We start from the raw sequence: 144,179 nt of genomic DNA, 5'->3' as shown, positions 1-144,179 counted from the left end.
CACCTGGGTGGCTCAGTCCTTAAGCTTCTGCATTCAGCCCAGGACCCCTGCATCAGGCTCCCTGCTCAGTGGGAAGCCTGCTTCTCCCTCTCCCACTCCCCCTGCCTGTGTTCCCTCTCTCCCTATGTCTCTCTCTGTCAGATAAATAAATAAAAATCTTAAACAAAAAAAGCTTTAGAATTTTAGCTTTCACATTTAGACCTATGATGCATTTCAAGTTAATTTTTGTATAATATGCACTGAAGTGTTGGGAGTGGGGAGCGGTCTGATTTTTTTTTTTTTTCCTCCTACAGATATCCCCTATCTGTTTTTACTGATCGTTGCAGCACTGCCTACTGGAAAACTTTATTTATTTATTTATTTATTTATTTATTTATTTATTTATTTATTTATCTTCTTTCCTTTATTGAATAACTTTAGTTGTTCTGTCCAAATCAATTGATGGTACATGTGTGGACTTATTTTTGGACTCTCAATTCTGTACCATTGTTCTACTTATCTATCCTTATGCCAATACTACCTTGTCTTTCATTACTGGCTTTTTATTGTAGAAAGTCTTTTTTTAAAAAAAGACATTTATTTATTTGAGCGTGAGGGAAGGAGAGAGAGCGTGAGTGGAGGGAGGAGCAGAGGGAGAGAATCTTCACGCCAACTTACTGCTGAGCCTGATGCCAGGCTCCATCTCATGAGCCATGAGATCAGGACCAGCTGAATCCAAGAGTGGGACCCTCAACTGACTAAGCCACCCATGTGCCCCTCATTGTAGTAGGTCTTAAAATTAAGTAAAATTAAGTAGCCTATGCCCTTCTTCAAGATTGTTTTAGCTATTTTGAGTCCTATTCATTTCCATACATTTTAGAATAAGTTTGTAAATTTCTTTTTTTTTTTTTTAAGATTTTATTTATTTATTTGACAGACAGAGATCACAAGTAGGCAGAGAGGCAGGCAGAGAGAGAGCGGGAAGCAGGCTCACTGCTGAGCAGAGAGCCCGATGTGGGGCTTAATCCTAGGACCCTGAGATCATGACCTGAGCCGAAGGCAGGGCTTTAACCGACTGAGCCACCCAGGCACCCCCAAGCTTGTAAATTTCAATGAAGAAGGCCTGTTGGAGTTTTTATTGGAATTTTATAGAACAGCTGGTAAGAATTGTCCTCTTAACCATTTCAGCCTTCTAATTCATGAATAAGGTATATCTCTTTATCTGTTTAGGTCTTCTTTAGCCTCTCTCAGGAGTGTTTTATTGTTTTCATGTAGAGGTTTTACACAGTTTAATTAAAATTGTTCCAGATGTTTTATTTTTATTTTTTTAAAGATTTTTTATTTATTTATTTGACAGACAGAGATCACAAGTAGGCAGAGAGGCAGGCAGAGAGAGAGGAGGAAGCAGGCTCCCTGCTGAGCAGAGAGCCCGATGCAGGGCTCGATCCCAGGACCCTGGGATCATGACCTGAGCCGGAGGCAGAGGCTCAACCCACTGAGCCACCCAGGCGCCCCCAGATGTTTTATTTTTTATTATTTTAAATAGTTTTATTTCAAGATCACTTTTGAATTGTTACTGGAGACATACAATTTATTTTGAATATTGAATTTGTATCCTGCAATCTTGCCAAATTCACTTATTGTTTTTAGTAATTTTTTTATAGCTTCCCATTTTCTACATATGTAGTCATGTCACCTGTAGAAAGGGAAGTTTAACTTTTTCTTTACAATCTTTCTCCCTTTTTCTTTGTCTTGCCTTGCTGCACTGACTAAAACCACCAGCACAATCTTGAATAGTAGTGATGAGAATGGACATCTTCGCTTTATTTCAACTTAGAGGAAAGTGTTCAGTAATTCCACCATCAAGTTTGATGTCAACCACAGGATTTTATAGACAAGCTTAACAGATTAATGAAGCTCCTTTCCATTTTCAGTTTGCGAAGAGTTTTTATCATGAACAAGTGTTAACTTTTATGAACTCATTCTCTATATCTATTGAGGTAATTGTGTTTTTTCCTCCTAAATTCTGTTAATGTGATGACTGACATTGATTTCTTTTTTAAAAATACATTTTAAGGGGCACCTGGGTGGCTCAGTCATTAAGCATCTCTTTCAGCTCAGGTCATGATCCCAGAATCCTGGGATCTAGGCCCTGCTCAGTGGGAAGTCTGCTTCTCCCTTTCTCTTTCCCACTCCCTCTTCCACTCCCACTCTCCCTGCTGGTGTTCCCTCTCTCACTGTCTTTCTCTCTGTGTCAAATAAATACATTATTTTAAAAAATAAAAAATAATACCTTTTTATTATGGAAATTTTCAAATACATACAAAGTAAATAGAACAGTATAATAGACTCCCAGGTACCCATCACCTAGGTTCTTATATCATTTGTGCATTTACCTAATCCCTACACTTAAAAGCCTCTTTCAGGTTTTCTACTTTGGATCTTCTGTTTGTCACTTTCTCCCTAACTCTTTTCATTCATCATTTTCTTCCTCTTTCACCTTCCATTTCTTTTCCTACCTTCTCCTCCTCCTCCCTCTGCCTCTCCCCATCCTCTTTCCTCCCTGTCCCCTTTCTATTTTCCTCTTCCTCCTTCCTTTCTCTCTTTCCCTCTCCTTTTCCTCCTCTTCCCCTCCTCATCTTGTGCTTCTTCTGGTAAAGCTGACAGTCTTTACTGTTATTTGATAAAGATAAATGAACTCATATAAAATCCTTGTCTTGCTTCCCCTTTTATACACTTCGAATTAGCAAAGTTTTCTTTCTATATTTTAGCTCAGTAGAATACTAGAATTTTGGCAAGCACTGAAATGTTAGACATTAGTTACAACTATAAATTCCAACAATCCAACCACATAAGTGTATTATTAACTAAAATTTAATTAACTGCAGAAACTTCTTTCCAAAGACATGATAAGAAAGCACTGTATCATTTTGTTGTTTCGGGTAAATAATCTGAAAAATGAACTGCCTATGGCCATACTTAATAAGTTGTGATATATTGTGAAAAAATAAAACCAACACAGGTCCAAAAATGTCACATTTAAATATTTTATATTCTTGGGGCACCTGGGTGGCTCAGTGGTTAAAGCCTCTGCCTTCCGCTCAGGTCATGATCCCAGCGTCCTGGGATCGAGTCCCGCATCGGGCTCTCTGCTCTGCAGGGAGCCTGCCTCCTCCTCCTCTCTCTCTCTGCCTGCCTCTCTGCCTACTTGTGATCTGTCAAAAAAAAAAAAAAATATATATATATATATATGTATATATATATATTTTATATTCTTTAGAATTCAGGCCCAGACAAGTTCAATAAAAAATTTAGATTTATATGACTGTTTTCATTGTTATTGTTTTTGCAAGTTCTACTATCTGAAAAGGATATAATGAAAAGAGATGAGAAATCAGCGTATCAGCTTGTTATGAAATTTGTGAACAACAAAAGCAAGAGAATAAGGCAATATCAATACTATATGAGAATACCTTTAAACCTGTTTACTTTGGCAAAAATATATATATAATTTTTTTATTTTTTTAAACTTAAGTATAATTAACATACAGTGCTATATTAGTTTCAGGTATACAATATAATGATTCAACATTTCTATACAGTACTCAATGCTCATTACGAAAAGCGTATTTTTTTAATCCCCTTCACCTATCTCACCCATCCATCCCCTCACCTGCCTCCCTCTGTCATCCACCTGTTGTTTCTCTGAATTTAAGAGGCTTTTCTGTTGCTGTTGGTCTCTTTTTTCTTTATTTCTTCATTTGTTTTTTTTTCTTAAATTCCACATATGAGTGAAATCATATGGTATTTGTCTTTCTCTGATTTATTTCACTTAGCATAATACCCTCTAGATCAATCCATGTTGTTACAGATGGAAAGATTTCATTCTTATTATGGCTGAGTAATATTCCACTGTGTGTGTGTATACACAAAGAAGATGTGTGTTTCATATATGTGTATATATGTATATGTATATACGTGTGTGTACATATATACACATATATGAAACACGCATCTTCTTTGTGTACTCGTCTACCAGTGGACACTTGGGCTGCTTCCATAATTTGGCTATTGTAAATAATGCTGCAATAAACATAGGGGTGCATATACCTTTTTGAACTAGTTTTCTTGTATTCTTTGGGTAAATCCCCGGTAGTTCAATTACTGGATCATATGGTAATTCTATTTTTAATTTTTTGAGGACCCTCCATACTGTCCTTTAGGGTGGCTACATCAATTTGCATTTCCAACGGTGAGCAAGGGTTCCTTTCTCCTCCAAATCCTCACCACCCTTGTTTCTGGGTTTTTGATTATAACACTCTGACAGGTGTGAGGTGATATCTCATTGTGGTTTTGACTCACATTTCTTGGATGATGAGTGATGTGGAGCATAGTTTCATGTGTCTATTGGCCCGCTGTCTGTCTTTGGAGAAATGTCTGTTCATGTCTTCTGTCCATTTTTCAGTTGGATTATTTGGGTTTTTTGGTGTTGAATTGTGTAAGTTCTTTATATATTTTGGACACTGACCCTTTATTGGATATGTCACTTATAAATATCTTCTCCCATTCAGAAGGTTGTCTTTTTATTATGTTGGTTGTTTCTTTTGCTGGGTAGAAGCTTTTAATTTTGATGTTGTCCCAACAGTTCACTTTTGCTTTTGTTTCTCTTGGCTCAGGAGACATACCTAGAAAAATGTTGCTACAGCCAATATCAAAGGAATTTCTGCCTGTGTTCCCTTCTAGGATTTTTATGGTTTCCGGTCTCACATTAAGTCCTTAATCCATTTTGAGTTTATTTTTTGTATATGGTGTGAGAAAGTAGTCTAGTTTCATTCTTTTGTGGCTGCCCAGTTTTCCTAACACTGTTTGTTGGAGAGACTATTTCCCATTGCATATTCTTGCCTCTTTTGTTAAAGATTAATTAATTGTATAATCATGGGTTTATTTCTGGGCTCTCTTTTTTTTTTTTTTTAAGATTTTATTTATTTATTTATTTGACAGACAGAGATCACAAGTAGGCAGAGAGGCAGGCAGAGAGAGAGAGAGGAGGAAGCAGGCTCCCTGCTGAGCAGAGAGCCCGACGCGGGGCTCCATCCCAGGACCCCGGGATCATGACCCGAGCCGAAGGCAGCGGCTTTAACCCACTGAGCCACCCAGGTGCCCCTGGGCTCTCTTTTCTGTACCCTTGATCTGTGTGTCTACTTTTGTGCCAGGACCACACTGTTTTGATTATTTCAGCTTTGTAGTATATCTTGAAATCTGGGATTGTGATACCTGCAGTTTTGTTCTTCTTCAAGATCACTTTGGCTACTCAGAGTCTTTTGTGGCTACAAATAAATTTTAGGATTACTTGTTCTAGTTCTGTGAAAAATGCTGTTGACATTTTGACAGGGATTGCATTAAATCTGTGCATTGCAAAAGCTTTTTATTTTTGTGTAGTCCTAATAGTCTAATTTTGCTTTTGTTTCCCTTGCCTGAGGAGATATATCTGGAAAAATGTTTCTACAGCTAATGTCAACATAATTACTATCTATGTTTTCTTCTAGGAATTTAATGGTTTCAGGTCTCACATTTAGACCTTTAATCCATTTAGTGTGTGTGTGTGTGTGTGTGTGTGTGTGTGTGTGTTATAAAAAAAAGTGATCCAGTTTCTTTCTTTTGCATGTAGGTACCTGGTTTTCCCAACACCATTTGTTGAAGAGACCGTCTTTTCCCCATTGCATATTCTTGCCTCTTTTGTTGAAGATTAATTGACCATATAATCACGGGTTTATTTCTAGGCTCTCTATTCTCTTCCTTTGATCTATGTGTCTATTTTTGTGCCAGTACCACACTATTTGAGTACTCAGCTTTGTACTTTGTGGTATTGGTTCATTATATGCATGCTCTAAAAGATAGTGATTATTTCATCAGAATATTTGAAAATATTGTCAAGTTATATAAGAAATAACTCAGAAAAGCCCATGCGTTTTTCATATTACAGATCTAAGGATAATTTGGAACATACCTATGCTACACCAACTCTGAAAATTGCTTGGAAAAACTTTTAGAACTGAAATTTGTTTCTGGAAGAAGACTGACTGCATCAGCCTTACCCTTATCACCAGAGTCTTTCAAATACTCATTTGCAGTTGTCAGTAATACAGACCATTTCAAACAATACTTCTACAGCAATCACTGGTCACATAAACATGTACTCCCATAGCCGGCCTCCACATCTAATAAAAACATGCATTTTCTCTCCTTTCCCCTCTACCCCTAAATTAAAAGAAAAAAAAAAAATGAGGCAGCAGTTGGAGCTACTAAAGAGAGGGTAGAAATGGGGCTGAAGGCAAGAGCTGCTGCGTCCAGTAATCACATTTCTTTCCTCCTCCTCCTTTTCCTCTCCTAATCCTTCCATTTCAAATTGTGATATTAAACATGAAATTACACGTTAGATCTTTAGTCATCAGCTCAGTGAGTTTTGACAATTGTATATTCCTCTCTAACCACCACCAAAAAAAAAAAGAAAACATTCTATTATTCCAGGAAGTTTCTTCATGCCCTTCCCTGTCTGTTCCCCTTCTTCCTAAGGAACCACAGTTCTTTTTCTTTTAGGATTTTATTTTTGGGGCACCTGGGTGGCTCAGTTGTTAAGCGTCTGCCTTTGGCTCAGGTCATGTTCCCAGGGTCCTGGGATCGAGCCCCACCACGAGGCTCTCTGCTCAGTGTGAAGCCTGCTTCTCCCTCTCCAACTCCCCCTGCTTTGTGCCTCTCCCTGTCAAATGAATACATAAAATCTTTTTTAAAAAAAGGAAGTGTAAGGGCCTATTTAGCCAGAGCGACTCCATCTTGGTTAAAAGCCATTTTATTGTTTGTGCAGTAAAACTTAAACCGACCTTGCCCGCCCCCAGAGAAACTTACTTAGAAGCAAGTCTAGGAAGCCAGTAAAATATGGTCAGCCAGTTCCTGATAACAGAGCCCAGAATACAAGAATGAGTTGGGCCAGGTGGAGACATCCAATCAGTAAGAGACACACATACTCTTTCCCTAACCACCAAAGAATGTAAACCCCGCCATTTGGGTGCCAACCTTGAGCACCAATTCTGACCAGAGTAATAGGTTAGGTCAAACAACTACTATAGGGTAAATTGTAATTCAATTGGCCACCTGCACGTGGCCTAACATGACTATACAATGTTACAATCTCATTAGCTACCTATATGTGGCCAGGTTTTTGCTCTATAAAAATTAGTCTGTAAGGCTGGGAAGGGTTGCCCTCTTCCGAGGCGGCCCTGGCCAGTCAGTCTGATTTCTAATGCTTGGCATAGTTTAAAGCTTTGCATAACTTCAACTTTGTTTACTTCTAATGCTTGGCATAGAATAAAGCTTTAAATAACTTTCACTTGTCTCAGTCTCGTTTCGTTTAATAACGGACCTAACAAAAGAAGTTTAAGAAAAAAGATTTTCTTTTTAAAGAATCCTTATACCCAAAGTGGGGCTCAAACTCACAACCCCGAGATCAAGAGTTGCATGGTCTATTGACTGAGCCAGCCACTTGCCCCAAGGAACCACGGTTCTGATTTTTGTCCTCGTAGATTAGCCTGGTCTTGGACTTCACATAAATGGAATTGCATACTCTCTTGTGTATGGTGCCTTTCGCTTAGCATATTTCTAAGATTTTATTTATTTGTTGTTGCTAGTTTCAGTAGTTTGTTTCTTTTGATTGCTGGTAGTATTTCATTATATGAACATACTACGTTTTTTCCCCAAGACTCCATTTTTTAGAACAGTTTTAGGTAGATGGTGAAATTGATAGGAAGGTACTTTCCCATATACCCTTTGCCCCCACGCATGCATAGTTTCCTCCATTATCATCACTCACTGGACTAGTATGTTTGTTACCAAGGATGAACCTGCATTGACAAATCATAATCATCCAAAGTCCAGAGTTACCCAAAGGTTCACTGTTGGTGCTATGTGTTCTATAGATTTGGACAAATGTATGACAAGTTTCCATCCTTATAGAATCATACAGAGTCTTGTCACTGCCTTATTTTCACTGTCTGCTGTAATCTGCCTACTCATCTTCTCTCCCACCCCCAGCAATCCCCTGCAACCACTGATCTTTTTACTGTATCCACAGATTCACCTTTTGAATGAATATATTTTATGGGGCATAATTGGTAATGTTAGCTTATTAATATAAGCTAAGGTCAATGACTTTACCAGAACAAACTTTTGATCATTATAAACAGAAAATTTTGAAATTGGCATGAGGTGTAATGATTTATTTCCACATTTTCTTTTGTTTGCATAGTATTGAAATGATTGCTGGTTGAAGACCAAAATAAGTAGTCACACATGGTGGCCCACTTTTAAACAGCTCACCTTATAATTTAGGTCACTCTTCAATTACATTAATTCCAAAGTGTGAAGAAAGTGTAGTAGAGATTTTTCTTCCTAAGTTGATATAGAAGTAGTATCTAATAAGAGTTCAGATTCCTTTTCATATATTCAATAGATATAAGTTACCCCAACAGACAATAAATGGTAAGTGTCTATAAGTGTTCATTGGTTATTATACAACTGATCAAATGCAATGTAAAGAAAATTTGCTCCAAATAGGTGAACCTTGTGCATTTTATTGGGTGTGCTACTGTTACCTACTCACCAATACAGTTTTGTAACCTGGACTGAGAGAGAATGAGCGAGAGTGAGCATGAGCAGAGTGAGGGGCAGGGGGAGAAGCAGACTCCCCGCTGAGCAGGGAGCCCAATGCGGGGCTCAGTCTGGGCATTCCAGGATCACGACCTCAGCCGAAGGCAGACACTTAACCAACCGAGCCACACAGGTGCCCCTGTAATCTGGATTTTTTTTTAAAAAAGAGTTAAGACCTGAAGTGCCTGGGTGAGTCAGTTGGTTAAGCATCCGACCTCAGGTTGTGATCTCACAGTTGGTCTTGAGATGGAACCCTGGGTAAGGGTTTCCCTGTCAGCAGTGTCTGCTTGAGATTCTCTCTCTCCCTCTGCCCCTACCCACACAGCTCATGTGCACTCTCTCTCTCTTAAAAAAAAATTTTTTTTTTAATTTTAAAAAGAGGTAACACCTTCCTAGTGTACCACACATTAAAAAGTTCATATGGAGTGCACAGCAATGGCAGAAGCTGTATTCAGAGATCTGTGTTTGTGCCAAGGGAGGAGTTCAAAAACATGACATGACAGACAACTCCACGCTTGGGAATGTGGAGGGACCCCCTGGCAGCCAGGCCCGACAGGCTTGACAGATGAGCCTTGCGAATTCCTCCCTAGGAACACCCTGCTCAGCTGGTGTCAGCTTGGTGGCGGTAAGCCAGCTCCCCTGCTCTGCACACAGCAGAGGGCACAGCCGCCTGGAGGATTGTCAGTGGCCTAGGGGAGCCGGTGCCCTGGCTGTCAGACCAGCTTGGTTCCCTCAGAGCACAAGGCTCCATTTGGAACCCCTCGGAGCATTCAGCTGAAAAAAGTCACAAAACCCACGCAAGGGTGTCTTACATAACCACACTTAATTAAGGCAGAAGGGCTTGAAGAAGATCAGAGCCTTTGGTCCAAGAGTAATTGGCATTTCATTCACTTTTTAATTTTCACGATTTTTAAAAATTTACTTTTGAGAAAGAGAGAGAACACGAGAGAGGAGAGGGGTAGCGGGAGAAGCAGACTCCCCACTAAGCAGGGAGCTGACAGGACTCGATCCCAGGACCCCAGGATCATGACCTGAGCCTAAGGCTGAGTCTGAACTACCCAGACGTCCCATTTCTTTCACTGCTACAAGGAGGAAAAGAAAGTTTCTGGACTACTCAAGAAATGACTTGCTTTCATTTGAATGGGCCCAGTCTCTTCTGAGGGAGGGTGCTTCAGTGCAGTATAGCAAGAAGAATACTATTTTCCAAGTAAGGAGAAGCTTACAACATATTACCAAGTGACCTCGAACAAATCACCTAACCTTAACTTCCTCATCAGTAAATGGATTGCTGTGGTAATGACTTCATGAAATAATCCATGCAAAAGCACCTAACATAAACTCTTGGTGTATCTTCCTTAATCTGTAAATAATCACTAAATAAAACAAATATGCTTTAACACACCAACGGATGCTCTTGAGTGATAGACGAATGAAAGAGACAGGAAGTTTTTGAGTGGGCCATCCTCAAATAAACTGGGAGATGTTCAGGTAATAATTGCTCTTATTGGGGCACCTAGGTGGCTCAGTGGGTTAAAGCCTCTGCTTTCGGCTCAGGTCATGGTATCAGGGTCCTGGCTGGGATCGAGCCCCGATTCGGGCTCTCTGCTCAGCGGGGAGCCTGCTTCCTCCTCTCTCTCTCTCTCTCTCTCTGCCTACTTGTGATCTCTGTCAAATAAATAAATAAAATCTTTAAAAAAATTAAAAAAATAATTGCTCTTATTATTTTACCTTTTAGAGTAGAAAGAGACCTGAAGCATCACCTAAGACAATGCTTTCTTATATCTAGTGTTAGACCCTGGGCCCCTCTGGGGAGGCCAGATCCCAAAGCAATCTCAAACATAAGTAATAATGGACAGCTTTTACTTGTCTAGCATGTATTACTCCTTTTATGTTTACAGCACCCAGCTTTCCTCTATTGTGTTCAGTTCATTGGTCCTGGGGGAAGAAGCATCCACCCCAACTTCAGAGGTGAGCGTGTGAGTCAGGCCTGGCCAAGCAGAGCACTGTGTCTATGGCCCACTGATTGTCTAACCCAATTCCCATCCCCAACCCCCCTCTTTCCGGCCTAAGTCAGCTGGAGTCTAGAAGAGCAAAGAAGTTGGCTGCCCAACCTCCCTCAGATGCAGAGGCAGCCTGTGACCCAGTTGTCACCAGGGAGTTGTGAGCAGAAGTTTGCTGGGTGCTTTGGGGAAAACTTTTGCTTTCCTCAAAGGGGAACATTTGCTGCCCGCAATGTCTTTCTGCTGCCCCCAAACCTGCATGTCCTATTTTAGCGGGAGGAGGGGGAACTGCATCAGCCACCTTGCAATAGTGAAGAAAAGGCCAAAGAACTACCGAACATGTTCGACCACAGAACTGTCAGCAGGTGCTCTGCATTCCAGGAGTCTCTGTAAATAAGGGATGTGATCTTCGTTTTCCTTTATCAAGCTCTTTCTGTGGTTGGCCGTTGAAACCATCTCTAACTAACAAAATTTCTCCTGGGCTACATTGACTTGTTTCAGGATGGGCATGTGACTCAAGTTAGACCAGTGAGAGCCCATGAGACTCAACTTTAGGACATAAACTGGACTGCAAGAATAAGAAAGCTCTGGGTCTCTAGATTTTAAAGTAAAAAGATATCAGTCCAAAACTGCTGCCGCCAACCTGCCCCTACATGGCCAGAGTGAGAAGGAAGCCAGTTCAGAGAAAATCAGAGAAGAAATGTGGAGGGAGAGAGAGTTAGGAGGACATGCTTTGAGTCCCTGATACTGATCTGCCTGAAGTTAAGGTGCCTTTGGGCTTTTTGAGTACATGGGTCAATAAATCTCCCTTTGGCTCAAGCTTATCTGAGAAGTGTTCATGTCCTGTAACTTGGCAACATATTACTCCTGCTGCTTCCAGTGTGTATTTTCCCCTGCCTGCATGGCCTCACGTGGTATATGAGTACCTAAAAGCCGGACTTAATATCTATCCATTTTTAGTGAGTCCTCTCCTCCTCCACCTTCCATCTTGAGACTTTTGTGGGCCCACCCCTACCTTGTCATCAACAAGGACAGTCTTTGCTCTGGGTAGGAAGAGATGAAAGATCCCACCCATCTGAGAGGCAAGACTTCCCAGCACAGGGAAGCCAAGTGTACACAATTCAATTCCTCTCTGGTTGAAATTCATCAAGAGCCTGTTCAGAGGGGCAGGGAAAGGGAGACTGGCTGGAGCTGCTAGGATGCAGGATAATTTGGTTTATTATTTTTTAAAGATGTTATTTATTTATTTGACAGACAGAGATCACAAGTAGGCAGAGAGAGAGGAGAAAGCAGGCTCCCCACTGAGCAGAAAGTCCAATGCCGGGGCTCGATCCCAGGATCCTGAGATCATGACCTGAGCCGAAGGTAGAGGCTTTAACCCACTGAGCCACCCAGGGGCCCCAATAATTTGGTTTATTTCTATCAAACGTTCCCCCCTTATTCTCAAAGTCATAGAAAAAATATAAAAAGAAAACAGGCATCACTATGTTTCACGATTATTTTTCTCATAGTTTTCTGTATTTCCCTCTGTCTTCTGGTAGGCATGGATGTCTTTGATAAGCAGAAGAACATGACAGTGGTTGAATCACTTTGATAGCAACAACCCAAACTCTCAAGGCTAAAGGATAACAGTAGTCTGGGCCACTGTCAGGAGACAGAGAGTCAACCCGGACTCCAGCACCTACAGCTAGCTGTGTGATGTCTTTGATTCTCCATTTCTTCATCTATAAAATAGAGATAGTGGCACCTAAGTACCTACCTATGTAACTGCCTACCTCGTGTGGATATTGTGAGAATTAAATGAGATAGTATTCCTCGATATCCTTATCATACATATGTGTTTCTTGTGTGTCCTGTTAGAACTGGGCGTTTAGAGACAGGTGACTGGGGTGGACAGCGCAGGAAGAAAGACAGAGTGAGACCCTGTCCAGCTACCCTCCAGCAGCACCCCGTTATCACAGTGCCTGTTACATCTCCCACCTCCATGGACGCCCTCTCCCTCTACTTACTCGTCCTCTACTTACTCGTGTGGTTTTATGGTTACTCCTGTGTCCTCACGCATACCTGTAGCAGGCAGGTGCATCTTTGAGGCTGTTTTGCAGAATTTCAGGGGGAGCATGTACCTCTCTTCCTGCTGACCTTGCTGACACCCGACATTTCTGTGTCTTCTGCTGTCCTTTCCCTGTTGAGAGACTGACAAACATTCACAGACATGTTCTTTAGGGTCATGTCATCAAGATTTTTGAAATGTGAAAGGTAAGTGAGGTTTGTGAAGTTTCTTCTTTTTTTGTTTTTGTTTTAAAAGATGTGTTGATTGAGGCACCTGGGTGGCTCAGTCATTAAGCGTCTGCTTTCAGCTAAGGTCATGACCCCAGAGTCCTGGGATAGATCCCTGCATCCCGCTCCCTGCTCAACAGAGAGCCTGCTTCTCCCTCTTCCACTCCCCCTGCTTGTGTTCCCTCTCTGGCGGTGTCTGTGTCAAATAATAAAATCATAAAATAAAATAAAAGATGTGTTTATTTATTTGAGAGAGGAGAATGCCTAGCAGCTCAGCAAAGGGGCAGAGGGAGAGGAAGAGCGAGTTCCACGCAGATTCTACTGAGCCTAGGGTTGGGGACAGGGGTTGCTAGCCTCACCACCCTGAGCTGAAACCAAGAGTCAGAGGCTCAACCAACTGCGCCATATGGCCCGTCTTTTCACAAGTCACCGGGAACTGATGGAGGTCTGTCACTGGGGCCGAGAACTGCTCCTGTGGCAAGGAAAGGCGTCCCACACACCGCAGTCCAAGGACGACCCTTGCCTGAGGAGTCCCTTCGTGCTTTCCTCCCACACTGGTCTGCAGACCTCCACAAAAAGGAGGAACTTGGACTTCTTCAGCTTCAGAGAGATCGCGGCCACCGGGACTCCCAGGGCTCCTCTGACATCCAGGCGCACCCCACACACCCACCGTCCCGCCGCGCGCCCTCCTCCTCGCTCATGCAGGTCACGTGTCTGCTGCACCTGCTCCCACGGAGGTCATTCCGTGCCCAGCGCGCAAAGCAGAAGCGAACGTCAGCGGTAGCTCTTTACGGCACCACTAGGCTCGGAAAGATGTCACATGCATTACTGTCCAATCGTTATTCAAATTTTACAGAGGGTTTGTAACTCCACCTGCCTCCTTCTGTGTGCATGGAGCCCCAGGTTCGGGAGGTTACACAGCTGGTCTAAAGTGAGTCGGTAAGTGTCACGGCCAGGTTGTAAAACCAAGCCCGTCAGGCCCATCCCAGCTGGTGTCCAGCGGTCTCATTTTTCTATTTCCTGGCTAGCTCGTGTAACGGGAAGACCCCGAACCAATTTGAGCTCAAAAGGAAAAGCCATTACCCCGTGTCGAGCCATCGGATTTTCTGCAGAGAAGAAACTTGGTACTCCAATGAGCTGGATCACTCTGTTCTTTTCCTCCCTCCCCTGGTTCCCTCTGCTATTTGCTGGAATGAAGTGAGTTGTGATTGAAAAATAGGCTTTAGCCATTCACTTCGTTAGTCACAGGAAATTACTGCAGCCCAAATGGCAGGAGAACATATCTGAAGAGAAAGGCGTTGCTGAACCCCTGCTTCAGCCCGTTGAGCAGCCCAGGGGAGGCTTCCTCCAGCATCTGCTTCAGGACCACAGAGGACCTGCAGCTTCCACCAGTGGGCAGCTGTTACATTGAACTTGTCTAAATAAAGGTCGTTTTCCAACTGAAGACTTGGGGGAAGCCCTGCTTCAGAAGTAAAGAGGCAGGGGCACCTGGGTGGCTCAGTGGGTTAAAGCCTCTGCCTTCGACTTGGATGGAGCCCTGCATGGGGCTCTCTGCTCAGCAGGGAGCCTGCTTCCCCCCAACCCCGGCAACCCACTCCCCCCCCACCTCTCTGCCTACTTGCAATGTCTGTCAAATAAATAAATAAAAATCTTAAAAAAAAAAAAGAAGTAAAGAGGCAGACATGATTGTTTGGTTTATTTCTTTAGAAGAGTTAATGACTGGAAGATTGAAAAAGGGGAAACACACCCAACATGTTAACACCTGGCCTTCCACGCTGCTTTCTTAAATCCTAAGATGGAAGGAATGGAACAGTGTCTACTAAAGAGGCCTGGAATAGATCATCACTCCACCTCCAAATACACTCTTCACCAGCAGACTTGTGCGTGCACACATACACACACACACACACACACACGCAAATTTGGGCATCCTTCTCTCATCATATTAGTGATTCCACAAGTATGTATAGTATTGGACTCTTATCAGGAGGACAAAGAGTAGAGTGAAGGCAAAGGGATTTTGTCATTGAATAAAAGAGTGAACAAATAAACCTGTGTTCATTCAACATCTCTCTCCTAAGCACCTACTATGTGCCAGCCACCATAAATAAGCAGACAAAGCCAGTGTCTCTCCTCAGTATGCTTCGAGTGCATGCAGGGAGATAAAGAAGTAAGTGGATCATTTCAATACCCTGTGGTAAGTACTATATCTGAACTGACTCTTTGCAGGCTCTCACACCTATCTTCCAGTAAAACTAGCTTTGCTAAGTTCACATTGTCCAATGTGATGGTCAGTTCTTGTCTTTTTACTTCACCAGTTGGCAGAATTTTATACAGTTCTTTGAACCCACGTGACGCAGTCAAGAGTGTGGACTCTTGAGCCAGAAGAAGTTCAAATCCCAGGTCCACCACCAGCAGCAGCTGTGTAGCCTTGAGAAAGACACTTAAACTCTGTGCCTCAAGCTTGTCATATATAACATGGGGATGGTGATAATAATAAAATCCACTTCATAGTGTGGTCAGGATTAAATTGTTCTAAGAACAGCTGTTGTTGTTGTTTTATATTTTCTTGACTGGACTTAGAGGATCCCACACTCACTTGTCTTTTCTCTTACTTCACTAGCTTCTTCTACTCCTTTGCTGGTTCCTTCTCATTCCCCTTATCCTTAAAGGTGCCCCAGGTCCCTGTCATTGTACCTCTTCTTTAACTATATCGCTCTCTCAGTGAGCTCATCCAGTCTTGTGTTAAAAACCATCAGCGGTGGACACTATGATGTACCTACCACCCAGATACCCCTTCAAGGATGGCCTCTTGCCCTGCTGCTAATGGTACGGTCAGTGGACAGCCTTCAGCTGTTGGCCCTTCAGGGATTACCTGCAGAGAGCCACCTTGCATAAGGCCATGTCTTTCTGGGCATGGTTAAAATTCAATAACTAGTTGAGGCAAGAGGACTTCTCATTTCAGCCTCACATAGGACAACTCTGACAGGCCGTTTCAGCTCCAGAGCTGCCTATGCTATCAGCTGAGGCTGTCAGGCCTGCACTGTAGCTCAACTGCCTCTGCCCCATTCTGCTTCCTTTACTTGCCTTCCGGAGATGTTGATCATAAGGGCATTCATTCTCTATTAAATAGCCGAAACACTAAAGTCGGCCTCAGAATGTGTTTCCGGAAGAACCCAACTGTGATGCCATTTATATGCTGATGACTCCTGAATTTTGTGTCGCCAGCCCACTCTTCGCCTCTGAACTCAAAATGGTATATTCAGCTGCCTCCTTGGAAATGTGACAAATATCTCAAATTTAACACGTCTAAAACTGAGCTCTTGATCTTCCCATTTCTGAAATCTTTTCTTCTTCTCTCAGTAAATGAATGACAACTTAATTCTTTCAGTTGTTCAGCCCCCAAACCTAGAACCATCCTTTAGTCCACTCTTTATTTCAAACCCTACATTCTGTTATCAGCAAATTCTATCTATTGTACCATCAAACTAGATTAAAAATCTGACCATTGACATTTCCACTGCTAATAGCCTGGCCTAAACCACCATTATCTCTCCTTTGGATTATTTTAGTTCACTCCTAATTGGTCTACCTGCTTTTTCTCTTCCTCTCCCACATTCTATTTTAGACCAGGGAGCCTGAGTGACAGTGTTAAAGGTAAATCATATCATGTCATTACTCAACAATCACTATCCAGAATGTATAAAGAACTCCTACACCTCAACAAAAAAAAACCCAATTCAAAAATGAGCAAAGGACTTGACATTTCTTCAAGCAAGACACACAAATGGCCAATAAGCTCATGAAAAGATGTTCCATATTGCTAGCCATTAGAGCACTGCAAATCAAAACCACAGTGAAAGATCACTTCACATGGCCCACACCATTAGGATGGATGTCTATTTTCAAAACAAAAACAGAAAATCACAAGTGCTGGTGAGAGTGTGGAAAAATGAGAACTCTCATACATGACTGGTGGGAACGAAAGTTCCACACTTCCTTACAAAGTCAAACTAAATGACCACATGACACAGCAATTTCCTTGCTAGTATATACCTAAAATAACCAGAAGCAGGGACTGAGATATTTGTACAACTATGTCCATAGCAGCATTATTCACGATAGCCAAGAGGTGGAAACAACCCAAATGTCCACTGAGAGATGAAGAGATTAATAAAATGTGGTGTGTACCTAAATGGAATATTACTCAGCCTCAAAAAGGAAGACATTCTTTTTTTTTTTTTTTAAGTAAACTCTACCCCAAACACGGGTCTTGAACTCACGACCCTGAGATCAAAGGTCACATGCTCTACCCACTGAGCCAGCCAGATGCCTGGAATGAAATTCTGACACCTGCTAATCATGGGTGATTATGCTAAGGAAATAAGCCAGTTACAACAGGATTCCACCTATACGAGGTACCCAGAGTAGTCAAATTTATATAGAGAGAAAGTAGTAGAGTGGTTTCCAGGAGCCAGGGGAACTTGGAGTGGGAAATTGTTTCATTGGTATAGAGTTTTGGTTTTGTAAGATGAAGTTTTGGAGACTGTTTGCCCAACACTGTAAATGTACTTAACACTACCGAGCGGGACACTTAAAAATGACTAAGATAGTGAATTTAATGTTATGTGCATTTTACAATAATTTTAAAAAAATTTTTAAGGAAAAAAAGCAGCACAGTTAGGATTCCAGTTCAGGGCATTTGATGACAGTACCTGGTCTTAACTCAAGGCTACCCCAGTCCTGCAGGTAACACTACCCATGACCCGTGCACCTTAGATGGCAGCCTGTCACATACTCTTGCCAGAGCACGTCCCTTGGAGTCCATTTATGTGAAGTTCCCAGAATAGGCAACTTCATAGAGAGAGAAAGTAGAGTAGAGTTTACCAGAGAAAGTAGAGTAGAGGTTACTGGGAGCTGGGAGAAGGAAAGAATGAGGGATTATCATTGAATGAGGAGAGTTTCTATTTGGGATGATGAACAAGTTCTGGAAAGGGACCGTGGTCATAGTTACACAACTTTGTGGATGTACTAAATGCTGCTGAATTAAAAAGTGGTCAAAAAGGTAAATTTTATGTTATGTATATTCTACCATGAGTTTTTTTTTTTCAAGATTTTATTTATTTATTTGACACAGAGAGAGAGATCACAAGTAGGCAGAGAGGGGGAGGGAAGCGAGATCCCTGCCAAGCAGAGAGCCGGATGCAGGTCTCGATCCCAGGATCATGACCTGAGCCGAAGGCAGATGCCCGACTGAGCCCCCCAGGTGCCCCTCTACCATGAGTTTTAAAAGGTAGTTTTTAAAAAGTGACAGAGATGGCTTCTAAGTTCATGGCCCTACACAGTGTTTACCTCTGACCATCACATCCACCTAGACACACACTAGATTCCCCAAAGACCATCCAGAGGTGAGGGGCAGGCAAACCTTTAATTAGACTTAAAAAAATCGGCAAACCTGACTGGCTAAGAGATGAATTCCACCTTTCTTATTTGTTGCCTTCAGTTAGCTACAAGTTCCTGCACACCACCAAGTTCAGCCATAGCCTGTCCACTTGAAATTCCCCTTCTGCTGCTTCCCTCTCCCCAGACTTCGATTCTAGCAGTCTTGAGGGCTGCTTAAGGAACAAGTGGAGTCAGCTTGGGTCTAAACTTCCCCTTCCCCTGGCAAATCACTTAACCATTCCGTGCTTTAGTGTCCTTACCGCACAACAATAACAGTAACGAACTTAGAGGGTCGTGGTGAGTAGTGAGTGATTTTATCTAAAGAACTTGGATTAGTGCACCACACATAGCAAGCACGTGTTTTTGTTATTTATTATTCTCCCAGATGAGGCCTGTGAGAGTCCTTGAGGGGAAGGAAAACTAACAGGTGGGAGTAATGCGATAAACAGGAAGGTCAGTGTGTTAATGGTGCCTAATGTCCTCCTCTCCATTCCAAGTTTATGTTTGCCTCTTTCTGGGTTAGCTTCCTCGGAACAGCGGCCCCCGAGATGGACATCTGCGCGCAGGGAGTTTACTGGGGAGTACTCTCTCAGGAACAATGCCTGTGGGAAGTGGAAAGGACAGTGCTGGGCAGAGGGGAAGCTGAATTGCAGAGCACTCCAAAGGCCTCAGCTAACCCCTTGGTGAACTCTGGAGTCCGACTGTTGGAAATGTCCCAGAATGAGGCTAGTGGGGCTTTATACTCTTCCAGCAGTGGTGCAGGCTGCCCCCAAGAGAGATGTTGTCATCAGGAGAGGTAGATGTCTTCAGCTGAGGGCAAATCCCAGAGAGGGACTTCCTTGTCATCTGTCAGCCTTTAGCTCATCCTGCATCTGGGCAAAGGAGCATGGCAGTTCTGGAGAAGGGGGGCTCAGAGGCAAACCACAGCATCTCTTCGTCCACTCTTCCCACCACTTCCATCCACTTGCCGCCCAGAAGCTTTGGGAAAAGCTCCACCTGGATTCTGTTTGGCCTCTTCTCTCGGCGAATCTTACAAAACGGAAGTTAAGGGATGAATTACAAACACAGTGAGAATCACTGCCAAGGACTTTCCAGAGCCTAGAGAAAGTATACAGAATTTACCAAGGAATTTAGAAGGGTTCCAGGAACACATAATCCAAGACACCAGATCTGTAACAGTCGGTTCGAGTGTGTTCGTAGGCACTCCACATGCAAAATTACTGGATGGGAAAGGCAGAGCGAGAAGACCCTGAGGGTAACCTAAGTGACCAGAATGCGTATAGAAAAACAGAGGGGTTTGAAAACCGGGAGATATTGCACAAGATCCTTTGGAAGCTATCCCCAAAACTTTTCCTATGAGAACAGACTGAACTCTAATTCAGTCCTGCAAGCAAAGGAAGGGTGAGTCCAAAGAAGATGGCAGGGATAGGCGCCTTAATACCTGTAGAGAGCACTCAGGAACAAACTTGGAGGCAGATATGACCTTTTGTTAATGGCCTTAGACTAGAAGTAGGGGACTTAGGATGCAAGAAAAACTGAACGGGAAAAGTCTTATTGTCAGATCTCCGACTTCTCACTAAACATTTTTAAAAATTGGTACATAATTTACTTACTATAAAATTCACCTTTTTAAAAAGATTTTATTTATTTATGAAAGACAGAGAGAAAGAGAGAGAGGCAGAGGGGGAAGAAGGCTCCCCATGGAGCAGAAAGCCTAATGTGGGACTCGATCAAAGGACCCTGGGATCACGACCCCAGCCAAAGGCAGATGCTTAACTGAGCCACCCAGGCGCCCCCCTGACAGAGAGTTTTTAAGCAGCCATCATGATGTTTCGGGGAGCAATTATGAACATGCCTGAAACCAATCCAAACATAGAAAGTCTCAGTAAGGAGACTGAAGACAAGTAGGAGCAAATGGAATATTAGAACTTAAAAATACAATAACCAAAGTAAAAATTTAATGGATGAGCTTAACAGCAGAATTGAGGGGACAGAGAAAGAATCCTCTAACTTGAAGATAACACAATAGAAATTGCCCAGTTTAAGCAAAAGAGAGAAAATAGAGGGGGAAAAAATGAACACAGAATCAGGAACTTGTAGAGCTATAACAAAAGATCAAATAATTGTGTCACTGGAGTGTTGGAAAAAGCAAGACAGAGGGCAAAGATGAAAAAGTATTCAGAGATATAATGGCTGAAACTCTTCCTAAATTTCCTGAAAATCTGTCCAAAAGACATAAGCTTACAAATTCAAGAAACTGAGCGAATCTTGAATAATATAACCCCAAAGAAATCCATACATTGATACATCACAGTCAAACTTCTGAAAACTAAAAACAAAGACAAAAATCCTAAAAGCAGCAAAAACAGAAAAGATGCATCATCCCTAGGGAACAAATAACTTGAGTGACAACAGGTTTTCTCATTAAAACCTATGGAGGCCGGAAGGAGGTGTTATAGTATTTTCCAAATGCTGGAAGAATAGAACTGTCAGTCACCCCGGTGGCCTATATCTAGCAAACAAACATATCCTTCGGGAATGAAGGAGAATTGAAGACATTCCCAGAGAAGGGGCACCTGGGTGGCTCAGTCGTCAAGCGTGAGCTGAGCCTTCAGCTCAGGTCATGATCCCAGGGTCCTGGGATCGAGCCCCACATCGAGCCCCACATTGGGCTCCCTGCTCGGAGGGAAGCCTGCTTCTCCCTGTCCCACTCCCCCTGCTTGTGTTCCCTCTCTCACTGTGTCTCTCTCCATCAAATAAATAAATAAATAAAATCTTAAAAAAAAAAAAAATATTCCCAGAGGAAGGAAAATTAAGAGAAATTGCCCAGCAGACCTACCGTAAAAGAATGGCTAAAGGAAATTCTCTAAACCGAAAGAAAATGATGAAAGGAGGAGGAATCTTCAACATCAGGAAGAAAGAATAAGAGAAAGATTAAAAGTACAATAGGGGGCGCCTGGGTGGCTCAGTGGGTTAAAGCCTCTGCCTTTGGCTCAGGTCAGGATTCCGCGGTGGGGTGGGGGGGTTAGGGGCGTGGAGGTGGGGTGGGGAGGAGGTGGTCCTGGGATCAGCCCCCATCGGGCTCTCTGCTCAGCAGGGAGCCTGCTTCCCCCCATCTCTTGCTGCCTGCCTCTCTGCCTACTTTGTGATCTCTGTCAAGTAAATAAATAAAATCTTAAAAAAAAAAAAAAATAGTACTGTAGGAACAACTAAGGTAAAGAATACCATGAATTAGAGTGCCTGGATGGCTCAGTGGGTTAAGCCTCTGCCTTCAGCTTGGGTCATGATCTCAGGGTTCTGGGATTGAGCCCCACATCGGGGTCTCTGCTCATCGGGGAGCCTGCTTCCCCCCCTCTCTGCTTGCTGTTCTGTCTACTTGTGATCAATCTCTCTCTCTGTCAAATAAATAAAATCTTAAAAAAAAAAAAAAAAGAATACCATTAATCACTGGATGGAGAAGAGCCCCTACTAAACCCCATTAGAGAATTTATTTGTTTTCGATAAGTCATTAAAATTTTGTTATATACTTCTTTCTGCAGCATTGCCCATTATGCTGATTAAATCATAATAGACTTTTAACTTTATTTTGTAATTTCCTTTTCTATTATATTTATATTGACTATAAATCTTTTTAAAATATTAATAGAAAAAATCAAATTGTTGGGGCGCCTGGGTGGCTCAGTGGGTTAAGCCTCTGCCTTTGGCTCAGGTCATGATCTCAGGGTCCTGGGATCAAGCCCTGCATCAGGCTTCCTGCTGAGCAGAGAGAAGCTCCCTGCCTCCCCCTCTCTCTCTGCCTACTTGTGATCTCTCTCTCTCTGTCATAAATAAATAAAATCTTTTTTAAAAAATCAAATTATCTTAAAAATCGGTGTAACTTACCACCTACACAGAATATAGGAATCACATGACCAGCTCAAATGCAGAAAAAAACCTTGACAAAAAAAGTAATTAAAGGAAACAAGTAATTAAAGGAGTATTAGAAAGAGTATCACGGGTGAATTAAAGTTTTCAGAGACGGTTTCTTATTTCATAAAGTGAATTGTTTAAAAGGCTGAAGGAGATATACATCAGTAACCTGCTGTCTGGCACAGAATAAGGGCTCAGCTGATAGCTGTTATTGATAACATACTATTTACATGGGATTATATATTACATATATGCTATTTCCATAGGAGATAGATATATGGGCTTAGAGTCCTATACAAGTGGAAGACATAAAAAGGAAGGACCTATTGGGGAAAGCATATGAAATAATACTTTTATTATTAAGAGGTCCCAAAGGGTTAAAAATCTATGCTACATAAATATCTGACTTAAAGTTATGATTAAAATAGGCCCTCAGGGCTCCTGGCTGGCTCAGCCACTAGAGCATATGACTCTTTATCGTAGAGTTCTGAGTTCAAGCCCCACGTGCGGCACGGAGCCTCTTAAAAATAAATAAATAAGTGGCGCCTGGGTGGCTCAGAGCTGGCTGTCTGACTCTTGCTTTTGGCTCAGGCGGTGATCTCATGGGGGGTGAGATCTGGCTGTCAGAAGGCTTCACTCTCAGCAGGGAGTGGACTGAAGTTTCCCTCCCTCTGCCCCTCCCCCCACTCATGCCATACACTCTCCCTCTCTTAAATAAACAAATGAATCCTTATAAATAAATAAATAAAACTTTAGAAATAATAAAATAGGCCCTCAATAAAAAGTCAGTGAGTAGGAAGACACGGCTTACAAATAGAAAATGAAAGAAGAAAATACTATACACAGATGGAAGTGAAAATGTTACTCTTTAAGAATTTTTTTTTCCTTACGTGTGATGGATGGCATTTAATTAAAGAAAGAAAGAAAGCAGGGGCGCCTGGGTGGCTCAGTGGGTTAAGCCTCTGCCTTCGGCTCAGGTCATGATCTCAGGGTCCTGGGATCAAGTCCAGTGTCAGGCTCCCTGCTTGGCGAGGAGCCTGCTTCTCCCTCTGCCCTTCTGTCTGCTTGTGATCTCTCTTTCTCTCTCAAATAAATAAATAAGTAAAATCTTAAAAAAGTAAAATAAATAAGTAAAATCTTAAAAAAGAAAAAGAAAAGAAAATGTCTCTTAATTATAAAAAAAACTTAGAAAAAACGTTTAATGAAAGTGCCCAATTCTAATTAAGCTAGGGTGAGATAGGTAAGCTCACCTCAGGCGGGAACAGCACAAGTGGATACAAAATAGGCCTGAAAAGCCAGAAATTAATGAATGTAAAAAAAATGCAGAATAGAGTAGGTTTTGTTTTTTTTTTTTTTTAAAGATTTTATTTATTTGATAGAGAGAGACACAGAGAGAGGGGGAAGACAAGCAGGGGAAGTGGGAGAGGGAGAAGCAGGCCTCCTGCTAAGCAGGGAGCCCGATGTGGGCCTGGATCCCAGGACCCTGGGATCATGACCTGAGCCGAAGGCAGAAGCTCAAGGACTGAGCCACCCAGGCACCCAGTTTTGTATTATATTACTCTCAAAATATATGTTTAATAGTTTCCTAATTTCCTTAATAGTAGGTTAATATTGTCCATGACGACAAACTACGAAAAGGTCAAGATCCAATGTAGGTGTCAGAAATAAACACCTGTGGGAGGAAAACAGCCTGGTTGTGCCTGGAGTACGACTGTGGCCCTCCCTTCCTCACCAAATGGTGGTTGAAAGGCTCTCATGATGAGTCCCTGGGACACGTTTTTCAAATTCAAAGTACAGTTGGGTAATACCCCTTGGCCACATTAGACTTGTCCCGTGTAGCTAAAATCCTTCTGGCTGACAGGTGTATTAGTACCCACAATGGGTAATCAACCATTAATAAATCATGACAGTTGTTCCACTCGAATCACCTGTCATGAATAATTCAGAGCTAAAAATGCATTTCAGTGTAAATGGTCGCCAGGCCTTTCATCTAATCCAGCGGTGGGTTCAGGTTCCGCACAGGCTGGAGTGGAGCACAAACTAAGTTCCAAGAGAAGTGCCAAATGGAGGTGCCACCCCATACTGGGGGTGGGGGTCCTGTGCGCTACAGGACAAGGTCACAGGAGGAATGGCCAGAGCGCGGCTTTCGGATCTGGGACTTCTGGGTCCTGTCCCTAGCCTGACACTGGCTCTGCTGAGAGACTCACATGGTCTTCCTCAGTCTGCGACTGCAAGCATTTAAAAACTTCCCAGTCTCTTGAGGTCATAAAAGGAGCCATGAGAGTGGAGGGATCTATGGGAACATAGCTGGGAGAGGGGCTCAAACCGCCAAGCATTCAGTCCTGCCCAGGAAACTGTGGACAACCAGAGGTTTGGGAATTCAGCTCAATATAGAGATGGCTGACCTGTCTATAAGTCACGTCTGAGGAGCTGTGGTCCTGGCGGACAGCAGGAGAACCCGGGAAATTTCAAGGGTGAGTTGGCAGGATTGAGTGAATATGGGTCTTTCTGCTTGGGGAGCAGAGAAAGTTTCGCTTGCTTCCAGGGCAGACCCATGATGAATGGGGTTTGAGAGCACAGGCCAAAGGGAGCAGTGTCCCAGACTCAGCAGTCCAGCCCTGTAGTCCAGTGTATCCTCTTTTGTTCATTTTTGGGATGTGATTAGAGTAAAAAATGAGTTGTTGTAGGGATCAGGGTTGGGGCTATAGTGATGCAAGTGAGCCACCCAGAGCACAAAACTGAAGGAGCCACTCACCCGCAGAAACCAACTCTACATTTGTATGATCTTGAGTGAGCGTCTCCTTAAATCCCTTGCCTCCTTGCCTCAAGGTAGTACTGGCCCGGTCGGGAGCTCCCCAGACAACTGAATTGCCTAGGCTCCCCATCACTCGTGGCCCCAAATCCTCTTCTCCTATTTCCCAGATCTCTGGAGTTTCCCAGCTCAGGTACAGTACCATGAGAATCCAATCTTAGATTAGATTTTGAAAGGAAAGACCATGTTAGCTCCATTCTGGACTTCCCTGTATTCTCCCCTACCTGGACCAAAGATGGATATGGGCAGAGTGATTCCAAGACTCACACATTCCCTGAGTCCAAGCCCAGCTGAACGCTTAAATGGTTTCTCATCCGAATTCTTAAGGAATCTGAACTTCTGCTGCCTCCTCCCACCCTTCCATCAGCTCAGGCCGCCCGAGTGCTTCCACTGTGGGTTCCCTTCCCTCTCAGCTCCGGGCAGTTCCATTCTGATCTCAGAGCTAAGAGATGGATTCACTTTCTCTGGTTAGCAGCTCTCTCAGCTGCAATCTTCTTTCCTTAATCTTTGCTTTACTCAGCTGCCTCTTGGCTCTAAGACAGCTGCCAGGAGCTGGCTCCCAGGGGGAGGGAGAAATCCTTACCACTCACAGTCATCTTAGGCAGCTGGCAAACCACCAAGTGGGAGATTTCAAGAAATCTTCCCATTTCCTATCAAAAAAATTCCTGTTTCGGGACGCCTGGGTGGCTCAGTTGGTTAAGCAGCTGCCTTCGGCTCAGGTCATGATCCCAGTTTCCTTGGATCGAGTCCCGCATCGGGCTCCTTGCTCGGCAGGGAGCCTGCTTCTCCCTCTGCCTCTGCCTGCCATTCTGCCTGCCTGTGTTCACTCTCTCTGTCAAATAAATAAATAAAATCTTTAAAAAAAAAAAAAATTCCTGTTTCACTTCACAGATGTGTATCTCTCTATAAAAACGCAGATTCCCCCTGGGAAGGAGAACACTTTACTCTGTCACCAAGCACACCTTGTGTGAGGATTCAGTGCTGAGCAGTAATGCATTGAATGGATGTATCAACTTGTTTATCCATTTCCCAGTTGAGGGAGATGTGGGTTGTTTCCATTTGGGGCAATTACAAATATAGTCCTTAGAAAAGCATTCGTGTAAAAGGTTTTGTGTGGACATAAGTTTTCCTTTTGCTTCTGACCACTTTCCATTATTTTCTTATATTTTTTAATTAATTATTTATTTATTTGACAGACAGAGATCACAAGTAGGCAGAGTGGCAGGCAGAGAGAGAGAGAGGAGGAAGCAGGCTCCCTGCTGAGCAGAGAACCCGATGCAGGGTTCCATTCCAGGACCCTGGAATCATGACCTGAGCTGAAGGCAGAGGCTTTAACCCACTGAGCCACCCAGGCACCCCTACCTTTTTTTTTTTTTTTAAGATTTTATTTATTTATTTGACAGGCAGAGATCACAAGTAGGAAGAGAGGCAGGAAGAGAGAGAGGGGGAAGCAGGGTCCGGGCTGAGCAGAGAGCTGATGTGGGGCTTGATCCCAGGACCCTGAGATCATGACCTGAGCCGAAGGCAGAGGCTTAACCCACTGAGCCACCCAGGCGCCCCTCCCTAATTTTCAGTGCTTCCAAGTCCCCATCATCCCTCCCAGTAGCCTCTACAGTTCTCCTTGCTTGCCCTCTTGCTTCGCTATAATCCATTTCTGCAGAACGGCCAGAATCAAATTTGGAAAATTTCACTCAGTTGTATCTCACTTCAGTTTTAAGCTCTTTAATGCATCCCAATTACACTTAGAATAAAATCCAAACTCTTTAGGCTTCCTTGCTCACAAAGTACTCAGGCCCGGTCCCATCATTCATCTCTGAACACATCCTCTACTTCTATCCTCCTCTATGCTCCAGCCCAGGGGAAGACCCAGGTTTGGGGCGGGGAGGGTGGGAAAACCTGAAGCTTATATAAGCTGTGGACAATGCGGGAGAAAGATTGGAAAAAATAAGATAAAATGAAAAATCAGTACAGAGCTTTGGGGACATCTATGAGGGTCCCTGGAGGCTTATACTTCATTAGCTTTAGGGCCAATTCCCTCGTCTTCCACATTCCCCTTAACTGCTTTTTTTTTTTAATTGAAATATATTTGAAATATAACATTGTATAAGTTTAAGGTATTAAATTCCCCTTACTTCTTTCCATCCCTTGGCTCTAGCTGTTCACTTTGCTTGGAATGCTCTTACTCCAAATGTGCACCCAGCCATTTCTCTGACTTTTGGATTTCAGCTTAAATGTCACCTCCCCAGAGAATGCTTCCTCTAAGCACCCAATTTAAGAATCTACTTAGTTATTTGAAATAACATCACTCTGTTTTAAGGCTTAGCAGAGCACTTGGTCCCATTTGATTATTTCTTATTCATTTATGTATCTACTACCTGTCTTCCCAAAGGAAAATGTCATTCCGTGGGGGTCAGGGACTTGTCCATTGTTTGTTATTGTAAAGGCAATGACTAGAACTGTTCCAGGCCCATAGAAGGAGCTCAGGAATGAACAGAGACTCCAACCTGAAGGAGTCCACCATCCAGCGATGGAATCAGACAACCCATGAACACCTGCAGTGCAAGCTAGAAGGGCACTGACATGACAAGGGGGTAAAGATGAAATCAGAGGACAGAAGATAGCTCTTCTGATGGGAGGAGTCGGGGATTGCTGACCAGAGGTGTGGTTCTTCGATCTGGGCTTTGAGGTATAGGTGTGAACTGTCAAAGAAAAAATTCTGCAATGACAGTTGTTTAAAGCATGGTAGGGCAGATTTCATTCCAGACCATTATCAGAGAAATGGGGACCACTGCAGTAGGTATTTGCATGGGGGGAAAATATAGGACTCCACTCTGAAAACAGGGTAGGCAAGACCTCTGAGAAGACTTTAAATTTATAGCCAAAGAACAAGGTGGAGATCCCTGGATGGGGAGGATGTAAACATAGGAGGAAGGAAACAAAATTACTAATTAGAAACATTAAAGGTGAGGGAGCTTCTGGCTAAACAGATCTAACAGGATCCTTGCTGAAGACAGGCTACAGTGCTCAGACATCACCCGGAGGAGGGGGGAGGATGAGGAACTTGACTTTGTAGGGCTCTTGCTAAAAATGGATTTTATAAGCACATGTACAGATGGGCCTAGGAGAAGGCTCAGGAGCCTGACTAAAATTTGGTCAAGCAAAACAATCTTAGTCAGGAAACAGAGCAATGATGGGGTATTTCAAATAGGAAACAGAATGAGGTAAGTACAGTGTGTGTATAGGAAATGGGACTATGAATTTATTAGCTATTTAATGCTATGTAATAGGCCACCCCCAAAACTTAGAGGTTTAAAACAACAAATATTTATTTTTTCTTACAATTCTGTGCATTGACTGGACTTTAATGTGACTACACTCAGCTGTTAGCTGGGTTGGAAGATCCAAGATGGTTTCACCCACAGTTCTGGAGCCCTGGGGCTGGCTGTATTTTGAAGCTGCTCTATTTTCTTTCACATAGGAAAGGAAACTCTTTCTGAGGTGAGGAAAATTCTTCCTCCTCCAACTTGGGTCCAGTGGTTCAGGACTTGTAAATTACCTGACAATATCCAGATTAATAGGAGAAAAGATAAGGTTTTTTATATATGCACAGGAGCTCCCAGAAATAAAGTTTTATATATATCAACTTAAACAAAAGGGGGGTTATTAGGGCTTCAGTGAGAAATATGGAAGTTTCTATTAGGCTGTTTGATGCTAATGGAAATGGTCAGTTTGTCTCCATGACAGCTGAACTCACAGAAAATCTCCTTGGAGGATGAGCTAATGGTGCTTCCAGGAAGCCAAGATAAGTCAGATAAGGGAAATTCAGGTTAGATTTCTTTCCGTATCTTCTGTAGCTCAAGTTCCTCACTTTCTTAACTCTGGGGAATCCCACTGGGTCCCGCCCACCTCTCACCCTCTAGAAAACCAGACTGGCTTCCTATAAGGAGAGCTGCTTTCAATTCCTCTAGGAATTGGGGTGTAATTTAAACGACATCATAGTTTGATCTCCCATACATCCTTTTACAAGGGCTTTTCCCTCTGAGTGCATTTAGCTTAGCTTTAGCTTCCTATCAGGCTCTGAACACCAGCCTCTAATTGGCCAAATTTCTAATCATGGAGTTATTAAATCCTTTCAAACATCTTGACAGGTTTCAAGCAGGACAAACAGTAAGTACTTCTGGCATTATTGAACAAATCAGAAGACTGAATCAAACATATTTCTAAAAAGCTCAGGGATACCTGGGTGGTTCGGTTGGTTAAGTGTCTGACTCTTGGTTTCTGCTCAAGTCATCATTTCAGGGTCGTGAGATTGAGCTCCCTGTCAGGCTCTACTCAGTGCGGAGTCTGTTTAAATTCCTCTCTCCCCACCCTCTCTCTGCCCCTCCCCAACATCATGCTCGCTCACTCCCTCTCTCTCTCTCAAATAAATAAATAAACCTTTAAAAAATAAAACTGGGATGTTCAGAAACAACTGCATATATGGGGGGAAAATCAGAAAGTGACTATGCACGCCCAGGGAAGTCTCAGAAAAGACCTCTGAGAAGACTTTAAATTTATACCTCAGGTTAATCCTTAGCATGAGACATCTTCACCAATCCAAATAATAATGATAACAATAAATAACAATCCTGATGAAAGGGAAGAATCTGATTTCCAGAGTTAGTACATTACTAGATTAAAATGTCCAGTTTTCAACAGCAACAACAGAAAATCAAAGGCACACAAAGGCATAAAAAGAAACAAGAAAGTATGACCCACTTAAAAGAAAAAATGACAGAAACTGTTCCTGAGAAAGACCTGATGACAGATATATTTATGCTAGGCAAAGACTTCAAAACAAATGTCTTGGGGCACCTGGGTGGCTTAGTCAGTTAAACGTCTTCCTCTTGATTTCAGCTTAGGTAATGATCTCATCTTTGTGAGATGGAGCCCAATGTTGGGTTCCACGCTCAGCAGGGAGTCTGCTTGAGATTCTCTTCTCCCTCTCCCTCTGCCCCTCCTTTAGCTCATGCTCTCTCTCTTTCTCTCTCTCAAATAAATCTTTAAAAAAAATTTGTCTCAGAGAATTAAATAAATATGTTGAGAAAGTCAAGACAATGATGTGATAGAGACCTTAAAAAGAAACCAAAAAGAAATGCTGGAGCTTAAAAGTATAACTGAAATGGGGCACCTGGCTGGCTCAGTTGGTGGAATGTGCAACTCTTGATCTTGGGGTTGTGAATTTGAGCCCCATGTTGGGTGTGGAGATTACTTAAAAATAAAATCTTTAAAAAAAAATAACTGAAATAAAAAATTCACTAGAGGGGCACCTGGGTGGCTCAGTGGGTTAAGCCTCTGCCTTTGGCTCAGGTCGAGATCCCAGGGTCCTGGGATCGAGCCCCGCATCGGGCTCTCTGCTCAGCAGGGAGCCTGCTTCCTCCTCTCTCTCTGCCTGCCTCTCTGCCTATTTGTGATCTCTGTCTGTCAAATAAATAAAATCTTTAAAATAATAATAATAATAAAAATAACTAAAATTAAAATTTAAAAAAATTCACTAGAGAGATTCAAAGGCTGACTTTAGCAGGCAGAAGAAAGGATTGAAGAATTGCGAACTTGAAGCTAGGATAATGGAGAGTATGGAGTCTGAGGAGCAGAAAGAAATAAGATGGAAGAAAAGTGAACAGAGCTTAAGAGACGTGGGAGACATCAAGTAGATCACATTTGTATCATGGGAGTCCCAGAAGGAGAATAGAAAGTGGTGAGAGATTATTTGAGGAAATAATGACAGAAGAATTCCCAAATTTAATGAAAGACATTAATACATCCAAGAGGTTCAGTAAACTCCAAACAAGATAACCTCAAAGAGAACTACACTGAGACATATTATAATCAAACTTTCAAGGACAAAGACAAGAAGAATCTTGAAAGCAGTGAGGAGCAAATTATCATGTACAGGAGATCCTTAACAGAGCAGCTTTTTGGTCAAAAACTTTGGAGGCCAGAAGGCAGTGGGCCAATGTATGAGAAGTGCCAAAAGGAAAAAACTGTAAATGAGGAATCCTATACCTTGTAAAACTGTCCTTCAAAAGTGAGGGAGAAATTAAGACATTCTCAAATAGGGGCGCCGGGGTGGCTCAGTTGGTTGCCCCTCCCCTGCTCTCTAAATAAACAAAATATTAAAAAAAAAATCCCAGATAAAAGCTGGAAGAGTTCATTACCACTAATGCTGCCTGCAAGAAATGCTAAAGAAATGCTGTAAGGAAAGTTCGGGGCACCTGGGTGGCTCAGTGGGTTAAGCCGCTGCCTTCGGCTCAGGTCATGATCTCGGAGTCCTGGGATCGAGCCTCACATCGGGCTCTCTGCTCAGCAGGGAGCCTGCTTCCTTCTCTCTCTCTGCCTGCCTCTCTGCCTGCTTGTGATCTCTCTATCAAATAAATAAATAAAATCTTTAAAAAAAAAAAAAAAAAAAGAAATGCTGTAAGGTAAAATGAAAGGACAATAAACAGTAACTTGAAGCCATATGGAGAAATAAAGATTTCAATGAAGGTAAATTGCCCATAGGCACTTATGAAAGCTAGTTTTATTGTAACAATGGTTTATAACTACACTTTTTGTTTCTACATGATTTAAGAGACTATATAAAGAAGGAAAAAAAAAACAATTACTAGCATAAAAGTTCGTATTGTTTGGTTTGTAACTCCAAATCTTGTTTTCTATATAATTTGAAATAGTGATGCATTAAAAAACATTAGTTTAGGTTTTGGGTCACACAATGCATAAAAATGTAGTTTGGGGACACCAAGAACTAAAAGGAGTAGGGATGTAGCTATTATAAAGAGGCAGAGTTTTTATGTTATTGAAGTTAAGCTGGCAATAATTCAAATTAGAGTGTCATTAACTTTAGGGTGTTAAATGTAATCCCCATGGCAACCACAAAGAAAACAGCTGTAGAATATACATGGGAGGAAATGAGAAGGAAATTTAAACATTCACTAGAAAAAGATCAACTTGAGGTACCTGGGTGGCTCAGCTGGTTGAATGTCTAACTCTTGATTTTGGCTCAGGTCATGATCTCAGTGTCATAAGATTGACCCCTGAGGCAGACTCCACATTCAGTGGGGAGTCTGATGGAGATTCTCTCCCTCTACCCCTCCCCCAGCTGATTGATGCACTCCCTCTCTCTCTCAAAATAAATAAATACTTAAAAAAAAAAAAAACAATTAAACACAGTAATGCAGGAAATGAGGGACAAACAAAGATATAAGGCATATAGAAAACAAATAACACAATGACAGAAGTCCCTCATCAGTAATTACATTAAATATAAATATATTAAATTTTGCAATCATTGACCTAGACCCGTAGAATGGAGAAAAAGCACATGTCCACATGCTACCTACCAAGAGACTCAAGAGCCAAAAACACAAGTAGATTGAAATTGAAAGAGTGGGAAACATTATTCGTAATAGCTAAAATGCAGAAGCAACCCAAGTGTCCGTGGGTGGACGAATGGATCAGCAAAACGTATAATGCAGTATACACTCAATGGAATATTATTCAGCCTTAAAAAGGAAGGATGTTCTGACACAGGCTCCAGCATGGATGAACCTTAAAGATATTATGCTAAGTGATACAGGGCAGTCACCAACAGACACAAACTGCGTGATTTCACTGACCTAAAATACTTAGTCAAATGCAATGCACAGAGACAGAAAATACAATGGTGGCTGCCCATGGCGGGGGAGGGGAGAATGGGGAGTTGTTAAGTAATTGGTACAGGGTTTCAGTCTCCCAAGAGGGAAAGAAGCTCTGGAGATGGATGGTGGTGATGCCTGTACAGCCTTCTAAACGTATTTAATACTTCAGAGCTGTACATCACATTTTATATGTATTTTACCACAATAAAAAAAAATGGAAACAAAAAGCAAGAGAAACCATGAAATTAGGGTCAATAAGAGGAACACAAAGGAAGCTGCAACTTACTAAGTGATGATTCAGCTCTCTTCTCAGGTGGCAGGCACCCGGATAATAACTATATTATGTTTTATAACTACCATTTTGTTACATTGTCTTTTGAAATACAGGAATATTGACTTGGAAGACATAAGGAGAAAATCTTCGGAGGTGAAAGAAGGAGGGCCTGTAGCTTGGGCGCCAGCCGTGGGAAGCAGAGACCGCGGGCGGGGGCGCAGCGGGGGCGCAGCGGGGACCCTGAGTGGGCAGCTCCTCGGCCAGCAGCTCCCCGGCGCGGGAGGACAACGACGGCGGGGAGTGCAGCGCCGCCTCCGGCCACACGAGGGCGCGCCGCGCCGCCGCGTCCAGCCTGCGGCGCCGGACCCGAGGGGTGCCGGGGGCTTTCTGCGGGGTGAGGGGCAGCGGGGAGTCGGGGAGGGAGGGAGTCCTGTCTGACCCCAGACCGGTCCCCTTTCCGGGTTCCTCGTGGAGTCACCCTTGAAGAAGGTCAGTGTAAGGTCCCCCTGGCAACTGGACTCAGGGCACCGGCTTCCAGGCCTGAGGAGTTGGTGCGCATGTGTCGGGGCTGCCTGCGTGGGGGAGGGGAATGTTTGTTTCTCGGGGTGTGAGCTGTAGGTAGGGGTGTGGGTGTGGAGGTTTCCCCTGGGATGGTGTGCAGGGTGGGCGGGGGCGTGGGGCGGGGCAGTTCCGGCCTGCCTGGGGCGGCCTGGAGGAGGGGTCTGAAGCGAGGAGCGGCCCAACTGGCCTGGGCGACTCCTCCCTTCCGAGTCCGCGGAGGGTCTGACCGCCGAGAGCGCAGCCTCTGCTCTCAGCCCCGCGGCCGGCGGAAGGTGCTCGGCGCCCCCTCTGCTCGGCGCGGCGGGATGGATAGGGAGAGCTAACCTAGGGGCCTGCGAGCCGCCCCGCCCCGCGCCCCCCGGCCTTCTCATCACCCGGCAAAGGCTGTGATCCCCCGCGGCTGCCGGCTCCTGCCGCTCAGGGACCTGGTGCTACTAAGATGTGTCCAGGAGCATAGTCCAGCAGAGGTCTTGTGACCTAAGAAACACCACTGGTCTCACTTGGACCAGAACATTCTTTTTTCCTCCTGAAAGCTGCCTCGGGCCATGGCAGGGAGCCCGGGTTTAGAAGGGGGAGTGAAGGATGGCGGAATATGTCACCCCCCAAATTTGCCTCTTGGTCATAAGGCTTATTTTGAGCTGATTATTTTAGCAAATAAGGAAAACAGTAGAAATTACCCTTTTGAAAGGGAAACGTATTTGCAAAGGAAATACTCTTTTGTAAGGGTGTCTCCCTCTCCGTAGTAGGAAGAGAAGATGACTCTCAGTCACCAGAGACGCTTACCCAATGGGGACAGCAGTAATTTAAATCTGCCTAAGAAGCTTTCCCCTTGTTTACCCTGCTTTTCCAGGTAACCTCCCTTACAGACCTCCCCCCACCATCCTCACCTTTTGTTCTTTTGTCTTTAGCTGAAGAAGTCGCTGAAGCTACTGGTTTAGGCCCCCTGGGACGATTGACTTTTTCTCTTATCTCAAATATATACAGGAGGTACACCTACGAATAAACTTCTGTTTGTTTTTCTCATGTTAATCTGTTTTTTATTACAGGGGCATCAGTCAAGAACTCAGAAGGGTATAGGAGAAATTATTTTTCTTCCCCTCCACAGGACACAGCTGCCAGGAGCCTAGAGGCTTCTTCCCTCTCCCACTACGGGTACTGGGCTCCTACTGCACATGAATAAGCTCTACAGGCTGTACCCGGGTCTGGCGTCTCAGCCGGGGATTTGGAGAGCATTAGGGTTAGTGGAAATTAAACCCAGGGTGGGAGGCTCAGGCCAGTAGGCTGACGCCCTGGACAGTGTCCCAGAGCCAGAGGATGAGGAAGTCCTGAGGCTTCTTGGAGCCAGAACAGGAGAAGGAATAGCAAGGCTCGGGAATCCTTAGGGTCCGGAAACAGGCTGGGGACAAAAGCAGGACTTCACGGTGCCCTGGGAGACTCCCTGCTGGGCAGGGGTGAAGAAGAACAGGTTCAGGCCAACGACCACGAGAAAGATGTGAGAGAACATCTTCCTGGGACTACTGGCAGGCCCTGGCACAGAGCAGGGGTCCAGGGAGCAAGGCTTAATTACCCTGTAGTCACTAAGGGTTACTTGGAAGAAGGCATTAGTGTGGGGTCTGGGTTGGTTAAAAGTCTAGTTCAGCCCCCCTAGTAGCTGTGTGACCCTAAATGAGCAAACTTCTCGGCCCAACTGAACCTTAGTTTCATCATCTGCAGAGTAGCAACAATAATGATCTTACAGAGTTAGGGAGACTCAGAAAGTAGGAATGTAGGAATGTAGAGTGTTTCCAGGAACAGTGAATGCTATTTACCGGCCCAGCCCCCCGGGTGATGACTCCTGGCCGCTCACCTTTTCAAAAAAGCAGGCCTCCCTTCTAGGCTCCTATAATTGGCCTGCACTACTGTGAGAGTGAATTGGTAAGAAGTTCCGATGTCAGCCCAGCAGTAAGTAATGGGCTACTGTCTTCTGTTGACAGCCCCGGGGTTGGGGGGGGTGGGATGCCTGGGTTCCAAGCAGTGCATCTGTGGGATGGCAAACCACCAGTCCTCAGGGTGAATGCGGTGAACAGGCAGGTGGGTCTCTCCTTTCATCTGGTATCTCAGGGCAGAAGGAATGCAGAACTCAAAGTAGAAAGGACCAGGGGTGGCTGCCTGTTCCAGCAGAGGCTGAGGCCCAGGGCCTTTATCTAAGGCTGTGCTGGATGCTCTTTGTACCTTTCAGTCATGAGGGTGAGAGGTCATGGGTCAAGACCCTCCTCCACAGGGGGAGGAGAGAAGGCCTGAATGTATGCTCTGTGTCCACAGCCTCTCCCTGCCCACCCTCAGCCCCCCATCCATGCTCCAGAGCCTCTCAGTCATCCAGCTCAAACTCCCTTAGGTGAGAAAGGGAGAAGCTTCCCTGGTTCCTGGCCCATAAGAGCTGCTCAACAAATGTTGGTGGAGTTGAATTGCATGTAGGCCATAAGGTTCACGGGAGGGAAGAGGCTTTTTGTGAACTCAGTCCAGAGGCAGGGAGCCTGTGGGTGGGTACCACCCCAGGATCCAGTGCCAGGAGCTGGTGGGGGCCCCACCCTTCCAGGTGTACGTGGTGCTGAAACCTGGCAGCCACCCGAGGTTTCTCCCTGCTCCCACTCCCATCCCCTCCTGTGCGCTCTGCCTCCTCCTAAACTCCCAGCTGTCTGCTCTGTCTTTTCCCTGTCCTCTTCTAGGCAGGCAGTAGTTCCAGCCTACACTGCCTCAGTGTCATCACTGACATCCTCACCTGCAGTCCAGCCCTCTCCAGCCTATTCCACAAACCGCAGCACAGGGACTCTTGTCCCTGCTTAAATACCTACTATGGCTCGACACTGCCCACAGGATAAAGCTCAGATTCTTTGAGCTGTGGAAGCCCCTTGGGATCCCTATGCCCCTGCTTTCCTCTCCAGCTTCATTTCTTGTCCACCACCCTGACTCACCACTCTGTGCACTGGTGGACTCAGCTGTCTACTTGTGGTCACTGCCAAACAGCTTCCAGGGGTCTGTATATGCATATGCTCCCTTCAAGTGGAAATTAGCATTGTCGTGCACACGCACTCAGGCACCCTTTCTTTCTTCCTGCTTAATTTGGTTAATTTGTAGTTTTCCCTTCCAGCCTTGTATTAGACTCTACTACTATTGGAAAGCTGGCTCTTACCGTTCTGTGCCCCAACCCCCCCACACTGGCCCAGGTGCGCCCCCTCTGCTCTCCGTTCCCTGTGCTTCCCAGGCTTTTAGGACAGACACCCTGTTACACCAACCACATTCCTTGATGATTCCAGTCTCTGCGGGCCCCGGAGGGTCAGCCCTTCTTTAGGATCGGGCTCTGTCTTGTCCAGTGCTGAATCTCCTGGGGCCTGGCCCTGGCTGGAGGTCACCCCCCACCCCCCACCAGAACCGCCTTCATTCAGCACGGGCTGTGTGCCCCCCGGGGAGGTGGGGGGGGTGAAAGGGTGGAGGGGTGGGGGGGAGGGGGTGGTGAGTGCTCTCCAGGCACAAATGGGGGTGCAGGTAACCCTCTTGTGCCTGAAGAGCACCCAGGACCCTCTCCCCAGTATTTTCTGTGCTTTGCAGGCAGAAAGCTACAGCGACATTTCCCAGACTGCTCCTTCCAGAGTGTGGGTGCCCACTGTGAGCCAGCGCTCGGCCCCCCACCTGGGACTCCGCAGATGGAAGGGAGCCAGAGGCCGCCTTCCTGGGCTTGGCTGCTCCCTTCGGACAGACAGGCAGGGTCACGCAGACCTGCGTCTTTTCCTGCACTGGTGTCCTGGGCGCAGTTCCACACCACTGGAGGCAGCCAAGGCCCGGCCCGCTCCCTGGCTCCCACCCCTGTCCTCCAGATGCCCCAGCTCCTGAGGACACAGGGGAGCAGATCCTCTCTAGCCTCAGCCTCCCCTCCCCCACCCAGCCGCCCCGACAGTCCCCCAAGCACCTAAGCCCTTGTGTGAATCACTTTCTGCTGCAAATACCCAGAGTGCTGGGATTTCTGCACGGAACTCTGGCTGGTATAACCCTTGTCATCCTTCTTTGACAGGTGAGGGGACAGAAGTGCAGAGGAGTGAAGTGACCTTCCCAGAGCCACATGGCCAGTGAGCCCAGAGCCATCAGACCACCTGGCCTCAGCGGAAATGGGTTGAGAGGTGTGGCAGGTGCGGTAGGTGGCTGGATAGGCTTGCAGGCCCAGGCTGGGCGGACAGCCATGGTGGGTCCCGACAGGTGCTCCGGGTGTCTGTCCCCCCAAGAAGGCCGCTCAGGGAAGCAGAGTCCTGGGGGCTGTCCCAAAGGGCGGGGGCGGCCCCCCCCCCCCCCACCGACGGGATGTGTGTGGCGCAGGGAGGCTGCTAAGAGAGCCAGGATCTAGGAGAGACCCCGTCCATCCCCTTCCGTGGTTGGAACAGACCGTAGTGGTTTTTGTTTTTTTTTTTTTAAGATTTTATTTAATTATTTGACAGAGAGAGATCACAAGTAGGCAGAGAGGCAGGCAGAGAGAGAGAAGGGGAAGCAGGCTCCCTGCTGAGCAGAGAGCCCGATGCGGGGCTTGACGCAGGGCTTGATCCTAGGACCCTGGGATTATGACCCAAGCAGAAGGCAGAGGCTTTAACCCACTGAGGCACCCAGGCGCCCCAGACCAGTAGAGTTTGGAGAAACACTTCAGTGATGGGTGCAAAGTCAATAGAGGGGGTCTGTGTGGCGGGGATGTCGCCAGGCCTGTGGGGCAGGAGGCTTGCTTGGGTGGCAGCGCCTTGCTGAACCTAGAGTGGTTTGGCCTTGTTGGTGGCCCAGGGTTGAAGGGAGCCTGGGAGCCTGACAGACATCGGAGGCTCAGGGGTATACCGGAATTCAGAGGGAGAGTATGGCCGGCACTCAGATGGAACATTCCTGCCAATATGCTATGTCTGTCATCTCCTACTAGGTCGCTAGCAGTATAGAGGCAGCCAAAGCGTCTAGTGAGGAGAAAAGTAAACCCAAGGGGTTGGTTGGTGCTTCAAGTATTTAAATGAGGCCAGTCTTGATTCCATCTGAGGGCACTGCGCAGGGGAGCCAGATCCGTCTCCCTGGACAGATCCTTTTCTGGAGCCCTCATTCATTCATCCTTTCTTTGTATATATTCAACAAATGAGGCCTATCAGATAATAAGCATATTGAGGTCCTCCCTGCCTCACAGAGCTTAAATCCCAGGGGAGAACACATTTTCCTGTTTCCTTGTTGATTATTCTCCTTTCAGCAGGTGAGTGCCATTTTCCTTTCAATGACTTTTTTTTTTTTTTAAGATTTTATTGAGGGGCACCTGGGTGGCTCAGTGGGTTAAGCCTCTGCTTTCGGCTCAGATCATGGTCTCGGGGTCCTGGAATTGAGCCCCGCATCGGGCTCTCTGCTCAGCAGGGAGCCTGCTTCTCCTTCTCCCTCTGCCTGCCTCTCTGCCTATTTGTGATCTGTGTCTCTCTCTCTCTGTCAAATAAATCAATAAAATCTTTAGAAAAGAAAAAAGATTTTATTGATTTATTTGAAAGTGAAGGAGAGAGAGAGTTCATGCGTGTATGAGTGGTGTTGGGAGAAGCAGAGGGAAGGAATCAAGCAGACTCCCGAGTGTGGAGCCCAATGCAGGGCTTGATCCCACGACCCTTAGATCATGACCTAAGCTGAAACCAAGAGACACTCCACTGATTGAGCCACCCAGTAGCCCCCGCGATGGCTTTAAGTGAGCTGGTTCCCTAAGTCAGACTTTGGGAATGCTTCAGGGTTGTCCCTGCCCATAAAAAGGACTTCCATTCCCAGAGGTCTGAGGGAACTCAGACACTAATTCTCCATGGCCACCCATCTGTCAACAAATGTCCAGCCACAAGGTGGAAAGAGGAGGGCCTCTGACTATGGATGTCGAACAGGTACTTCTTCACTGATTTCTCTGAGGCCACCCAGAGCCTCACAGGGCTCTCCTGTGTTGGGCCTTTCATCAAACCTGGGCTTGGGAAACATTGCCAGTAGTTCACTTGACTTTCTGAAGTTTGGCTTCTGGACTTTTAGGGCCCTCATCACACTGTGTTGTAAGCCTTGATTTCCTTTTATTTCCCACAACAGACTTAGTGCTTCTTGAAAGCTGAGGTCGGTCCTCATTCCTCTATCTTCCTAGCCTGGCCCAGGGCCTGGCACAGTCTGTGTTTAACACCAGCTTGCCAGTTGCTTCTACCCTGGCCCCACACAGCTCTTCGGATGTTCTTCTCCAGGAGAAACGTGGCCTTCCCTTTTTCTACCTGGCTGAAATGTCACCTCCTGCAGGAACGTCTCCAGCCCCTAAAACCAAAAGGGAACGATGAGTTTGCATGTTGTTCCCTCTCCTCTCAAGCAGCTCCTAGCTGGTAGTGTCTAGAAAGGCAAACTGATGAGTGCTGTGCACTATTGTGCAAGGCAAAATTGTGAGACTTTACAAATGGGCGGAGGATTCCTGGGTGTTCTGTCTGTGGAAGGCTGTGAGTTGTCTGGGGTTCTGGGCTATCTGGTTCTATAGGGAGCTGCATCTGACTGTCTTCTGCTGGGCTGCATTACAGCTTGGTGGAGATGGGAGCTAACGTGTGGAGGACTGACAGTGATGCAGATGCTCTCCCTCTGATGGGAAATGTGAATTACCCCTGTTCGTGGCAGTGCAAATGCGTTTTGTCCAGTAGAGAAATCTCCATAAATCCACAGTTGTAAAATCTTACTGGTTCCCTCCTTAATGAGTTATATAAACATGTGCATTTTATATCTGTATGAAAGCTATGATTTTACCAATTTTTAAAGATTTATCTATTTGAGAGAAAGATATAGACAGAGAGAGAGAGAGAGAAAACAAGCTGGGAGAGGAGCAGTGGGAAAAAGAGGAGCGGACTCTATGCTGAGCACAGGGCCCTACGTGGGGTTCAGTCCCACAGCCCTGATATCATGACCTGAGCTAAGAGCAAGAGCAGGACGTTTTAACTGACTGAGCCACCCAGGTGTCCCTGACTTTACCATTTTTTTTTTAATTTTTTAAAGATTTTTTTTATCTAATTGAGAGATAGAGGTGAGTGAGAGAGCACAAGCAGAGGGAGCAGCAGAGGGAGCGACAGAGGGAGAGGAAGAAGCAGGCTCACCGATGAGCAGGAAGCCCAATGTGGGGCTTGATCCCACGACCCTGGGTTCATGACCTGAGCCAAAGGCAGATGCTTAACTGACTGAGCCACCCAGGTGCCCTGATTTTACCATTTTTAAGAAGGATTTATTTATTTGGGGGGGGGATGTGAGCAGGTGGGGAGGGCAGAGAGAGAGGGAGAGAATCTCAAGTAGATTCCCTGCTGAGTGCAGAACCTGACCTGGGGCTCAATATCACGACCCTGAGATCATGACCCTTGCCAAAATCAAGAGTCAGATACTTAAAACTGAGCCACCCAGGTGCCCTGTGATTTTACCATTTTGAAAAATATTCTTTGACAGTGGGAAGATCTAGGACAGAGGTAGTGATAATTCCTGCTGAGCATTTATTCAGGCATTATGCTAAGGGTCTTATAGACACTGCCATATTTAACCATCTTGGCAACACTATAAGGTAAGTTCTATTCAGTCCCATTTTATGGATGTACAAACTGTGGCCTAGAAGTTAAATAACTTAAGGACTCAGAATCAGTAAGCGGCCTGTTTGGAACTTGTACCCAACACCTGGGATTTGACACATATTCATACTCTGTGCTGTACACCTAAAGACAATTAAAAATGAATGGGGGGATGTGCCTGGTTGGCTCAGTCTGTTGGGTGTCTGCCTTCGGTTCAGGTCGTGATCCCAGGGTCCTGGGATCGAGCCCGCCTCAGGTTTCCTGCTTGGCAGGGAGCCTGCTTCTCCCTCTCCTCCCTGCTCCTGTGCACTCTCTCTCTCAAATAAATAGAATCTTAAAAGAAAACACAACAGAACAAAACACACACACAAAAAACTGGGGAAGAATCAGTAAGGGCCTCCTGTAAGAGGAGACAAACCGAGTTTCAAAAGATGACGAGGAGTTAGTACAGAGGGGTTACCAGGCACAAGCGAGCGCGTAGAAAGGCAGGGCGGTTGGGAATCCGGGCCTGCTGTACTCAGATATTGTGCCAGGCGGGAGAGCAGGGTGCGGCTGGCGAGGACTGGCGGGAGATAAGACTGGAGCAGTACGCAGGTGCTGATTGCTGATTGAGAAGGGCTCCTGGGGGTCAAGCAGAAATTGGACTTTATCCTCAAACTATAGAATTTTCAGCAGAGGAGTGACATGATTAGAGGAGTTTTATTATTTTTATCTTTATTGCTTTTATTTGAAGTTATAAAAGCTGCTGAGACACTTGGTCTTTTTAGAGAAATCATTTTGACAGCAGTGTTGAGGTTGGATTGGAAGTAGCAGGAACCTAGGTGGGGAGGCTGTTAAAAAGCCAAGCCGGGAACAAAAGGAGGGGTTAAAGGAGAAACAGAAACGCTTTTGGGCAGCTGATGAGGCACGTGGGGGAAGGAACAGGGAGACAGAGGGAGAGGCTGGGGCAGGGGTGGAATTTTAAGGGCCCCCCCAAGTGCCTGGCTCATTGATTCCTACTGCAGGCCGGTTCCTGCTCACTCTTAGCATTGGAGAAGATAGTACTTGGAATTTAAAAGGCGAAGGGTTGTTAATCGAAAGTAAAGCTCTCCTATTGAGAAGCGTATATAAATAAATAGGGCCTGAGGAAAAGCACCCAGGCCCCTCTCTTTTGGTTTTAAGGGTGGGGTGGGGGGCGATGAGAAAGGAAAAGAGACAAATCACAATGACAAGAATCATTAGAAACCTTCTCTTGATAATTATCAATGTACAGATTGTCAGCACACCAGGTGATTTCTAATCCCAGCCCAGTTCCCCTCCCGGCTTCTTAATGGCTGCGGGCCACTTCCTCTTGGGACCAGGCCAGAGTAAGCTCAGGAAATGCAAACTTTTAATTCTGGAATTAGTAAAGCATATTAGGAAAGGAAATCCACAAAGTGAAGAAATCACATTATGAATTCTGACGCCAAGGGAAAAGATTGTGAGTTCATTGGGGGCAGGACCATTTTACTCATTTTGCTGCAGGGCCCAAGTCATTGGTCTGGTCCTTGTTCAAGATTACCCAGGATTCAGCCTCTCCCATTCTTGTAGGTCTTCAGACGTCCATCTGGTGCCTTCAGCTCTAGCCACTGAGCTGTGTGCAGTCCTGCTTTGCACTGTTCTGCAGCTGGGGAGATGCCCTGCTTGGATGAAGACCCAACTAACGGGTCAATATTTTTCATGACACCCGCCATGATTTTGTGTGAATCTGAAGACAGAATATACTCAAAAGGCCTTTGAAAACCGATTAGCTATACAAATGTTATCAGCTGTTCTGTATTCCTTGTTGTTCTGACTGGTGACTTGACACTTGCTATTTAATTTATATATTTTAAGATTTATTTATTTGAGAGAGGGAGAGAGAGACCACGGGGGTGGGGCAAAGAGAGAGGGAGACTCCTTACTGGACTGCTTGGCTGAGTGCAGAGCCCTTCGTGGGGCTCCATCTCATTACCCTGAGATCACGACCTGAGCCAAAATCAAGAGTCAGATACTCAATTGACTGAGCCACCGAGGCGCTCTGCTGTTTAATTTTTAACACTATGAGCTCAATGTAATGCAAGTATATACTCAACATAATACTGGGTACTTTCATACTTAATCCTCACAATTTCACTGTTTATTTTACCAGAGGCTCAGAGAAACTAACTGGCTCAGAGAAACTAACTTGCTCAAGAATATACTTTTTGTCCTTTTTAGGGCCCTCTTGAGATTGGGTTAAAGAATTCTCCATGTGCTGCCCCACCACAACACTTACTACAGAGTCCTCCCCATTATACTAGAAGCTGTGGGTGTCAGGAACAAAATTTTGGTCACAGTTATCTCTATTCAGCAAATGAGTACATAGAAGATGCTAGAAAAACAAAACAAAGCCAACCCGCCAAATACTGTTTTCCTTACAACATAGTGTTCACTGTCTTCTGCTCCTAGAATGTAAGATGTATGGAAGACCTACTATGCCTGGCTCATGGCTGGATTCTCAAAGCCTAGAACAATGCTTGGGACATAGTCCAGTAAATACTTGCTGGTAAATAAATGACAGCTATGTGGACAAGCAAATTCTCCTTTTTGTGACATCAGTGCACTTTTTTTCTGACGCTGATTCCAGTAAGATAACGTTTTGAGACTGCCAACACTCTGATGTGGGTAAGTGCTGAATGCTCTGGCTTTCTGAGTTAAACATTCACTTGCAGCAAGATGATGATCAGAGGGGGAACCACAGGAATGCTGTCCCTAAGAGCATGGTCTCAGGGAAGACGGCATTGCAGGCTGGTGCAGGTGTGGGCCATGGACTCTCGCTCCACTGCCCTGGTCCAGCACCAGCAAGACCATGACTTGAGACCACTGGGCTCTTGAGTCCTGGGTCTCATACACCACCCTTTCACCAGATGCAGCTCTTGAAGCCGCAGGAAAAAAATAACCTGCTTGTAATAATCATCAGCTTCATGTTCTTAGGAATCCTGTTTCTTGCCAGAACCCTTCTAGATCAACTATACTATTCTTTCCCCCCTCTGTAAACCAGTATTATGTGCTACATTAAATATTTTTTAAGTGTAAAAGTTACCATTCACATTAAGAAAATTTAGAGTATGAAAAAAATATAGAAAGTCACCTCTAATTTCACCAGTCACAAAATGATTAGCCTACTTGTGTATATTCTTTCTCCTGCCATGCATGTGTATATATGCATTGTGTGTGTGTGACATGTATCATGATCATTTTTTTTTTTTAAATAAAAATTTTATTTATTTGTCAGAGAGAGACAGCGAGAGCACAAGCAGAGGGAGCAGCAGCAGCCGAGCAGGAAGCCCAATGCGGGGCTCCATCCCAGGACCTCGTGACCTGAGCCAAAGGCAGACACTTAACCAGCTGAGCCACCCAGGCATACCTTGTGTTTTGCCTTTTTGTTTAACATCGTGCCATGTTTATACCACAAGGACATCATAACCATCCATTTAAATAGTTACTGATATACACCTTCAGGATTTTTCAAAGAAACTGACAAATTTCAAAGACAGACCTTTTTCTTATACAAATTCCAAATCTGGAATTCTTAGATGTGAACTCATGGCACTTGACACATATCATGAAATTGTTGCCAATATGTTAAATACCAATTTAATTGGTTACGAAGTGATAATTTGTAATTTAAATCAGGTTATCAATATAGTATGGAAAAATTAAAACCTCATCAAGTCTTCAATTTGCATTTAAGAACATTGCTGGGACAGACAGCTTTAACCATGACTGTTTACTAGTTACTTATTCTTTTAGAATCATCACAGACATTGAGAGGAAATGTTTATCTGCTGCTAGGTGGGCCTCTCTTTCTTGGAAACGATGTACCATTAGGGTATCAGGAGCAAGGGTTTTAGGACTCACATCCCTCTTGCTCAAAGAGCTGGGCCGTATGTATGCATCAGCCTCATGAACTGGTCATTTCATCCATTCATTTACCAAAGAAAGACCATTACATTTGTAAGAATAAAAGGAGGGGGGGAATAAAAGGAGGATCTGATCAAAAGGAGAATTTTATAGTTTAGCTAATATTCTTTATTTTTGAAGTATGCTCTACACCCAGCGTGGGGCTTGAACTCACAACCCTGATATGGAGAGTTGCATGCTCTATTGACTAAATCAGCCAGGCACCCCAAATTTAGCTAATATTATCATTTTTTTAAAAAAAGATTTTATTTGACAGAGAGATAGAGCACAAGTAGGCAGAGCAGCAGGCAGAGGGAGAGGAAGAAGCAGGCTCTCTGCTGAGCAGGAAGCCCAATGTGGGGCTCGAGCCCAGGACGTTGGGATCATGACCCAAGCTGAAGGCAGCTGCTTAACTGACTGAGCCACCCAGGCGCCCCAGCTAATATTGTCTTTAAATGTCACTTCCAAACTGTCCTAAGTAATGATCCATCTTGGGAATTAGAAGAGCAATTTTTCCCCAAGTATTAATTTCCTTTCTTTTTTTTATAGTCAGGTATTTATGCTCATGAAGCCCTTATTTAACATAAGCTGTTACATATCAACTAACCTTTCTGATAACTGTGGGAGGGGGCTGGTACTAATTATTATTAACAACTTACAGAAGAAAAAAACCTTATGCTTATGGAGGCTAGTTAACTAGGTTGAGGTCACCCAGCCTCAGTTTGAACCCAGGTAGCTTATACTTATATTCCACTACTAGCTATCCCAGTCTCCTCTGGTGAGGGTAAAAGTTAGCAAAATGCTAACGATGCTGTTCTGCTCAAGGAAAAGATAATCTACACATACACATGGTACTTTTCCCAATCGCTGTCATTTGAATGATTTTGTCACTATGGCCCAGACTGAACTGGGGGGAAAAGGGGAGACTGAATCTAAAATGCTAGAGCTAGAAAACATTTCAGAAGTGATGTACTTGAAACCCTCTAAATGCTTCTAGACTTTGAAGTAACTCGGCTTAATTGCTCACATCTGGGCAAGCCAAGCAAGCTTGGGCTGTCGCTTCCTGTCAAGAACCGAAGGAATTTTCATATTGACACAAGTCTGTCATTAACCTCTTTCTTCATGTCTTCGAGGCAAATGCCTGACCTGATTATTAAGACAGGCCATGTTGCAAAAGTGGAAATTTACTGTTCACCTTCCCTCATCTTTCCGAGCAGAACAGGGAGGGGAGGGGTACATACCTGATTATTAGGTTTGTTATACTGTGAACCATTTGCTAGGTAAAACCCAGACATTTAGGTTTTTCATAAAAACGGATACCCATTTCATTCTGAAATTCAATAGTCAAACACTGGCTTGTACAAAAATATTAAATGGCTCTTAACACATTTTTTTTTCTTTTTAAAATACAGGATTAATATTGACATATGTATCTATGGTACAAACTAAATTTAGACAACTCAAGAATTCAGACGATTAGTCTTCAGTGTGATTATCAGGAATAAAACACCTCTGAAGTTTCCATAATTTGTTTTTACCATCATGCTTTCCTGAGTATTTTGTAGAAATTATTCATTTATCCTAACTAGTTAATTTAAATTCTCAACAGATGGGGAGTGTGCAGGCTAATACAGTCTTGTCACCATGATCATCTATAATTGCTAACTATCGGTTTAAGTAATACTCCAGCTTTGGCTTAGCAGCTTGTTACAGAGTAAGCTCTTAAACAGTGCCAAGCGTTTTTAGAGCCTACGACTACCGAAGAGCTGTACATGTTCTGACACTTACAGAAGGTGTGGGACAGAGAGAAAACAAAGATGGGCAGGTGGTCTTTGCATACATTTGTTTCCAAAGCAGCCACAGAAACTGTGTGAATTGGAAAAAAACTGTCCTCACGTGGAGTAAAGGACAATAGCTTGGCTCAGAAAGCCCAGCTGCTTCTCAGCGTTGAACACAACCTACAACACAGACAGGATCCGCTGACAACAAGGAATAGATGGCACAGAGTAGGCCTGTACTGGGTTTTAGTGTGGGCTGTTACCACAACTAATCTTGAATAAATACCTTAATTTCTGCCTCTTCAGGGGAAAAAAGACTGGTTTGGACTGGGCAATAGAAGGTTTAATTACAGCTTTGAGCCGGTTTTTAACCCTTTACTGATAAGATTCAACTACTGAACAAAGACTAAGCGGGGTCTTGGGTATGGACATAGCTCAACGATTGGGATGGGAGTGATGGGGTTCAGGACAAGGTTGCCCCAAAATATGCCACTTTGGAATGTGGAGTATTTGAGCTGAAGGCAGTCAATGCCTAGCAGACTCAAGAAGAGCTTTTTAACTCCCCTGTAACTGCCTTAAAAAATTTAGATAGGGAGCCTGTACCAGGAAGAGACGTATTATCATTTTTTTTTTTTTTAAATGCAAGACTTTTCTATATTGGCATGGTCTACCAAACATTTGCTCTTCCCATCTTCGTGTAAATTGTCTTCATTCCTTTTGAAGCTACAGACCCCTACCCACCCCTCCTTGGCTTTGGACGGCTTGTAAGTCTCAGCTGTCTGATTGTTTTGTTTTTTAAAAGATTTTATTTATTTATTTGACAGATCACAAGTAGGCAGAGAGGGAGGCAGAGAGAGAGAGAGAGAGAGAAGGAAGCAAGCTCCCCGTCGAGCAGAGAGCCCGATGTGGGACTTGATCCCAGGACCCTGAGATCATGACCAGAGCCGAAGGTAGAGGCTTAACCCACTGGGCCACCCAGGGGCCCCTGTCTGTTTTTGACCCTCACATGTCTATGTGAAGTCCTGTATGTATGAAATTAAAATTTTCTATCTTATCTGTCTTATGTCAATTATTATGCCATCCAAAGAACCTAGAAAGAAGGGCAGTTTTCTTCCTTAGAGGAGAAAATAATTCTGTACTCCTCTTCCACCCCACCCCTTCCCACTTCCTTCTCATGGACAGCGATCCTCATTTTTATGGAAGGGGAAAGAGGCACATAGAGGTTATGGATTCAGGTCTATGGAAAACAGCAGAGTCCCAACTGGAGCCAAGCCTGCCAACAATCACAGCAGGCTTCTCCCCTAAAATTCCTTCTCCATCTGCCATGACACTCAGGCATAGAAAGGGAATTTTCATTGTGTCCTTAAGGTTAACTGCTTTGGATGCTTTCAGAGAGGTGATTTCAAAATTCCCCTCTTCCCTGCCTTAAAGAAAAGGAGGAAAGAAGAAGAAGAAAAAAAAAAAAAAGCCATATACACAGCTCCCACAGCACATAAGCTGAATGATTTAATATTAGTAAGGGCCAAACTGGATCTTGATAATGAAAATGAAGACACAGTAATACTTTCTCAAGAAAATAAACATTTAGAGGGAGAAAGATTTCTTAAAAATAAAAAGAAAAAAAAAGTTTATTTGGAAAAGCCAGCCTCTTACACAAAAGGTTTTGTACCTATACTTTCACTGTGTCAATTACAATGATACTTTAAAATGCACTAGATATGATTTATTGAGTGTCTATCATCTTCGTGTGCATTTTAGAAGAAACTAGGTTAGAAAATATTTACAGATTTCATTCTGGTCCATCCTCCCAATCCTTATACTAAACTCATTTCTCTGCTTTTCAAGTAAGTAAAAAGGATCACAATATCTTTAGGTTTCTGTGGAGTAGTAAGACTGTGTCTAATAATTATAAGCAAAACATAATTTTTTTTTCCAGGCCTTCTCAGTAAAAGAAACGGAGCAACTTCTCTCCCTATCTTACTCTTACTGGTTTGCCTGGGGCCAAATCACTCTGGCTTTAATTAGCAAACATTAAAAAAAACAACAAAAAAACAAAACCTAAACACACAAAGACTGAGTATCTCACACACAGCTCTAAGCTAGACGTAGATATAAATGGAACCACTACGAATCTATGGGGGGAAAATTCCAGGAACACCACCAACAACAAAAAATTCCAAGTCTCACAGTTTAACTAAGGTTTTGGTAAAACTGAAGCTAAATTCAGCTGCTGTTTGAAATATCTGTCTACATTTAATTAGATGTGTTGTGTTTACTAAGGAGGCACAAATACATAGTTTTGCATATTTTAAAATTAACTTTTAGAGTGAAAAGTACTAAGTAATTTCAAAGGGGGCAATGGTCTATAACCACTCAAAATGTGTCTTTGAAAAGGGAAAATAGTAATTTAATGAAATAAATTCTCAAGCACTAATAATATTAGCATCCTAAGAAAAGATTCCAGAGGGATGCTGTTGAGTACAATGTATCTAGAACAGCCAAGATGTTTCCAAAGTTTTACGCCTTAAATTTCCTAAATATATAGCTAGCAGGCACTATGCCAGGCAACTACTGATACGGGGAAAATATTTTAGACAGGATTTTATAATATCCCAACTTCCAACCAATACTTCTATTCATAAATCTTCCAGTGATGATGTCTGACAGTATATTACAAATAACAATGAAGCAAGATTAATTTTAAATTTTAGATTTGTCTCAAACACGTTAGTTGTTATTTTTCCTTATAATGTAACACTTAAAATAGATGAATTCAGCAGAATGGTTTAAAAAGTTAAGGCTCCCTAAAGAGTTCTAAAGACTAAAACTTAAGGCACATATTATAATCTTCTGGACACTGTTAAAAGCTAGGATTTAAACAAACAAGCACACAAACAAAAAACCACCACACTACCGCCTTCTCTCATTCTTTGCCAACCACTCCCTCCCCAAAGGTATGGCACTTTTAATTCAGGCTACTGGTAAGGAGTGAAACAAAAATTCCATCCATGAACACCTGGTATGATTCGCACACATATGCCCACTATCATCATTGAGCACCACTGCTGGAATACAGGCCAGTAGATATTTTCAGGTATCTTGGGTCACAGCTACTTCACCGACCCTTGGGCCGCACAGGTTTAGACTGGACTCTCCTCCTCTTTGGGACTTCCTTCTGTGTCCTTCTGCTCTGCAGATTCTGCTGCATATTCTTTTGGCTTCTCAGCAGCATCCACACTTGTCTCCTCCTCTTTGCTTTCCTTTTTCTGCTGCTCCTCTGCTTTTTGCTCTTTCGCCACAAGTCGGTAATTGATGCCCATGCCAATGAAGAGATAGATGCCTGCTACAATAAGGATCACACCACATGACCAGTAGGTGTATTTGTAGTCTCCATAGATGTCATTCAGACTACCTGAAGATAACCAAAACAAAATTATGTGGATAGACGTAAACACGTACACCTTCCCCCAAAGAGAGCTGAAGGATCCACTCAGAAAGATGTCAGCCAATCCTCAAAGAGCCCACAAATGACAAATGCTTCTAAAAAGGGACTGCTAACAATGATCTCATCTTTTATGACATCACACTTGATTTTAGATAGCCTTGCCTATCCCGTTACTTTTAGCAACTTGAAAGTAATGAAATCTTGGCCAACTGGAATGGGGAAGGCCTAGAGATACGTAGAATCAAGTCTCCCCCTTCACAATGGAAAAATGTGTGGCTCAGAGAGATGTAGGAGTCTTGCCCCAGGCTCCAGACCTAACTGCAGCATCCCGCCCAATGCTCTTTTGCTGACATCAGCATTCCCAAAGAGCAGCCCTAGGGACACTTGTCCTGTGCTACAGAATTAACTAACAGCAACACCTTCCCAACATCCTAGGTGCTTAACCCTCACAACAGGCAGCGTCTGTCATCACACTTGCTGTATAATCTGCTGACTGAAGTTAGAAACCTTGGGTAACTTGTCCAAGGTCACAGAGCTAGTAAGTGAAGTTGCCTGGCTTGAAACCCAGGAGGTCTGACTCTGAAGCCTGACCTGTAACCTCCCAAGTGTTTCCAGAGTCAGACCTAGGAAATGGCTCAGCATACGCTTCTCCAGTGAAGGGTCACTGTGTGCATTAGCATATTAAAGATTTTGCAAGGTCCTCTAGTAGAGACATCTATCAAACTTAGTGTTCCCAACATCTTCTTTTGGCCATGAAATCCTTATGATAATAGAATTTATTAGCATCTCATCCAATTGGTATGTTAAGGAATAAACTATGGAAAACCCTACTCTATCCCTCAGAGAAGGACCGAATAGAACCAATTCAAACACCATTCCATGTGTTTTTCTAAATCAGGGCACTGGCCATCCAGCAATGCTTATTGTGCCTATACTTGTCCCAGGCACTGGGCTGCTGGCCCTTAGGATAAGGGAGAACAGAGGAGAAAACCTTCACAGTTCAGTGGACAAGAGAAATAAAATGTTAATCAAATAATTACACAAACCATGACAAGGGGGGTTTGCAAGCAGAAAATAGGGGGTTGGCTGCAGCAAGCAGGATCAGGGAGGCTTCTCTTAAAGTGTAAATGAAGTGGAGACCTAGAGGGGGATGGGAGTTATCCAGGAGGAGGGGATGGGAGAAGGCTGGGGCCGGGGAACAGCAAGTGCAAAGGCAGGTGGGAGGAAGCTGCGACGTGAGAGGGGAAGGAGGAAGGGCGGGGTTGCTGGAATAGAGAGAACAAAAGGTGAGTGACAGGAAATGAGGCTGCAGAGATTGGTGGCCAGGCTGGGGGACGCCTTGCAGGCCACAGGAGGGAATTTGATCTCCACCCTGAGAACAATGGGAAGCAACTGGAGAGATCTAATCAGCTGGGCTATCAGGTTTGTATTTGCACAGATAAATTTTGTCTGCAGTGTAGAAAACAGATTGAAGGTGGGATAGAGTGGATATGGGTACACCAGCCAGGAGGCTATGGGAAGCAGCAGCCCAGATGGGAGACAGGAGCTGTGAATAGGGTGGTGTGATGGAAAAATGGGCTGATTATAGAGACTTAGGAGGTGAAAATTGACAAGTCTTGGCAATCACTGGATATGGGGTGGAAAAGAACAATATGAAAAGATAGCTGTAGGACTTCTTTCATGTATTCTCACTCACTAGCCAAATACTTTCAAGAAGTATACATCTAAAAGGAGGGCCAAATTGTATTTTCACTAATATTATCTAATGAACTATTAATTTAAAAAGATGAAGTATTTAATAACCTTAGGAAACAGTTCCCAAATCATATCTTCACTTACTAGCCATGTGACACAAGGCAAATTATTTAACTTTTCAAAGTTTCTATTTCTTATGAAGTAGGAACTACGACAGTTCTATTTCATAGGCTTGTGAGATATAAGAGAATATAGAAAATGGTTAGAACAGTCCTTGGTAAACCATGAGCTTACATAGTAGCTATTACCAGAGATGGAGTTGTATTTTACATGTTTTCTACAACAAGCACATAAATTTTTTGAAGAGAAAACATACTTCAAAAAAGAATGCCATTTGTAAAAATATGTGACTCCCCTTTCAGGTGGATGGTTGAGTGTAATTCACTTCCTTAAGAATCGGAGCTGTTCTGCTGTGCCAAGCACTGTGCCAGCACTGAGGCTAGAGGAATCGGAAATACCTTCTGCCACCAGGCAGCTTACTAATCTTGGCTTTCTAGCACCCTTCCATCTCCTATGCCTGCTTCATGTTAATAGAACCAAAGAGGGAGTAGGGCATACTATACCTAAAAGTGGTGGCCCCAGGAGGACAGGACAGCATTCCACAATGGTCACCAATCCCACGGCGCTGGAGAACCTCTGGGGTCCAACGAGGTCCATCAGGGTTTCAAACAACACGGAGCTGAGCCACCCAAATGCAAATCCAAAGAATCCAGCATAGACACAGAACCCAATGTAGCTGGAGGATAAAGGCGCTAGCAGATGACACACTCCGTTTGCAACAATAGAAGCCGCAAAAAAATACTGAACTCGAGGTCTTATCCACTTGGTGTTGGCTACAAGTCCCATAGAAGGTCTAGCTACCATGTCAACAAAAGCCAGAATGGAAAGAAGGAAGGCAGACTTCTCACTAGAGTAATGTTGACTCTTGCCATAATTACTAAGAAAGACCAAAGGGGTAAATAGTCCAAAAAACATGAGCACATTTCCGGACAGGTATAGCAAAAAGCCTCTGTGTGTGAACAGAGATAAATCCAGGAATTTATTAACTGTTTGGAAAATTGACCGTTTCTCTTCTTTGTGGTTTCCTCCAATAAGATCTGTATTTGCATCACTTGACCCCTTTTTCTCTTCAGATTTCCCAGGTTCCTGAAGGGATTCTTTGGACCTTTTCCCCGCACTTGTCGCTGGGGGCCCTATTGGTCGCATCAGGGCTCCAGCCACACAGCAGTTTAGGAGGAGGCCCCCGAGAATTAGGAAGCTCCCTCTCCAGCCAAAGATACCAAAGAAAGCCTGATTGAGGGGGGCCAGGGTGGAGAGGAACACAGGGCTGCCGGCCATGGCCAGTCCATTTGCCAACGGTCGCCTCTTGTAGAAATACTTGCCAATCATGGTGAGAGCGGGATTCAAGTTGAAGGCAAGCCCAAGACCTGGGAGGATGGGGGAAAAAGAACCACATAAATGTCACAAACATATTAGGAATTACTTAGCCAGACAAAGAAATTAAGACGAGAAGTATAAAAAATGCAAAAGAGACAAAAATCCTCACCAGTTCAGGACATACTGCATAATGGTTTAAAGTATGAGATCTAAGTGGGTTCAAACCTCAGCATCACTATTTACTGGCTGGTAAGATCAGACACATGAGTGTTTCCTGATACGTAAAAGAGGCATACAATACTACTTTGAGTAAAACATTTAGAAGAGTGCCTGGCATATAGAAAGCACTCAATAAATGTTCTTTTTATTACTGTTGCTTATATTACTTGAAGGTGAAAAACTATTTGTCTAGTCTTACAGAATCATCTGAGGAGTCACTATAACAATAGACGATCATTAAGTAGATAGTTACAACTAGAGACAAAAGTTTTACAACAGAAAATGCAATACAAAATTACTCCTTTTACAGCAGTATCAAAAAGTAAAAAAAAAAAAAACAAAAAAAAAACAAACATGTAATGTATATTCACTACAAGAATATGCTCACTACAATTGTGTAACTTTCCTAAAGAGTCACTGAATTTAAAAACAACACACACACATACACACAGTTTTCGGATAATAAAGCACATTATCAAGGTGTCAGTACTTCCCAAATGAATGCATTAATTTAATGTTATTCCAAATGAAATGTCAGTGCATTTCATTTGGAATAGGTAAAATGACTCTAAAACATACTTAGAAGAATGCATGGGAGTCAACCAGGAAATTTTTGGTGGTACAGGAGGAGTGGGACAAACTTTAACAGATATTTAAGTGTTCTTCTAAAAGCTACAATTATTACAACAGTGTGGCTCTGACTCAGGTAAACACTTATCGGTGAAAGTGGTCAGAAAGTCCAGGAACATACCTGATTTTATAGATAGATAGATAGATAGATATCCATATATAAATGTAAATGATTTTTTAAAAAAGATTTTATTTATTTATTTGACAAAGATCACAAGTAGGCAGAGAGGCAGGCAGGACGTTGGGGGAGCAGGCACCCCGCTGAGCAGAGAGCCCTATGCGGGGCTAGATCTCAGGACCCTGGGATCATGACCTGAGCGGAAGGCTGAGGCTTTAACCCACTGAGCCACCCAGGCGCTCCATAAATGTAAATGATTTAATATATATAACATAAAATGTAAAATGATTTAATATATATATGTGATTTAATGTAAAAATGAAATTTTAAATTACTATAGAATTATTCAATAAACAGTGCTAGTAAAAGTAAATATTCAAATAACTTCTAGATGCTCTCCCTGGCCCCAACTTGCTCCAGCTCCCTACCATTTATGTTTAAGGTATTCACAGAGGCTTAAACCAATACACCAGGGCAGACCACTCTCTCAGTTCAGGCTTGCTAATGGCTTCCCATCCATAACCTTTACCTTGGCCTTTACCTCCCTTCCTCATCTCATACCAGACCATTCTCACCTGTGCCAATAAGCATACTGTTGACCTGGGGCTTGGGTTGCCCCAAATTTTCACAAAGCTTGTTTCCTGTTGCTACTCATATCTCTTGGTTAAGGTCAACTCTTCAGAGCGACCTACCTTTGTAGACTACCAATCTACCAGTCCTTCCCTGTCAGAACATTTTGTTTTGAGGCTTTGTATAGCATTATCACTACCTGATATTCTTCCTACTTATACATACATTTGTGAGTAGTACTGTCTGTCCCCTTATTAAAGGGTATGATTTAGCCCTAGTTGTTGCTCTATTCCCAAGAAAATCTAGAATATTGCTTGACACACACATGGTTGTTACTCAATAAATATTTGAGGAAATAAAAGAGCAAACGAACAAACTGACTAACCATGTGGGAACAAAGAGAGTTTCATATTTCTTCTCATTTTATGTAAAATGTTCTCTTCCAATCAGAAATTTTAAATGTAAAAAAAGGAGGGGGGAAAGATTAAATGCAATCCTTATCAAACTACCAACAGCATTTTTCACAGAACTAGAATAAATAACCCTAAAATTTGTATGGAATTATAAAAGATCCCCAAATAGCCAAAGCAATCTTGAAAAAGAAGAACAAAGCTGGAGATATCACAAGTCCAGATTTCAAGTATATTATAAAACTGTAGTAATCAAAACAGTATGGTACAAGCACAAAAATAGACCATAGATCAATGGAACAGAATAGAGAGCCCAGAAATAGACCCACGATTATATGGTCAATTAAATTAATCTTTGACAAAGGAGGCAAGAATATGCAATGGGAAGAAGAGAGTATCTTTAACAAACGGTGGTGGGAAAACTAGACAGCTGTATCTAAAAGAATGACACTGGACCACTTTCTTACACCATCTACAATCATAAACTTAAAATGGAGTAAAGACCGAAATGTGAGACCTGAAACCATAAAAATCCTAGAATAGAGCAGAGGCAGTGATTTCTCTGACATCAGCATAATATCTTTCTCATATGTCTCCTGAGCCAGGGGAAACAAAAGTAAAAATAAACTACTGGGACTGCATCAAAACAAAATCTCCAGCACCACAAAGGAAACAGTCAACAAAACAAAAAGACAACCTAGTGAATGAGAATAGATATTTGCAAATGACATATCTGATAAAGGACTAGTAGCCAAAATATATAAATAACTTATAGCACACACACACACACACACACACACACACCCCAAATAATTCAATTAAATAATGGGCAGAAGACATTAGACATTTCCCCCTACAGAAGGCCAACAGACACATGAAAAGACGCTCAACATCACTCATCACCAGGGAAATGCTTGTTAAAACTACAAAGAGATAACACCTCATATGTGTCAGAATGGCCAAAATCAAAAGCTCAAGAAACGGCAAATGTTGGGGATGATGTGGAGAAAAAGGAACCCTTGTGCACTACTGTTGGGAATGCAAGCTGGTAGAACCTCTGTGGGAAGATAGTAGGGATGTTCCTCAAAAAATTAAAAGTAAAATTACCATATGATCCAGTAATTCCACTACTGTATATTTACCCAAAGAAGATGAAAACACCAGTTTGAAGGGATATATGCACCTTGATGTTTACTGTAGCATTATTTACAATAGCCAAGTATGGAAGAAACACAAGTGTCCACTGACTGGTGAATGGATAAAGAAGATGTCATACATACACACACACACACAAATATTATTTTTGTTAAGGATTTATTTATTTGAGAGAGTGTGTGCATGCATGCATGTGAGAGTGGGGAGGGGCAGAGGAAGAGGAAGAGGATCTCAGAAAGACTCCCCAACTCCCCACTGAAAACAAAGCCCGAGGCAGGGCTCAATCCCAGGACTCTGAGATCATGACCTGAGCTGAAACCAAGAGTCAGATGCTCAACCACTCAATGCACTGAGCCACCCAGGCACCCCTATACAATGGAGTATTATTCAGCCATAGAAAGAATGAAATCCTGCCATTTGCAACAACATGGATGGATCTGGAGAGTATAATGTTATGTTAAATAATCCAGCAAAAGAATACAAAGAGCATATGATTTCACTCATGTGTGGAATTTAAGAAATGAAACAAATGAACCAAGGGGCAGGGGGGAGACATACCAAACCAAACCAAACCAAGCCAAAACCCCAGACTCCTAACTACAGAGAACAAGGGGAGAAGGGTTAGGGGGATGGGTAAAATAGGTGAAGGAGATGAAGAGTACACTGATCTGGATAAGCACTGAGTAATATATGGAATTGCTGGATCACCAGATTGTACACCTGAAACTAATAAAAACAGTATGCCAGCTACACTGGAATTAAACACAATTTTTAAAAAGTAGGCAAATACATTCATAATCTTGGCATGGAGAACAACTTTGTAATAATGATATACTAGATAAAAATCGTAAAATATTGTGAGTTTTGAATACCTGAAATTGTAGATGAAAAGGGGAAAAGGTGGAATAAAACTAAACTAAAAAATTTTCTTTCAAACAAAATTCAACAGAAAAAAAATTAACTGACAGACACACAGCAAGAGAGGGAACACAAGCAGGTGGGGTGGGAGAAGGAGAAACAGACTTCTGGCTGAACAGGGAGCCAGATGGATGCAGGGCTTGATCCCAGGACCCTGGAGTCATGACCTGAGCCAAAGGCAGATGCTTAATGACTGAGCCACCCAGGCACACCATCTCTTTCATTATTCATTCATTCATTCAACAATGAACACCCACTATATAACAAGAATTTCTTTAGAAGTTTGTTTTTCTTGTACCCTTTAATGTATTTACAGCTCTTCATAATGATAATCAAGTAATTTCTTTAAGATAGGACTTTCACTCAAAAGATCTGAAAGATGAACATTAAATGAATACCAAATAGCCAGCAATAAATTAATGCTTGAAAATGAATCAACAGTAACTCACCTCCAATGACTCCAACACTCAAGTAAAGTTCCTTAACAGTATTACAGAACGAAGCCGCAATCAAGCCACAGCCTGACAAGCAGCCACCAACAATCATGATTGGACGACTGCCATATTTATTCACCAGAATACTGCTGATCGGACCTAGGAGAGAACCAGAAATTTAGTAGCAGAGAGGAAAGGAACCAACTCCCTCGTATCTACACAAGGCATTGACACTAAATTACAAGTCCTTTAAAATAAACAGATAAAAACAAAGACAACAGTAAGAATACCGAATGTGTATTAGAAAATAAAGATTCTAAAAACCATCATTGTGTATCTTCTTTATGAATATTGGATGGAATTTTACTAAAATATCAGACTCTGGTTCCTTAATCTTCCTATTATAAGGCATAACTGGCTGAAAACACTTGTTAACGGATATTCATAGGCTTGTTGATCTAAGATATGACAAACAGATTTAGTTAAGTTTGCTCTGTTTTAATTTCTGGACAGGCACTCTGATATGATGATTATCAGAGCATTATTCACACATTACCATAAATGTAGTTTGTGTCATATTTTTAAAAAAGAAAAAAAATTCCCTGAAAAATATGTAATTATTTTTTTCAAGTTTAACTAGCTTTGTAATTAGGAAATCTAAATTGAAAACAAAAACTGTTCCCAGTTACACCTAGATGTCTCAGGTACCAAATTGAATATTTCTTTTAGAGTTAACTTGGTTCCATGCCCAAAATACTGTTTCATGGTAGCAATACTGTTAAAAAAAAAAATAAAAAAAAAGCTTGCAGGAGGTTAAGTCAAATAATGGTCAAAATATCTTGGATCTAACAACTCAAGAAGATGGGAAATGGAGTATTATCTAAAATAATCAAATTAAATTTCCTCTGATAATCAAATAGAACCATACCAAAATACCAGTTTTCCTTCAGTGTGAGAGAGGGACCCATATAAAATGTGAAGTATCATAAGGATCAGGAAGAAAAAGACTTGATGCAGTTAATGTATCAGTTTTCAAATATGAGTATCAAATGGGCTCTCCTTACTTGCTATAAACAGATATAATCTATAATTCCCCTATTCGCCTTTCCAAATTTTTAAGTGTTTATTATAACATGGGGTGCCTGGGGGGTGGCTCAGTCGGTTGAGCCTCCAGCTCTTGGTTTTGGCTGGGGTCATGATCTGGGGTGGTGAAATTGAGCCCTGCATGGGACTCCACACTCCTCAGGGAGTCAGCTGGCAGATTCTCTCTCTCTGCCCCTCCCCGGCCACCGCATGCACTTGCTGGCTCTCTCAAGTCGTTAAAAAAAAAACTAAGAACTGTAACACAACTCTTAAGTAGACTAACAATATTTTCTGATTATCCTGAATGACATTCATTGCATTTTATTTCTTTATAGAAGAATATACCTATGTCTGTACTGCATGAATATGGACTTGTGGGAATGGCAACTTTCTTTACATGACACCATACCTCATCTGCCTGTTTAAGGTAGATGACTGCAAACAGACAGGATCAGTGCAATGCATCAGTGGGGAAGGGCACACAAGGAAATGAACCGATGTGTGAACTTTGCAAAGTCACAAAGCTACCGAGGACCAAGTTTCAAACCCAGCCCATTTCCTCTCTATTATGTGTACTCCATATATTTGGAACTAAGCTATAAAGCAGAAGGCATAAAAATTATATTTTTCTTCTATTAGCACAGTAAATTCAGACTTTATTCTGTTTATTCTATAATTAGTTCCTTAGAAGACAGTAAGTCCATTTTTTAAAACAAATATAGAATGTATGTATTCAGAATATATTATTGGTTATATGTTGACATATTCTATTTCCATAAACACTATGGGAAATTCTGCAGTTACTTATATTCTAGTATTATACTCCAAGTTGCAGTATGATGCAATTAAAAGGTCAGCTCTGACCCTAGGGAACCCAGATTCAAATTATGGTGTATATAAGCATGCAAGAAGGAGGGGGAGAAGCCGGCTCTCCACTGAGCAGGGAGCCTGATGCAGGGCTGGATCGCAGAACCCTGGAATCATCACTTGAGCCAAAGGCAGCTGCTTAATCAACTGAGCCATCCTGGTGCCCCATTTTTTTCTTTTTAAAGATTTTATTTATTTACTTATCAGAGAGAGCACGAGTGAGAGCACAAGCAGGGAGAGTGGCAGAGGGAGAGAAAAAAGCAGGCTCCCCATTGAGCAGGGAGCCTGACTCAGGGCTTGACCCCAGGACACCAGGATCATGACCGAGCTGAGGGCAGGTGCCTTACAGTCTGAGCTACACAGGTGCCCCAGAATCAAACTTTTTGATATCCTCGTGTTTCAGAGGACTAAGTCTCTTTAAGGGTTGGATCAAGAACTGGCTGCCAGGAAAGACTTCATGCCCAACCAAGGATATGTATAAAGAAGTTTTCATTGAATTTCTAAGTCACTTCATGAAAATATCAGACCATGACTGGTTTGGAAATAGCCTGAATTTACAGCTTGTATAAGATGAAAAGAATTAAATACTGAAAGAATATTCATGAAATATTTCCATATAATTTGGTCATGAAATAGATTTTGGTACAGTAAGAATTACAAAGATCAAAATCCTGCCACACACAAGAAGAAGTTAATACTGTAACATCTGTAAGGGGTGCCTGGGTGGCTCAGATGGTTAAGGGTCTGCCTTCCGCTCAGGTCATGATCTCAGGGTCCTAGGATAGAGCCTCACATTGGGCTCCCTGCTCAGTGGGAGGCCTATTCTCCCTCCCCCACTCTCCCTGCTTGTGTTCCCTCTCTAGCTGTGTAACTCTGTCAAATAAATAAACAAAATCTAAAAAAAAAAAAATACTGTAACATCTGCAATATTAAACTAGGAAATGTTAAGGACATTAGTGTGAAACTGAAAACAGGCAAATTTACACTTCCCTTAAAAAAAAAAATTAGGAAAAACTCAAATAAATAGAAGAGTAGGCAACTAAAATCTCCTCTCTAAAAATACTTATACTCTAACAAGCATCAGCACATATCTCTGAACCAAAGTACTAAAAATTTAAAAATGCTAAACCACTCATAGTTCAAAACATCAGCATTGAGGGTGTGGGCCAAATACATTAAGTTAAAGAATTGTGGCAGTTGTGAAACTGATGATAACTCTTAGGGGATATGCCACCTAGGAGCCAATCGAAACAAAATAACCCATTTAGTAAAAATTCTGCCACAAGGCTCTCGATACACAATTTGTCTTTCAGAGTTATTTCAGGAAGGATGGCCCCAATTAGCTATCATTAAAAATAGAGTGGGGTACAGTTCATAGGCCTTTTATAACACAAATTCAGAGAAATGTGCTAGTTATCTCTGGGTGAGGACAAAGAAGGAACTGTTTTCCCAGAAGAAAGTGTCATGTGCCATTAGTACAACTGACATCACTTACTTCTGATGCAAAATGCAAGTGGCTCTCAAGCTCTTTTGGCAGCTCCAAATTGTACATGTGAACCTCTGGTTTATAGTCAGCTTAAAGCACCTGGAGTACGTCTGGATAATATTTATACCAGCTTCTCTCAGTCATCATAGTTAAAACCTGATTAGAAAATCCTGGCAGATGAGAGTTCAAAGCCTCCAAAACTACTGGCTCTCAGAAGCTAGATAATATCCAAAGTCCCTTTTGACTTCTCTGAACTTATAAAAAGAAAATAAGTACTACAATTTAGCACTTATATTCTTTTTTTTTTTTTAAGATTTTTTTTTTAAATTTACTTATTGGACAGAGATCTCAAGTAGGCAGAGAGGCAGGCAGAGAGGGTGGGAAGCAGGCTCCCCGCTGTGCAGAGAGTCAGGGCTTGATCCCCAGGACCCTGAGATCATGACCCAAGCAGAAGGCAGTGGCTTAACCCACTGAGCCACCCAGGCGCCCGAGCACTTATATTCTCTTAAAAGTACTTGACAGAATAGGCATACCTTCAAAATTCAAAAGGCATAAAATAAAAAGATATACAGTGAAAAAACTTAAGTCTTCCCACTTCTGTTCCCAGTCACCGAATTCACCTCTAAGGCAACCAGGTTACCTGTTTTTTGTATGCAATGAAATTATATTTAGTTAAATTATGACTTTAACTATTCTTGTTTCATGAGTTTATGGTATTGTCTCAATAGGATTATAAACTCCCCAAAGGCAGGGATCAGGACCAAGTGTTCTCTATCACTCACAATATCTAGCCTAGTATGAAATATGTGCATATCGCTAAACATTGGTTGACTCTGCCACCAGGTTATTGGAATTCCAAGAATTCCAATTCTAAGGTTTTATAGTCAACATACAGAATCATTGTATTGGCTATTAAGAAGCTACATGTGAAAATAATCTGAGATACTAAACTGCCACCAAAAAGTAGTATTAACAGAGGTGAAAGTTTGGCTAAGCAACGTGAGACACTGTCAATCTCAGTAAATAAATACACTTGGCTTTAGAATCTCACTAAGCAACTGTATTTTAAGTACTATGGAAGGTTTTGAGTTTTACATTTTACATTGTAATTTGATGGTCCAAGGGGAAACGGAGTATTTTAAATGATGTTAGTTAAGCAACTTACTCTTCACATTTCCTTTATAACATGTCAAGGAAAACAGAAGGGAAAAAAAATGATGAAACTTAAGTTTAAAGTTCAGCTGAAATGCTTTTAGGATGAATAACATCACAAGGAAGAATGGGAAGATTTTATTCAGTTCTTTAAATCTAATACCATGAAAAGATTTTACCCGAGACTTTGAACTATGCTATTAAGGTGAGCCTGATTTACTTTAATTCTCCCAACATCAATTTAAGAAAAACCTTTATTTGTGGGATGCCCGGGTGGCTCAGTTAAGCGTCTGCATTCAGCTCAGGTCAGGATCCCAGGATCCTGGGATCAAGTCCTGCATTGGACTCCTTGCTCAGTGGGGAGCCGCCTTCTCCCTCTGCCTGCCATTCCCCTTGCTTGTGAGCTCTCTCTCTGACAAAAAATTGAATAAAATCTTTAAAAAAGAAAAAGAAAAATCTTTATTTGTGTTTACATCTTAAGAATCTAGCAGAGAGCAGTAAGAAAAATCAGCTGTGCACGTTATTTTTCTGAGAGCTTTTAAATGATACTGAGTTGAACCAAATCACAGGCCCTCACAGGTACTTACCTCCACCATACATGACAGCCAACATGATTGAGGATATCCATGATACTTCACTGGTGGTGGCACTGAATATGCCTTCAATTTCTTTGAAGAACACAGTAATGGATTTGGGAAATGCATAGGAGAAGCCGATGGAAATGAAAGCTCCAACTACTACTGCCCACCCCCAGCCTCCATCTGGGGGAGTGTATCCAACTGGACCTCCAACTGCTGGTGGCATTTTAAGTGTAGATGAATTCCAAAATGCAGTTCAAATCCAAGTATCTGAAGGACATAAAATTAAAATACCATGTCAGTAATAAAGCACTTCCACCAGTAAAGCACTTCTACCCTTTATAACCAGCTCTCAAGTAACTGGAATTGTTTCCCAATATTACTTTAGCAATAAAGATGATCTTCTAAGGACATTATCAGAAAAAAAGTCTTAGGGGTCCCTGGGTGGCTTAGTTGTTAAGCATCTGCCTTTAGTTAAGGTCATGATCCCAGGGTCCTGGGATGGAACCCTGCATTGGGCTCTCTGCTCAGCAGGAAGCCTGCTTCTCCCTCTCACACCGCCCCCCTGCTTGTGTTCCCTCTCTTTCCCTGACTCTCCCTCTCTGCCAAAATACATAAATACATAAAATCTTAATTTAAAAAAAAAAAGAAAAGAAAGAAAAAGGGTCTTAGATGGGGCACCTGGGTGGCTCAGTTGGTTGGGCAACTGCCTTATGCTTAGGTCATGACCCCGGAGTCCCAGGACAGAATCCTGCATCAGCCTCCCTGGGAGGCTGCTTCTCCCTCTGACCTCCCCCCTCTTGTGCTCTCTCTCTCTCTCACTCACTCTCTCCAATAAATAAATAAAATCTTTAGAAAAGAAAAAAGAAGGAAAGAAAGGAAAAGAGTCTCAGAGATATGGTATTGCCAAGAATAGCATAAAGGGAAAATAGCTTCATACCATTTAAGGAGCCATACCTGAAATATATCCTGTTCAATACAGTCTTTGCATTTCAAATAAACCTACTTGTTTCAGCAGTTAGTATAACTCCTCAAATTACCATAACTAACCATGTCATTTGATTTATCTGCTTGCAAAATTCACGTAACACAGGCCATATGCAAGTTTCAGCCTTGAACAAAGTCTTTGTAAGTTTTCCCCCTTTCCCAAAATTTATTCTTCAATCCTACTTTTACTTTCTCTTATTTATTTGCTGACAAAATATTAGGAAGTGGGTACCCAGGTCACTAGATATGTAGCAATTTACAAAACAGATCATTCTGAACACCAAAGAATTTCATTCAGTGGGCTAGAAAATTCTGTCAGAAAAGTTTCCTTTTATCTAATTGTTTTGTTTCAAGGTATTTTTTTTCCATTATATAAGAAAAAACCCTAAACATCAGCTAGTCAATATAAACTCACAAATTGAACTATGCTATCAAAAGATGGTACTTCAAATCAAAAACTTCCTTTTTCTTGAAGTCGCCTAGTACTAATGAATAGCATGGTTAGAAAATGTAACTTCCTGTTTAAAGTGTGAACAACATGATAGAGTGAGTGTGTGATGGTAGTCTTGCCTGTTTTCTCATGAAGCTCTCCTTTTATTTATTTGAAGCTAACTTCTCCCTTACAACTCATCCTGCAACACTATGTTAGCGTGTTCATTTCAAATGATCACCACTCAGATTTATTACAGCAATAAATACTGGTCACAGAGGACAAGTTCACTCTTTGCTACAACATTCTTTAGTCTAAAATACAAATCCTAGCTTATAATATAGTAGTAGTATAGCAGTCAACTGCTAAACATTATTTCTTCCAACCCATTTGAACACTTCAAATATGATTTAAGATAATGAATGTTGCAGGAGTAGGAAAAAATATAGCTCATAAGGGAAGTTTCCCTAAAAGCAACAGTATAGGTTTCAACACTTCTACGCGACATTATACTAGAGGTTCTAGCCTCTGGTACATGCAGACAAGAAAAAGAATAAAAGGTAAAAAGACTAGGAAGGAAGAAGTTGTCTTTAGTCACAGATAATATAATCATCTATGTAGGCAATACTAAAGAATATTTTAAAAACGTTCCTGAACTAAAAATGAATTTAACTAGGTTTCAGGATATAACAGTAATAAACAGAAATTATCTGTCTTTATATATAAACCAGTATCAGGATTTGCAATTTTAAGTAATACCATTTAGAACAACATCAAAAAGCTATTGAACAGGGATACATCTGGCAAATAATGTGTAAGATGTATACAATGAAAACTACAAGATATCACTAAGAAATTAAAAAACAAAAGATAATCCATTCTCATGGTTTGAGAGACTCAATATTTAAATTAAGCAAATATTTCTAAAGGCACGCAACAGCACATTTACTAAAAAGTGTATAAATTGATCTTAAGCTATAGGTTGGGAGAAAATAAATACAAAAAATAACCAACAAAAGACATGTCCAAAACATTAAAAGATCTTTAATGACTCAGTAGTAAAGACAACCCAATTAAAAATGGACAACAGAAATGGAGAGATAATTTATCAAAGAAGATACACGGATGACAAAGAAGTACATGAAAAAATGCTCAAAATTGTTAGCCATTTGTAAAATGCAAATTGTAATCAAAGATACTAATACATATCTATTAGAATGACTAAAATTAAGACCGATAATACCAAGAGTTGGTAAGGATATGGAGCAAACAGAATGCTGTTTTGGTGGTAAAGCACAACAGTAGAGCCAGGTTGAAAAACATTTTGGAAGTGTCTTAAGAAGTTAAAGATATAAACATATGATTTAATCATTACATCACTTGGTAAATGAAAACATACATCTTCACAAAGACTTATGTGAGAATTCCCTAATAGCTTTATTCATAACAGCCCCAAACTGGAAACAACCCAAATGTCCTTCAACAGTGAATGGAAAAACAAATCATGGTATAGCCATATATTGGAACAACAGACTTAAAAAAACTATTGATGCATGTAAGAATATGGATGAATCCTAAAAGCATTATGTTAAGTGAAAAAAGATTAGATCTAAGACTATATTCTGTATGGTTACATTTATATCATGCTCTAGAAAAGGCCAAACTCTAGGGCGCCTGGGTGGATCAGTGGGTTAAGCCTCTGCCTTCGGCTCAGGTCATGATCTCAGGGTTCTGGGATTGAGCCCCACATCAGGCTCTCTGCTTTGCAGGGAGCCTGCTTCCCCCTCTCTGCCTACTTGTGATCTCTCTGTCAAATAAATAAATAAATAAATAATCTTAAAAAAAAAAAAAAAAAGAAAGAAAGAGAAAAGGCCAAACTCTAGTAATAGAAAACAGATGAGGGATTGGAGAGATGAGGCTGACTGCAAAGGGGCCTGAGAGAATTTCTCTGGCCCATGGAAATGTTCTGTTATGATTGTGGCAGTAGTTACACATCAAATTGTATTTACAGTATGTAAATAATACCTCAGGGGCATCCAGGTGGCTCAGAGGGTTAAGAGTCTGCCTTCAGCTCAGGTCATGATCCCAGGGTCCTGGGATCAAGCCCCATTCTTCGGGCTTCCCGCTCAGCAGAAGCCTGTTTCTTCTCCCTGTCCCTCTGCCACTCCCCCTGCTTGTGCTCTCTCACTCTCACTCTCTCAAATAAATAAAAATCTTAGAAAAATAATACCTCAACAAAAATGATAAAAAAAATAGTTCAGACAGTGACAAGGAGGATAAAATCTGTTCAGTAGCATATGGAGATAATACAGAAGCAAAAGGTGATGTCAGGCAAATTCTCTTGGCTATCTGGTGATTAAAAGAAAGAAAAGGAAACTAGAAGAGGAGAGGACATACTTTTCCGGGAATTCACAATTACGGGTCTGGGTGAGCTTGTGCTTGGCAGGGCAATGTCTGTGGGAAATCTCTGTTGTTCTTTTAGATATATACTACGCTTGACTTTGCTAGCAAAGATTTCCCACAGATAAAGCCCTGCCAAACATAAGCTGACAAACTATAAATTCTCCCTCACTCATTCATTCATTCATTCATTTAAAGTAGGCTCCATGCCCAGCGTGGAGCCCAGCCCAGGGCCTGAACTCACAACCCGGAGATCAAGACCTGCGCTCAGATCAAGAGTCAGACGCTCAACTGACTGAGTAATTCAGGTGCCCCGACAATCTAAAATTTCAAAACACATCAAGAATCAATTAACCATGAGTGAAGTAAAGCCAATTCAATATTGCTGGATTAGACACAAGCACTACAGACACTGCATGTGAATATCTAAAATTATTAAAAGCATGAGATAAGAAATTAAGACCACTAAATGAGAAACAACACATTAAATAGTATTAAAAGACCAGCTGACCTGAAACAGAACTTCCAGAAATAAAAAGTATACTCAACGAAATAATAAGTTAACCAGCAGACTGAATATAGCTAGAAAAGAGAGAACATAAATCTAAAGGATAGGTTTGAAGAAAACAATTCAGGGGAGAGCTTTATTCTGGAGCTGAGAAAGAAAGATTTACAAACACAGGAGTTGAGAATGGGAGCATCTGGCATACATCTAAATGGACTTGGGAAGAGAATGGAAAGAATGGGACAGAGGCAATTTTCAGGGGTTAATGGCTATGGCTACTCCAGATTTGATGAATATGAACCTACAGTTTGAAGAAACCCAGTAAGATAAAGAGGAAAACATCAAAAATTTTTTGAGAAAATACAGATTATCAGGAAATACAGATTACAAGATAATCAAACTTGACAAAACAGAATTCTCATCAATTTTGAAAAACTCTCAGCCACTATGTCTTCAAATATTCCTTCTTCCTCCTTCCCTTTTTCCACTCCCCTGACACCCCAATTAGATGTGGGTTGAACCTTCCCATGTTATCTATTCTCTTTCTCTTCTGTGTTTTCCATCCTTAGTATAGTTCCATCTGTACTGAGAATTTGAGGTTTAGGATAGTATCTTCCTCCAGTGATTTTCACTTACCTAGGGCTATATAAACGTAGAATCTCTTCAAGAATATTTCAAGGACCAATATGTTTTGTTCATACAGATGATGTGAAATCAGGCTGCCGTCATTTGAGGAATGTTTTACCTCCAATGTACCCTTATTCCTATGGCACAGCTCTTTAGGATCCCAACTCAAAAGAACAGGATTTACCAGAGCTCTTACTCTTGACGGACCCTAGACTCTCAACATTTGTTCCCTTGGATCCATGAAGCTTTCCAAAGCACTACCCAGGCCACCAAGACTGTTGCTCCTCCTCCTATAACCAAAAAGCCATGGGACTCCATAATCGTATCACTATTGGCACAACTAGGAAGCCAGCAATATAAAAAAGCTGCCAAAATCAAGTAATCATCAAAATCAGGAAGTTGCAATCAAAGGCTGTTAATTTCTGCAGTTAGCTCCAGAACCATATGTCCCTCCTCTGATAACATCTTCAAGATGGATCCCATATGCCCTGCTTCTCAAAACCTCAAAGCTAGTGAGTAGACAGCAAGACCTTTGTTCTCATTCTGCCTTACAAATGTCACATGAATACATGTGACTGGCAGAATTTAAATCAAATTCAGGAATATAGTTACAAGGAAGCCTGAGAAATGAAGCTTAGCTTTAAAGCCTCTGCAACACAATAATGTACACTAGAAGAGGATGTATAATGGATGCTAAACACCATTTCCAAAGTACACCTTAGACATACACAGTGGGATTCATGTAAAACTATATATGTGTATATATCTGCATTTCTACACCAGAGTCTTTTTAAAGAGTATATATTGATACTATCACATACAAACATATACAAAATTGAAAAAAAAATTGCTATAAAAGTTTCTAAATGCTTACCACTAACATTAATGTTTGTACTTATCTCATCATTGACTGGAAATACACAATAGACCAGCACTGATCCCTTGGGCCATACTTGGTAGCGCTCCTTCAGAATTGTCTGAGAAAAGATGCTCAAGAATGTTAGGCAAGGGCATCTCCTCCATACCCTCCTGATACTGGAACTTCCCAAGAGGAAGTACTAGCCAGGACTGATGTGATCAGATATAGACTGGAAGCCACCACGACAATTATAAATTTGTTCCTATCAGAAGTTTCCCTTCATTAACTTGTCAGGATGGGTGAAATTGTGTCATAATATAATTTTCAACCTATTCTTGTTCATTGGTGGAACAGACAAACGTGGCTGATGAAAAGGTGAAATGCCTGGAGAAACAGAACATACCATCCATTTCCTTTACAGAAGTTCAAACAGTGTGAGGAGACATTTCTGAGAGACAGTCACAACCTCACTGAGGTGCAGATAGGTCTTCATCTCCTGAAGCATAATTCTCCATTGTCAAAGAATACTGTTTGCACAGCCAGAACTGCAGGCTTATCCTGATTTCAGGCACTTGGCCTATCTGAGATCTCAAACTTGTTCTCTATGTGAAAACAGTGTCACCATCCTAAAATAATATTCTTTTCCTTGGAACACTAGTCTTCTTCTACTCAGTACGTACATCAATGCTAACACATCACTACCCGAGACTCCATAGTTTGCCTTAAGGTTTACTCTTGGTGTTGTACAACCTACATCTGGACAATTTACAATGATATGTATCCACCATTACAGTATTTAATAAGTAGTTTCATGGTTCTAAAAATTCTCTGTGCTCCCAATATTCATCCCTTCCTCCTCTTTAATCCCCGGCAACCACTGATCTTTTTACAGTCTCTATAGCTTTGCCTTTTCCAGAATGCCACAGAGTTGGAATCATACAGTAAGCAGCCTTTTCAAACTGGCTTCTTTCACTTAGTAATATGCATTCAAGTTCCCTTTAGGTCTTTACATGGCTTCATAGCATATTTCTTTTTGGTGCTATATAATAATATAGCACAGTTTATCTGTTCACCCTCTGAAGGAATCTTGGTTGCTGCCGAGTTGTGGCAATTATGAATAAAGCTGCTGTAACTTCCACGTGCAGGGTTTTGTATAGACACACACACACACACACACACACACACACACACAATCTACTGTCTTATACATTAACTTTACATCTAAAATTTGTTTTTAAGCTTAATAGTTACATAGACTAGAACTTTAGGCATATTATATGTTGTATTCTATGTGCTTTAAATATATTTGTCAAAACTTTGGTGCTAAAAATTTAGCCCAATTTATAGAAAATACCATCCAGTCTAATTGGCCAGATTTCTGTTAAAGTCATACCTCATTTTAACTGAAATAAACGTATTTACACCATCCCTGTGGTAACTACCTCACTTTTAAAATCTAATTCTAACTTAGAAAACAGAAAAAGAGGGGCGCCTGGGTGGCTCAGTGGGTTAAAGCCTCTGCCTTCGGCTCAGGTCATGATCCCAGGGTCTTGGGATCGAGCCCCGCATCGGGCTCTCTGCTCAGCAGGGAGCCTGCTTCCCCTCCTCTCTCTCTGCCTGCCTCTGTCTACTTGTGAGCTCTCTCTCTGTCAAATAAATAAATAAAATCTTTAAAAAAAAAAAAAAAAAAGAAAACAGAAAAAGAAGGAGTTTGTTGTCCTGAAGGAATAAAGTCCTGCCTCCCCCAATATTTCTGACCTAACCCCTCTTTGGATTTCTGTCGTGGGACACTCTGTGGGACAATGCATTCTGCAATTTTCTCTTGTTTGGGGAGCCCAAGAGATTTTGATAGTATGGGGGCAATGAACCATAGTCAGAATTAGGATAAGCGAGAGATACACCTTTCTTTCACAATGGGGTTAAGGGCTTTTGAAGAAAACAAACTGAAAAAGGAAGGAAAAGACCGCAGGCATCCATTTTCAGGAGAGATGATTTTTAGTTCAGAGTACTTTGAATCTGAAAATCTGAAGAATAATTCTCTTAAAAATATAACCCAGTTTAAAGACTAAAGATCTCTGTCCTAGGGTATTTCACCTACCTATGGTTCAGGAGGGATTAAATTATTTACAAGTTGAAGCTTCCTAAAATTCCTATTGGAATGAATATAGGAAGCTATGTAACTACTTTGTTCTAAAAGAAACAGTCTTGATTCTAAAATTATGTTAAACAGAACTGCTCCAGGCATTAATTTTATAAGTTTTCCTTCCTCTTAGTATGAAAAAAGAGAAAAGCACTTGAGATTTTTCAAAGAACACTGCCCCAGATTGTTTACACACATAGAGAGATACCCACACAGACGGCGTAACTACTTAATGCATCAAGCTCTGACTCGAACAGCTAATACGTGCTGGACGTGATGAAACTCTGAGCTTAGCTGCCAGCTATGATTTGTCCCGGTTGGTTAAAGCAGTTACAATTTTTAGTCACTAAGACTTGCCTCATCAAGTTAGTAATATCTTACTCCATAGTGTCAAAATTAGATTTTAAACTTGAAGAAGCTTTAAAAAGATTCAGAAGGAAGCCAGAAGTATAAGAGAATACAAAATTTTGAAAACAACATTTCAAAAAAACAGATACTGATTCAACACAATGTGGTTCTCCTTATTAACTTAAAAAATTCTGATGGCACATGGTTTAAAAAACTGTGTAATATCATTACTAAATATATTATTTCCTTTTACAGACCACATCTCAGCTATTAACAAAAGGGTTCATACAAGTAAATTATGAAAGCAAGCTCCCCCACATTAGTATTCAGAGCCCTGTTGAGAAGTACTCAACTCCAGAGGCTAAAAGGGATTAAAGTTTAAGATTTTAATCCTTACAGTATGCACAGTAGCCTTCCTATTAGCTTAGCTATTATTTGAGGACTCTCTTGCAGTTCCCTGACAATGATGGGGAGATTTAAAAAAAAAAAGTGATATGGTGATGAGAAAGTTCATTGTCAGTTTTCCTTGTAAAGGACAATGGGAAACAATCTTAACTTCTTGGCGATGACCATGGTGCAAGAATCACCCAATTTCTCCTCTATCACCTTCTGATTTTTTTCTTCCTTTTCCCATGACTCTCAGGAATTGTGCAAGTAAAGTAATCTGGAAAGCTGAAATTGTGCTCCATACCCGCCATGTTCTGCCCCCACTCCAGAAGAGAAGAGTTACAAAAGCCCTTGGAAATAGTACTACTCATTATGTTCCCTACACTTTCTCCATCGACATTTAAAACAAAGCCACTGTGATTTCCTAAAATGACAATGGCCAGTTTGTGAACTTAAAAGAGGCAGAAAGTATCTAAAATCAATAATCTTAAAAGAATTTGTTACTAAGTGTAGACTAGTTTTAGGTTTCAAATTCACATGGAAACATTCACATAGAAAATCCAGAAGGCTGATTTACTGAAGCTGTTGCTGTTAATGTGGTTAAGCTCCTACTCTTTACAACCAGCTTCATGGTTTACAGAACTACCTGCCTCAAGGTAAATCCCAAGATTCAAGGTTTAAGAAATCTCATCTTTTTTTTTTTTTTACCTTCTTTCCTACTTGAAACAGAAGACAAAGAAAGAAAAGACTGTGAACAGAACAGTAAGTAAATAAATAAATAAAGCAAGTGCTGGTAAAAGGAGAAATGTAAGAATACTATTGTTAGGTATCTAAATACTCAACAGTTACGAAATGAATGGTTCTGACCAAACTCAATATAAAAAACCTAGAAAAATACAAATCTGGCTCTGCAAACTTCCAACTGTTTGTATCTCCCTTACCACTGAAGGCCAATCTGACCAGTATTACAAAGAGTTAAATACACTACTCTTGAAGAGAAATTAACATTTTGCTAATTGTTTATCTTAAAGAAAGATTTTGGGTTTGTCCTTCATAATACAGGAAAAGTAACTGTAGATCTTACTTTCACTTAGCTCATATTTATAACTCTAAAAATAGCAATGTTTTAATTACTTTCCAGATTTTTTATTATTTACATGGTCAGCCTATCCTATTCCTTTTTAAAATATAACAGATCTCAAATTTTTTGGCCTAAAGCAACCTTAAGCAGATACATAGTTGTACAAGGGAGTATTTAAATAGTCTTTTCAGATAACTGTGGATATTTTACCTTGATACTACACCAAAACTCAATAAACTATCATCTCTTAATGATTAGTTACAATGTGCAATCTAAGGATTCCAACCTTGAATCTTGCTGTCCTTGAGGGGCCTGTAAACCGTACTCTGAGAATAGCTGTTGTTTCAAATAATTAACTCTACTTGATTACAAAAGTAACTAAATTGATATCTATTGGTTTTTGGTTTATTCAGACTGTTATCTCATCTTGGTGCATTCAATTGAATCAGAATCTCTCTGCTAGGCCGTATTTTTGAAGTGCTTTAGTAAATAATGATGTATAACCTGAACATATTTAATTACACACAAAAAAACTGATGCATATGTACATAGGAAAGGGTGGTAGGAGATGATGCATAATGGACTATCTTTCATTTTAAGTCCTCTCACTTTTTTTTTTTTTTTAAAGATTTTATTTATTTATTTGACAGAGAGAGATCACAAGCAGGCAGAGAGGCAGGCAGAGAGGCAGGCAGAGAGAGAGGAGGAAGCAGGCTCCCTGCAGAGCAGAGAGTCTGATGCGGGGCTCGATCCCAGGACCCTGAGACCACAACCAGAGCCGAAGGCAGAGGCTTAACCCACTGAGCCACCCAAGCGCCCCAGTCCTCTCACTTATTAAAATAGCTTTGAATAAGGATGTCAAACCTTTGTTCTTTTTATTTAGCCAGTTGAAAAGAAAACAACTGTGGTAATTCTATTATAAAACAAAATAATAATTTCCTTTCCTTTAAGAGTTCTTTGGCTTATTAGGCATTCCCTGTCATCCTCCTCACATTTTTTTTTTATTTAAGAGAGGGAGAGAGAGAACACGTGTGCACGTGTGTTTGGTGGCGGAGGGAAGGCTAGAGAGGGAAAGACAGAGTCTTAAGCACATTTTGTGCTGAGGTGGTAGAGGTGGGCTTGATCTCATGACCCTGAGTTCACCACTCAACCAAGAGTCAACTGAATGTACAACCCAGGCACCACCTCCTCAGATTTTTCTGGTTGTCCCAAACACCGTATGTATCCTTGGAGAGTATTTTCTACCCAAACCAGCAATTTGTTCAAAGCTTTTCCCAATAGAAAGCTCACAATATCTACCTGTCAGGACCCAGAGCACCATGAAACACACGAAACCTAGCATCTGTAACTGTCTCCATTACTACTGTGATCTAGAAAAGGGCTGCTGTTTCAAGTAAATGTATCATGTGCCAAAGGGTATGTGATGAAATTAAGGGTGTTTGAACTCAGGGCCTTTCACCACCTAATGTAAGACTGAAGGGTGTGTCAGAAGTCAAGGGACAAGGGCTACTCAAACATAAACAACCAATACCCTTAACTTCCAGCCCTTCAGCCACTTCTCTTGTCCACTGCGGTCTTATGTACAGATTGTTCAAGCATAACACTTTTCTGTGTTATGAATGATCTTCCTTAAATACTAGTCAATTACCTTTTGCTCAGTTGAGCGAAACCTCAAGGCTAAAATTTTTTGAAAAGGCAGAAATACAAATTTATGTAACAGAGAGACATGTGAACATAAAGACCCAGTACTGAGAAAGGCTTCCAGAGAATGGAATTTAGTGCCACCATCGAATGACATGCATCGTAAATATTCCTGGCTTATTTCAGGAAATGGGTTTGTTTTCCTACTAGGCTTCCTGGAAATTAATATATATCACTTTTTATACCAATATATCACTATTATGGTAACAGAGCTACTTTTGCTGTACCATCAACAAGGCCAGGCAAGCTATTCAATGAATGACAAACATGGGGAAATTTTGGCTATTTGCAACTTCAACTACAAACTGCCTAACAGGGGCACCTGGGTGGCTCAGTCGGTTAAACACATGACTCATTTTTTTTTTTTTTAAAGATTTATTTATTTTAAAGAGGGAGGAGGGCAGGAGAGAGGTGCGTGGTGAGGGGAAGGGGCAGAAGGACAGAGAATCTCAAGCAGACTCCTCTCTGACAATACATGGGCTCAACCTAACGACCCTGACATTATGATCTAAGTCGAAATTAAGAGTCAACACTTAACTGACTGAGCCACCCAGGTGCCCTGAGGGCCTCTTCATTCTTAGCTCAGGTCTTGATCTGAGGATCATGAGCTCAAGTCCCATGTTGGCTCCACACTGGGCATGGAGCCTACTTAAAAAAATGAAAACTAAAAAAAAATAAATTCCATGAGAAACTACAGAATGCCCAAGACATAACAGTAAATGAAAACCAATTTTTGCTTATTTCTGCTTGACTGGGCCTACACTGATGCAGACTTCCAATAAATTTGTCTTGACGTTCTTTAATGCTCTACAACACTCTATGATGCTGCTCTAACAACCCAAATTTTTAAAATGTCAATCCTAATTTCTTATAGTTGTTTTAATAAAGAGGACTGGGGTGCCTGGGTGGCTCAGTCGGCTGGCTGTTGTACTCTTGATTTTGGCTCAGGTCATGATCTTGGAGTTGAGAGATCAAGCTCCGCATCAGGCTCTGCACTCAGTGCAGAGTTTGCAGGAGATTCTCTCCCTCTCCCTCTGCCCCTCCTCCTGTTCGCTCTTTCCTTCTCTCTCAAAATAAAAATAAATAAAATCTTTTAAAAAACTGAAAAATTAAGGTGTGCCTGGGTGGCTCAGTGGTTTAAGCCCCTGCCTTCAGCTCAGGTCATGGTCTCAGGGTCCTGGGATCGAGCCCCGGGTCGGGCTCTCTACTCAGCAGGGAGCCTGCTTCCCCTCTCACTTTGCCTGCCTCTCTGCCTTCTTGTGATCTCTCTGTCAAATAAATAAATAAAATCTTAAAAAAAATTGAAAAATTAAATAGAGGATTTAAAGTTTTATAAGTACTACAGAGAACTGATGAAATTAATCCTATCTGCAAATGAACAAACTAATATTCAAGCTTAAAGGTAGTGACTATACATATATGCACATGTATGTGTATATATATGTGTGTATATACACTATTTACTTATTTAATCCTCTTTTGTCAATCTTGGCCAATGTCATACTCAATAATCTGAATCTATAATGTTCTTTAATTCTTGTAAGACAATGATTTCTGGCATCCATTCAACCAAATAAGCATAATTTTAGTCAAGTGGATAGGGGAAAGAAATATGGTTCCTGATATGTGTAGAAATTTTCAATTCAGATTCTGGTTTCTCTGTTGAGGGTTAATTTTAGTATTTTATTTCTCTCTTCTCCCTGTACCAGTGCAACTTCTTTCAAAGGTAAGTAATCTACTTGTAGACTTACAGATAGATAATACATATATATATTAATATGCATTTTAAATTGAGAATAAGAATTTTTAAAATAAGGAAAAGAGAAACTTCTACTTACTTTTAAAGTCTGATTTACAAACTATAAGCATAATCAAACTAATTCCAATAAAAAGATCTCTCCCTTTGGGACACCTGGGTGGCTTAGTTGATTAAGCGTATGCCTTCAACTCAGATCATGATTCCAGGGTCCTGGGATAGAGCCCCACACCGGGGTCCCTGCTCAGTGGGGAGCCTTGCTTCTTCCTCCCTTTGCCTCCCCCCTATTCAGGTTCTTTCTCACCTGCTCTGGACGTGTGCTCTCCCTCTCTCCAATAAATAATCTTAAAAAAAAAAGTCTCTCCTGTTAATAATTTATTATAAAACTCAAGATTACACAAAAAATTGTGAAATTGTTAAAATGTTTATTATAAAAATGATTTTTAATATGTTAAACTTTTTTTTTAAGATCTTATTTATTCATCTGAGAGAGAGCACGCATGAGCAGGGGGAGGGGCAGTGGAGAGGAAGAAGGAGGCTTCCTGCCAAGCAAAAAGCCCAATGTGGGGCTCCAATCCCATCAGGACCTGAGCAGAAGGCAGATGCTTAACTGACTGAGCCATCCAGGTGCCCTAAAAAGGTTTTAAGAAACTAGTAGTTATTTCTACTTCAGCTGACAAATAGCAAAACGTGAGAACAGAGTAAAATAATGAGACCCAACTTAGCATCTTTTATTACTAGGGTTCTGGCTCCCAACTTTCTAAGAATAAGTAGACTTTTAAGGGATCATAGTATGAAAAACATAAACCTTCAGTTTAACATTGCTTCTAGTGAATTACTAGATTCACTACTACTAAATTACTACTTCAAGAAGTAAAAAGTGAAGCTCATTAGCTATTAAATACCACCCAAAGAAATGAAAAGACATTCCATGTTCATGGATTGGAAGAACAAATATTGTTAAAATGTTTATACTAGGGGCGCCTGGGTGGCTCAGTGGGTTAAGCCGCTGCCTTCGGCTCGGGTCATGATCTCAGGGTTCTGGGATCGAGCCCCGCATCAGGCTCTCTGCTCAGCGGGGAGCCTGCTTCCTCCTCTCTCTCTCTGCCTGCCTCTCTGCCTGCTTGTGATCTCTCTCTGTCAAATAAATAAATAAAATCTTAAAAAAAAAAAGTCTATACTACCCAAAGCAATCTACACACTTAATGCAATCCCTATCAAAATACCAATAGCATTTTCCACAGAACTAGAACAAGAAATCCTACCATTTGTATGGAACCAGAAATAGCCAAAGCAATTGTGAAAAAGAAAAGCTAAAAGCATCAGAATTCCAGATTTCAAGTTAAATCACAAAGCTATAGTAATCAAAAAAGTATGGTATTGGCACAAAAACAGATACACAGATCAATGGAACAAAATAGAAAATCCAGAAACAAACCCACAATTATATGGTAAACTAATCTTCAACAAAGAATATCCAATGGCAAAAAGACAGTCTCTTTCAATTAACGGTATTGGGAAAACTGGACAGCTACATGCAAAAGAAAGAAACTAGACTACTTACTACACTATATACAAAAGTAAATTCAAAATGGATTAAAGATCTAAATGTGAGACCTGAAACCATAAAAATCTTAGGAGACAAAACAGGCAGTAACTTCTTTGACATCGGTCATAACAAATTCTTTCCAGATATGTTTCCTGACGTAAGGGAAACAAAAGCAAAAATAAACTACTGGGACTACATCAAAATAAAAAGCTTCTGCACAGTGAAAAGAAACAATCAACAAAACTGAAAGGCAACCTACAGAATGGGTAAAGATATCTGCAAAAGACATATCCAATTAAGGGATAGTATCCAAAATCTATAAAGAACTTAAAAAACTTAACACCCAAAAAACAAATAATCCAATTAAAAATAAGCAGAAGACATGAACAGACATTTTCTCAAGGAAGAACTATAGATGGCCAACAGATACATGAAAAGATGCTCAACATCACTCATCAGGGAAATGCAAATTAAAACTACAATGAGGTATCACCTCACACTTCTCAGAATGGCTAAAATTAACAACACAAGAAACAACAGGTATGGTGAGATGTAGCCAAAAAATGGGCCCTAATGCACTGTTTGTGGGAATGCAAACTGGTGCAGTCACTGTGGAAAACAGTATGGAGGTTCCTCAGAAAGTTAAAAATAGAACTACCTCATGATCCAGCAATCATATTTCTGGATATTTACCCAAAAAAAAGACAAGAACACTAATTCAAAGGGATACATGCACCCCTATGTTAATTGCATCATTATTTACAATAGCCAAGATATGGAAGCAGCCCAAGTGTCCATCGATTGACGAATGGATAAAGAGGTGATGTATATACCTACAATGGCATACAGTCATAAAAAGAATGCAATCTTGCCATTTAAAAGGATATGGATGGAGCTAGAGTATAATGCTTAACAAAATAAGTCAGAGGAAAATAAATAGCATATGATTTCACTCATCTGTAGAATTTAGCAAACAAGCAAAGGTTAAAAATTGAGAGAGAGAGAGAGAGACAAATCAAGCAACAATTAGAATAAACTGTTGGTTACTAGAGGGGAGGTGGGAGGAGAATAGGTGAAACAGGGAATGAGCAGTGTGGTAAGCAGAGTGATGTATGGAAGTGCTGAATTACTATACTGTACACCTGTAACTAATAAAACATTTATGTTAGCTACATTAAAATAAAAACTTGAAGTCTTTTTTCTTTTTTTTTAAAGATTTTACTTATTTATTTCAGAGAGAGCGGGAGAGAGGGCCTGAGAGCCAAGGGAGAGGCAAAGGGAAAGGGAGAGGCAGAGTATCTCAAGCAGACTTCTGAGGAGCTTGATCTCAGGACCCTAAGACCATTACCCGAGCTGAAAGCAAAAGTCAGTTGCTTGCTTAACTGACTGAGCTACCCAGGTGCTTCCAGTAATAGCCTCAGAGTAGCAGATTAATTCTTTATTCTTGAATATAACAACTTCTTAAATGCCATACTGAATTCCTTGGGCAATTCATCCTTCCTTTCTACTACCCAAGCACAAACTGTGGTGTAACTTTCTTTATAAACACTACAATCCTGGGGCACCTGGTGGCTCAGTCGTTAAGCATCTGCCTTCGGCTCAAGTCATGATCTCAGGGTCCTGGGATTGAGCCCAGCATCGGGCTCCCTGCTCTGGTGGGAAGCCTGCTTCTCCCACTCCCACTCCCCCTGCTTGTGTTCCTTCTCTCGATGTGTATCTCTGTTAAATAAATTAAATCTTTTTAAATAAATAAATAAATAAATAAATAAACAAACACTATAATCCCAAAGAACAAGGGTTAGTTCTGTTCATGCCAATAAAGGGGCATACCTTGTTAATAATAAAGATTATTACAAAAGCAGGATTTTAGCATTATGAGATCCAAAGAGGATCAATTATCTATGTCCTAAATTTCATAAATGTTTTTGCAATTCAGATTTTTAAGCTTAAACACAATAGGACTATATAATCATTTTAAAAAATTATATCAGGTTATACACCAAACTTTTCAGCCATTCATTTAATAAAATTTCAGTGCTTGGAGCGAAATAAACAGACATGGTCCCTGCCCTCAAAGGGTCTAGATTCAGGGAAGAAAGGAAAAAAAAAAAAAAAAAAAGAAAAGAAAGAAAGAAAAAAAAAAAGGTAATGCACTTGCAACTTTATATTGGTTGCAGGTTCTGAAGGGTAGATAATAATCTTCTTTCCATATACCTGTGTTGTTTGATTTGTTCCAAACAACACACCTTATTCATGATTTTAAAAAACCCCACAAAGTAGCAAAGTAATAAAAGATACAAGTTATACATACTCATTACAGAGAAATTAAAAGATATACCTATATAAATAGAAAATGAAGTCGGCCTGGGGGCACCTGGGTGGCTTAGTCGGCTAAGTGGCTGACTCTTGGTTTCAGCTCAGGTCATGATCTCAGGGACCAAGCTCTGCATTCAGTGGGGAGTCCCTTGAGGATGTGAGTGCCCGTCCTCTCTCCCTCTCTCTTTCCCTCCCTCCTTCTCCCCTCTCACCCAATTGCATACTTTCTTTCTCAAATAAATAAATAAATCTTTAAAAGGAGATTTTTGCCTGTCATTCTACCATCCTCATATCACTTATTCACATTCTGACGAAAATTCTCTTAAACCTCTTTCTAGGATAGCAATGCATAAGCATATATGTAATACTAACATGGGCTTATATTTCATGCTGCTTTTTTATAGCCTGCTTTTTCCATTTAGTATTAGAACTATTTTTCGGGATATGTCCATATCTACGGTATTATTTCTCAATAGTGTGGCTTTCTACTTTGCAAAGTTTAAGATTTAAGACAGACAATAATAGATATCTTCATTTTTTTCTACATTTAAAGTTCATGGATTATAAACATTAGATGAATTAAAAAACAGGTAACTCTTCAATACCACAAGTCTGTGCATTACTTAGGGCTCAGCATTAATTAAGATTTCTCGGCCAAAGTTGGACACCTAGTCAAAGCAAGTAGCCAACTCATTTTTACTTTTTACTGCAAACCCCTAACTTAAGAGAACTTTCCCACTTCACTATGGTTAGCCACCTAGGATACCCCTAAAAGTTATACCAAAAAGAAATTATTGTATATTTGTAATATTACAAAATAACAGTATAATGGGGTGCCTGGGTGGCTCAGTTGTTAAGGGTCTGCCTTGAGCTCTGGTTCTGATCCCGGGATCCTTCCCTGCCTCGGGCTCCCTGCTCAGCCTTGGGCTCCCTCTCCCACCCTCCCTGCTTGTATTCCCTCTCTAGCTCTCTGTCAAATAAATAAAATCTTAAAAAAAAAGAAAGAAAAGAAAAGAACAGTATAATAAACTAAGACAAAGCCCATGAAATCAAATTAGTTTAGCTCTCTTTAATAGCAAGGCTTACTTGGGGGGATAAGGAGGTAAATGAGGATGTCCAGAAATGAGAAAGTAACTTCTATGGATATTTCAAAGCTTTAAGTGAAGTTAGTAGAACCAATTCTCTATTACATCAGTCACGATTTAAATTTATACTTAAAAGTTTCCTTTCCCTGGGAGGGAGTCAAGATGGTGGAGAAGTAGCAGGCTGAGACTACTTCAGGTAGCAGGAGATCAGCTAGATAGCTTATCTAAAGATTGCAAACACCTACAAATCCAACGGGAGATCGAAGAGAAGAAGAACAGCAATTCTAGAAACAGAAAATCAACCACTTTCTGAAAGTTTAGCTAATATATATATATTTTTTTTCTTTTTTATATTTTTTCTTTATTCATTTTCTTTTTTTAATTGTTTCTTTCTTTCTTTCTTTTTTTTTTTTCTTTCTGAACCTCTTTTTATCCCCTTTCTCCCCCTTCACGATTTGGGATCTCTTCTGATTTGGTTAAAGCATATTTTCCTGGGGTTGTTGCCACCCTTTTAGTATTTTACTTGCTCCTTCATATATTCTTACCTGGACAAAATGACAAGGCGGAAAAATTCGCCACAAAAAAAAGAACAAGAGGCAGTGCTGAAGGCTAGGGACCTAATCAATACAGACATTGGTAATATGTCAGATCTAGAGTTCAGAATGACGATTCTCAAGGTTCTAGCCGGGCTCGAAAAAGGCATGGAAGATATTAGAGAAACCCTCTCGGGACATATAAAAGCCCTTTCTGGAGAAATAAAAGAACTAAAATCTAACCAAGTTGAAATCAGAAAAGCTATTAATGAGGTGCAAAAAAAAAATGGAGGCTCTCACTGCTAGGATAAATGAGGCAGAAGAAAGAACTAGCGATATAGAAGACCAAATGACAGAGAATAAAGAAGCTGAGCAAAAGAGGGACAAACAGCTACTGGACCACGAGGGGAGAATTCGAGAGATAAGTGACACCATAAGATGAAACAACATTAGAATAATTGGGATTCCAGAAGAAGAAGAAAGAGAGAGGGGAGCAGAAGGTGTATTGGAGAGAATTATTGGAGAGAATTTCCCCAATATGGCAAAGGGAACAAGCATCAAAATCCAGGAGGTGCAGAGAACCCCCCTCAAAATCAATAAGAATAGGTCCACACCCCGTCACCTAATAGTAAAATTTATAAGTCTTAGTGACAAAGAGAAAATCCTGAAAGCAGCCCGGGAAAAGAAGTCTGTAACATACAATGGTAAAAATATTCGATTGGCAGCAGACTTATCCAGAGACCTGGCAGGCCAGAAAGAGCTGGCATGATATATTCAGAGCACTAAACAAGAAAAACATGCTGCCAAGAATACTACAGCCAGCTAGGCTATCATTGGAAATAGAAGGAGAGATAAAAAGCTTCCAGGACAAACAAAAACTGAAAGAATTTGCAAACACCAAACCAGCTCTACAGGAAATATTGAAAGGGGCCCTCTAAGCAAAGAGAGACCCTAAAAGTAGTAGATCAGTAAGGAACAGAGACAATATACAATAACAGTCACCACTGCTATTCAACATAGTACTAGAAGTCCTAGCTTCAGCAATCAGACAACAAAAGGAAATTAAAGGCATCCAAATCGGCAAAGAAGAAGTCAAACTATCACTCTTTGCAGATGATATGATACTATATGTGGAAAACCCAAAAGACTCCACTCCAAAACTGCTAGAACTTGTACAGGAATTCAGTAAAGTGTCAGGATATAAAATCAATGCACAGAAATTAGTTGCATTTCTCTACACCACCAACAAGACAGAAGAAAGAGACATTAAGGAGTCAATCCCATTTACAACTGCAACCAAAACTATAAGATACCTAGGAATAAACCTAACCAAAGAGGCTAAGAATCTATACACAGAAAACTATAAACTACTCATGAAAGAAATTGAGGAAGACACAAAGAAATGGAAAAATGTTCCATGCTGTTGGATTGGAAGAACAAATATTGTGAAAATGTCTATGCTACCTAAAGCAATCTACACATTTAATGCAATTCCTATCAAAGTACCATCCATTTTTTTCAAAGAAATGGAACAAATAATCCTAAAATTTATATGGAACCAGAAAAGACCTCGAATAGCCAAAGGAATATTGAAAAAGAAAGCCAAAGTCGGTGGCATCACAATTCCGGACTTCAAGCTCTATTACAAAGCTGTCATCATCAAGACAGCATGGTACTGGCACAAAAACAGACACATAGATCAATGGAACAGAATAGAGAGCCCAGAAATAGACCCTCAACTCTATGGTCAACTAATCTTCGACAAAGCAGGAAAGAATGTCCAATGGAAAAAAGACAGCCTCTTCAATAAATGGTGTTGGGAAAATTGGACGGCCACATGTACAAAAATGAAATTGGATCATTTCCTTACACCACACACGAAAATAGACTCAAAATGGATGAAGGACCTCAATGTGAGAAAGGAATCCATCAAAATCCTTGAGGAGAACACAGGCAGCAACCTCTTCGACCTCAGCCGCAGCAACATCTTCCTAGGAACATCGCCAAAGGCAAGGGAAGCAAGGGCAAAAATGAACTATTGGGATTTCATCAAGATCAAAAGCTTTTGCACAGCAAAGGAAACAGTTCACAAAACCAAAAGACAACTGACAGAATGGGAGAAGATATTTGCAAACGACATATCAGATAAAGGGCTAGTGTCCAAAATCTATAAAGAACTTAGCAAACTCAACACCCAAAGAACAAATAATCCAATCAAGAAATGGGCAGGAGGCATAAACAGATATTTCTGCAAAGAAGACATCGAGATGGCCAACAGACACATGAAAAAGTGCTCCACATCACTCGGCATCAGGGAAATACAAATCAAAACCACAATGAGATATCACCTCACACCAGTCAGGATGGCTAAAATTAACAAGTCAGGAAATGACAGATGATGGCGAGGATGCAAAGAAAGGGGAGCCCTCCTACACTGTTGGTGGGAATGCAAGCTGGTGCAACCACTCTGGAAAACAGCATGGAGGTTCCTCAAAATGTTGAAAATAGAACTACCCTATGACCCAGCAATTGCACTACTGGGTATTTACCCTAAAGATGCAAACGTAGTGATCCGAAGGGGCATGTGCACCCGAATGTTTATAGCAGCAATGTCTACAATAGCCAAACTATGGAAAGAACCTAAATGTCCATCAACAGATGAATGGATAAAGAAGATGTGGTATATATACACAATGGAATACTATGCAGCCATCAAAAGAAATGAAATCTTGCCATTTGCGACGACGTGGATGGAACTAGAGGGTATCATGCTTAGCAAAATAAATCAATCGGAGAGGCGCCTGGGTGGCTCAGAGGGTTAAGCCTCTGCCTTCGGCTCGGGTCATGATCTCAGGGTCCTGGGATCGAGCCCCGCATCAGGCTCTCTGCTCATCGAGGAGCCTGCTTCCCCCTCTCTCTCTGCCTGCCTCTTTGCCTACTTGTAATCTGCCTGTCAAATAAATAAATAAATCTTTAAAAAAATAAAAATAAAAAAAAAATAAATCAATCGGAGAAAGACAACTATCATATGATCTCCCTGATATGAGGAAGTGGAGATGCAACATGGGGGGTTAAGGGGGTAGGAGAAGAATAAATGAAAGAAGATGGGATTGGGAGGGAGACAAACCAGAAGTGACTCTTAATCTCACAAAACAAACTGAGGGTTGCTGGGGAGGGGGGTTGGGAGAGGGGGGTGGGGTTATGGACATTGGGGAGGATATGTGCTATGGTGAGTTCTGTGAAGTGTGTAAACCTGGCGATTCACAGACCTGTACCCCTGGGGATAAAAATATATTATATGTTTATTTAAAAAAAAAGTTTCCTTTCCCTTCATACTATTGTATTATTAGCACTTTTCACACTTATTAGCAAAGATTGAGGCTTTTTTAATCTCATAAACCAGAGAGGAAAGAAAGAAAGGGAAAAAGAAGAGATATTCTGGTAATGCTACTATGTAAGAGTTGGAAGTAGAGGAGGGAAAGGTAAGGGACTTTTTTTTTTTTTTTAAAGATTTTATTTATTTATTTGACAGACAGATCACAAGTAGGCAGAGAGGCAGGCAGAGAGAGAGAAGGGAGGAAGCAGGCTCCCTGCTGAGCAGAGAGCCCGATGCGGGGCTCGATCCCAGGACCCTGGGATCATGACCTGAGCCGAAGGCAGAGGCTTTAACCCACTGAGCCACCCAGGCGCCCCTCTTTTTTTTTTCTTTTTTTAAAGATTTTATTTATTTATTTATTTATTTGACAGAGAGAAAAAGAGAGACAGACAGACACATGCCGAGAGCGAGAACACAAACACAGAGAGTGGGAGAGAGAGAAACAGGCTTCCTGCAGAGCAGGGAGCTCCAGGCAGGGCTTGATCCCAGGACCCTGGGATCATGACCTGAGCAGAAGGCAAACACTTAAGGACTGAGCCACCCAGGCACCTGGTAAGGGACTTTTGAAGTATGTATTTAGAATTCATGATGCATTCACACTTCAGTTAATCTCAGTTGTGAATGAGCAAAGGGAAGAGAAAGTCAACTCCATGATTCTCCAGGAAGAAAAAGACAATTCAAGAGGCAGCACTGCTTTAAAGACCATATCAGAAACAAAGACAAAAAGATAGTACAGTTTTATTCCAAATTCATATAATGATGTGATAAAAACATTTAGTAATTTATAAAAATGAAATTCTCACTTACTGACAATTTCCATAATTCTAATTTTATCTAATACTAAAAATCTACTCTAGCCCACCAATATCTTTATTGTTTTTCTGAATACATCACGTCACATGGAGTTAACTTCCTCCATGACATCTTAGGTAGCATTCTAAAAACTCTAACATACTAAACTGTATGTCTATTTCTTTCTTTATAAGTAACTATTTCCCTAATTAGTTTAGGTGTGTACTTTTAGATCATGAATTAAGGACAGAAGCTATTATTACTTTTAAAAATTTAACTTCTACCTCCAAAAGTCAGCATTAGATGAACTTCAAGGAATTTGAGCTCCCCAGTTTTTGAGAAGGAGAGAAAAACATGCAACCAGGCAAAACCTTCCAGGAATATGATGTTATGCTTTCTGGACCTAGTTAGTGCCCTATATAGTCAAAGAGGCAGAAAAGCTTTTTTGTTTGTTTTTATTTTTTATTTTATTTTTTTAGAAAGAGCATGGGCATGAAAGCAGGGGAGAGAGGGAGAGAGAAATCTTAAAGGCTTGATCTCACGACTCTGAGATCATGACCTAAGCCAAAATCAGGAGTTGGACATTTGACTGACTGAGCCACCCAGGATCCCCTTGTTTGTTTTTAAATAACGAAAAAAAATTACTGAAGACAACTTATGGCATCTAAAATTTAATTTAATCAGCCTCACTTTCAAAGTTATTACTACACCAGCAGATTGTGCCTTCTGTAATGCTTCATTTTTGCCTGTTTCTCACAGACTGAAAAACTGGCTAATGTCCATGTTTAGGCCAAGTCCTGTTCCCTTTCACATGCTAATTTATTTCTTGCCTGGACAAGAGTTTCCAAATATAAACCCATTTCACATTTTATAAAATAAAGAATTTGAGCAGTAGTAGAGAACGGGAAGTTGGGAAGCTTTATCCTTCAATGGCAGGTTCTGCTTGGCACAATTTCAAGTTATATTCTGGAATACCTGTGTATGTTCTGGTTTTCTTCAGCAACCCAAAAATATGTTCATCAAATCAAGATCTAAATGGGTCATTTCAATTTATTAATATAGGACCTGTCTTGTTCCAGAATCTAAAAAAACGTACTGATTAGATTTTTTAAAAGATTATTTATTTATTTATTTATTTATTTATTTGACAGGCAGAGATCACAAGCAGGCCGAGAGGCAAGCAGAGGGGAGGGGGAGCAGACTCCCTGCTGAACAGAGAGCCCAATGGGATGCCTGCCTCCATCCCAGGACCCTGAGATCATGACCTGATCATGACCTGACAAGGCAGAGGCTTAACCCACCGAGCCCAAGCAGGCACCCCTGTACTGGTTAGATTAAAATTACAAACAAATGTACTGTTAGGGTTGTGTCACTTATTACTTTGAATATACATGTGTATTTGAATATAGTAGGTGGTATTTCTACTAGAATCTACTTCATTTCCAGGATTCTGAACCCTAATGGTGAGCATAAGTGGATTACAATTCATTAAAAGATAAAGAAATCTTTTCTTTTTCTTGCAAAAGGCTGAGTTCACTGACAGAAATAATTAACATTATACTTACTTTCACATAAACATAGCTTAAGTTTTGAGGACCAGAGACAACGTAGTAATATGCTAACATTTCATTTCCAAGCTTTATTCTCGTTTTAAATGTTCTCAAACCATATTTTCCTTCATCCCTTTCTAGTAACTTCTTGTACACATGGTAATTCTTTTTTTTTTTTTTTTTTAAGATTTTATTTATTTATTTGACACAGAGAGAGAGATCACAAGTAGACAGACGGGCAGGCAGAGAGAGGGGGAAGCAGGCTCCCTGCTAAGCAGAGAGCCTCATGCTGGGACTTGATCCCAGGACCCTGACATCATGACCTGACCTGAGCCAAGGCAGAGGCTTAACCCACTGAGCCACCCAGGTGCCCCACACATGGTAATTCTTTAATAAACATCCTTTCAATGAATGTGAACTTCATTATTATGCTACCTTTGACCCTCATTATCTCAAAAAACTAGGTTGTTTTGTTTTCTTGTTTTATCAGTAACAGACAAACCACAGTAGAGTATTAAAATTGAGTATTTTCTAGAATCAAATCATTACCCACCATTCTTCAATGTATATCTGAGAAGTTTTTTTGTTTTTTTTTGTGTTTTTTTTTTTTAAGATTTTATTTATTTATTTGCGAGAGAGAGAGAGAGAGAGAGAGAGCGCGAGCGAGCACTGGCAGGCAGAGTGGCAGCAGAGGCAGAGGGAGAAGCAGGCTCCCCGCCGAGCAAGGAGCCCAATGTGGGACTTGATCCCAGGATGCTGGGATCATGACCCAAGCCGAAGGCAGCCGCTTAACCAACTGAGCCACCCAGGCGTCCCTATCTGAGAAGTTTTTAAAAATTTAATTTTATTTAAAGTCAATTAATTAACATATAGGATATTATCAATTTCATAGGTAGAGTGCAGTAATTCATTAGTTTTATGTAACACCCAGTGCTCATTACATCACATGCCCTCCTTAATGCCCATCACCTTGTTACCCCATCCCACCTTCCCCTCCAACAACCCTCAGTCTCTTTCCTTTGGTTAAGAGTATCTGGGCGCCTGGGTGGCTCAGTCCTTAAGCATCTCCCTTCAGCTCAGGTCATGATCCCAGGGTCCAGGGATCAAGCCCTGCATAGGGCTCCCTGCTCAGCGGGGAGCCTGCTTCTCCCTTTCACACTCCCCTTGCTTGTATTCCCTCTCTTGCTGTCTCTCTCTGTCAAATAAATAAATAAAATCTTAAAAAAAAAAAAAAGTCCCTTATGGTTTCTCTCCCTCTGATTTCACCTTGTTTTATTTTTCCCTCCCTTCCTCTATGCTCTTCTGTTTTCTTAAATTCCACGAGTGAAATTATATGGTATTTGTTTTTCTCAGACTGACTTATTCCCCTTAGCATAATACCCTCTAGTTCCATCCATGTCACTGCAAGATATCTTTTTTTTTGATGGCTGAATAATTAATATTCCATTGTGTATACATATCATATTTTCTTTAACCGCTCATCTGTCCATGGACATCTGGGCTCTTTCCATAGTTTGGCTATTGCAAACATGGAAAACCTTTTTTAGAAGATATTCATAGATGCTAAAGATGTAGCAAAAATAAGTCAGCATTATTACCTCAAAATATACTAGGTTAAACTTAAATATGGGATGCCGGGCTGGCTCAGTCGGTTAAGCATCTGCCTTCAGCTCAGGCTGCGATCCCAGTCCTGGAATTGAGTCCCACATTGGGCTCCTTGCTCTCCCTCTGCCTGCCACTCCCCTGCCTGTCTCTCTCTCTGACAAATATATAAAATCTTTCTAAAAAACAAAAACAACCAGGGCGCCTGGATGGCTCAGCTGGTTGGGCAACTGCCTTTCATTCAGGTCATGATCCTGGAATTCCAGGATCGAGTCCCACATTGCACTCCCTGCTCAGCAGGGAGTCTGCTTCTCCCTCCAACCTTCCCCCTCATGCGCTCGCTCGCTCTCTCTCTCAAATAAATAAATAAAATCTTAAAAAAAACCAAAAACTTAAATAGCCGCCTTAATTGCTGACAAGACTATATTGTCTTTTAAAATAATTATCAGTTCCTTTATTAGAAATATTCAATTTTCAAAGGAGTGTTTTTATTTTCCTGGAAACTGTAGTTACATTAAACCATTTGTTTTCCCTCTACTAACTTCTCAAGTAGTATTCTAGATGACAGCAAATACAAACATCATTACACAATCACAATAGAAAGGACGTGTCTTGGGCACTTTACTGGCTCAGCTGATTAAGTGTCTGCCTTCAGCTCAGGTTATGATACCAGATGCTGGGATCAAGTCCCACATTAGGCTGCCTGCAGGGAGCCTGCTCCTCCCTCTCCCTCTGTCCCTCCCCTCCATTCAGCTTGCGCTCTCTCACACACTCCCTCTCTCTCAAAATAAATAAATAAAATCTTTAAAAAAAGAAAGAAAAAGAGAAGATGTGTCTTTCTTTCATTTTTATTTAAGTTAATCTCTACACCCAACATGGGGCTCAAATTCACCCATGACTCACACACTCTTCTGAATGAGCCAGCCAGGCACCCCAAGGATATGTATTTCTAATCTCCAGAGCAGGTACTTCAAACCTGAATTCCACTAACCCCATTAAGGATTCATTCAGCTGAGCAAAATAAAAGCCTGCATCTAATAGAGTGAACTGATAAAGGTAACATTGGAAGCAATTTGAAGTATTTTGATTATATCCAAAAGAGGGTAAGAAAGTCCTCCAAGTCAATAAAGACACCACCTGTTTCATTTAACTTATGGCATTTAAGAGAATTTGGGGGGCACATGGTTAGCTCAGTCAGTGGAGTGTACAACTCTTGATCTTGAACTTGTGAGTTCAAGTCTAGAGCTTACTTTTAAAAATTTAAAAAAAATTTTTAAAAATAAAAAAAACCCACAGAATTTTGGAAACCATAATTTTAAGTTATATAAACATATACTTCCTGAATACAAAGGAAAATTATTCTGCTTAAATTTGTAGAAATCATCTTACTAGCCCTTAAAATCACAAACATTTTGTTCCCTATCATTTGTGTGGTCAAAATTTATGATTTAGTACACAAAAGTCAATGGCCAATTTACATAAACCTGTGATATCATGATTTATATGCTATATTCCATCACAGCTTCTGGCTAACCATTCCTATATCAGAACAGACATGTAAGAGTTAGGAGGAGTTAGGAGCACCTCTTTGGTGCCACAGATTCCTTTGACAATTTGGTAAAACCTGTCATTATTCTTGTCAGAATGATGTTTTTAAATGCATAAAATACAAACATACAATTGTCAAAATATATTTTTAATTGACATGTGTTTTTAAAAATAACAAGTTAGATAAGATCTAGTAGTTGGTCTAATAAGCACAGTAACTTTAAAGTAATGATGAGTTTAAACAATTTCAAGTTGGCTGCAACCACTGTATCATATGAAAATTTCTACTGATGAGAAAGTCACAGGTACTGTAAAACTACTCATTGCTTGTTGCCTACATTCATAGTTGGAATAACTAGATTTTATGTAGAAGTTAATGAGAAGATGTAATTTTTTTTCTTCCGCAAGTTCAGAGACCCCCTGAATTCCATTGACCATGGAAGACCAATCTGCAGATCCTAGGTTAAAAACCGCTGATAGGGGAAGAGAAGAGAGTTAATAAAGTAAAACCTCTGAGCCTCAAAACTATATAAGGCAACTTTGAAAAGCCCTGTTAGAAGTACAGTTATCATGATGAACACTGAGTAATGTACAGAATTGTTCAATCACTATATTGTATATCTGAAACTCAAACACTGTTAAATGTATTAGATTAAAAAAAAAAAAAAAAAAAAGCCCTGCTGCTATCCAACACAGTTTAACACACTAGAGCAGTATTATCAAGCTTTCATTCACTCAATAATTTTGGTGATTTACACAGTAAGAGCAAAATCAAAGGGAAGAAATATTTTTCAACAAGACACAAATGATCAAATATGTAGCTTACAATGCTTGTACATTTTGAGAAACTTCTCCTTTATATGAAGGCTAAGTCATTGTAATCACATCAGATTAGATTTAACAATACTAAGAGCTGAGATTAGTAACATAGTAGTAGTACGGACAACCAAAAGAGCTGGACCCTGCTTCTTCTGCATAAGTGGTCAGTTGTACTCCTCAACAGCTTAGCCCCTGAGCCAGTCTCCCTTTTGGTTGATGTGAACTCCTGCTGTCACTGTGTGTACTGTGACCCCAGAAGAGAAATCAACATTTCCTTAAGATCAGCATTGCTGGGGGGCGTCTGGGTGGCTCAGTGGGTTAAAGCCTCTGCCCTCGGCTCAGGTCATGATCCCAGGGTCCTGGAATGGAGCCCCGCAGCGGGCTGTCTGCTCAGCAGGGAGCCTGCTTCCTCCTCTCTCTCTCTGCCTGCCTCTCTGCCTACTTGTGATCTCTGTCTGTCAAATAAATAAATAAAGTCTTTAAAAAAAAAAAAAAAAGATCAGCATTGCTGGGGCACCTGGGTGGCTCAGTGGGTTAAGCCTCTGCCTTCAGCTCAGGTCACGATCCCAGAGTCCTGGGATGGAGCCCCTCGAGCCCCGCAAGCCCCGCAAGCCCCACAAGCTCCACAAGCCCCACAAGCCCCGCGTAGCATCGGCTCTCTGCTCAACAGGGAGCCTGCTTCCCCCCCACCCCCCCAGTCAAATAAATAAGTAAAATCTTAAAAAAAAAAAATCATCATTGCTGTTTCATTACTTCTTTATAGGACACAAGGCTCAAACACCTCAACTATACTAAACTTGGCATATAGATAATTATAAAATGGATCCTATGACCGGGCAAAGAGAAAAAATAAATTACAGGGAAAAAAGCATGGAGAAAAATTTCAGTTTGTCAGTGCAAGTTAAAGGAAGAATAACATACAACTCAGAAGGGTAACTCGGGAGTCATATACTGAAGACTTTATCCAGACAAATATTAAATTTGGTAGGCACTAGAAAACCATGAGAAAATTTTGATTAGAGAAATGACATGATCAGAACTGGTAGGACACCAGTTATGGTCGAATAATCTTCAACAAAGCAGGAAAAAATATACAGTGGAAAAAAGACAGTCTCTTTAATAAATGGTGCTGGGAAAACTGGACAGCTATGTATAGAAGAATGAAACTCGACCATTCTCTTACACCATACACAAAGATAAACTCGAAATGGATAAAAGACCTCAACATGAGGCAGGAATCTATCAAAATCCTAGAGATCATAGGCAGTAACCTCTTCAACATTGGCCACAGCAACTTTTTTCAAGACACGTCTCCAAAGGCAAAAGAAACAAAAGCAAAAATGAACTTTTGGGACTTCATCAAAATCAAAAGTTTCTGCACAGCAAAGGAAACAGCCAACAAAACAAAGAGGCAACCCACAGAATGGGAGAAGATATTTGCAAATGACACTACAGACAAAGGGCTGATATCCAACATCTATAAAGAACTCCTCAAACTCAACCCTCAAAAAACAGATAATCACGTCAAAAAATGGGCAGAAGACATGAACAGACACTTCTCCAAGGAAGACATACAAATGGCTAACGACACATGAAAAAATGTTCATCATCATTAGCCATCAGGGAGATTCAAATCAAAACCACATTGAGATACCACCTTACACCACTTAGAATGGCCAAAATTAACAAGACAGTAAAAACGAGTGTTGGAGAGGATGTGGAGAAAGGGACACCCTCTTACGCTGTTGGTGGGAATGTAAGTTGGTGCAGCCACTTTGGAAAACAGTGTGGAGATTCCTTAAGAAATTAAAAATACCCTATGACCCTGCAATTGCACTACTGGGTATTTACCCCAAAGATACAGCTATAGTGAAAAGAAGGGTTATCTGTACCTCAATGTTCATAGCAGCAATGGCCACAGTTGCCAAACCATGGACAAAACCAAGATGCCCTTCAACAGACGAATGGATAAAGATGTGGTCCATATATACTATGGAGTATTATGCCTCCATCAAAAAGGATGAATACTCAACTTTTGTATCAACATGGATGGGACTGGAGGAGATTATGCTGAGTGAATTAAGTCAAGCAGAGTCAAGTATCATACGGTTTCACTTACTTGTGGAGCATAAGGAATAACATGGAGGACATGGGGAGATGAGAGAAGTGAGCTGGGGGAAACTGGAGGGGGCGACAAACAATATGAGACTGTGGACTCTGAGAAACAAATTAAGGGTTTTGGAGGGGAGAGGGGTGGGGATTGGGTGAGGCTGGTGGTGGGTATTAAGGAGAGCACGTACTGCATAGAGTACTGGGTGTGGTGCATAAACAATGAATTTTGGAACACACACACAAAAAAATTAAATTTTAAAAAAGGATCTGGTAGAACACCATAGAACAGACTGGAGAAGGGGAATGGCAATGATCGGAGGTACAAGGCCACAGCAACAATCATAGCAGCAGCCAAAACTAGGGAATAATGATAAAATGAAAAGTGGGGTTGGTAGGGGGAGAGAATGGACACAAGAGATAACAAAGAAGAGAAACTCTGGCACATAGTTGCATTTGGTAGGGCAGCGGGCCCACTAGGGAAGTGTTAAGATGACTCAGAGGTTTTAAGCCTAACTACCTGAAAGAATGTAGTCAGAAGAAAAGACTAGGTTTGGGGGATGAAGGCAAGTTGAGAACAGGCAGAAATAATGAACCTCAGGCAACATTTTAAGTATGAAATGCCCAAGCGATAACTATAAAAGCAGATCATGGATAAGAGTAATCAATCTCTGTACTTAAGGAATTTTAAATCTATATTCCAGTTACAGCTTGAGATTTAGATTTGGTAGTGATTCTACCAGAAATTCCCCAAAAGCTATGGGAACAGATAAACTGAAAGAGCAGAGAAGACCAAAAGAGACCCTATCAATGTAAGAACAGAAATTCTAAATATTCCAAATACTAAAAACCATTTGAAATGTTCATATCAAGTGCTAAAAACATTTTAACAAAATACCGGCTTTTAAAGAGGATATATCTTGATACATTTAAATACATTTCTCCAGGGGCGCTTGGGTGGCTCAGCCGGGTTAAGCATCTGCCTTAGGCTCAGGTCAGGATCCCTGGGATGGAGTCCCACATCCCCATGTCAGGCTCGTGGCTCCGTGGGAAGCCTGCTTCCCCCTCTCCCTCTGCCTGTCACTCACCCAAGTTGTGTGCTCTGTCAAATAAGTAAATAAAATCTTTAAAAATACATACATACATACCTCCAAAAAAGATAGTGTCTCAATACATATGATATTCTATTAAAACACACAAACTTTGGGGCACCTGGGTGGCTCAGTCATTAACCATCTGCCTTTGGCTCAGGTCATGATCCCAGGGTCCTGGGATGGAGTCCCGCATTGGGCTCCCTGGTTTCCCTGCTAGGCAGGAAGCCTCCTTCTCCCCCTTCCCCTCCCCCTGCTGTGTTCCCTCTCTCTCAGTCTCTCTGTCAAAAAAAACAAAAACAAAAACAAACACACACAAACTTTAACTTGCCCTTAGTATTCAAAAATCACTTAGAGGAAGGTAGTTAAAAGGTAGCAAATTTCCAATTATAAGTACTAGATATGTTAAGGTAAAGCATGATGACTATAGTTAACATTATTATATTATATATAGGAAGGTTAAGAGAGTAAATTCTGAGTTCTCTTTGAAAGGAAAAAAATTTTTTGCTTTTTATTTTATCTCATGAGCTGATGGATGATAACTAAACTTATTTGTGGCAATCATTTCATAATATATGTTAGTCAAGCCATCATGCTATGTATCTTAAACTTACACAGTAATGTCAATTATATCTCAAAATAAAACTGGGGGGAAAACCCCTATTTTCTATAGAGGTATTCTAGTTAATCAATTAGGAAGGAATGTTAGAGAAGGGTGCTTGGTTGGCTCAGTCAGTTAAGCGCCTGCCTTCCCTGCCTTCCGCTCTGATCCTGATACCAGAGTCCTGGGATCAGCCCCGCATCAAGCTCTCTGCTCTGCGGGAAGCCTGACTCTCCTTCTCCCCCTGCTTGTGTTCCCTCTCTCTGTGTCAAATAAAATCTTTAAAAAAATAAATAAATAAAAAGATTTTATTTATCTGAGAGAGAGAAAACAAGCAGGGGGAGCAGCAGGCAGAGTGAGAAACAGGCTACCCACTGAGCAGGGAGCCACATGTGGAACTTGATCCCATGACCCTGGGATAACAACCTGAGTCAAAGGCAGATGCTTAACCGACTGAGCCCCTAGGCATCCCTAAATAAATAAAATCTAAAAAAAAAAAAAAAAAAGGAATATGAGAGAATTAAAGGCCATTTGCAAGCCACTAGTGAAGAAATGGAGCCACACCATTAATTTAGCAGAGTCAGTGATAACCAAAGGCCTCCTGATGGAAATATACATCATCACCTATGAATTATATTTGTTCTTTCCTCCACACTGTTCCTACTCTCAGAAATCAAACCTGAACTGATCTAAGCATGCTTGAAGTCTTCAAACTAGCTACTAATTTATAGGATATACAGGGAATCAAGGGATATGCTGAACTAAAACATGTTAAAACTATTCCTGAGGGACATATTCAACAAAATCCAGAATGAGGGAAACCAGGAAAAATAACCCGGTTCCTTCAGCAAATCAATTATGAGAAATGACAAAGGGGGAAACTGCAGATTAAAAGATATAGCAACCAAAGGTAATGTGTGACTGTGTTTGGATTCCAAATCAAACAAACCAATTACTTAAAAGCAACCTGGAGTGGGGTGGTGCCTGGGTGGCACAGTTGCTTGAACACCCAACTCTTGGTTTTGGTTCAGGTCACCATATCAGGGTAGTAAGATGGAGTCGGAGACAGGCTCCATCGTCCACACTCAGCATGGAGTCTGCCTGACTTCTCTCTCTGCCCCTCTCTACATGGTTTCTCTCTCTCTCAAATAAACATTTAGATCTTAAAAAATTGAAAAACAAACAAACAAAAAACCCTAGGGGTACAATGCGTGGCTGGCTCAGCCACTAGAGCATGTGACTCTTGATCTTGGGGTCTTGAGCTCAAGCCCTGTGTTGGGTGTAGAGCTTACTTAAAAAAAAAAAACACACACACAAAAAAAAAAAACAAAAAAAAAAGCCAACTGAGGGAAATTTGAATACTGCTTGGTTATTTGGTTATGTTCATTTTTATAGATGAGACAATAGTATGTGGTTATGATTTCCTGGAATGCTATCTTTTAGAGATACACTTAAATATTCGTAGACAAATTAATTATACACATATGATTTGCTTCCGAATAACCCAGCAGGTGTAGGGAAGTAGAAAAGGGATAGATAAAACACTGGCTCTCAACTGTGTTTGAAACTTTTTGATAGAAGTTTGTTTAGAGGGGAATAAATAAGAAAAAAAAAATCACTATCAATAACACCAACAGAACTACAACGAGGACAGGAATGGATTTGTTTTATTTCCTAGACTGACAACCTGAGCAGCCCTGGGCTAATCATACAATGTCTTAATTGCCCTCACTGGTTAAATGGAGACAAATACCATCTGGTAAACCCACAAAATCGTATTTGGTCAAGTTGGAAGGTTGGAGATACTTTTAACTTTGGCTGCCCTAGTTTCCCACATCTGTGTGATCCCCCCTCTCATGTCCTCCCACTACTGTCCATCACTGTGGTCTCACACACTCCCAAAAGCCTCCCTCAGCCTGTTCCCACATTGTATACAGAGTGAAGTTCCTAAAAAGCAAAATACGATCCTCAACTCCACTTCAAACCCTTAAACTGCTTTTGATTAGCTTCAAGGCAAGAGTGCTTCCTTAAATTTTTAAGGTAGTCCCTTCCTTAATTCTTTAAAATGACTTATAAGGCATTCCATTAAGGCATTCCATTATCTGATATTATCTATCTCTCCAACTTCCACCTCTCCCAAATTTCCCTTCTCCCTCTTATGCTTTAGCTTTGCTAAATTCTTGCAGTTTTTCCAACGTACCCTGTACTCTGGAGCTTCAGCATTCATGGCTGGAATGCTTTTTCCACCATCACTTCCTGGCTTAGTTAGCTCCTAACCATCAAGTTTAAAAAGTTAAGTAGCATTTCCTCACAGAAGCCTACCCAGATTGCTTCTATACTAGGTTGGGTGTCTTCGCATAAGTACAGAATACACCATTTTGTTCCCCAGGAATCTGTACTTTCTCTATCATAACACTCAGTGTTTCTTTATAAAGAGTACTTGTAGTAATCATTGTTACCAGTCTATCTGCTCTTCAGTTAAACTACAAACTCTAGGAGGAACAGGGCCAGAACCTGTTTATTGCTGAAACCTAAGTCTCTCATAGTGCCTAGCAGCTGATAACAAATTGCTGAATACATAAATACCCACAACTCTCTGGTTTGTTTTTCTCACATCCAAGTTCCATCTTCCTAATCTTCATCTGCAACAAAAACAGACTGACCATATAGGCATTTACAGGGACCTAAATCCTAGACAGGGATGCATTATAAAGTGGACTGAAAACACAATGGGAATGAAGGACATAAATTGGGCAAAAGCTACTCAAATATCTATTTTTAGTATAAAATAATTTATATCCATATTAACAATTTTACAGAAAGCTCAAGAGTGCCGATCTGATTAATAGGAGTCAAAAGACATTAATTACCACACAAACAACTTTTCACATCTAAGATGTTAAGTCACTTAACTTCTCCAATTTCAATTTCCTAATCTGTAAAATAAGGGAATCTGACAAGCTGGTCATTAAGATCTTTTCCAGGGTTAATGTTATATGCATTAATATTTAGAAGACAAAAAGACATGTAAACTATTCAAACACTATCAAATGGTTTCAGCCTATGACCTTTTTATCCTTTTCAAAAAATCTGTTTAGGGATGTTATAGCCTATTATGTTAAGCTTACAACCAAACCTTTAAATCTATTCAGCTATAAAAATCTCACAAAATCTCTCCAGACCATTAACTTATATATTTAACAAGAGTCACTGCAATACGATTAAAGAACAGCATTTATCTAAACCCTAAATTACTCAATTATGTTAAACTCTGAAATAAAACTTACCCATTACCTGTATTAAAGCCTAGATATCTTGAATTCCTGATATTTCCTATGGCAATTTTAAGGCAAAGTTGTACTTCTCAGCCTAAGACTTGGACTTATGGGCACTACTTAACGCCATGCTAAAAAGCTGAAGATACGCAGTCTCTAATTCACTCACAGCTCTGGTAAACGACACTGACATTGTTTATTAATGCCTAATTCCTAGTCATACTCTTCCAAACTTTCACACAATACTGAGTTCACCCCATCACGACATTCCACTAGTTACTAAGCCCATATTTGTTTTATCATGGCACTGACATGTGCGCATTTTATTTCGAAACCGGAATAACTTTTGGGAAATAAAAAAAACATTTCAAAACTAGTTATGGTAAAGGGTAGCTCTGTAAACATTCTACTGTTATCAGTAGGCGCCTAGCTCGTAAGCAAACGCTGCAAACCGGCTCAAGCAGAAATCGGTTTGTTTCTTGGTTGAAAATAATTACAAAGTGGTTTGGGCCAGTGCTCGTCACACCAAACAAGTCGTGACAAAGAAATGAAATGCTAAAATGCACGTGGAAGAAAAGGATGTACTTGGAACAAAACGCGTGCATCTGACCAAGTGTAACGCTATCCTTCAGATCCCTCCCAACAGGGCTGCCTTCAAGACCAGGAGCGCGAGGGCGCTCCAGTCGAGATTCGGCAGCCACAGGTTGAATGACAAAGAGTCCCCGTCAGCACCAGTCCCCGCGTCGGCCAGCTGCACTATTCCCTCCGCAAAGTCCACTCGAACCCTGCAGTCACGTCTTGGCTGCGGGGACTGCGGCTTCCCAAACCACCCTCGCAAGTCACCAGGTGGGGCAAGGATTGGCTGGCCGAGGCTGGGGCAGGCATGCCACGAGTCCAAAATAACTCCCGCCCCGAGTCCCTTCCCTCCGAGCAGAACGCGGCCAGGAGAGCGGGGAGGCACCACGTGAGCCAGCCCCACGTCGTCCCTTTTCCAAATCAAAAGCATCTCTTGAGGAGACTCCTGAACGCTAGGGGAAAAGCTACTTCCCCAAGGTCACCGGCATCCAAACCCAATTCCCCGGCCAGGCCGGTGGCCCGCACCTGACTACGGGGCCGCAGCCCCGCCGGGCGAGGGAAGGCACTGTCCCCATCGCCTCAAGGTCTCCTTCCCCAACGCCGCGTTCCGAAGCTACGCGGCTGCCCGCGGCCACGATGCCCCTGCCGGGCCGCCTTCTTCCCCCGAGACCCAGGTCTGCGCCCCAGTCCCGAGGCCCCCTCCCACCCGCCAGGGCGGCAGGGGCACCGCGGGGTCCGCGCCCAGCGCCGCCGCGGGCCGTTACCCAACTAACCGTTATGCGCGGTTCGCGCCGCCAAGCGTGTACGTGACACGGCTGGAGTCCCGCAAGGCCCAGGGTCCAGGTCGCGTCCTTCGCCAGCTACCTCGTTCGCTCGCTCGGGCACCCACGCGGCCGACAAGTCACGTCGCAGCTCGCCAGCACTTTGTCGGGCCGGGCCCGCGGGGCTGCCTTATAATCCGCCGGGGCCCGAGCATGCGCACAGGGGGCGGAGTCGGCCCTCCCGGCCGCCGCCCCCTCCCCCCCCCATACATACGCCCGAACCGCGACTCGCGCCTCCACACGCTCTCAGGCGCGCGCGCCCGCCCGCGCTGTGGCGCGCGCCGGGGCCCCCTCCCCGCCACGTGACCGGCGGCCCGGCAGGACCCGCGCCCTGCGCCCCCACTCTGCGGCGTCCACAGGGCTGCTGCGCTCCTCTGCGGAGCTTGCCCCTCGGGTCCTCAGTCCAAGGAGTTCGCGGTGACCTACACGCGTGCGGGACTTCGGCGTCGGCCTCCCCCTCAGTCTCTGGCAGAGAAAAGGGAAAAACCGCCAAGGACGGATGGGGCGTACCCCCGGGGGCCTGACTCAGGTGTGGGGGGCGACCGGCGCGGGGAGGAGCGGGGAAGCGACTGGAAGTGGAGGGACTGGGCAGGGTGTGAACGGACGCGCGGCCACCTCGGGCCCGGGAAGAGGCCGAAGGGGCGGGCTGCGGCCTCAGCAGAGATCGGTGAACTCAGGGAAGTCACTCAAACCCTCAGGGCCTGTTTCCTGTTCTCTAAAAAGGCAACCGTAGTAGAACCGACTTCCTGGGCACTTTTGGTGGTTTTGGGGAGAGAACTGATGCAACTTTCTTAATACAGAGCGTCCCCTGCGGCATTTGATGAAGGCTGGGCGTTAAACGCCGAAGTCGGGAAAGCAGAGCAGGTCAGAGGGTGGTGAGACTGGTCCCCGGGGAGGTGCGTATGTTGGAAACACGGAGAAATGAGAATGCAGAGGCCAAGTTTTTGTGGACACAGAATGTTGGGGACAGGGTATAAATAAAGCTAGCAATTTTGAGGAACTGATTATGTACTTAGCAGTTCGCCTGAATTATCACCATAGCCTTATGAGGTAGGTAACTTCTTAACATTTCACAAATAAGGGGCTTGAGGCTCAGAGAGGTTAAGTAACTTTGCAGAGGTCACAGAGAAAGTGAGCAACATCCAAAGTCAGACTCCAGAGTCTGATTTTGTTTTCACAGCCGTTGTAGGTTCTTGAGCAAGACCAGACACTGGAGTGTATCAGTTTAGGTGATGAGGTTGAATAATCATGAGGTGTTTCTTATGTTGGCTTATGGGAAATACCAAAAATGTATGAAGGCTCCTGCCTTCAAGGAGTTTACAAGTTCTTTGGAGGGATTGAGTGAGGCAGAAGAAATCAACCAACATTTGAGGACCACTTGCCGTTGGCCCCAACCCTGCCCCCTCTGCCCTTAATGCTCACCACCCTGTGAGGTTGGCCTTAAGGTTTTGTGTTGCAAAAGAAGAACTGTGATTGAGGAGTGGGGATTGAGGGATCAGGTTCTGAGATGCAAATGTGCTTTTCCTTCACCCACTGTGCCTGCTTCACACAAAAGAAAGTTTTCCGTAATAGTTCAACACCTCAGAAGGCTGTACAGAATCTATCGCCAGACAGTGCATATGAGCAGTAACTGCTTTTCACCTTTGATAAATGCAGAGAATTACAGCAGGGCTTTAGGATTGCTAGGGTGGTAGCAGCATTCATGGTAGATGATAGGAGGACGGATTTGGGGAGACAAAATGGCACTGGTTCAGACATGGGCCTATCAGGCACAGAACTGTAGAATGTAGTAGGAAGCAGTAGAATAAGTTGATTCCCAGGAAACCCGAAAAAAGGGCTTATATAGGAACAAAGTACCATAGATTTATAATATCAACCCATGTCTCAGTTCCAGTTTTGATACTTTGCACTTACAAGCTCTGTATCCTTAGGCAAATTATTTTGCTCTCCAAGCCTTATTCTGTGCTCTGTAAAACAAGGATAATACCTACCTCATAGGGTTTTTATGATAACAAAAATAGTATTTTACTTAAGTGTCTGGCATATAGTGAGCATTAAATAATTGTATAGTCATGGAAAACCATGAAACTCAATCCTTAAGATTAATCCTAAAAGCACTTCACTTTAGACCCCCTTTCAGGGCCCTAAGAGGAACCCTAACAGTGTGTTCACAGGATTATGTTAGTGCTTTATTGTAATTTTGTATTGCTTTTCTTGAAAATGTCCACCAAAATTGTATAAACCTCAGGCTCCACAAATCTGGATCTGCTCCTACTAGGAACGGTAATGTTGTGGAAAGAGTATAGATTTTGGAATCAGAGGGTTTGTTTCCATAACTTACTATCTGTGTCACTTTGGACAATTCATTCATTGAACTCTTCTGGGCAGGCCAGGTAAACTGAATATAATAGCTACCAGCCTGAGCTATTAAGATAATAATCAAGTAAGAGTATTTGCAGAAGGGGTTGGTAAATTTTGGAAAGCACTCTACAGGTGTTTGTGATTAATAATATAATTTGTTCATAAGGTGCATAAGAGGGAAAGATCAAAAGCAAGAGAAAGGTTCTCAGCCTAAAAGTAGAAATAGGATGGGTGAGCTGGCAAAACTGATGAAATGATACAGGTAGAAATCTTGGTTTTCTCCAGATTTTTTCCTGATTAATTCATGAGACACTGAAGAAATAAACTAGTAAGCACAGGATCCAAAATTTAGAGCTGAGAGGAGGTTTTACAGAATGGAAATTAAGGCCCAGAGGAGCTAATTATTCTGAGGCCACTCGTCTAATAAATGGTATGATCAGAAGAACCAGCTCTCCAGGCCCTAGGTTTTTCTACTGTACCAAGTGTGTTGTTATTTGTTTATTTGTTTGTTTGTTTGTCTTTTGGGTTTTGTTTTTTTTTTTGAAAGGCTGTCCTTTTTTTGCCCTTAAGTTTTTATTTATTTATTTAAGAAAGAGCACCGGCAAGATTGAAGGAGTGGGAGGAGCAGAGGAAGAGGGACAAGCAATTCTGCAATGAGGGCACAGGCTGGATCCCAGGACCTGATCATGACCTGAGGCGAGATCAAGAGTTGGTCACTCAGCAAACTGAGCCACCCAGGCACTCCCCAAGTGTGGTTTTTTAAGATAAAAGCGTTTCACCACGGAGTCTTTCAAAATCATTATCTCAAAACCAAGAAGGCATGATGCTCTTTAGTGGCTTTCGGCTTTAGCATGAAATTCCCCAAATTCACTTTCCTGTTTTAGAGGCTGATAGACTGAATGATCCATGGGTAATCTGCTCTTGGCAAGCTTGTAAAGTGAGCAAAACTTCTAAAGATTCTAAGGTAAGAGTTTTAACCTCGGAAATTAGTAATGGGATGAGAAATGCAAATGCAAAAAGTTGGAAAATTTGTAACGATTAGTTATTATTTAAGCTGAGTGAGTTACCCAGTTGCTTTATCTAGAAAAGGAAAATAATAAAATTAGAGTGTATTTTCTCTGGAATTCCAATACTTCACTTACATTCTCTTAATTATTCCACCATTTCTGTGGTGGAAGATGGTGTTATCCTCATTTCACTAACACCAAACAAAGCAAGAAGGGGTTTTTTTAAAAACACAGTAATACTTAATTAAGAATACTTCCCCATTTATAATTTGTAATAACTCAAAGGGGAATATGGAAAATGAAATTTGCTTTTGTACTATGTATGAAAAAAAGAGTTTGCTAAGCAAATACCTAGCATAAAGAAGATAATGTCAATGCTAAAATTAAAGTAGAGAACTCTTGGGCCACCCGGCTGGCTCAGTCAGTCCGTGGGGCATGTGACTCTTGATCTCCAGGTTATGAGTTTGTGCCCCATGTAGGACGTAGAGATTACTTAAAAATAAAATCCCGGGTACCTGGGCGGTGTAGTCAGTTAAATGTCTGACTCTTGGTTTTGGCTCGGGTCATGAAATCAAGCCCTGCATTAGGCTCTATGCTCAGCGCGGAATCTGTTTGAGATTCTCTCTCCCTCTCTCACTCATGCAATCGTGTGCTCTTTCTCAAAGAAATAATCTTTAAAAAAATATAATCTTTAAAAATAATGATAATGAACTCTTTCATTCAGAATATCTCATAGTTTATGTCCTTTATCAGTGTAGTCCTGCTGCATCCTAAGGGCCAAGTCTAGATCTAAGATGAATTTGCTACCCTTTGAAGGAAGACTAACTCAGTGTTGGTGAGATGTATTTCAGGCCTTGTCCGGAGCTCTCCCCATCTTCCCTTGGCCCTTCTTGCTCTGTTTTGACTCTTCACGTATCTCACCAGCCTGCAGTTTGGCATCCTAATCAGTTAGCTTCTTTGGCTCTTTGCTGGCAAGAGATGATTTGGTTAAAACAGTCAAAGCAAACTGCCGCATATGAAGGGAGCCTCAGCAATTTGGTAGAAAACAAAAATGCTCCCAATAGTAATTTCCTCAACATGCCACATTAGTCAAAAATGATTATATCCGGGGCGCCTGGGTGGCTCAGTGGGTTAAAGCCTCTTGCCTTCGGCTCAGGTCATGATCCCAGGGTCCTGGGATGGAGCCCCGCATTGGGCTCTCTGCTCAGCGGGGAGCCTTCTTCCTCCTCCCTCTCTCTCTCTCTGCCTGCTTGTGATCTTTGTCTGTCAAATAAAATCTTTAAAAAAAAAAAAAAAAGATTATATCCATCTGCTGACTTTTTGTGTGTTTGGTAGTTTTGGTGGCCAGAGATTTGCTTTTCTACTTCTTTGAGTCTTCGAGAATTTTTTTGTGAAAAAATATGTGTTTTTCAAGGAATCATACTGTCCTACATTTACTAGTACATATGTGCTAATTGTAATTACACATGTACTAATTATAATTACACGTGTACTAATTATGTGTACTAATTGTTTACTGCATTTTTTAATATTTGCAATGGCTTCGATAGTAAAGGACATTTACATTGGTTTTTAATAATTGTCTGAAATTGAGATTAAAAAGCCCCCAAATTTGGGGGAAGACCTAAAAAATTATGATAAACTCATGCTAATACTTAAAGACTTTAAAGTCTTAAGAGACTTAAAGACTTTAAAGGTTGCAAAACCATCCATGTGAGTAAAAAGTACCAAGAGTATTCCTTTTGACCTGTTTATCCTCTAATTCAGTTTGTTTCAAGCAAATTGCCTAAGGCTCTGTTTGTATATGGCAGTACAGTTTCCATATCATCACTGCATTCCTGGTCTGAAAAAGCTTATGTCCTGCTTATTTCTGCCAGCACAGAGACAGTTTGGGCCTCTGCCCTTTGTAACCTATATCATTATTTAGGATCTTTCCTGGCAAGCATTCCTTCTAGGCATGGTCCTACATATTTTCCAGACCTACCTCCTTGACCCTGGCTAACCCTAAGCTCCTTCCTTTTACCTTTTCTCCCTCCTTCCTTCCTCCTTACTTGCCCTTCTTTAGTATTCCAGGCAGATTGGGGGGGGGGGTTGGAAATAATAATAATGATAAATTGATGATAGATAGGACTTAGGAAGTGCTTACTATATGCCAGGCATTGATCTAAGCACTTTACGCATATTAACTCGTGTACTACACGTAAAAATGCTATAAACTAAGTACTGTTATAATCCCCATTTTACAGACAGATACAGATACAAAAGGTTAAGTAACTTAAGGTCACATAATCAATATTTTCTGGAATCATCAGGAAGTATTCTTCATTTCGTTCTCACCAAAAATACATGAGAAGAAATTGTCATTTATAACTAGTAATACCATAGGAAGTTAATCCCTAGAGTTTGAAGGCCATCTTGACTTAAGAAAATCCTGTTCTAGTTTCCTTATATCCCTTGTAGGGCTAAACAATCCTGACAAAAGCTGTTGGCCACAAAATCTGCCTTCGAAACCAGAAAATGCACTGTAGGGAAGAACTACTCCCTGCTTATCTGAATTTGGGAGACTTGTGTTCATAAGGCACTTCTAGGCACTAAGTTGGGGATGGAGATATTGGGACATGTTTTTTAAAGCTTAATGTTAAGATCACCTGTATTCCAGGAAGTTCTGGGTGTCCTGGCGCCCATATTCCATGCTGTGAGATCTTTCGTTGTGAGAACTTGGACCTTATGGCCCCTACTCAACAGCAGCAGCAGGCAGTTGGAACTCCTGAACAGCTGTACCTCAAGCCTGATGTGACTCAGAAGAGTGGTGCATGCAGTGAAGGAGGCCTCTTAGATCATAATGACTGGCTTTATGTATCCACCTGCCTGGGTAGCCAGACCTGGGTGTTCTAACTGGACCTTGATGCTGCTGCACTGGTGAACAAGATAGGGCTTAAATAAAGCATGAACTCAGTCTGTGGTGACCTCTGAGAACTGTAATCTGCCACAATGCCTCGTGCCGTACAATATCTATGACACCTGTACCCAAGTGAGGTCCAGGGGCTACCAATCCCCCTTCTGAGCTGTGTGTTAAAAGAGTGAAGCCTCCTCCCTCCCTCCAGCTTACTTTTCCTATAAAGCATGAGTTCAGATGTTATGCCTCTTGTACTCTGATAGGATTATTTTTATGGCCATAGAATAAGGTTATACTCTGTTGGGTAGGGTGGAGAGTTTTCCTTAGATAAGAGATTCTCATTATCAATCATTCATAGAGGAAGAAGGTCCTCACACCAAAAAAACTTGGAACATAGAATAGGTAGAAAGTGGCACTTGTGGGTTTAGCTTTTCAGGGTTTGAACTTAGAGGAGCTAAAAAATGTTGAGGGCGCCCCTTACTGATCATGAAGGAAATGGCCTTTGCCACAGAGCTGCCTAGTAGGAACCAGGCCAAAAGGCTTTCCTGGAGACCCAAAAGGAAAGGTAAATACTCTGTTTTGTAAGTCTGTTTTTGGTGCATTATTCTGCTTTTCCCTGAGTTTTAGTCAAGTTTAATCTGAATCACAGATTTGAACCAGAGAATCTTCAAGGACTAGGAAAAGTTAAGCAGCCCAGTATAAGATAATAAGGAGTAGAGCAGTATAGTAAAAGTGAGTCCATACCCTCCTAGACCTCAGTAGTTCAGATGTTTCAAATGTGCTTCATGAAGCCGTTCCCTTTATAGCACTAACTACAGGACATGTTTGCTTGACATTTCTACATCATACATTATTCAGTAATACAAAAGAAAGCAGAATTCTTTAAACTAATACTTTGTTTCTAATCAGCATAAAGTGGAAAAACAATGCCGGAAAATTGTGTGGGGGTTAGAAAATGAGGAATGGACAGGCAGTTAGGGCAAGGGTGTCAAATACATATTGTAGCAGCTGGTTTGTTCCAGCTTGGACTCTGTGGAGCTATTTAAGAACAGGCAAAAAGGGAGGGTACCTGGGTGGTTCAGTTGGTTAAGCATCCGACTCTGGGTTTTGGCTCAGGTCGTGATCTCAGGGTTGTGAGATCCAGCCCACCTTGGCATCTGCACTGACCGGGAAGTCTGAAGATTCTCTCCCTTTGCCCCGCCCCCCTTGGTCACCTACTCCCTAAAATAAATAAAGTTTTTTTTTTTTTTTTTTAAGTGAATTGCTACCCACCCCCTAGTCTTCCTCATAGTGTCAGTGATAATTTATGTAACATCCCCAAGGAAAAGTTTAATGTCGCAACAGGAGTCTTAGTAACATTTGGCAGTCTCCTCCCTCTGTGGAGATTCTCTTTTTTTTTTTTTTTTTTTTTTTTTTTTTTTGAGATTCTCCTTTTAATGTCACCTTTGGCAGATCAGGATTTACAGTTAGAAGAGACCCGGTAGACTTCCTGACCACTTCTTCCACAATTGTTTTATTTCAGGCCCATGGTTCCATTTTGGTCACCCTGGCCACAGTGACAACCTTCAGCTTCAGATTCCAAGCAACTGCTTATAGACAAGTTCTTTTCTTTCTAGTGTCTTCAAACTCATGGTCTCAGACTGAGACTCTTTAACTCTATCCTGCTTTGGCAGAGCCCTCTTTAAGTCTTCTAGGTATACAAATATACCTCCCCTGTTTACCACCACCAATTTGGTAGCAAGAAAGAAACTGGAAAATCCTGTAGTAGGGGAATACCCTTTGTACTATGCTACCAGCCTCTAGGACTGCTAGTCTACTCAGTACTTCAGGGCCAGAAGTGGAGTAAATCTCACCAAGCTCAGAATACACGATTTTGAGATAGCCATTGTTTTTACCACTCCCTCATCCCCACCATGCACACACACCTCATTATTTTGTCTTATGTATACTTGCCACAGCCACATCAGTGGGAACCAGAATCTGGAAAAGTTAAATGCCAAAGAAAGTTAACAAGAGGCACAAAGACATAGATTGCAAACAGGTAACACTCATTGGGGTAGCCATCCAAGTAGAGAGCTACATACACATACTGCCCTTTGTCTCATGTTCCATCAGACCCAAACAATCTAGAAAACAGTTTTTTGCTCCTGTTTCCAGTGAAAAGGTAATCTGGAAGCCTTCTAACTCCATTTTGTATAACCCCTGTGGTCCAGTAGTCATTCCTTTGACCAACGCAGGCAGGTGTGAGAAACATTATGCATGAAACATTATGCATGAAACAGCTGAGATGTGCTTCAACCATAACATGGGAGTACATGATTCAGGCTATGTTGGCAACCAGGCCCACTTACAGAATCCAGTGGAATGAGACAGAGATGAATTCCAAGAATTATTGGGGAGAACTCTTCATTCATTGCAAACCATGCTCCTAAACCAAGGTTTTTCTACCAGGAACCTAGGGAAATCCCATCTCCCGAAACTTATAGATATGTCACTGAACTATTTTTAGCTTATAAATACTTTAAAGCTGAGATTTAAACCTAGGTCTGCTTAACTCAGCCTGTGCTAAAGCTAGGCTATTTTCATTTTATTTTGTTCAGAATCCTCAGGTCATAGGGAAGATAAGTGATGAGGATAATAAGAGGTAGAAAATGCAGGGTTGTTTCAAAGTCCTAACCCTGACCATTCAATGTTTGTATATGCTATTTCTTCTTCCTAGAAACACTTCATCCTTCTACCTAGTAAACCGTGTACCTGACAACCTGGGGATGAAAGAGAGGCAGATAGACTAACAAAGGAGCAGTTTTAGTAATTCTGTTGTATAATTCAGATCTCTTCGTAATGCAATTTAGGATCCCCACTGATAAATGTGAATTAATAAGGTTTCATAATTATATTTATAACCAGGTTCTTTCTACATAATTATTGTTTGTACTTGAATAAATTGCTTAGGAAGGCCACCTCCAAATCCAAATTGAATGTAATGTTTCATTTCCTATTTTCTCTATGGGGGTATGTGATTATTTTGGGAAAAGCATTGGTTTGAGAATTAAACTCCATGTCTTGCTCTCTCCCCTCTGGAAGACCTAGATCTCTCCCCTCTGGAAGACCTAGATCTCTCTTTTTTTAAACATATTCCTAAGTGTTACCAATCCATGGGAGGAGCCCTTAGTGGATCCTTTGAAGTATTAAGGACCTCAGGCAAACATGTATGTAGTCTTTGTATTTTAAAATTCAGGTATTCCAAAGTCCATGTATTGTCCACTCTTAAGAATGCAAAAGTTGCAGAATTCAGAAATAATCTCAACAGTATCGGAGAGCCATAGAAACATGTTGTGATCTAATTTTATACATTCTCCATGTAGAAAACTTTTCCTCAGGTTAGCAAAGCAAGTTAAATTTCTCCTTAATTTCCACCTGAGAAGAGAAATCTGGGGGGAAGTGAGAGACAGGGTATATTTTAATGTAGATAAGAAAGGCCTAATGCCTCAAGGGTAGATTTTCTATTGTATGTCAGAGGAAAGTTTAAATTATGTGTTGGAGTTTGGTGAGCCTTCCTGTCACTTTGGAAAGTTAACCTTTCCAGGACAATCTCTACCAGAAATTAAGGCTTTCTTTCCAAAAAGCTTTTTGCCCTCTCCTTTTCAGAGAGATTGTAAGAGTTTTAATTCACTGAAGAACATTTCCCACCTTTCGATTGTCCAGTACAGCTGTAGAACAGTTCCTTTTATTCCTCTTCCCTTTTTTTTTTTTTTAATTTTCTTGTCTTTTCTTCCCCTTTTCATAGACTGGAAGGTATCCAAAAATAAAGGTGTTCAGAAGTGGAGGTATACATACATGAAGGCTAAGGACAGTTCCACGTACCCAGGTCTCTAGGCAGTCTTCCTCCTGGCCTTTTCCTCTTGGCATTCTACCCTTGTCAGGGGGAAAAAATATATATAGACTCCCACTCAAGTGCCTTACTTCCCTGAGAATTTTGATTCTTGTATTCAAGATGTAGGGGGAGTTTGGTTTAGATAGATTTTACGACACCAGAATTGTTGAAAAGCAATACATCTGTTTCACTTTATTTTAAATATTAGTGGTCTCTATTTTTAACTTGTTTGGGAAGAAGGAGCTATGAACTTTTCTCAGCCTTTGATGAAGGACTCTAGCTAAACTATCAAAAGATGCTGCCTCAAAGAAACTAAATATTTTTTTCCTTAACAATTTAACTTTCTATTCTCCTTCAAAATGTATCACTATAAACTTCTTACAAACAGGGACTGTTTCTCCTCTTGGTATCCTACAGATTACTTTATATAAAGGTACAATATGGCTGATAAAAACTTTCAGCTATTTTGAAGTGGTGAGTGTCATAATAAGGATGATAATAAATAGCATTTAACTTTACATAGCAAATCTCCTGTGCCAGATACTGTTGTAAGCATTTTACATAGAGCTGCTCAACGTAAAACCACTTTTATCCAGTTGTCTTCAGTTTTTGGCAAAACTCTTTAAGAATCTGTATACTATAGTGAATTCCACAATTCAGCTTTCATCTCCTCAACAAGAATAGCTAGAATTCCAGTGTCATCCCCTTATTATTTTGATTCCAAGAAACTGTCATTTTTTAGATCCATGCTTGTTCCTAAGGCTTGACCTAACTGTACAATAGGTTGCTGGTTTGCTTCTCTTAGGACATAAGGCAGTAAACAAAGCCTCAAGTAACTTTGCACTTAGTATAAACTCTTGGTTACTTCCACTGACATAGATGATACAGTAAACCTATTCATTTGAAGTCTGTTTGCCCTCCCTTTTACTATTTTTCAGAAAAATATCAGAACCAGCTTTCTCAGCAAATGTAGGGAGACGCAGTTCTTCCCGGACTTAGGATGAGGTTACATCCCAATAAACCTATTGTAAGTTGAAAATATTATAAATCGGGGCGCCTGGGTGGCTCAGTGGGTTAAGCTTCTGCCTTCAGCTCAGGTCATGATCTCAGGGCCCTGGAATCGAGTCCCGCATTGGGCTCTCTACTCGGCGGGGAGCCTGCTTCCCCCTCTCTGTGCCTGCCTCTCCGCCTACTTGTGATATCTCTCTCCGTCAAATAAATAAATAAAATCTTTTTTAAAAAATGCATTTAATACTCCTAACTTACCTTAAAAGAGCTCAGAACGCTTATATTAGCCTATAGTTGAACAAAATCATCTAGCACGAGTCTGTTTTGTAATAAAGTGTTGCATATCTCAGGCAGTTTATTGAATACTGTACTGAAAGTGAGAAACAGAATGGCTCTGCAGGTACAGAATGATTGTAAGTGTCGGGGTTGTTAACCTTTGTGATCACATGGCTACCATGTGATCACATGGAGCTGCAGCTCACTCCGCTTGCCCAGCATCACAAGAGAGAAACATACTGCATGCATATCACTGGCCGTGGGAAAAATCAAAACTCGAAGTACAGTTTCTACTGAATGTGTATCACTTTTAAACCATGGTGAAATCAAAAAATTCTAAGTCAAATCATCCTAAGTTGGGGACCATCTGTATAGGAAACTTCCTTGTAATAAAGAGTAATGGATTGGTTCCATTTAGAAATATAACAAAATGACAATAGCTTTTTCCCCAATTCAGTCTTCACTTCTGTTTTAAAAAGCCATTTAGGTGTACCTGGGTGGCTTAGTTTGCTGAGCATCTGCTTTTGGCTTGGGTCATGATCCAGCATCCTGGGATCTAGGCTCCATGTTGGGCTCCCTGCTTAGTTGGAAGTCTGCTTCTTCCTATCTCTCCATCTCAAATAAATAAAAAAAGTCATTTAGTAAGGGTACCTGGGTGGCTCAGTCGGTTAAGCCTCCGACTTGATTTTGGCTCAGGCCTTGGTCTTGGGGTCATGGGATTGGCCCCCATGTCAGCCTCGGTGCTGGGCATGGAGCCTGCTTAAGATTTTTCCCTCTCCAAGGGGCACCTGGGTGGCTCAGTGGGTTAAGCCTCTGTCTTCGACTCAGGTCATGGTCTCGGGGTCCTGGGATCGAGCTCTGCTCAGCAGGGAGCCTGCTCCCCCTATCTCTCTGCCTGCCTCTGCCTACTTGTGATCTCTCTCTCAAATAAATAAATAAAATCTTAAAAAAAAAAATTCTCCCTCTCCATAATCCCCTTCTCCCAACACCAAAATATAAATAAATACCATTTAATCTCATGCAGTTATGAAATTTCACTGTTTAGCAGTGAGAGGAAGGTTGTTAAAACTGCCACTAGACAAGTTTGGGACCTGACATTAACAGTAGAATTAGTGCTTTTCTTCTAGACCATAAGAGGTGTTTTTGCCCATGACTGGTAATTCTTTCACAGATTTGGGGGATGGAGGATAATCTGGTTTTACTTACTTAGGAATTTTTAAAGGACTAACCTAGAACCACTTATAAAAATGCTGTTCTTCTATCAACCAAAGCTCTTTTCTTGGCTATGTCACAATTCTGTCATTTCTGAAGATTTAAAGATATTGAACATTTACAGCCTTAAAGTTTGCTGCTGTTTGGGCACATACCACCGCAAGGCTTTAATGCAAGTTTAAGTTTAGTGCAAGTTTCAGATTCATTAAGATTCATTTTACTTAATTCATTTATTCATTTATTTTTTATTGCATGTTTATTGAATGCCTACTATGTGTAATAGGATTTTTATCATTCTATTTTTATTTTTTTATTTTTAAAGATTTTATTTGACAGAGAGAGAAACTGCGAAGGAGGGAATACAAGCAGGGGGAGTGGGAGAGGGGGAAGCAGGCTTCCCACTGAGCAGAGAGTCCAATGCAGGGCTGGAGCCAGATGTGGGGCTTGATCCCAGCTCCCTGGGACCATGACCTGAGCTGAAGGCAGACACCCAACCCATTAAGCCACCCAGGCACCACTTATTAAATTCTATTTTTAAATCGTTAATTCCTGTATATGGAATAAAATTTTTAAGGTACAAGGAATATACAGTGAAAAGGAAATCTTGCACCGCTGTTACCTAGCCATTCACCACATCTCAGAGTAAGCCAGTATTAATAGTAATTTAATAATTAATTTGTTACTTTGTATCCTGCATCTATTCTATGTATATAAAAATACACACTTTTTAAAATATATATATATAATGGTATATGGCATATACTATTCTGTCCCTCTTTTTTCACTTAACAGATTCTGAGATTTATTGTCTTTTGGTACATTAGTTAATTTCAGTATCACAACCAACACATTTCAATATTAAATTGTTAAAAAACAGGACGCCCCAAAAAAGATCTTAAAGTGATATCCTTAAAATCATTAAAAACAGTGTTTGTAACAAATCAAAAAGTTATCACAAAGATTTGTCTTTTCTAAAAAAAAAAAAAACAAATTCTAAAAATAGTTATACACATGAAACAACCCAAAACATGAGAAATTTAAAAAGAATAATGTATATTGAGAAAAGTATAGATGCAGGCTCAGAAAATGGTAAAGGGACAAGTTGCATGAAGATGTGCTTTGTTATTCCGTTCACAGCCAGTGAGTTACATGTTGTTCTTTTGAATGATCAACTATCTACAGTAACCTGCTCAGCCAGTATGTCAGCCCAGCAAGGGGGTTCTGTGTCTTTCCTGTGTCTCTAACTTAGTATTTCTTCTAAAGCCTCTAAAGAGTACCACAGTTGTTACGGCCATTGAAGGCCATTGTTCTGTGTTTTCTTAATGTTGTGGTGAAGGTAGCCACTTCCAAGGTGTTTGCTTGTTTATTTATCTAGCTAGTCCCCCAACCCAAGGTGATGAATGTAAATCTTTTGTTTTGCTGCCGTAATTTTGATACATATTCTGTAAGAAGTTGCACATTTAAAATTGAACACCTGGGGCGCCTGGGTGGCTCAGTGGGTTAAGCCGCTGCCTTCGGCTCAGGTCATGATCTCAGGGTCCTGGGATCGAGTCCCGCATCGGGCTCTCTGCTCAGCAGGGAGCCTGCTTCCCTCTCTCTCTCTCTGCCTGCCTCTCTGTCTACTTGTGATCTCTGTCTGTCAAATCAATAAATAAAAATCTTAAAAAAAAAAAAAAATTTAAAATTGAACACCTGCAGTATGCTTACTTTCTGTCAGTTTATTCAGTATTGCCCTGCCAGTGTTTTAAGATTTATTAATATTTCAGTGCATAAAAGTAATGAGTCTTAGTATTTTATTCAAAATACTTAAGAGTAGCGCTCCAGAATAGCGCCCTAAAATGACTGCTGTGGGATTTGAAAAGCAAAACAAGGGGCGCCTGGGTAGCTCCGTGGGTTAAAGCCTCTGCCTTCGGCTCAGGTCATGATCCCAGGGTTGTGGGATTGAACCCCACATTGGGCTCTCTGCTCCGAGGGGAGCCTGCTTCCTCCTCTTTCTCTGCCTGCCTCTCTGCCTACTTGTGATCTCTGTCAAATAAATAAAATCTTAAAAAAATAAAAAGCAAAACAAAATCATAAAATGATTTGTGGGTAGGCAGGAGGAAAACTGTAAAAAGGAAAAAAAAAAAAAAAAGAGGGCGCCTGGGTGGCACAGCTGGTTAAGCAGCTGCCTTTGGCTCAGGTCGTGATCCTGGAGTCGAGGGTTCAAGTCCCACATCAGGCTCCCAGCTCCATGGGGAGTCTGCTTCTCCCTCTGACCTTCTCCTCTCTCCTGCTCTCTCTCACTGTCTCTCAAATAAATAAAATAAAAATCTTTAAACAAAAAAAAAAAAAAAAGAAAGAAAGAACATTAATTGAAGTTTTAGTCTGGGACCATAATTAGTGCGATTATGATCTCCAAAAACAACTTTGAATCTCCCTGAATCTGCAGGGCAACATTCGAAAATAATGAGGAACTTGAAGTGTCTCAAAAAAAAGTGAACAAGTAGAAAAATGAATAAAGTAATGGAAGTAGACAACAAGAACAACAGAAAGAAATGCAAATGACCAAAACAAAAATGTTCAGTAATAATCGGATATGGATATTGACGTTCAGATAATGGATATTGAATTATAAAGCCTACGACCTCAAGGGTTTTTCACATGGTATAGTGCCAAAGATTTCTTTATTAATTACCATTATTAGTAGTATTTAAAGATTTTATTTATTTACCTGATGGAGAGAGTGAGAGCACAAGCAGGGGGAGCAGCAGGTAGGGGAGAGGGAAAAGCAGGCTCCCTGTGAGCAGGGAGCCCGACAACACGGAGCTTGATCCCAGAACCTAGGGATCATGACCCAAGCTGAAGGCACACACCCAAACTACTGAGTAATCCAGGTGCCCCACGAAGATTTCTTTAAATTATAAAACCTGTTTTACAACCTCCAGGATGTCTGGAAAAATCAGCACTCATAAATTTCTAGTAGGAATATCTCTAGTTATGAAAAATTGTTCTTAGGAAATAACCACTTATTCTTATACAAATTTGTCACTACAATGTTATGTATAGCACAGATTATAAATAACCTGGATGTCTAACGATATAGATGAGTTAAATTGTAGTATTTAATAGTTGATTGCAAATGCAGCATGAAGAAAAATTATGCTTTAGAAGAATGTGAGGAAATCTTTATGATATTATTAGGTAAAGTAGGTTTCTAAACACTAAGGAAGGGTAGGAGGATTAGGGTGGCTGGGTGATGGACACTGGGGAGGGTATTTGCTATGGTGAGTGCTGTGAATTGTGTAAGACTGATGATTCACAGACCTGTACCCCTGAAGCAAATATTGCATTATATATTAATAAAAAATAGCTAAGTACAAAGTGATCACAATTTTATTTTTTAAATAAATATGCATAAAAATATGGGCACTGAAGTAATAAAAGATTATAACTCAGTAGTGGGTTGTAGAGAAGTATTTATTTTCTTTTTATCTTTGTTTGGATATATTTTATAGTCTTCGAGTGGTGCCATGACTACTTGGGGAAAAGAAAAAGGCAGACATTCTATATAGAGAGCTTTTTATTTTGAGCATCTGTGGTAAATGATTTAAAAAAAAGAAACCAAACTTGAAAAAAATTGAGTATTCCGCATACAACAAGGATGACAAAAGGGAGAGTTTGCTTGTCAGATGAAATCACAGAAAATTCAAACTGGAGGATGTTTTAGAAATAATTTAACGCCCTCTATTTTACAGATGAAAAAGTTAAGTCCAAACTTACCCAAGACCACAAAGATAGTGTTTAGAATCCAAACAATACTTGGATTTTCTTATTCCTAAAATCCTTATCTCATCTTTCTTCCTTTTTACTTATGTATTATAATGCCGCAGTTGTCAACTATGATCTTTTAAGTCTGATAAAAGAAAAGGAAAAACTAGGATAAAGAAAAAAAACATTAGGATAAAGGATATGTCAAATAATGTGGTAGCATAGCTTTTCTTCCTATTTTCGAATTAACATTTGCCAAGAAAAAAAATACACACTTTGTACTTTTCTTCAGAATAGCCCATACAACACATACAATGTGTTTGTCGAAGAATGTAGTACACACTTATATTCGAAAAGGAACATCATGTACATATCTTGTCATACATTTGTACATCCAACCAATATTTATTGAGTACCTGTCATGAGACAGACACTGCTATACTTGAATATAAAGTGGTACTTGAAACAGACCCCAAACCTGACCTTGGAGCATACAGTCTAGTATATAATAGTCTCTACTAAATTATATATTAAAAGGCAGCAATCATGTCTTATTCAGTACAATGAATATAGATTTTCTTTGAATATAGACTAAATGAATTAATTTCCCACAAGTTACTTTGCCCTAAAGTAGAAAGTTTATTACTACTTCAGGCATTATTACTTGTGGCAGTTGAGGAATAATGTGGACTAAGGAAACCTGATAAAACCTCACTACTAAGTTTAGCATGCTTCTTCCCAAGCCAATTTGTCTTTCAAATCACTCCAAATTGGGCCTAATGTCTGGTTATGAAAAGATTTCTGACAAAAAGTCTTGTAAATGTGGCCACCCTGTGATAAAACAAGCAGCCTTGATGCTCAGAGACTGCTGTCATTTAGAGTAGAACAGATTATTGTTATTATTGTGATTTTGCTCTTTAAAAAGAAAACCCTCTGACATTTGTTTTATAGTGGTTTTCATAATTGTATGAGATATTTGGGAAAGTAATCGGAGATTATATGGCCCAGCATTTTTAGAACAAGTAACAGATTTCAACACCAACACTTAGTAAAAATCTCAGGTAGTAATCTCTTAATAGTAATACATTTTTAAGTGATCAGAATATCAGAAACTTTTACATTTTGGGAGATTAATTGGTATACAAACTTAACATTTGTTGACATCTCCGTCATTTTAGAAACTGCTCTTGAATCAAAGAATCAAAGCTAATAAGGGCTTTCCTGTTATCTCCCCTGTAAATAACAAGTTTTTCTACCTTAATTTCCCTGGGGACGGAAACACAAAATGAAAGGCAAAGACATTTGCTCTCCTAAGGTCTGGTCTACCTAATGAATAAAGTGGCACTTACCTGGGACTTCCAAGAGTTAGCCTCTCTACTGTGTTCTCCAAAGGAAAGAGAATGGATGTCCTCTGGGCTTATAGAAACAGGGGAAGACAGCAGCTATAAGTGACCTTGTGTTCTGATACGGTCCTGGCATCTGGACAGAATCTTTTTGGTAGCCTGTGCTTTGTCACTTTCTAGCAAGTACAGAGGCTGGGCACCATGAGATCCCAGGCCTCCTTGAGGGTAGGAGAAAGGGATCCCAATAGTCTGAGCATTTGGTTATCCGTCACAGATGAACTTTCGAGTCCAGTTAATGAGCAGGCACCATGCCAGGAAGAGATACATGAGCTTGGACCTCGACTCTGAAGCTGAAATCATAAACCAGAACATCTGATGTGTGTCTCATACACAATGAGGGAGGGAGGACTGTTGATGGAAATGTCACACGCAGCTGCTTTTAGCGCTTGGCTCTCACTGAGGAAGCTTCCCCCTCTGCCACTATACCCCACCCTCTTCCTGCATAAAAGCCATTTAGGGCTCCTTAGTTCTTATCCTGTGTGCTGTGAAACAGGCTGAAAATTTATATTTGTTACATCAGTCAGGTTCATTGCTGATTGATGTACATGATGGACTATGGGAGTGACTGGCTCAGTCAGCTATGTTTGGGTCAGGAAAGAATCTGCCTTAGACAATTGTGTGCCATGCTCTGTAAGGTAAAGGATATGGCTTAGGGTCCTAATTAAGCTGCTTGTTAAACAGCATCCTTTGAACAAGTCACTTTCTTCTACCACTTCTCCGGCTATATGATTAAGCATGTAATCCTATTGAGATTTCCTAGTGGGGTTGTGAAGAGAAGCTATTCCCTCCATCTGGAATTCTTTCCTTCGCTTTTCCATGCCAAATTCTCCTTATGCCCTGGATTGAAATTGAAACATCGGTTTCTTGAGATCTTGCCTTATACCCTACTTTATTCCTGTTGGTACTGCTGAAAACGAAGAAATTTCCCAGTTCACTCCATAACACCTGTGACTTACCCTTTTGCAACCTATGTCATGCTTATTACAGTAATTCAGTGGCTGTCTTCCCTATTAGATTCTAAGTTCCATTGGGGTAGGACTCAGTATCAGTCTTTTACACCTGAATCTCTAGCACCAAGCATTGTGCATGCACGTATTTGGTGCTTAATAAACATTTGTTGAATAAATTATGAATTACATCTTCTAATCACTTTGAGACTCCTTTGTGAAAACCAAATATTGAACTTTTTGTGCTGTCCTATCATGCAGATAATGTTAAGAACGGGTGTGTTGAATTAGAGCCAAAAGGCAGCTACTTATTGTGCTTTCCCATGCCTGACTGCTGTTTGCCTTCTCATATCACCACAATCTGAATTCTTATCATGATGGCAAATTGTTCCCAACTCCCTAAGCGATCATTTCTAGGAAGATTGCAGTCTGTGTTCATTTTTTAAATGAAACTAACCATCCAAACTGGCTTTTAGAGTCGAGTGTTGTATTTCCTCATATTTTAGTCAATTTAAAGAATCATTAAGCTCCCAGAGAAAAGATTTCTTATAATATTTGTAATTACATTTGAGAATGAGTTTGCCAACTTCAAATAAATTCTTATCAAAATGTCTTCTTGTCAACGCTAGGTGTTTCTGAAATGTTAACCTGAACTTGAATATCTTCATTTTTTCTGAAAGCTTTTCAGATTCATAGTTGAAATGAGAAAAAACAGCTTCAGATTCCATTTATTCACTGACTTACTCATTTAATAATTGTTAGTGAATACTGCAAGCCAGACACGATTCTAGATATTTGGGAATATCAGTAAATAAAACAGATTCTTGCTCTCAAGAAATAATTATAGGACTACTGTGGTATGGACAGTACTTACCAAATATTCCATTGCTGCTCTGCTTTTCCCAGCCTCCCTTCAGGTAGGTTGGGGTCCTGTGATTACTTCTGGCTGATGACCTGTGAAAGAAGTGATCTGTATCACTTTCAGACTGAACAAGTTATAAGCTGATGCCTCCGCTAACCCTTTTTACCCTGTCACAGCAAGCTTGGAGGTTACATACTGCACATGATATAGCTATATGATGGGAGAATCTGAGTCCCGTTGGCTACTTGAGTGGAGTGGAACCGCACACGGCCTTCACCGCCTGCCACCCTGTGCTAGAGATAGGACATGCATGAGATAGAAACTTTCATTGGTTAAGCCACTAAGGATTCAGGGTTTGACCTCTAGGACAGGCAGCATTTAACTATCCTGAGTAACACAACATGTATTACTTATTAAACATGTTTTATGTGCTAGGCTCATTACTAGGCTGTTTGTAATAGCGATTTATTATTTTTAAAACTGACAATTCACGGGTGCCTGGGTGGCTCAGTGGTTTAAGCCTCTGCCTTCGGCTCAGGTCATGATCCCAGGGTCCTGGGATCGAGTCCCGCATCGGGCTCTCTGCTCAGTGGGGAGCCTGCTTCTCCCCGCCTCTCTCTGTCTGTCTCTCTGCCTACTTGTGATCTCTCTCTGTCAAATAAATAAATAAAATCTTAAAAAAAAAAAAAACTGACAATTCACTTTCCTTGCCAAAAGGGAGACATATTCAATATTTATCCTGAACTACTGTGTTCATTCTCATCAAAGCTACTGTTTTGTTTTTTTTTTTAGATATCAACCTTGTAATTTTAGAGGGAAAAAAAGGATTTTAGGCTTATTCTAGAGGGCTGAATTAGGGTGAACCCTTACGCTGATTCTGTGGCTGTTTGAGTAGGTTATTTCATCTGTCTTATTTTTCCCATAGATAAAACTGGGGCTAATACTCTGCTCCTGATACTACAAGGTTATTATGATGACCAAAATGAGTTAATAGGTAAGCCATGAAGCACTTATACAAATATAATATGACCATTCTCATTGAATCTAAGACACCACAGATTGTAGGGTTCACCATTATTTTTTATTCCACTGAGAAAGAAACTAATGAAACAAATTAATCTGTGGCACAATACTTTCTTATCACTCAGCCCTCATTAAAGTGCTTTATTAGATTTATTTAAACATTTTTTTATCATATATAAAAGCTTTGCATTAAAGGGAAACAATTCAGTTAAGGTAGCCCAAAATGTCTTCATATTCAGAGTCTGTCTTCTGAATCACTTTTCAATTCTGAAAAGTTGATGTACTGTGTTTTTCAGTACAGTATTACCCTCGTGCCATCAAAAAGCAGTTCGCAGGGGTGCCTGGTGGCTCAGTTGGGTAAATGTCTGACTCTTGGTTCTGGCTCAGTTCAGAGTCTGCTTGAGATTCTCTCTCTCTCCCTCTGCCCTTGCCCTACTTGCGCTGCCTATAAATAGATCGATAGATTGATAGATAGCTGGCTAGCAGTGGCAATGCAGCAGTGCTGAGGCAGGGCTCCCTTTTCTTCTGAGATTTTCTTCTAGCCTTCTGACATCGATTCTGCAAATTTTGATGTTGACACTTTGTTGTACTTACAGGAAGGTTTCAGTGTAAGGTTTTCAGACAACAAGGATTCGTATTTCTTGTGCAAATGTTGTTTAAGTGATTGACTAAAGCGTCCTTGGGTTTCAGTTGTCCAGTCATTCCACCAGGAGTAACAACCAAGTTTGTAGGTAAGCAGACAACAACGACTTCGAAAGTGCTAAGCAGCGGAAACAGCTGAAAACCGTCAGTTGCCTCAATTACAGAGATGTTAGGGGTGTCTGGGTGGCTCATTCAGTTAAGCTTCTGCCTATAGCTCAGGTCAGGATTTGAGGGTCCTAGGATCCAGCCCCTCATTGGGGTCTCCACTCAGTAGTAGGTCTGCTTCTCCCCACCCCAATAATCTTTCTCCCTTTCACTCGCTCTCAAATAAATAAAATCTTGAATTTTTTTTTTCTGAGATGTTAAAAAGTGGAAATACATGTATCTTGGAATAACTAAAATACTGGATTTGGGATTTTTTTCTTTACAAATAAAGATATAGAATATCTTTATATCATATCTATATTCCTAGTATTAGCTATGCAGGAACTCATAGATCATTCTTTGATCTCCACCTCATTATTAGCACTCTGATCCAGGCCTTCACAACCTTTAGTCTAGCACAGTGCAGTAAGAAGAGGCTGGGGTGCAGGGCAAACAAAACTGGCTTTGGGGTCTGAAGACCTGATTCTGACTCTCAGCCCTGCAATTTTTCAGATGTGCCACTTTTGGGGTCAAGGTACTGCTCTGGGGGCAATAACTAGTTCACGAGGTTTTGGGGGGGGTTAATGTAAACAAAAGCAGGTTGTAAACTGAAATCCACATGCCAAGGGAGGGAGTGCCAGGGACTGTGCTGGGTACTTTGCATCCTTATTTCACTTGATCTGGCGTGAATGTAAAGGCATGTAGTGTCTTGATGGTCACCTTGCTGTCTAATCCATGTAATGCTTGCTATATTAATAAAATAACCCCTTTCATTGCCTCATACTTTAAAGCTAAAATCTTTGGATCAAAAACTAGTAGGCGACCAAGAGCCCTTTGCAGAGCTGTAGCCTCTCACTTGTTTCTGCCTTATAGCCCAGAAACATTTGAAATAAAAGACTCTTAGGCTACCAGCGTACTGTCTTTGTGACTCTGGTGCCAAAACTAGCCCCAGAGGGCCATACAGAAAGTTTTTAATTGATGTTAAAAATTCCAAAATGAATCTGAGATCCAGGGTGTGGATCTAAACAGGCATTAGGCAATTTTCAGATTCAGGTGCATGGAAAGTTGACATCCAGAAAACCTGGCCATAGAAACCAGAGGTCCCAGTGACAAGAAGGTAGTTTGGGGGGCTGTAACTCTATTTTGGGGAAGGAAAGTTACTAGCAAGAAATTTAGTACTGAGGAATAGAGATAGAAGGTAGGAACCTCCCCCAAACCCAATTACCTTGAGACTGACTCTTTGAACTAATGATCCATTCTCTTCATGTTCTTCTAGCAGGAAGAATTGGGATACTTGAACTGGAGCAAAGCTTAATCTACAGGTTAGGATTATAGATTCAAGCTCACAGGCTAGAAGATATGAACGAAACACATTACTACACCAGCTATGTGAAATGCTATCTTGAAATCCTAATGGGGGAGATGAGATGGAGGAGGGTGCTTTAGCAATAAACTTTTGTATGTTTCAAATATCCACAAGATAGAGAACTTTGTGAAGACACAAAGGAGCAAAGACCTACAAAAATTAGGGAACTTCCAAGACCCATCTCAAAACTATCTTCTCTAGGACACCTTCTCCAACAGCAATGCTATAATGTTTAATTTGTAATTCACTGTAATACTCATATTATTCTCTGACTAGTTTGGGAATGCATATATTGAATTCCCATTAGGATTTTAATAATTTCTTTTAAAAAAAAAGATTTTATTTATTTATTTGACAGAGACAGCGAGAGAGGAAACACAAGCAGGGGGAGTGGGAAAGGGAGAAGCAGGCTTTCCACAGAGCAGGGAGCCTGATGCAGGGCTTGATCCCAGGACTCTGAGATCATGACCCAAGCTGAAGGCAGATGCCTAATGACTGAGCCACCCAGGCACCCCAGGATTTTAATCTTGAGGTCAGTAATAATATTAAAAAAATACTCTCAAGGGGCGCCTGGGTGGCTCAGTGGATTAAGCCTCTGCCTTCAGCTCAGGTCATGATCTCAGGGTCCTGGGATCAAGCCCTGCGTCGGGCTCTCTGCTCATCGAGGAGCCTGCTTCCCTTCCTCTCTATCTGCCTGCCTCTCTGCCTACTTGTGATCTCTGTCTGTCAAATGAATAAATAAAATCTTAAAAAAAAAAATTTAAAAACTCTATGTACAATACCTGACATAATGCTATGAGTGCTAAGAATACTTATTAATGTCACCCTTTCCTATTTGAATCTAGCAGAGATTATATCTTGCTATGATTGCTATAAAGGTGAGAACCCAGATAACTTTTTGCCATTCAGCACATGTTTTTTCACAAACCCAACCACTCCAGAAAATCTATCTTATTTGCAGAACTATTGCAAAATCTGACACTCCTCTTCACTTCACTGGAATGCCCTTGTAATTGCCAAAAGTTGCCTTGCCTCATGGAAATTCTTGGCCAGAAACCTATGGATTGCCAGCCCTTGCAGCTGTTGACCCCAATTTTCCTATAACATCAAACCAAACAACAGTTCTTAATGACCTACTGAGAACAGGCCCTGAGCTAGTTGTCATCGAAGGTATAAAGATATAATCACTGCCCTCAGGTAGTTTACAGTATATATAAAACATGAACATTTAAATACCAGGTAAAGACTATGTGACAGTTATGAGCAGTAGGAGGGATAGCAAAGGCAATGATGCAGGAAAAAAAAAATGGCGAAGAATTCACTGCAAGATGAGGCATGATTTCTACCCCTTCTATCTAGAAAGCTAAGAACCCAGTGTAGGAACTCCTCATGTCCTGTTCTCTTTTGTGTCACTGTTTTGAAGTACATTTATGGAAAAGATCTGGTGTCCTTGTCCCCTACAAATCTTTCTTTCTTTCTCTTTTTCTTTCCTTTAGAGCATGACAGAGAGCATGTGTTGGGGGGTGGAGGGGAGGCAGAGGGAGAGAGAGGGAATCTTAAGCAGGCTCCATCTCACAACTCTGAGATCATAACTTGAGCCAATATCGAGAGTTGGACATTTAACCAACTGAGCCACTCAGGCACTCTGTCCCCTACAAATCTTATGTGTACTGTGGGATACCTCCTGGATTTTAGATTCTTACCTCTTGACCTGAGGTTGCTCAGTGGCACCTTTGAGATTTTTGCCTTGGGAAAGCTTCACCTCCTCTCTGCTACTAATCCCATATGTTAGAGCATAGACTCTTTTTGGTTTTTTTCTGCATAAACTCTATGCCCAACATGGGCCTCCAGCTCATTACTCTCAGGTCAAGAGTCACATGCTGTACTGACTGAACCAGTCAAGCACGCCTACTCTTTCGGTTTGTTTTTAAGTTTATAGATCTGGGGACCTTAGACTGGTACTACGCCACAAAAATATATTTATTCATATTGCCACAAGACTTACTCTCTTCTCTTAGGATGGTGGGCCAGGATATATATATGATTTCTACTTATCCTCATCATTATGCCTAGAATACGATCTTCCTGAAACAGTTTTCTTCCAAGGTGAAGAGACTTTGTCAAAGGTAGTGCAACAGCCACTGTCCCTATTCCTTCACCTCATATTCCCTGTTCCCTCCCTACCCTCTCTTGGCGACCTCATCTGTTTCTCTATGCGAATGAATGTTATCCCATTCCAAGTCTTCAATCAATGTGTTCTAAAAGGAGAGAAAGCCTGAGAGTATGAGTCAACTTTATTCCTGGTACTGAACCCTGTTTGTTCTCTTGTTAGTTGCCCTGAGGAACAGGGAAGAGAAGTTCAACTTCTGTTTCTCTTGCTATTAAGGAGAAGTGAATGGCAGTCAACCCACTTCATTAAATTAAAAGAGATCCCTTTAAAGGAAAGTGTTAACATACTGAGCTCCTGTTACATGCACATAGAGCATTACAAAATATTTGCTTATGCTAACATGTTACAGTTCATCTTGGTGTTGGCTTCTGAGGCCAAAAGAGATTCAGACTCCCCCAGCCGGTCAGTAGGCATAAGGCTAGTGGCCTGGTAGGTGAGAATTCTCACCTTTAACTTTTCCAGGCGTGAAGAGTACAACAGTGACTTGTCCTTACATGCTCGCCTTTTATTACAGTGATTTCTGGGTGCACCTGTCTCTGTTATAGTGTGGCCTTCTTTGAGGAGAGAAGCCCTTCCTCATTCATCTCTCCTCCCCTTCACATCATCAGGTGGTGCACTGCACTCGCCAGTGTTCAACAGATGCCTTTGAATCGATCCCTCAAGCAAGCCTTGCTAAAGTGGCAACCTGTTGCCTGGCTTTGTGGAAGTCTTTCAGCTGTGTGCGCCAGCTCTCTAAGTATTAAAAATCACAACACCATCAGCAACTATCATAGGAGTTACCTGTGGCAGCCATGAACAGCATTTCTCCTGACAGCCAGTGACAACAAGAGAAAGGAAAGGAGTCATGCTGGGAGTTGTCTGGAACCCAGCTCACACAGAGGTAGGGAGCAGCTCCGAGGAATTACATCCAGAACAGAGCTGCTGGGAAACACCCACATTCAACAACAGCATCTCTGACTTTCAGTACTCGTCAGGCAGCCTTCTGAAAGACCTTGCTTTATGTGTTACACAGTGAGTGAGAAAGCAGAGACTCTCTGTGGCCCCAGCCTGTACACTGGAGAGACTCCCTGACACAAGGATTGCTGAGAGACTGAGCAGATGCAATAGGAATGTCTGTGTTCTTCCCTGACTGCCTATTTTGGCCATCTCCCTGCTTTTAGTCTCTTCAGTGGAGGGGTCAGAGGCTTGAGCCAATCCAAAGATACAGGAGAAAGATGTGGAATCTACCTCAATGGGTAGGGCCAATTAAGACAAGAAGGGAGTGCACAGAGAAGAATGTTCAGAAAACAAACTTCTTGCAAGAATCTGGAGTCATAAAGGGGCCAAAGTCTTCCTACTCAGTTAACCCCTAAACACTGATGGGAACTTCATTTTAATGTATGAATACTGGGGAGAGGTGGGCTATGGTAAGAAATCATGGTATCTTGAGTGAGTAGACTTGATAGTCTAGTCTCCTGGTTGGCTTTCAGAGAAGAGGCTTAGTAACTGTGTCTTGACTTCCCTGATCAGCCCTACTCCTCTCTCCCAGCATCATCTAGAAACCTTTTCAGGAAGAGGCTGTGGAGTGATCAACTCCATCCAGTGTTTTGTGTCCAGGCCCTAGAAACTCTGGGGCTCCCTGGGATTCTTAACATGCTATAGAAGGGAACCAGGAATGGTAGGCCCTGAAACCCAAGGGCTTCAGTTCTTGTACCTTCCCAGTAATGCTGGGAAAATCCCCACCCCACCCAGTTCCCGCACCCTGCTCCCTGCTTCCTGCCCGGGTGCTCTGCCTTTGCTTTGCGTCCAAAGATACACACTCCTCACCTACGGAAGGAGAGGAGGGGAGTTTGTCCACACTATTCTTTCCTAATGATCGGCTGTGCGTGACTGCCCTGTGGCATGCATACACAGTGAGGCATCCATTCCTTGCCTTGAGGTTCTGAAGTTACCGTGAGCCCGAAGGTTCTGGGGTAACTGCCCTTCTTTTAAGTCTTGGCTGTTGTAGCTGGTAGGGCTTCCAACCTGTTTGGTTCCAGGCATTCCATACTGTTATCAGCAGGAGAATCCCAGGCATCCTGGAAGTTCTGCTTGAGAGTAGCAATGGCTGCTGTTGCCTTAGCTGCCTGGACCTGCAGCAAAGAGCCAAGAAGAAATCATTTCACACCCTGTACACTGAATTCCCTCAAAGCTGGCATAGCCAGGCCATCGACAGAGCCATGTAAATCTTCAACCAGCCCGTTTCTTTCAGTAGTTACGGAAACAGTGTTACCTTTGAGATTGTAGTAGGTGGGTAAAAATTGCTGGCAACAGTCCCTGTTTCTGAAGCTGGAGAGCCAGCCAGCAAAAGTTTCATAGAGGAGAATGCAGCTTCCATCGAAGGGGTCTGTCTCTTACTGCTGCTATGAGTACTTTGTGGCCTCAGTGAGAGGACTCCCCACCTAATGAAGCTGCCCTTTTAGATTTAAACCTTCAAATCAATGCATCATGCATCAAAGCATAGCTGTTCAGAATCTTAGCAAAAAAAATTATGCTGTAACCTGAAAAAAATTAACCTAAATTCAAGAAAGAACATAGAGTCAGCACGGGTCGGCCCTGAAAACTTAGAAAGAAAGAGGATCTAGGAGGCAAATCCTGGTGATGTTTATCCAAGTGTTTTTAGGTAAAAGGTTACAATGATCTGTTCAGTTTTGGAAGCAGGTAAATTGCTGCTTTGGAGTTGGATGGATTTTGTTCTGTCAATCATTCACACATAAAACAGACATCCTTATTTCTAGTTCCATGCTCCATAAGCAGCCTGCTCTTACAATCTGATTCCCAAGTGTTGGTCACAGGATATGAATGTTTTTTTTTTTTTAATTTTTTATTTTTTAAGTTATCCCAACATGGGGCTTCAACTCACTACCCTAAGATCAAGAGTTACATGCTCTAGGGATGGAGCCAGCCAGGCGCCCCAGGACATGAATGTTTTGGGCCTTAGCTATTATATTTCTTTCTATTTATATTCATAATTTTCTTTATGAGTACACTGGTATTCTGGATTAGAATACCAGGGTCTGGGAACATGAATGCTTTGGGAGAATTCACAATCGGTGTATTAACAGATTGGATTTCTAAGCCTATAGGGCTGAGGACCAGAACCTCACTCTGATGAAAGATAAGACCATACCATGGAGGACCTTTTGAGGTTCCTGGAAACTCCCTGACTGGCCAGTGGTCAGTATCCTTACTATTCAGATTGCCAAGTTATCCGGGTTTTGTCTACATTCAGTGACTAGCACGATAGAATTGTTTGGGATCCTGGTCTGAAGTCAGATAGACTTGGTGTATATCCTTTCTTTCACTTTTAACTTAAGCAAATAGCAAAATCTTTCTGTGCCTCAATTTTCTCATCTGTGATTTGGGCATAACAGAAGTGTCTACTTCATGGAATTGTTAGGAGACAATGAGACAGCATGTTATGCGCTATATGAATACTAGGCTCCTATGTAATACCTAACATAAAATGTTGCTTAATAAATAGCAGTTACTCTTATCTTTAGAGCTCTCACTCAATGCTAGGCACACTGCTGAACATTAATATATTTGCACAAAGCAAAACAGTTGGCAAGTGCTAGAATCAGGAGTTGAACCAGGCCAAAGCTAATGCGTTTAACTATTAGCTTAAACTGTCTCTCTTGATTTAATAAATACAGCAGACCTTGAGCTTCCAAAAAGTATTGTCTCCTTCAAAGGAATAAATTTGGAAGACTGTATATTTATTCTTAAGCCCATTCAGGACTCCTCTTCTGAACTCACCTGGGCAAATCTTTGTTCTTTTTTTTTTTTTAATGAGGTAGGGGTGCGCTGAGGGAAAGGGAGAGAGAGAATCTTTTTTTATTTTAAGATTTTATTTATTTATTTGACAGACAGAGATCACAGGTAGGCAGAGAGGCAGGCAGAGAGAGAGAGAGAAAGGGAAGCAGATTTCCCTGCTGAGCAGAGAGCCCGATGTGGGGCTTGATCCCAAGACCCTGGGATCATGACCTGAGCCAAAGGCAGAGGCTTTAACCCACTGAGCCACTCAGGTGCCCTGAGAGAGAGAATCTTAAGCAGGCTCCATGCCCAGCACAGAACCTAGCGTTTGGGTCAGTCTTACAACCCTGAGATCATGACCCAAGCCAAAATCAAGAGTCATATGCTTGACTGACAGAGCCACCCAGGCACCCCAAATCTTTGTTCTTTAAGAGAAGATTTGATCTTCCTTAATAACCAAAACTTATTCAGTGCCAAGCCCAGTAAGTGAGATGGAGAATTATAGTGGGACACGGCTATCTTTGGCCTAAAGCATGTGGCTAAGAGAGCAATTCCACAGAAGTAGCAAATACTCTTTGTCACAAAAGGCATTTTCTATCATGGCTGACTTCACTATCCTATCACATTGGTTTTGTACAGGATGAAGTAAGAATTATGTATTATTATTTGTAAACTGGATTAGCTACAAATGGATTGAATTATTATAACTAGTTAGCAGACTAATACAAACATAAAGAAAGTTGGCCAATGAAGGCCTTGTCTTTTTTAACAGTTCTGTCATTTACATGAAAATATGCTCATCAAACAAAGCTGAGAATGAGTGGGTTTTTTTTTTTAAAGGAGGGCAATTAAAAATTAAGTTTAACAGAGTTAAATGTAAGATCCTGTACTTCAAGCTAGAAAAAAAATAACTGCATGTACAGAATATAAACAATATAGCTTAACAGATGTTAGAAGAAAAATGCTTGGGGGGCAGGCATTCTGGGCTGACCTAGTCAGAACAGCATGTGACTCTTGAGTTGTGGGTTCGAGCCCCATAGTGGGTGTAGAGACTATTAAAATAAATAAATAAAAACTTTTAAAAAATGCTTGGGTCGGGGGGTACCTGGTGGCTCAGTTGGTTAAGCCTCTGCCTTTGGCTCAGGTCATGATCCCAGGGTCCTGGAATCCAGCCCCACATCAGGCTCCCTGCTCAGTGGGGAGACTATTTCCCTCTCTCCTGTTTGCTCTGCTTATGCTTTCTCTCTGTCTGTCAAATAAATAAAATCTAAAAATAATAATAAATAAATATTTAAAGTGCAATCACACAGGGAAAAGATTCAGTTCATTTCATATGGTAGCAATGAATGGGATAAGAAAAGTGGGTAGAAGCTTCACTGAGATAGATTTTTAGTTCAGAATGCAAGAGAAGTGTATAAAATTTTGACATAAAAGTAAAAATGAAATAAGTTTTCAGGAAAGTTTCCCCATCACTTGAGGTGCTCCTGCAGAAACAGAAACTGAACTACTTCTCTCTCCCTAAGAGAGGACTTAAGCCTCTCTAACAGGATAAAGGATAAAGATCCTATTAATACTCAGCACCATCATCCAAAAGCAACTTTAAAGCGCCCTTAAGTGTTGTAAAGCTAGAGCCACCAACTGTCCTGATTTTCCCAGCACTGAGGGGTTTCTTGGAGTGTGGGAGTTATGTTGCTAAAAGTATAAAAAGTACCATGCAAACCACGGCAAATTCATCACAGAGCTGAAGTTTTGGTTAAAGAAAATCGTTTAAGTCGTGTTGAAACACATATAGAAGATACACAAACAAGCCTTCATCAAATCAACACATGAATTAATGAGGGCATTCTCATTTATTTTCCATATAAATGAATTCTCCAAATATTTATTTACTTATTTTTAAAAGATTTTATTTGAGAGAGAAATTGAGATAATGAGTAGGGGGAAGGGCAGAGGGAGAAGCTGACTCCCCGCGGAGCAGGGAGCCCAACTTGGAACTCTATCCCAGGACCCTGGGATCATGACCTAAGCCAAAGGCAGATGCGTAACTGACTGAGCCACCCACGCGCCCTGAGTTTTGCAGATACTTAAAGGTTTACTCTTTAAATGCCAACAAATTTATATGTATTAGATTTTAAATGTCTTGGGGCGCCTGGGTGGCTCAGATGGTTAAGCCTCTGTCTTCCGTTCAGGTCATAATCCCAGGGTCCTGGGATAGAGTCCCACATTGGGCTCCCTGCTCATCAGGGAGCCTGCTTCTCCCTCTCCCTCTGCTGCTCCCCCTGTTTGTGCTCTCTCTCTCTGTCAAATAAATAAATAAAATCTTTAACAAAAGATTTTAAATGTCTTAAAATACATAGTTCCCTGTGCTTTTTATCAGATGATATGGAATATAGATGTCTTCATTTGAAAATATATTAAGAAAGAGTTGGGATTGGAATATAGACCAGTAAAATAAAATAAGTAGGACTTAAGTTTTGAAGTTTGACATGGGTAGCTTTGAACTTACCTCTGTCCATTGTAGCACATCGAGTTATTTAATCCATGTCTCAGTTTTCTCACCTGTAAATTGGGGATAATAAGTACCTACTACATAGAATAGTGCCCAGTAGACTATGATAAGCACTCAGTAAATGGTAGCTATTTGATCATCGTTGTTAATAACCCCCAGAGTTATTTTCTGGGCTAAACAGCTCTAGCAAGTTGCTCTGTCTTCTACATCATTTGAATGGACTCTGCTGTCTGCTCTTAGAATCTCTCGTCAGTGTACTTGATCTCTTTATTTTATACACAATTGAATGCCTGAGTGAGGGCACTTAAACTTCTGAAGAAACAAAATGTATGTACTTTTTGATGGCTGTTTACTCAGTGATATCTAGTCCCTGGACTATATCCCAAATACTTGAGAATTTTGGAAACATTACCTACCTGTAAGTGTGGCATTGCAAAAATCAGTCAATTAATCTGCATACTTAACTAGCAGTTTGAAGTTGGGGTTTTTTTGGGGGGGGGTTGGAGGGCAGAAGAGCAAGGTTTATTGAGCGATAGCAACATGATAGAACAAAACTCCCGAGGAGGGAGGGGACCGGAGGAGGTTGCCCAGGAATTGGAAGTTTAAATGACTGTTTTCAAACACAGTTTTACGAAGACTCTTCTCTTTGTTCTATCATCCATTTTGTTTAAAAAAAAAAAAAATGCTTATTCTTTTCTTATAGTTCTTCAAGTACTGAAGTACTTGAACAAAATATACATCTGAATGTTACTCATTTTCTCAGGGAAGCCCAAGAGGGTAACATTCTTCTTCTTTTCTTTTTTTCTCTTTAGATTTTTATTTGTCAGAGAGAGCATGAGCAGGGAGAGGGGCAGGCAGAGGGAGAAGCAGGCTCCCTGATGAGCAAGGAGCCTGATGTGGGGCTCATCCCGGGACACTGGGATCACGACCTGAGCCAAAGGCAGACACTTAACTGACAGAACCACCCAGGAGTCCCAGAGGGTAACATTCCTAAAGCACAAAAATGAGACTTTTAAGTCCACAATTGCTTTTCCCTTGTAACTTTACTCTTCATCGTATGTGAAAAGTCAGTAGATAAACATGCATTCCCATACACAAGGAGAAGGGTTGAAAGCAAGAACACTTAATATGGCTGCACTGACGTTCCTTATCCTCTCTCTCCTTCTACCTGCAGACCTAACTATGCCAACCCAGATCTATGGGTCATCTCTTAACCAACTGTACTCCTCCTTACAGGACTGGACAGAGATTGTCCATTAAAGTTGTTCTCTTAAATCCATACCACTCCCCTCAGGTGTGCCCTGGAAGGGAGGAAACACTTGGGAAGAGCAGATAAAGTTAAGCATACTGGCATCATTCACATATCTGTCAGAAAATTGTGGAATTTTTAAAAATCTCTTGAGGGAGGCCAAAGTTAACCTGTTTGAAACTGACCACTGAGAGTTGGCCTTCTGTCTAAAGGTTTGGCTGTAAGTAAACAAACAACAAAAAAAATTAAAGACCTTGTTTTTGATCAGACTGTTCAAAGAAAGACTTTTGTGGGTAAAAGTTCACTAGGCTGAAACAATAGAAACATTTGAGAGTGGAATATGGCCTTCACCCTTAAAGCAGACGGCTTTGTCCACCTTTGCTGGCCTCCTTCAAGAGCATGGACGTGACTTCACCTCTCAGAATATTTTGCATGTTCATCTTTGATATTTGGAGTCAGAACATACTATGTTCAGCAGTTGGTCATTTAGGTCTAGGAAACCTTGCAACAACTTTCAACAGGGTTGGTCTTTACTCGGCAAATAACCTCTTGAAGAATTTTTAATGATTAAAAAGCAAGAGGAAAAAAGTAACAGAAACTCTCTCACTCCCATGGCTCTGTATTGACCCCACTGTAGATTCTCAAACTGCTTCTAAAAACCACCCAGAACTGAAAAAGTAGCCAGCCTGGCCCTTCCCTTTACCTTTTAACATTTAAGAGATAGAAAAATGAACTTAATCCTTAATTAATGAAGCTCTAAGTGAAGAAAGGCCAAAAATAATTACTCTTTCAAGAGTATTAAGGTAATTACATGTCCATGCATTTGCCCTTGTGTTTTAGTTGTGGCAACCATATGTCCTAAAATTTCAGGGCAAGTCCAGATTTTATGTATCTTCTCACAGAAGTCCTTTACTCCTTAGATTATAAAGTTAAGAAAATTTTCAGTTTGTAAAATATGATTATTTTAGCTGTAGTCTCATAGTCTCTGTTAAAAATAATGGTATGAAAAGCTGTTTGTTAACCTTAAGACTAAACTTAGTTTTTTTTACCAGCAAAATGGGTTTATTTGGGAATAAGGGAGAATTGCAATTTGAGACACACAAGCTATGACAAAACCATAGGAAAATCCAGCAAACAAAAGAGAGGAACCTTATTTTATGGAGAAAAAGGTTGGGAGGGGTTGTTTTGAATGAAAGTCCATTGAAGGAAAGCAAGAGTTCAGGGTGATAATGCTTTCTCATTAACCGGGTTGCTGTGATACTTGATTTTTTTAATGAGATGCAGTGCATGCCCTTCCTTGTTGGAACCTGTAACTGATGATTCTTTCCTGTTGATTCTTCTTTTCGGGTCTATAATCAACAATTCTTCCTGTAATTAATGTAGGGCTCCCCCTTCCAGCCTCCCAATCTAGACTCCCATGTCCACTTAGTGAGGTTTCTTTTTATTAATGTTGACGTGTTCTAGACCAAAGGAAAACTGTTGAAATACAAATGGTTATCTTCTACCCTCTGTGACATCTTACCAAGGTAATAACAAGTCATATCCCCTGTATGATTTTAAGGCACACCAAAAGCATAGGGTATAACATAAATTACTGCTTGAATTATCCTGACCTCCATACTCTAGTGTAAGTGGAGGAAGGAGAGGATTATTGGTTCTTGTCTGTGTCCTCCTCCTAATTTGGGAATCACATGCTCTTCCCAGGTGCCCACTGCATCATCTGCTCCTCACCAGCTATTTGTTCCATTATGGGCCACCACTCCTGTAACTGTAGATCAGTGCCCCCAACTCCTGCATACAGTTCTCTTGTAGGATGTTGTTCCCTGTGATGGGTGCAGCATAAGAGTAAATATGAGGCAGGGCACACTTCTGTTTACTGTTTCATCCCTTTATCCTCCACACCTCCATCACACAAAGTAGAATAGGCCTATTAGACTTAGGAAATGGTTGGAATAAGTTAAGAAAATCACAGTGAGAAAGAGAAAAAAATAATTTAACTGAATGCAAAATCTGCTATAATCACCCAACTCACAGTGCGTTTGATCTGTAGGAGCTCTATTTAAACTGCCTTCCTGGTAATCCCATCAAGACTTCCACTTAATATCATTAATTAGAAACTAAGACTCCTGGCCACATATATGGGTGCTTCAAGACGGAAGTCCATATTCTACTCTTGAATTTCTCATGTCACTCTGGTTTCAACCTAGTAAACCCTAGGGAAGGTAGCAAAATTAAGTGCTCTGACCTCCCCCACACCATAAGAGAAAGTCAGAGGTTGGAAAACAAAATGAGATCAGTGATACTAATTGATCAAGTTATATATACATTTTTTGTACATTCCTAGTTTTAGTGTATCAATGGGAGTTACCAGCTAAATAACCTTTATTTTTTCAAAGATTTATTTATGCATTTGAGAGAGAGAGAAAGAGTGGGGGAGGGGCAGAAGGAAAGGGAAAGAGAATCTCAAGCAGACTCCCCACTGACTGCAAAGCCTGACTCGGGGCTTAACATAGGGCTTGATCCTACAACCCCAAGATCATGACCCAGGCCAAAATCAAGAGTTGGACGCTTAACCAACTGAGCCATCCAGGTACCCCTAACTTTTATAATCATTCCAGGAAAGTGAACAAAACATTACACCTTTGCCAGGAGATTGTGTTGTAGATAACTCAGTCTATAATCTTTCTACCCTACCTTCAAATCTAAGAGCCCCGCCATTTCCTAACCTCTGCTATTTGGCTGCCTGCATATCTTTGGCAAGCTCTAGCCATTTCCTGTGTAGTTGGTCTCATCCCAGGAACTGTCCCTGTAGTTCATTCTTCAAGTCTGTCATTCAGTCAAAACAACCCAAATACTTTAGACAACTCTACAGATCAACCAGTCATGGTTGTTAGGTGCTGCAGCCCTACAGAAGAATCCAGATGGGCGCATGAAACCTCCCAGTGTGATCCCTGTTTGTCTCTTCACTGCTGTGACTATCAAATATGCCTCTTTATTAAAATTGCCTAGCCAGGGACGCCTGAGTGGCTCAGTGGGTTGAGCCGCTGCCTTGGGCTCAGGTCATGATCCTAGTTCCTGGGATCGAGTCTCACATCTGGCTCCTTGCTCAGCGGGGGGTCTGCTTCTCTCTCTGCCTCTGCCTGCCTCTCTGCCTGCTTGTGCATGCTATCTCTCTTTCTCTGACAAATAAATAAATGAAATCTTAAAAAAAAATAAAAATAAAATAAAATTGCCTAGCCAGTAACTGTTGGAACACAAACACATGCACACCTTTCAAGGGCAAATGTTAAATCACAGAGACAATATAAAACCTAAAACCCTCAAACTGCCAACGCGAGTTCTTGCTAAAGATATATCTGATCTGCCTAATGTTGTTTTTATGGTCTTTAAATTTTTTTTTTTTAAGATTGATTTATTTGACAAAGAGAGAGACAGTGAGAAAGGGAACACAAGCAGGGGGAGTGGGAAAGGAAGAAGCAGGCTTCCTGCCGAGGAGAGAGCCTGATGCGGGGGCTCAAACAACACAGGACCCTGGGATCATGACCTGAGCCCAAGGCAGACACTTAATGAGTGAGCCACCCAGGAACCACTTTAAATGATTTTTAAGGGGGAGGCAATTCCCATTTTACCCCAGTCTCTACTCTTCACAATTATTTACATCCAACTGCATCACCCATTTATATACTGGCCTGGCCTTTGAAAATGTTTGGGTTTGAGTTCCCTGCATCTAAACCCACAAGGAGATACACATTTTTGCTAATTACCCTATAATATGTAAATATCTCTCCTCTGTCCTGCTTTTAAACCTTGCCGCTTGGACCTCCAAGTGATAATAGGCCATTCGCAAACCTTGTGAAGTGTTTTTTTGTTTTGTTTTGTTTTGTTTTTAAGATTTTATTTATTTATTTGGCAGAGATCACAAGTGGGCAGAGAGGCAGTTAGAGAGAGAGAAAGGGGGAAGCAGGCTCCTGCCAAGCAGAGAGCCCGATGTGGGGCTCGAGCCCAGGACCCTGAGATCATGACCTGAGCGGAAGGCAGAGGCTTTGAATACTCCTTAAAGGATCTAGGTAAGTCCTCAGCAAGACTTCACCTCTCCCCCAACCTTTGAACTACTGGAGACGGAGGGGAGGTTTTATTCTTTGGGCCACATTAATAGTAGCTGTTTTCCAAGTTCCTCCTTAGCCTTCTCACTGATGTTATTCAGAATACTGATAACTGGGCAGCAATTCTTTCAGGATTTAGTTTAATACTTTTTCATTTCCTCTTGTGTGCCACCATACATTTTCATGTGTTCAGCAAACATACTGAGCTCTGCTATGATTTGGGCACAGTCGGAGCTGGGAGTAGAGCAATGAGCAAAACAAAGCTTCCTGCCCTCATGAAGCTTACAGTCTAGCAAAGGACATAAAACTTCCGGAAAGATGGAAGAGTAGGAGGATCCTAAACCCACCTGTCCCATGGACACCTGTAGAAAACAACTACATCAGAAACCCATAAAACAAGCAGAAGACTAGCAGAACAGACTTCACAGTTAATCGTAGAGAGGAAGCCACATCTAGTAAAAGAAACAATTTCAGTAACCACAGTAGAATCCCTATTGTTAATGTTTGTAATACTGAAGATTTAATAGACTCTAGCTTTAATTTGGAATTATCTCATTCATGTAATCAGGAGATTTTATCTCAACTCGAGTAAGGTAATTGCATGTTGTTAAATACCTACTTAGTAATAAAATGGTCAAATGTAACCAGTCTGTGACTAGTCAGCTCAGTAGATACGGAAAGGTATGACGACATTAAGGTCATTAACTCTTGGGCTTATTCTTGGCACAAACTAGTTAATATCTTTCAGTCTCATTGCCACAGACTACTTTGCTAACCTGGGCAGTCGTCCTCCAGAGGCATGCAGTTGAAAACAAGAGAAATCAGGGGATGATAGATTAGGTGTCTGTTAGCACTGTTAGAAAAACAATTTAACCATCCACATCCTGATGATGGTGTTTTAAGAGGCCTGCAGGACAATAGGGTCATTGTGATCAAACGTGGCCCCGGGCAGTCTTCAGACTGAAAGCTCTCAGGCTTCCTTCTGTCTCTACCAGCCAGGAGAATCATGAGGGAGTTCTTTTCCTTGGATAAGATCCTGGTGATGTGACTTCAATCCTTGGATTTCTGCACTGCTTCCGTGGTATAATCCTCAGTCTTCAAGAGAGTTTCTGAATTAGACTACTAATGCTGGTCATTTTAAGAGCATCACAAATGTGATGAGGTTGTTTTGAGAATTTAAGCTGACACATTCTTACATTCAGACGTGTCTGGAGGACCTGGCCGCCGAGGTTCCATATATGTGAAGGATTAAGAAAGAGCTCATTCTGGGGCACCTGGGTGGCTCAATGGTTTAAGCCTCTGCCTTCAGTTCAGGTCATGATCCCAGGGTCCTGGGATCCAGCCCCACCTTGGGCTTTCTGCTCAGCAGGGAGCCTGCTCACCCCCACCCATCTCTCTGCCTGCCTCTCTGCCTACTTGTGATCTCTGTCTGTCAAGTAAATGGATAAAATCTTAAAAAAAAAAAAAAAGAAAGAAAGAAAGTAAAAAAGAGCTCATTCTAACGGAAGAGAGGACCACAGGACAGGGTAAACCACAAGAGAGGAGTGATTCTAGGCACAGACCAGACTCATGTTTGAATCCTAGGGAAAGGGAACTAAAATAAAGGGCCTATAAAACCCAAAAGAGTCATTTCCATAAAATCTCTGAGTCATCGGGACCTTAAAACAACCCTTCCAGGTTGAGTGTGTCACTGTGTGGAGGAAATTTGGGGTGAAGAGTGCTTTTTCCAAGTGGAATTTCTATTGCAAGCGTTCAGAGGCTGAAATGGTCAACATTAGGGCCCCCAAAGAAGCAGGGGTGACGTCATACTTTAGGGAGTACTGGTGACATAGCAAAGACATCCACGCTTCTGGTGCTTTGGCCCTAGTATCAGTGTGTGTAAACATTTTGGCTTAAGGATGACAGGAGATTGCACTGAAGTGAAGTAGAAAAGAAAGAGTGCCTGTAGGAGTGGTTAAATGTAGTAGCTGGGACTGTGGTTCCACAGATTTCTCACTGTCAGAGAAGGGAGTTATAAATGTTTAGAAAGGGGGAAGGCTGGGATGAATCTGCAGTGTTGGACAGGAATTGGAAAAATCTCTAAGTGTGTGTGTGGGTGTGTGTTGGGGGTTGGGAAGGTTGTCTTCTGAGAGGACCTACCAGCAATGACACACTAGTGCAAATTAGCACACCTAGAACCCAAGTCCTCCTAAATACTATTCTCCATTCACAGAACCAGAGCTTAGAAAAGTGGCTGATTTCAAGATTGGTGCTAGGAGACTAGGAAAACCTCGACCATCTTATTGTGTAATAAAGTTAGAAAACTCAAAGAATTTTAGGGACATGTCAAAAGGAGAGTTTGAAGAGATTCCCACTAGATGTGTCAAGGACAATGTAAGTATCATAATGAGTAGTGTCAATAACAGATTATAACTCATTGAATAAAATAGGTCTTTGTGAGTCCCACTGGTATAAACAGCCAAACAAATCATAGAGAAAGGCACATTTTTCCTTACAGTAGAATACCAACTAAAAAATATAAAAGGAAGAAAGACTTATGAAATCACCATTTGGCAATCATCATAGTAATAATTGAGTCAGGCAAGAATCATCAATGCATGCTAAAACTAGTGGGTGAAGTTTGATGAGGGACAAGACATGTACATAGTGTCAAAGTATCTCCCCACAAGGCACTTGTTAATGATGAAGGAAAATGCAGTAATTTTAAAGTGGAAAAAATGTAACCAAGTCATTAAAGGTAACTTCAATAGTAACGAACAAATCAACTACTATTATATACTGAGAAGATCACAACGTCACTTCTGTGGTATTTCTGCTAAGAATGCCTCACCTGAATCTAATCATGAGGAAACATCAGACAAGCCAAGCTGAGAAACACTCTACAAACAACTTGCCTATAACTCTTCATATATGTCAAGGTCATGAAAAAGTATGGAAAATCTAGTCTAAATTAAAAAAGACTAAAGATACTTGACAACTGAATGTTGATCTTGATAACAATGTATGGTCTGGAATTTTCTTTTACCCTAATGGGCATTACTGAGACAACTGAGCAAAATTTGAATAGGTCTATAGATTAGATAGTTTTATCGAATCAATACCGACTTCTTAATTTGCATAATTATACCAGGATTGTGCAAGAGAATGCCCCTGTTTGGAAATACATACTAAAGTACTTAGAGGTAAAGGGCATCATGTCTACAACTTAACAAAAAATAGTTTAGAAAAACAGAAAAAAACAAAAAAACAGGAAAAATTTAAATAGTTAAAAGTTTAAACAGAAAAAAAGTTTAGAAAAAAATATAAATAAATGCAGAGAATACAGAAGCATGCACAAGATTGGCCTAGGTTGCTAGGAGAAAGAATTGAAACTAACAAGCATTTTTTACATGACTAGTCAGAAACTCTGAGAATATGCCTCAAAGCCCTTTTTATTTGGTGCCTGGTGCCAGTTTATGATGTAAGATACGGTAGCAGCCCACATGGCAGAAAATCTTGAGTACCAGTGAGTCATCCTCTGTGTTTGAGACACCTCTAGAACACTCTCCTAACCCAATCAATTTAACTCACCTCAACTTCAATACAACAAGCTCTTCTACCAAAAATTATTTTTTTTTTAAGATTTTATTTATGTATTTGAGAGAGAAAGAGAGAGCATAAGCAAGGGGAGGGAGCTATGGAGCAGGGAGCTTGATCCCAGGACCCTGAGATCACGACCAGACCTGAAGGCAAACACTTAACCAACCGAGCCACCCAGGTGCCCAGATTATTTCTTTCTTTAATTTTCATATTCAGATTGAGTTATTTCAGTCGCAAATTCCATGCAACTCTCCTGCTTGAGCAGGAGATGAACAGGATTAATCCAAACAAATTCCAAACACTTATCTTAATATAGAGATAAAATATTTTGGACCTAAAAGTCAAAGCTGATTAAGAAACAGCAAAGATAACAGATTGAACCACTACGAGCTTCTCTTTGCTTTATTGTTTGTTTGCTCTCTTTACTCTGTTATTTCTATATCACTTGTGGGCAGGAAGCAGCCATCTTGAAATACAAATTTTACTTGTTTCTTTGAAAAAAAAAAAGAAAAACAAATAGATGGTTTATTCTAAGAATGTACAGGAACTTATATTCTAAACGTCCACAAATACATATTCCAGCAACTCTTATCACCTCAAAACCCTACTACAGCTTCTCTTTAATCTTTTTAAACATCCTGTTACATAAATCGCAGCTGCATCTATAGCAGGAAAAATAATAAGATAATAATTGCTCAAACATCAAAAGCATTTGGGTGGGTCTTACATAGACCTTTAGTCTTCTCTCCCACCAACACCACGTTCTTAAAAATTTTTTTTTTTTTTACCCACCCACATTAATGTATTTTTTGTTTGTTGTTTCCTTTCCCCTGAGTAATTACTATGAAATTTTGCCAGGTCAGAAACTGTTCCCAGGAAGAGACCCAGAGTATTAAGAAAGCAGACAAATAGTACCTGAAGATAAGCTATGACTCTTTCCAGGCCTGCCCCTCCTTTGATTTCTTTCTCCATTTGAATGTGATTAATTGGTGGAATTGCACGTCCTCAGTGGGGTATGAGGGAGAGTTCCCCTGCCTGACCTACGCTAGGAATTTCCTATTCACTTTCATGGGAACTTAGAACTGTCCTTACCACCCAGTATTAGGTAAGAACCACACAAACTGTTTTATGAGGGCTGTGAATCTAGTATGTGTATTCCTTCAGCAAGTATTTCTTGATCATATGTTGGAGTTAGAAAGAGTTTTAGAAGTCTTTTAGCTTGACCTGTCTTCCAACACCGGCATTTCTTCCATAACTTTTCTGGCAAATGGTCACCAGCCAAGACTCGATTATTAATTATAAAGATAAGCTCCCCATGGTGTTGGGAATCCCATTTCATTGCTGGACATCTCTCATCATAACTCTTGCTGCTTGCTGTGGTTCTTTGCGACTTCAACAGAATATGTCTACCCCTCCTCCATAGGACAACCCTTCACACATCAGTTGGCTGCTAATTTATCCTAGCTAAATGCCATCACTCATAATGTTTTTTCAAATCATGCTGAATAGTGAATAAACACCCACAAGTTAATAGTAGTTAACTTGGGAAGGTAAGACTGTGGTTGTTTTAAAAATTTCTTGCTTGTGTGTAAATTCTAATTTTCACAATAAATATTTACTTTAATAACTGACAACATGAATTATTTTTATTGGATTTGTTCTAGATGCCAGTCCTGGAATGCATATATAATTATCCTGCAGTAACCCTGAGTGATAGGACCTATAATTGTCCCCATTGTACAGATGAAGAAAGTAAGACACAGAGGGATTAAATAATTTGCCACGATCACAAAGTAAGTGACTAAAAAGAGGTTGGAATCCAGGTTTGCCTAATTATTGACCATTCCCTTATAACAAGAAAAACAATTTTTGTGAGGGGTGAGAGACATATTTGTTTTTAACATGGTGTCCAGAAATTGATACAATATGCTAGATTTGATCTGAACACTGTAATTATTACATCCTTTGATTTGGACACAGTACAATCTATTAATGTCCCTAAGACGTCATTTGATTTTTTACCTCCTGTTACATGACTCTTATAGGAGCTTTCAAAATATCCTTTGGCTCTTATTTCATTTTTTCAACTTGACTCCCTCTTTGCCCCTCCTCCTTTGTCACCCTAACAGCTCTTACCCCTCCGTCACGATTTTTTCAACCTAGTTAACATTTCTCTTCACGCTCCTGTAATCGTATAGACACATACAAATGTACACATATTCAATATAGATTTTCTTTGTAATTTAAGAAGTGACTACATTTTTGCCTCTCACTTTTACTTAAAACAATTTCTTGGGGTGCCTGGGTGGCTCAGTGGGTTAAAGCCTCTGCCTTCGGCTCAGGTCATGATCTCAGGGTCCTGGGATCAAGCCCCGCATCGGGCTCTCTGCTCAGCAGGCAGCCTGCTTCTCCCTCTCTCTCTCTGCCTGCCTCTCTGCCTACTTGTGATCTCTGTCAAATAAATAAATAAAATCTTTAAAATAAAAAACAATTTCTTATATAAAATCTCTCTAAATCAAATTCATTCCTTTTAATGGACGTCCTAAATTGTGGGTGTACTATAATTTTTGCAACCATTCCCCTATTGATGGGCATGCATGGTATTTATAATGTGGATGTGTGTGCATGTGTGTATATGTAAGTTGACATAGAAAATATTGCTTTAATAAATAACCTGGTACATATGTACTATGTATGTATGTCTGTATATATGTACTATGTTCTTACTTAAATAGTTTTCTTGCAACTAGTGGTTTACTTTAGTAGGATAGATTCCCAGAACTGAGGTTGGTGGGTCAAGGGGTATATATATTTTTAAAGATTTTATTTTTAAGTAATCCGTATACCCACTGGAGGACTTGAACTCATAACCCCGAGATCAAGAGTTGCAGGCTCTACCAACTGAGCCAGCCAGCAAGGGGTATATATATTTTTAAATAATAGCTATTGCCAGATTGCTTTTCAAAAAGCCTTTAATACTTTGTATTTCCATAGCAGCACATGAAAATGCTCTATATCCTACATCCCTGCAGCAACAGGTATTATAGAAGTCATTCTAATAAAACCCTGTGAAACAAGAGATCAAAGGAAACTACTTAAATCTAATAAAAATTATGTACTCCAAATCAACAGCAGTTATAATCCTAACTGGCAAAATAGTAAAACTCTTTCCTTTAGGGGTGCCCGGGTGGCTCAGTTAGTTAAGTGTCTGCCTTCTGCTCAGATCATGGCCCTGGGGTCCTGGGGTTGAGCCCCGAATCAGGCTCCCTGCTCAGCAGTGTGTCTGCTTCTCTCTCTCTCTTTGCCCCTTTCCCCCACTCTCGCTCTCTCTCAAGTATATAAATACAATCTTTAAAAAAAAAAAAAAAAACCCACCAAAAAAAAAAAAACCTTTTTCATTTAAAACCAGGTATTGCACCTTAAGCTTTTAATTAAATATACCTAACTCGGGTGCCTGGGTGGCTCAGTGGGTTAAGCTTCTGCCTTTGGTTCGGGTTATGATCTCAGTGTCCTGGGATCAAGCCCTGCATCAGGCTCTCTGCTCAGTTGGGAGCCTGCTTCCCCCTCTCTCTCTGCCTGCCTCTCTGCCTACTTGTGATCTCCCTCTCTCTCTCTCTGTCAAATAAATAAATAAATAATATCTTTAAATAAATAAATAAATAAATAAATTTACCTAACCAGGTCTTTTTGACTCTTAACTTTAAAATTGATGTACAACGTATATAGAAAAATGAGGACAAATCATAAGGGCACAGATCAATGAATCCTTACAAAATAAACACATCGTATAACCACCATTTAGGTCAAGAAATTGACATTAGCAACATCTCAAAAGTCTTCCTCATGCCCCCTCCTAATCATTGCCCTCTTCCTCCTTCCTCAAGAGACCACAGAATAGTTTTGCTTGGTTTTGAAGTATGTAGAAAGAGAATCATGCAGTATACACTCTTTGGTGTGTGTCTGATTTCTTTCCCTCAGCACTACCTTAGTGAGGTTTCTCCATGTAGCAGATATCAGTGGTTCACTCATTTTCATTGCTGCA

General features: G+C 41.2%; 2 protein-coding genes and 1 long non-coding RNA gene across 4 annotated transcripts in view; 1 reads left to right on the top strand and 2 right to left on the bottom strand.

Annotated features, from left to right (window-relative positions):
• Nucleotides 1–48,400: 48,400 nt before the first annotated feature.
• Nucleotides 48,401–106,333, bottom strand: SLC16A1 (solute carrier family 16 member 1). 2 transcript variants are annotated; one of them, XM_032881414.1, is made up of 5 exons: nt 106,002–106,333; nt 63,131–63,391; nt 57,971–58,114; nt 52,688–53,551; nt 48,401–50,336 (listed from the first exon to the last, which is right to left on the bottom strand). In XM_032881414.1, exons 2-5 carry the CDS (start codon nt 63,345–63,347, stop codon nt 50,065–50,067), a joined length of 1,497 nt encoding a protein of 498 aa, XP_032737305.1. In that variant the 5' UTR covers nt 63,348–63,391; nt 106,002–106,333; the 3' UTR covers nt 48,401–50,064. The 2 variants fall into 2 exon arrangements, with proteins under 2 accessions (XP_032737305.1, XP_032737304.1); XM_032881413.1 differs by lacking the exon at nt 106,002–106,333 and adding an exon at nt 99,938–100,150.
• On the bottom strand, nt 91,012–100,140 carry LOC116881499 (spidroin-1-like). The gene is made up of 3 exons (XM_032881269.1): nt 100,070–100,140; nt 99,690–99,932; nt 91,012–91,166 (listed from the first exon to the last, which is right to left on the bottom strand). Exons 1-3 carry the CDS (start codon nt 100,138–100,140, stop codon nt 91,157–91,159), a joined length of 324 nt encoding a protein of 107 aa, XP_032737160.1. The 3' UTR covers nt 91,012–91,156.
• A 30,076-nt stretch (nt 106,334–136,409) lies between the features above and the next one.
• Nucleotides 136,410–144,179, top strand: part of LOC116881572 — a 9,774-nt gene continuing 2,004 nt past the window's right edge. Inside the window, exons 1-2 of the long non-coding RNA XR_004385449.1 lie at nt 136,410–136,522; nt 141,802–141,930. This is a non-coding gene — a long non-coding RNA (uncharacterized LOC116881572). The remainder of the gene's footprint in view (nt 136,523–141,801; nt 141,931–144,179) is intronic.

The sequence above is a fragment of the Lontra canadensis genome, unplaced genomic scaffold, assembly GCF_010015895.1.
Source record: "Lontra canadensis isolate GAN:19392208 unplaced genomic scaffold, GSC_riverotter_1.0 scaffold75, whole genome shotgun sequence".
Taxonomy (NCBI): domain Eukaryota; kingdom Metazoa; phylum Chordata; class Mammalia; order Carnivora; family Mustelidae; genus Lontra; species Lontra canadensis.
Note: the sequence above shows the minus strand (reverse complement) of the source record. Positions and strands in the feature narration are given on the sequence as shown.

Excerpts from the sequence above, each read along its gene's own strand:
- SLC16A1 (XM_032881414.1), bottom strand. The coding sequence starts at position 63,347 with ATGCCACCAGCAGTTGGAGGTCCAGTTGGATACACTCCCCCAGATGGA. Across the intron at positions 58,115-63,130 it reads GGCTGTCATGTATGGTGGAG|GTCCGATCAGCAGTATTCTG; the intron begins GTAAGTACCTGT and ends GTTCTCTCCTAG. Across the intron at positions 50,337-52,687 it reads CCTGGGGCCACCACTTTTAG|GTAGTCTGAATGACATCTAT; the intron begins GTATAGTATGCC and ends GGTTATCTTCAG.
- LOC116881499 (XM_032881269.1), bottom strand. The coding sequence starts at position 100,140 with ATGCTCGGGCCCCGGCGGATTATAAGGCAGCCCCGCGGGCCCGGCCCG. Across the intron at positions 99,933-100,069 it reads AAGTGCTGGCGAGCTGCGAC|TTGGGTAACGGCCCGCGGCG; the intron begins GTGACTTGTCGG and ends CATAACGGTTAG.